Raw genomic sequence first — 144,179 nt, 5'->3', positions numbered from 1 at the left:
GAACACATTTTACTGCAACAGCGAACATGGTCTCCTAACACACGAGAACATGCATCGGAGTGCAGCGAGCGCTGCAGCACAATCTAGTGATCAGTCCGACTAGAATGGATGGATGGATGGATGGATGGATGGATGGATGGATGGATGGATGGATGGATGGATGGAGGAACGGACGGACGGACGGACGGACGGACGGACGGACGGACGGATGGATGGATGGATGGATGGATGGATGGATGGATGGACGGACGGACGGACGGATGGATGGATGGATGGATGGATGGATGGATGGATGGATGGATGGATGGATGGATGGATGGATGGATGGTGGCTAGCGCCACCAAGTCGTAATACCTAATGAACCAAAAACTAGATTTATTTTTTTTTCTTTAAAAAGTGAGTTTGAGGATTCGTACTTTGCAGTGAAGGGTTTAATTTTCACTCGTGCCTTGACTTTAGCCACCAATCAGATAACCTCCTTCTAGTTAAGTCTACCCGCTTAAAGTCTATTTTGCCCTCCCGGTCCCTAAACCCCAGTGCTTTGAAAAACTCTGCGCCATCATCCTGAACTATAGGGTGAAGCCCTTTACAGAACATTATCAAGTGTTCGGCAGTTTCTTCTTCCCCTCCACACGCACTGCATACTGTGTCTACCCCTTCGTATTTGCCCCAATAAGTCTTGGTTCGCAATACTCCCGTCCTGGCCTCAAACAGTAGAGAACTACCCCGAGTATTATAATAGATCCTTTCCTTGGCAATTTCCTGCTTAAAAGTTCGATAGATCTCTAGTGCGGACTTCTTAATCATGCCCATTCTCCACATGTCAACCTCCCTTTCCTTCACTTTCTTAACTTTCTTTTTGGTTTGGCCACCTGCTGGTGTGAGGGTTACAGCTTCATCAAGCGAGCGCTCTGAGTACTAGCAGTGGCTACTACAACACGGGACGTGCCGATGATTTAAAGGAACACTAAAGGCAACTATGTGTTTGTCTGAATTCTGATGAAGTATGTTCTGTGTACTTTACTGGTGGTAATGTCATTCATTAAAGAAAAAAAAAACTATTAAGTCGACGTTGATTGGTGAAATAGCGGTCCAGAAACCTTTTAGTGTTACTTTTTTGTGCCGATGAAGGGCTTATTCTGAAAAAAAAATCAGGTTTTAGTGGTCCGCATCGGGTTAGCGCACAAAGTTACCGGCCACAATGGAACGTCTGACGTCACTGTTGCCGTGCATAACGTTGCCCGGCTCTAATGTGCGGCCGCAGCAGCAGAGGGAAAGTAGCGGGAGCGACAGCAGCAACAACGACCATTGAACAATTTTTAGCCATGGCTATGGTGGTTAGCCACCATAGCCATGACCTTCAAGATTGCAGGAATGCTTGGTTCAACTGTGCACCGCTAGATGTCATGACCTGTCCAGATTTATCACGCGAAAAGTGAATTTTTGAACCATTCACGCCATTCCCCATAGTAATTTCCGGTGGTTCTTTTTTTCATGAATCAAACAGAAACGAACAAGCATCATTTTATTACGTCTCTTGATGCATGGGAGGCTCTCTATTTTGTGGCGCTATAATGATTACTAGTGATTATTTGTAGGTGGTTCGTGTGACGTCATCAGGACCTTTTTGGAATGGCCTACGGCGGCGCATGTATTCTTTTGTATTTACCTTAATTTCCTGGTAAGTAGGGCACTGCTGTTGATAATATTGTCGTTTTATACGTTGTTATACATTGAGCTTTCACTCCAACGTAAATTGTTATTTGACTTTAGCGTCCTTTAAGGAGGATCGCCCCCGAAAATGAATGACATGATGTTTATACTTTTCCATAGAAATAACACGAAAGTGAAACGTGCCTTCATCAAAGTGGTTGTAGCTTTGTTGGATGTTAATGAAAGATCATGCATACGAACAGGGTGTAGTATGATTAGTATTTTTACAGATTTTTACAATTTAATTTTCAACGCATAACTGAATCGTTCAAGCTTTCTTGGGCCTAACATGTGTCCGAAATGATTAGCTCAGTATCCTCGTATCCCTGATCACAACATTATCAACGCGTTGTTTCCCGAAACTCACGAGCCAATGGCATATTTATTTCTTTTCCGCCTAGAATATGACATTTTTTATATAAAAGACATATTCAGCTGTTACTATGCTTTCGAAATAGCTTAATAAAACAAAAATCGAATAAAATACACATTATATGCAAACAAAATCAACAAACACGATTGTGCCATTTCTGAAAAATGCGTGCATATTGTACGGTAACTATAAAGTAAATGTCATTGCAACTTCACGAAAAAGTAAAATATACCATTCATTGTACAGAGTACTCTAAATCGTTACCAGGCTTTTAGCGGGATGGCTCAGTGCTCTCCCATAGTTGAGGACGAAGTACTCGAAATCGTTAAACATTTTTTCTAAACACACAAAATGATATGTGGGCAATGCAGCAGCAGCAGCAGCTTCAGCATGTTGCCTAAATGCATCTTCTTGTTTGCACAGCTCCTGAATTTCATTGCCGGCATCGCCGCTCGTGTCCAGTGCCCGGCGATCTCTAGTTCGGACGCACACGTGGCGATCACCGGTGGTTTGCTGTGGGACAGCCCCCTCAGCGAAGAGTGACATCGGCTTGGTTTCTCGGCGTGTTTGCTTGACACAGCTGGGATCTTGCGCACACCCGTGGACGCTACAATTATCGCAGCTCCGCTAAGTGACGCCACCACATCGGTGACGTCAGGCATCACCAGTATAAAAGCCCAGTCATTCGCATATCTCGGCAGTGGGCAATGCAGCAGCAGCAGCAGCCTCAGCATGTTGCCTAAATGCATCTTCTTGTTTGCACAGGTATGTTACCTCGACAACTCGAGTTGTATCCGGTCTGATGATCGATTCTTGCTGCTGCTGTGTTGCCCACATGGTTATTCGCGTATTGGTCTTTTGTGCTACTGTTCCCATGTCGTTGATTGCCTCAGTCGCCTACTCCTGAGCGGGGACGTTGAGCTTAACCCAGGCCCAAAGAAAGTGGCTGCTTCAAAATTGAGTAAACCTGACGAGTCACGTGAATATTCCCTAAGCGCTCTCGAGTCGTCGGTTGAGCTGGCAGTGTCAGATTGTGGTAACCCTTCCCTCGTGAAGGTTCTTTCCGATTTAGTTGCTTGCCAGAAAAATTTATCGCAAGACATATGCGAAATAAAAAATACTGTGAAGACACGTTTTGACGCCTTGGAACTGCGTGTGACTGCTCTCGAAAACACATGCTCCAAAGCTCTGACTTAGCGAGATTCCGAGCAGCTTCGTTCCGAACTCGTTTGCTTAAAACGCACAGTGGCTGACATAACAGCTAAATTTGATGATCTTGAAAACCGTTCGCGAAGGAACAACATCATTATTCATGGTATACCAGAATATAAGGATGAGAATCGTGACACACTGCATTCCAAGGTAGTGAACGTGTTTAACAGGCTTGCCGTTGATTGTCCGCGTGTTGAACGTTCCCATAGGTTAGGTAGAACACGTCCTGGACGTTCTCGGCCTGTCATTCTGAAATTGCTAGATTTCAATGACAAACATTTACTGCTAAAGAATGCTTACAGGTTGAAAAATTCTGATATAAAACTATCCGAAGACTTTTCCTCGAAAGTACGCGCCGTACGTAAAAAGCTATGGGACGCTTCAGCTGAGCATCGTAATAACGAATCAATTGTCAAGATGAGGTTTGATCATTTATTTATCGATAACGTTCGGTATAATTGGCATGGCCCCTCAAACAGACTAATAATTGCTCGTGGTTCTGACAGCAATGCCAGAACCACTAACGCATCTGCATCACTGCCTTGACCGTCCTATCAACCCGCCTCCGATCTTGCGTTTTTGAACGTTAATGCCAAAAGGATTACTAACAAATTCCCCCAATTTTTTTCGCCAGTTTCTTCATGTTCTCCTCATGTTATATGCATCACGGAAACATGGCTTCATGATAAAATTCACGATTCTGAATTCACGCCTCCTGGTTACCTTGCTCTCCGTTGTGATCGCCAGAATAGAAAAGGGGGTGGTGTCACCTTGCTTTTACGCTCAGATTTTAGTTTTGAGGCTCTATCTGGTCCCCCTAACGTTGAATCAGTTTGGTGCAAGCTAATCATAAATAAGCAGAATTTAACCATACGTGGTATTTATCGCCCTCCTGATGGCCCTAAGGATCTGTTCGACGATCTCTCATATTTCATACATGAGCATCACCTGGATAGTTAGAATTTGATACTTCTAGGGGATTTCAACATCACCGGCATTCACTGGCCTTCACTCACGTATTCGGCTTCTGGTGCCCCTGTCTGTAGGGATCTAGTTACATTTTCCTTGTCACATAACCTGATACAACTAGTTCATGAATATACTCGGCAAAACTCCATTCTTGATTTAGTGTTTGTTAGTAACAGTCTTGCTCATTTAGGTATCACATACGAGATCTTAGAAGAATCTCTGATCATAATGCAGTCCTCGTGCACATTCACTGTCCCATTCCACATGAACGTTTCAGCTATACCACATTTCATGATTTTTCTAAGGCTGATGATACGGCTATTGTTGACACCCTGGCAGATAATCTTGATCATTTTGTGTCGCTCAGTACCGAGTGTGATGTTGACGTGCTTGTCGATTACTTTGAGTCGCTAGTGAGGTCATGCATAACCTGCCACGTTCCACTGAAAACAGAAAAGATAAACAATAAACTTCCTTGGATTAACCGCGATATCTTGCACCTATCACGACGCGTTAGCAGGCTGCGTAAAATTAAACAATCTAATCCCGAGGCTCACGCCTCCTTCGAAAAAGCTAAGGATGAGCTTCGCACTAATACTAAAAATGCTAAAGATTTCTATTTTTCAGTGCAACTTCCTCAACTACTAAAATCAAATCCTCGAAAGTTCTGGACATCAGTATCGCCTAGTACGACTGGCAGTACCTGTTTTAAGATTAACGATGCTATAACCAACGACCCTGATGTCATTTCGAATGCTTTCAACTCGTACTTCCAATCAGTTTTCACCATCGATAACCATGAAGTTCCGAAGTTTAGGTATGTTGCTCAAAATAATAAACTAGAAAATATCGCAATCAGTTGTGATGGTGTCTTAAACCTTATCCTGAAACTTGATACTAAAAAAATGTACCGGTTCCGATGGCATTCCCAATTTTTTTCTCTCACGATACTCTTTATGGACAGCAAAATACCTTACCTTAATTTTTCAGAAATCCTTGGACTCTGGTGTAGTACCACGATCATGGAAATCTGCCAAAGTACTTCCCTTGCATAAATCAGGCGATAAACAACTTCTTTCTAAATACAGACCAATATCTCTTACACCTTATTCTTGCAAGATGTTAGAACACATCATTCACAAACATATAATCGAGTTCCTTGACTCTAATAATATCCTATCATCTGCTCAACATGGTTTCCGTCGCGGATATAGCACTGTAACACAATTAGTCGATTTCATGCATGACGTTGCTTATAACTTAGACCAAGGTAACCAAATAGATGCCATTTTCATTGATTTCTCCAAAGCTTTTGATTCCGTCATTCATTCTAAGCTATTGTTAAAACTAAACCTCATTCTCGATAACCCTCGCATTGTTTCTTGGATAGCTAGTTTTCTTCATTCGCGCTCACAATTCGTTTCTTTCAGCTCGACAGATTCAGATCCCATCGACGTCACATCCGGTGTTCCTCAGGGATCCGTTCTAGTCCCTTTATTATTTTTACTTTTCATTAATGATTTACCTCATAGCATCTCATCTAAAATAAGACTCTACGCAGATGATTGCGTCCTCTATGAAACTATCAACTCCATTGACGATCATTACCATCTCGCGCAATCACTCACGTCTTTTAGCAACTGGTGGGACACGTGGCAAATGAACGTTAACTGCACTAAAACAGTCATAATGTCTTTTACCAATAGGCGCAACCCCTTCTCTTTCGACTATTTTCTAGGTGGCACCCAGCTCAATAGAGTTTCACAGTACAAATATTTAGAAGTAACTCTAACCGAAGACCTTTCATGGACTAGCCACATTGATCACGTATGTCGTAAAGCGCTAAAAAAATTAGGTTATTTGCGCCGCACTTTACCTAACGCCCCTCGAGATACTAAGCTGCTATTATATAAATCACTCATTCGTCCTCTTCTCGAATATGCATCCGTAGTTTGGTTCCCTTACAAACACTGTGAAATAAGCTTGCTAGATAACATTCAGCGAAAGTCTATCGGTTTCATTTTTCATAACTATAGCCGCAACTTCTCGCCGACCACAGCCCTTCAATCATTAAACATCCCATCACAACTCTCGCGATACCAAAACGAAGCTTTAAAATTTTTATACGGAATTATTAACTCCTCCTCCGGCCTTGGCCATGGTAACCTCATCACATTTACTGATGATACTTGTACACGCAGTTCCCACGCTTTGAATGTAACACCTTTCTTTGCTCGTACTAATACCTTTAAATACAGTTTTTTTCCGCGTGCAATAGAACTGTGGAATTCCCTGCCTGGTAGCATTCGCTCCTTACCACTAACCGACTTCATAGTTGCTGTCGATGAATATCTTACTGATGCGTAATTAACTTCATTTTTACTTTTGCTTTGTTACGAGTGTACTTGCTTCACAATTTGTATTATTTGTTTGTATTTTTTCTCGGTTGCCTAGTATTATATAACGTCCCATTTCTGCGATAGCCCTGAATAGGGCTGCAGTATGTATAAATAAATAAATAAATAAATAAATAAATAAATAAATAAATAAAATATCGCATGAGTTCTTCTGCACACGTATGCCAACATTGTCATGTATAAGAGCGATGATGTCTTCCTTGCAACGTAGTGATGTTTGTCGTGGTACATGGATGTGCCGAAGTGTATGTGCCCTATTACTGGAATGTTATGAAATCTTTGTTTCTTGTAAATAGTGTGAATAAACTTTTTCTAAACAGGCACGGTGAGAAGTTTTTAGTAGCGAATTCGGTGACCGGACGGCTATATGGTTTGTTGGTTCCTCAACACCTTGGCACAACCCACCTAGGGGGATAGGCCATGATTGGGACGGTGCCTTGCTTTTTAAATTAATTCACTTCTTGAAAGAGAGGGTTGGTATAATTAGGTAATATAGGTAATAATAAAAAGGTGTTACATTAAAAAAAAGAACCTTGAAAAGAAAACATATAAACCTACAAAAAAAGAAAAAAAATAGATAACTCAACTGAAGTTATCCATTTTTTTTGGAATTCCATTCTTTTAGATTCTCGTAAGAAATTTGTAACAGCGGTAAAAACGCTCCTGTGGCTGAACCCAAATGCGACTGCGCCAAATGAAAGAATCACCGGAAGTGTAAAGTTTAAGCCCAACTTTCGTAGGGGTTCTTCTAGTAGATTTTCCCTTTGAGTTTTAAATTTTCGGCATGACAAAAAGAAGTGCTCCAAAGATTCCCTCTCATTACAATAAAGGCACAAAGGCGAGTGTGCCAGACCCGACCTGTGAAGGTAAAAGTTCAATGAGGGGACTCGACAACGCAGCCTGGTAATTACTATTTCTTCCTTCCTTGATGAACACCACTTGTTCTTCCAAGGGAACTTTAGATGTGTGAAGTCTGATACAAACAAAGGGGATTTTTCAAAGTTATTGGTCGTTGTGCGTTTTTCGAAGCGTGCTGCTGTTATATATTCAGAAGTAGGCAAAATAGGTAAAACAGGACAATCAAGGGAAGATACAGCTAGTGCATCTGCATGCTCATTTAGAGCTAAACCTCTATGGCCTGGTACCCAAACTAGTCGGACGAGTCGCACATTTCTAGGAATGAGCGAGTAGAAAGTTTCTAAGGTACGCGAAAAAGTTGGTGAGCTTAAGGCAGTACAGACCGAGAGACAGTCTGTTATAACAATCACCTCTGATAGATCTTGCGGCACTTTACGCAATGCAAGGACTATTGCCAGTAGTTCTGCTTGGTAAATAGGTGTAAAGTCGGGTAATCGAATTGCGAAAGCCCAATCTAGAGAGGATGATACGATTCCTACACCAGCCTTCTCACCATAAACCGAAGCGTCAGTCGCTATCACAGTGGATGTTTCTAGATTGGCCAAATGATCTTCCAAAATGCCATTTATATACTGATATGGTAAAGTTTTTGCATTCTTGGGATATATATCGTCAAATTCTATCCTAATTGCATCTACAGTGTTGAGCACAAGTGTTTCCCAAAGGTTAACTCTTAAGGGCTCCAAAAGTTTCTGAGTAAATATTACTTGAGGACACCTTAATTTGGGCCATTGGTGGTTGAAGAATGAGGTATGCTGGTTAATGAACACATACTGTGTCCTCCGCTGAGGTGATGCATAGATTTTAAGGAATGTACGTACTGTTAGAATATGAAATCTTTTGATAAGAGAAGGCAGGCGGGATTCTTCGTATAGGATATTGTTGGCAACATATTTGGGTAGCCCTAGGCATAAGCGTAAAGATTCGCGTTCTAGCAGAATCAGTGGTCGAACTCTGTAGGCCGGAGCGCCAGAAAACAAAACACAGCCGAATTCTAGTATCGGTCGAATGTACATGCAATATATCATAATGAGTACGTCTCTACGCAAACCGGCACGATAATTACTGAGCCTGCGCAGCATCCCTACGGCACGTGCTCCTTTAGCGGCGATGTTTTCTATGTGGGGGCTCCAGTTTAGTGTTTCGGTGTAGGTTACCCCCAAGTACCTAACTGACTCGACCTGAGGTATGGTGTCCTGCCGGTACGTTAGTGAAATTCGCACTGGGGCATTTTGTGCGAAAACTATGATTGTACTTTTGTTTGTATTGAGGCATAGGTTGATATCCTCCAGCCACGTTTCCAGACTATTCATGTATGTCTGCAGAATCAGGTACAGTGTGTGAATATCCGCCGACGCAGCAAAAAATGCAATATCATCGGCATACACATAGACCTGTACATCTTGCTGTATGGGAATGGAACATAGTAGAGCATTAAATAATAAGGGCGATAGTACTGACCCTTGCGGTATACCTCTCGTTTGCCTGTATACTGAAGAGTTGACACCAGATTGCGAGCAGTAAAATTCTCTATCACCTAAGAAAGCATGGATCCAGGCCACAAAGTATTGAGGCAGTCCTAAATTTTGAAGTGAATCTAGCAGTTTAACATGCTCCACGCTATCATAGGCTTTTGTGATATCCAAGGTTACCAAAGCGGAGTATTGTTTCTGATAGCGAGCAAGTTGTATTCTGCTTTCGAGATCCACGTGCGCACACCAAATGGAGCAACCACGCCTGAATCCAATCTGACATGGGCTCAGTGTCAGTTTTTCTGACATCCATCGATCTATACGTCTATATAAAATTCTTTCAACTAGTTTTACTAGGTTCGATGTAAGTGAAATGGGCCTGATATTATCTAAGGTAAACCCAGCGCCTTGCTTTTTTAATAATGGAATCACTTTTGTCATTCTCCAATCAGGTGGGATCCAAGAGCTTCTAAGTGAGTTATTAATAATTTCGAGTAGGCCAAGTGGGAATATTTTATGCACAGATTTTATCACTGATGTCGTCATGCCATCAGGACCAGGAGCCGAATGGGGTAGTGTTCTGACTACGTTTGCTAATTCTGCAGGCGTAACCTCTTCAAAATCCTCAGCCCTTTGGGAGGACTGGGCTTGGTATGAGAGAAGTGTCGTAAAGCGACTTTCTAGGCCCTGAGCTATATCTTCTAGAAGGGCCTTCAGTTCAACTGGTGATGATACTACAGATTCTATATTTCTTTGTACCGGAAGAACTTTCTGAGTTCTCAGAAAACGAAAAAGTGCTTTTCTATTGACGGGCTTTGACAGGAACTCACATCGGTCGTTGTTAAATTTGTCCTTCGCATTAGCGATGGTTCTCTTAAAAATAGCGGCTGCATACTTATAATCACTCCAGTTCCTGGGACACTGGTTGAAGATTAATTTTTTCCATGCAGCCTTTCTCAGTCTATAAGCCCGCGAACAGTCCGCATTCCACCAAGGGTTGGTAGACGGTTTAGCGCTTTCAATGGTGAATTTTGATTTATTTAACGACTCTTTTAAAATGTCGCTAATTCTGATGGCGTCTAGTTCTGCATCATTCGTTTTATTAGATAAAGCGCCTTGTAAGGACTTCTCGAAAGCATTAAAGTTTACATGTGTTACGGCAGATCTATTCTTGGAGGTTGTTGGACATACCACCTCGAACAGTATTGGCATATGGTCACTACTTGTTCCCGAGTTAATCGCAGACCATGATAAGATGGAGAGGTTAGCGTTAGAAAAAGTTAGATCGAGTACCGAGGAGGACTGATTACACATAAAAGTAGGAGTTTTTGTGTTTATGCATATAAAGTTATTATTGTTCACCCAATCACATAAACGTTTGCCATTCAGATCAGTTTTAAAACCCCAAGATATATGATGAGAATTGAAGTCACCTACTAATACAATATCTTTTTGGCAATATTGAATTGCAGTATCTAGGACGGAAGAATTTAGAACACCCGCAGGAAAATAAGCATTAATAAATGAGAATGGGAGGGACCCAGGAATAGTAATGCTTATTGCTAAAATCTCGCTTTCTGAAGCCAATGACTGATAAATAATTTTAGCTCTATGGGCGATTTTAGATGAGATAAATATTGCCAAACCTCCACCCCGAGTTGGGCGGTCTAGACGAAATGTGCGGTAATTTTTAATCCTAAAATACTTATTTTCTGCAAGCCAAGTTTCTTGTAAAGCAACAATATCAGGGGAGTAATTATCGCAAAGTTGAAGTAAATCTGTGGCTGCTGAAAAAATGGAGCGGCAATTCCACTGTAGCACTTTTAAATTCCCTATTTTGAAGAGATACCAGCAGCACTCACTGCTTTCTCTAAGATGCTATCCTTTAAAAAATCTTTTTTTGATGGGTTTTCCTTTTGATATCTCTTATTTCTTGATTTAGAACTAATTGAGGACCGTTGTGCCTCAGGAGAAGCACGTCGTTTCATATTTCTTGAGTCGGAGTCCATTTGTTCTGGTTGTGAGACATGAGAATCGGAGTCCGAGCTCCAATCTAGGTCTTGTACAAGAGGCTTAATTATTCTACGGCCAGTGTTCGGCGTGTCTGGCTTTGACTTCGAGGGGCCTGGTTCCGATGGAATATCAGTAACCTTAACTGGTGAAGGGGGCACGGTAAGTTGGTTACCTCCCTGCAATATTTGATTCAACTGAGTGCTCACTATTTGTGCCAATGACTCCGTTAGGCTCACGAATAGAGATTCCATAAGTTTCGTCATGGCCTTTTCCACCGTTGATGTTATTAAATCAGGCAACGATGAGTCAAGTATCTGGTTTGCCCGGTTGGCAACGGAGGCATAGCCACGTGAGCGCTCAGAAAGAATAGATCGGGCCTCACGCCGGGAGCATCGTTGTTGTTCGATGATCTCTAGAAGTTGCAACTCACATGTCCTCATGGGGCAACTTTCATCGTCAGCCGCGTGATTTCCTCTGCATAGACAGCATCTCACCTCTTGGGTTGAACATTCGTCGGGTTTATGTTGGTCAGAACATGTGCGACACCTCACATCCGATCTACATCCCTTGATGGTATGCCCATACCTCCAGCATTTTTTGCACTGCAGTGGACGAGGGGATAGTGCATCAACACGATAAATTAGTGGCCATGCCTTAATTTCAGTTGGTCGAGCCGTGCCGACGAAAGTCACAATCACTGATTCTGTGGGGACCTTTTTGTTCTCAACGTTACGCGAGCATCGAAATACAGAGACTGCTCCTGCGGCCGCAAACATTTCAAGTATTTCGGGTGGTGTAAGGCTCAAGTCCACTCCTCGAACTAGTCCCTTCACACAGGCCAAATGGGCAGGTACGAAACAGCTCACCGGATTTGAGGCAAACGTTGTGCATTTTAGAAGATCTGTGATGCAGGCCTGGTCCGGCGAGCAGCACAGGATGCCTCCACGCCCAAATTGACGCACCTCAGTAATCAATTGGTAATGATCGGAAATCTTCCGGAGTTCTTCCTGAATTAGTTTCGGGTTTTTCATGCGAATAGACTCGCCGTTGGTTGGAACCAGGGCCACAGGAACGCTCTTCAGACCACTGCGCAAAAATAGATCGATTGGCAAATCACTGTTAGGAAGGGACGCCGACCAGGCAGAATATGCCTGGCCGGGAGAGGAAAGAGACATCAGGTTAATAGGCTTAACAGCACCGCCCGATCCGGCCGCTCCCCCACAGGAGGAAGCACGAAAGTGCCCTTGAAGCAGTCAGGAAGCACCGGAATGAAATCTGCTTGCTCACGACACCAGGCACCGCACAGCTGGTCAGGGACTGGTCAGGTATCAAGCCACTGTCAACGTCTCTCACTTCCTATATGCTGTCCAGTACTTGAAATCGTTAACCTCTTTTTTCTGAACACACAGTTGCATAGTGTCTGCGTTCTCTTGCTTGTACGTGCCACCGAAGTGATTTTGTTACACCACACAGTTGTACTCGCCTGAAGTGCTGTTACAAGTATGCATAATTGAAGTTTTTGCGCACACACACAAGGACACAGAAGAAGGGAACACAAGGACCTTCTTCTGTGTCCTTGTGTGTGTGCGCAAAAACTTCAATTATGCAGCAGTACCAACTAGCCCGTCTTTCCGTATTATTACAAGTATGCAATAAACTTTCCTGCTTTTTTGACTTTGTTTACTTGTTTGTACGTGCCACTGAAGTGATTGTGTTACACCAGATAGTTGTAATCGTCTGTAGGACTGTTACTAGTATGCAATAAACTTTCTTGTTTCTTTGACTGATACAGATTTCTGCTCTCCCGTAGTGGAGTACCAAGTACTCAATATCGTTAAACACTTTTTTCTAAACACACATAGGCACGGCTGTATACTCCCCCTTAGTAGAGTACCCAGTACTCTGAATTGTTTAACACTTTTTCTAAACACAATTTTCTTACCAGGTGGAGTTGTACTCACCTGAACTGTAAGTATACAATAAATTTTCTGTGTGGTATAGTTTATTTAACTTGCGTGCATTATGTTTGTTGCACAAAGATAAATTGGTGTTTTACTGCTCATCTGTGAAATGTATATTCTGCTCTATACTTTTAGGAGTTTGCTCGGCAAGCTTTTTATGCTTGCATTTTGTCCGGTGGCGGCGGTGGCGTGTACACTTCCATGGCCTCCGAGACGGTGGGCGCGCGACGGGTATCTCCACGGCCATTTCAATCGCACGGAAAGAGCGTGTTTCCAGAGGTGGGCATGGCCCTCTCTTTCTACGCCCCACGGCACTCCCTAGGATGATCGAAAAGGTCACCACGCTGTTGGTGAAGCTTGCATGTGGCGAGAAAAAGATGGTTCCGAGTTTTTACATAGCTTCGCGCTCATTGAGAATGCCGGGTCGAGGTGTGCGATCGAGAGGCAAAGTTTATGCTTGGGCCTGCATATTCTCATTTTTTTTTCGCTGTAGATTTGCGCCGCCCATATTAGAGCACTAACTCGTATATTTGCGATGCCTTTGCAAGAGATCCGCATGTGCTGGAAACTTACTGTACTTCGAAATTTGCAGGCGGTATAATGTCACAGGTGTAGAAAGGTACCTCAGGCAGCGGTGCCGAAATGACACAGAAGGAATGAAGACTACGATGTTGTGTGGGGCTGTGTCTTGGCTGCCCTGTTGGCCTGCATCCTCACGCACTGTGTGCAGTGTTAGCTCAACCGGCGTTTACGCATTAAATACTCTCCGTTACATAATTAAGGAGATTATTGGCGAAGAAAAAAAAATGACAGCCCGATCAACAAGCGAAGCCAGCTGAGTGCCGCGTTTTGTGCTCATGGGTTACACTCAATAAGAGGGTTGCTTTTCATTGCATTTCATAGAACTAGCTCTGCTTTTCATTGTAATGCCGTTTTAAGAATCCTCCCGTCGTGCCGCAGAAGGAGGGTACATGGAGGCGGGCGCAGGCGGTCACCATGCGTATAGCCTACTGAAAGTTGCTAGTTCTGCGACGACCCTAGGCTGGTTAGAGACACGTTTTGGTTACTTATCACCGCCCATTCACGCTGTGAATTTTACGGTGTTCAGTGGATGCGTTGGGAAATGTAAGAACGAACATCTAAATGTTTTGTTTGTTCAAGAAGTGTGCAACACGCGTTCAGAGTTTGATGTGCCTGGTATGAAACTCTGCGGTTTTACATATCAGTGACAATTCGCATCCGTACAGACATGCAGGCATGCTCTGTGTTAAGAACCAGGACCCGGGGTCGTGGCTCTGAACAGCGATGTTTATTTCATCAGGACTAGCTCCACCTTCTCTCCTTCCTTCTTCTTTTTCTCTACGTCTGTCGCGCCTCTCCCTAAGCCCATGCCACACTTCTTTATTTTCAACATCTTCCGAGGGAGAGGGAATGCGTGGCACAATCCATGCTGTCACTTACATGTATAACTCAGTTGTACATGTAAGCATGTACTCAGTTGTAAGCACGTACTTACGGCCCTCAGTCCCCAGCAGCTGCGAAGCACCTGACCACGGCGGCGGTCGTATCTGCAACGCAGCAGAGGGTGCTAAGAATCTCTGGATCCGGACAGGCCGCCATTGGAACCTGAACTTGGCAACGTTTAACGCTAGAACCTTATCTAGTGAGGCAAGCCTAGCGTTACTATTCGTGGAGCTAGAGGGTTTTAAATGGAATGTAATAGGGCTCAGTGAGGTTAGGAGGACAGATGAGGCCTATACGACGCTACAAAATGGGCACGTTCCTTGCTACCGGGGCTTGGCTGACAGAAGAGAACTGGTAGTGGCGTTCCTAATTCACAGAAACATAGCTGGCAGCATAGAGGAATACTATAGCATTAATGAAATGGTGGTAGGTATCGTAATTAAACTCAATAATAGATAGAAGATGAAGGTGGTACAGGCCTACGCGTCTACATCCAGTCATAATGACGCCTCAGTTGAAAGCTTCTATGAAGACGTGGAATCGGCAATGAGTAAGGTAAGAACACAGTATACTATAGTAATGGGCGACTTTAATGCAAAGGTAGGGAAAAAGCAGGCTGGAGGCCAGGCAGTAGGAGATTATGGCATAAGTACTAGAAATTCCAGAGGAGAGCAACTAGTAGAATTCGCAGAACGCAATAATTTACTGATTTTGAATACCTTCTACCGAAAACTTAGAAACCGTAAGTGGCCATGAAGGAGCCCTAATGAAGAAAATAAAAACAAAATAGGCTTTATAATGAATGCACAACCAGGCATCGTGCAGGATGTGGAAGTGGTTGGTAAGGTACGATGCAGTGACCATAGAATGGTACGGCCTCGAATTCGCCTAGACTTGAAAGAACGACGGAAACTGATACGCAAGAAGTCAATCAATGAGCTGGCACTGAGAGAGAAAGTACAGGAATTCAGAGTCTCGCTTGAAAACAGCTACTCGGCTCTTAGTGAGGAAACCAACCTTAGCGTAGATACAATGAATGATAATCTAACGAGTATCATTACGGAGTGTGCAGTGGAAGTTGGAGGCAGGGTAGTTAGACAGGACACTGGCAAGCTTTCCCAGGAAACGAAGAACCTAATTAAGAAGCGTCAAAGCATGAAAGTGTCAAGTACAACAGACAAAATAGAACTGGCGGAGCTTTCAAAGTTGATTAATAGGCGTAAAGTATGCGATGTAAGAAGTTATAACATGGAGAGAATTGAACACGCTCTGAAAAACGGAGGAAGCGTCAAAGCAGTGAAGAGGAAACTTGGTATAGGCAAAAGTCGTATGTATGCACTAAGGGACAAAGAAGGCAAAATAACTACCAATATGGATAGGATAGTTAAAATAGCTGAGGAGTTTTACAAAGATCTGTACAGCAGCCGGGACAACCACGACCTTAGTACTATAAGAGCTAGCAGTAACCCAGATTACACCCCACCAGTAATGATAGAAGAAGTCAGAAAAGCCTTGGAGAGCATGCAAAGAGGGAAAGCTGCTGGTGAGGATCAGGTAACATCAGATCTGCTGAAAGATGGAGGACAGATTGTGTTAGAAAAGCTAGCCACCCTGTTTACGAGGTGTTTCCTGACGGGAAGAGTACCATAGTCTTGGAAGAATGCTAACATCATCTTAATACATAAGAAAGGAGATGACAAGGACTTCAAGAATTACAGGCCGATCAGCTTGCTCTCAGTAGTATACAAGCTATTTACAAAGATAATTGCTAACAGAGTTAAGAAAACATTAGAATTCAATTAACCAAAGGAACAAGCAGGATTTCGAACAGGCTACTCAACAATCGACCACATTCATACTATCAATCAGGTAATAGAGAAATGGTTCCACCAGGGTGGTCTAGTGGCTAAGGTACTCGGCTGTTGACCGGAAGGTCGCGGAATCAAATCCCGGCTGTGGCGGCTGCATTTACGATGGAGGCGGAAATGTTGTAGGCCCATGTACGCAGATTTGGGTGCACGTTAAAGAACCCCAGGTGGTCGAAATTTCCGGAACCTTCCTCTACGGCGTCTCTCATAATTATATGGTGGTTTTGGGACGTTAAACGCCACAAATCTAAAATAGAGAAATGCTCAGAATATAGCCAACCACTATACATAGCCTTCATAGATTACGAGAAGGCATTTGATTCAGTAGAAATATCAGCAGTCGTGCAGGCAATGTGGAATCAGGGTGTCGATGCAGCATCCTGGAACATCCTGGAAGAAATCTACAGGGGATCAACTGCTACCATAGTGCTTCATAATGAAAGCCACAGAATACTAATAAAGAAGGGTGTAAGGCAGGGGGATCCAATCTCCCCAATGCTATTTACAGCGTGCTTACAGGAGGTTTTCAGAGGCCTAGAATGGGAACAGTTAGGGATAAAAGTTAATAGAGAGTACCTTAGTAACCTGCGCTTCGCCGGTGACATTTCATTGCTGAGTAACTAGGGGACGAATTGCAACTCGTGATTACGGAGTTAGACAAGGAGAGCAGAAATGTAGGTCTCAAAATTGATCTGCAGAAAACGAAAGTAATGTACGACAACCTCGGAAGAGAGCAGCGCTTCAAGATAGATAATAGTGCACTTCAACTTGTAAGAGAATATGTCTACTTAGAACAGGTAATAACCACGGAGCCGAACCACAAGATTGAAGTAATATAGGAGAATAAGAATGGGGTGTAGCACATTTGGCAAGCACTCTAAAATTATAACAGGTAGATTGCCACTATCCCTCAAGAGGAAAGTATATAACAGCTGTATCTTGCCGGTACTTAGCTATGGAGCAGAAACTGAGAGACTTACAAAAAGGGTTCAGCTTAAATTTAGGACGACGCAGCGAGCAACGGAAAGAAAAATGGTAGGTGTAACCTTAAGAGACAATAGGAGAGCAGAGTGGATTATGGAACAAACGGGGGTTACGGATATCAGTTGAAATAAAGAAGAGGGAGTGGACATGGGCCGGGAATGTAGCGCGTAGACAGGATAACCGCTGGTCATTAAGGGTAACTAACTGGACTCCCAGAGAAGGCAAGCGGGTTAGGGGGAGACAGAAGGTTAGGTGGGCAGATGAGATTAAGAAGTTTGCGGGTATAAATTGGCAGCAGCAAGCACATGACTGAGTTGACTGGCGGAATGTGAGAGACGCCTTTGTCCTGCAGTGGACGTAGTCTGGATGATGATGATGATGACTCAGTTGCACATGCGGAACATAGTATGTCCCGGCTGGTTCACCACGTGGTCAGTTGCCAAACGCACGGTGCAGTTTCTGACCACTTCATCTCATCCATGATGCAGTTACGTCATTGGGACATGTAGGTGTTCTTGTACAGCCACCACATCTGTGACACCACTCTGAGATGAAGCCTGTTGGTCCGACACATGAACGAGGCGCGCGTTTCTATCTCCGTCGTTTTCATCTCATTGCGCCGTTGCAGCTGTACTGCACACTCCGGTTCTACTCTATACCATTTACGGCAGCGTTTTGGAGTTTTCTCCATGAAGGACCCGGAAAGCTGCTGCGACATTTCTTGCTGTACCTCGAACTTTGCGCCTGGTTCTCTCGCGGCTCCATATGAATATTCTTGATGAGACGCTTGCGCGGTTGGCTCGCATGGTGTCGGTCCTGCTTCGGCTCCTTTTTCAGGACCTTCAGCTTCCCTTTCAGGGACACAAACAATGTTTTCACCTTAGTTTTTAGGCCACTATCATCTTGTTTTGTCACAGCATCATCCAATTTTTTGAAGCTGAGCGGAACACTGTCCTGCCTTCCAAACTTTTCATCAATGGCGACGACACAACTGGAAACACGGGACTTCTAGCTTCAACGCCAAGAAGATCGATGGGGCCACCGTTACTGGTTGAAGTGCTGTCGGTGGGCTGTTCTTCTGGGCTGAACATCTGCTTTTGTTCAGCCTTTTCTGCACGATCATCATTGAAGTAGGTGATGATTACCTCGTCGTACTGTTGCAGCAGTACTGGTTGTTCTTCTCGAAATCGGTTCTGATGCATATTCAGTTGATGTGCTGCAAGTTCTTAGTTGTCGCTCCAGGTAGAGAGACCAGGCTCCCGGAGTATTAATGGAACTCGACAATTGTCAGCTTGTCTGCTCAGGCAGCTTTCAAACCTTTCGATGTCTGGATGGTCTTCCACCTTACTTGGCCTCATGCTCTCAATATTGACCATGTCGAGGTGCATTTTCCGTTGTCTTCGAAGATGCTGGTACAAGCCTCGGCGTTTCTACAGAAACGAGGTCACTCGTAGTGTCTGCTAGTACCTCCGACATAATCAAGTTTCGGATAGCACGTGCCACGTAGACGAAGAGATTGTCCACGCTCACTCAGGAAATACTGCCCTTCAGCGATTGCATACATGATCTTATCACGGTTGCGTGCAGCACCCTCGAGTTCCTGGTCAACTGCTTCATCTTCAGTTACGTCGAAGATCTGCTTGTCCAACTGGCAGAGCTGAGCTTCTGTAGTGATCAAAACGGTAACTTGCCTGTTCAGCTCGCGTACTTCGGTGTCGGAGTCCCGCAGCAGTCCTATCAGTAGGGTAATAGTTGGTGAGACGCTCCGAGGACACTCGACTGACGACATCGTGGTCCCTGGAACGACCACTCCAGGGTTTCGGCACCAAGTGCTAAGAACAAAGACCCATGGTTGTGTGTTCAGAAAAAAGTTGTTAACAATTTAGAGTACTTCAAAAGCCCACACTTTAAACCATGTCAAAAGTTCATGGTCGTAGGTCAAGAAGACGACGTTTACTAGATCAGGGCTAGCTCCACCCTTCCTACTTCGTTCTTCTCTTTCTTTAAGTCCGTCACGCCTCCCCCCAAGCCCATTCCCCACTTATTTATTTTCAACAATCTGCACGTGTGACAACGGTGGAAGGTGTGCTTGTTCAGCCGAACATCCGTGCTCCCACAGGTCACTTATAAGACGAAGCACGTTTGGACTAATAAAACGCGCCTGCATCAACGATGCACGCTCAGTTGTGGCTGTTTTGAGGCCTGCGATTATATTAAGATATGATAATGCAACAGCCACGTAAAAAAAATCTGGACGGCCACAAAATGAAACCGGCCACGAAGAGTGCGTCCTTTATGCAGGTGTGTGTTATCAGTCGAAACGCGCTTCGTCTTATTAAATAGATACGACGAAAGTGCCGTTTCGCAGTCTTCTGTTTCACAAAAATGTCTTGTGACAAAAAAGAAATCAAAGCATATTCACGAACTGAATGATGATGAGTGGGGTGAAGCGTCCATCAGTCTGTCCGCGCTTCCGTGCGTCCGTGAGCTCGTCAGTGCGACCATCTGTCCATGCGTTCATACGTCCATGCGTCCGTCCGTTTATTCGCACGCCCATCCGTCCGTTGGTCCGTCTGTGCGTCCATCCATCCATCCTTCCACCCACTCGTCCATCCATCTGTCTGTCTGTCTGTCTGTCTGTCTGTCTGTCTGTCTGTCTGTCTGTCTGTCTGTCTGTCTGTCTGTCCGTCCGTCCGTCCGTCCGTCCGTCCGTCCGTCCGTCCGTCCGTCCGTCCGTCCGTCCGTCCGTCCGTCCGTCCGTCCGTCCGTCCGTCCGTCCGTCCGTCCGTCTGTCTGTCTGTCTGTCTGTCTGTCTGTCTGTCTGTCCGTCCGTCCGTCCGTCCGTCCGTCCGTCCGTCCGTCCGTCCGTCCGTCCGTCCGTCCGTCCGTCCGTCCGTCTGTCTGTCTGTCTGTCTGTCTGTCTGTCTGTCTGTCTGTCTGTCTGTCCGTCCGTCCGTCCGTCCGTCTGTCTGTCTGTCTGTCTGTCTGTCTGTCTGTCTGTCTGTCCGTCTGTCCGTCCGTCCGTCCGTCCGTCCGTCCGTCCGTCCGTCCGTCCGTCTGTCTGTCTGTCTGTCTGTCTGTCTGTCTGTCTGTCTGTCTGTCTGTCTGTCTGTCTGTCTGTCTGTACGTACATGCATCCATCCATGCGTCTGTCAATCCGTCCGTTCATCTAGAGAACACTCTAAGTACAGTCTTCTCGCATATTTTCATCATATATTCATCATATAGAAGTACCAACATCCAGCGGACATTCCAAAAACTAAAGGCGAGGTGGCTACCTACTATACTACGACGACGACTACTACTACAAGTATACATGAATCGCGGCGCACTACCCACGGCATAAAAAGCTTCACCCTAAAAAAAGACCAACATTTTCATTTTTGTTGTGGCCCCTCTCGCAATAATGCGTAGACGCTCATATAGCTTGGAGCATTGGCAAAAATTGATTGCACTGCGTCTAGAGTAAGCCGTATCTATAGCCCCCTTGGTATACCTGTTACTTCACTGCCGGTTTTTGGATCAGTATGGGTCTTAAATATTCTTTCTGGCTTGCTCAACTATTTAAGAAAGCGCTATACCGTAGGTGTCTGCAGAGATCTAAATTCGGCTGAAGTACACCAATACATTTTTTTTTCAAGCAAACATATTAGACTAAGGTGCTGACGAGGCTGGCGCAAAATTATACCACCAAAAAGTGAGGGGAACACCAGTAAGAAAATACTCTGCACAAAACCGCTGCACTAAGCAACGCCCCAGCACTCCTTTTTTTTTCTCAACCACAAATAAACGGAGGTATTGCAAGAAGCCCGCAGTGCTATTCTCAATTAGCGAAATGCTTACCGACCTTGAAGGAAAGCCATCTAATCAGAGGTTCTACTTCCACGTGCGTTTATTGATTAAAGGGCTTATGCTAACAAGTCAGGAGCGCACGTGACATCTTTGTTTCAGAGCAAGTTGGGAACATGTTGAAGATGATGCCATTGGAACGACTTAGAAGTATCTATAACACGGACACACACGCACCTTCAGGTCATGAAGACAACGAATGTGGCTTTCATCTCGACGAACGGCACGTTCGCATTTCGTTCTTCAGTCGTCCTGTTGGAAACGGGAACACTCGTACCTTCAGTACGTTGCCGCGACAATTCGGCACGCAGCAGCACCCCATAGCGCGGATACGCCGCCGTATACTATGCGAATATCCAGTGCCCAAAGCACATCACATATCCACGCTGCTGTTCACAGGCGTGCACACAAAAATACGGTCTTCTCCAGTCGGCAACAAGCACGCCACGAAAACGTTCATCAGGCTAGCAATCTTTTTTTTTTTCAAGCAGCGTGAGCAAGCATATAGGCGCGTCTGTGTAGCAAAACATGACGGTCAAAAATGTGAGTGACGTCAAAGCCTGTGGCAGGAACAGTGAGCAGGCCTGAAATGATATAGGTGGCATCGGCCTCACGGGCGTCTAAGATCTGCGCTCTCTAAACGACAGAGTGCGTAAACATGTGCACATTCACAGGCGAACATACACGGGCACTGCAAAGTGACGGAACGGAAATGAACGAGCATTTGTGCGAGTGAACGCAGTAAACAGAAAATCATGAAAGAAAGAGAAAACACTGAATGACCTTTCAGCGCCATGCAACAATTCGTATTGCCTAAAACTATATGTGGAGCTCTCAGGGAAATGCTCATCTGCATACAAACGAAAGGAAACGAAATGTGCGTTAATAATATATGACTTAACGTTCTTGAAAGAGGCTGTGAAAGTATTTGGATAGTTCATTCAGTGATGGTTTAGTGACGGTAAAGTGAAACGAAGACTTTGGTTACCGTATATATGTCCTGGTTCAGAGAACGTGTTTGCTTCTCGTGTATAAAGATGGCGTTTAAGTTAAGCAAGAGTCTTCAGGAAATCGAATGAACGTTGCGGTGTGAATATGAGGCAGTAGAGCAAACGTGTACAAGCCCAATATTATACTGTTCAAATAAATTTGTCGAACTTGTTATCGTCAACCTATTGACGACATTCGTAATGGTTATGTGTTTTGCCAATTAGAGACACTGCAGTGAGCCTCAGGGCCAATTACATTGTTGAGATGATGGTAAATTCGATACTGCCCAGACTGGGGCCCCAGCTTTATATGCGCTCATACACGCATGACCGTCAGCAAGCTTAACTCGAACGCTCCACAGCTTCCTCCGTGAAATGGTTTGACTGATGCAAGCCGCGAATGGCTGGACGCTTGTTTCTTAGGTAATACCTCGGTAAGATTGAATAATATGTCGGCATTCATGGGTAAAATCTCCGTAACAGAACACGAGACCACGTATCGCAGGCGTGAATCAAACTGTTTCAGGACCCGCTGCATGCGGAGCGATCGAGTTAAGCTTGCTGAAGACTGTACGTCTATAATTGATATGCAAATATTTGCAAAATATAATGTTTTTCTAAGAGGAAGGAAACCTCAATTGCACGTACGAGAAAGAAGTTGCTGTCAAGGTACTTGTTGTTCGTGTGGATATTACCTCCGTATGAACCCTATAATTTACCATCAAGTGCGGTCTGCCAACAAGACGAGGCATACAAAATTGCACTTTATAGTCGACGCATCCACGCACCCTTTCGTTCTGCTTTGGCACGAAAGTGCCAACGTTGCGCACACCATATCAGTGCGTTGATGATGTCGTTCTCGTGTGGGCCTTCAGCGCCGGTCGCCAACGGCGTGCAGCCGGGAGTACGTGTACGCCAGAAAGCCCTCGCGAGTACTTAATATCAATCTAGCATCTGTTTTCTCTCCCTCTCTCTCTCTTCACACACACGCATGTACACACATGGAATACTTTCATTTTATGAGGGAAACAGTTGGGAAGGCGGAATAGACACAACTTAACGGTTATGCTAATGATCTCTGTCAGCGGTTTCAATCCGTGGGCCAGTCTTCGTCAGGGCGTAACAGATAAGCATTGCTCCATATATACTATACACAGAAGTTGCCACGAATATATAGCCAGCAGCGAGCAAGCAGTGTCTGCCAATCGATCAATATTCCACGCCAGCACCGACGCCTTTTCACGGACACCACGTTTGAAACTCGAGCAACTTACAGACCTTGTCACTGGTAATCACTCCAACCCCCCTTCTCCCAGCTTGGCTGCAGTGGTGCTAATACAGTTTTTTCTTCTCCTCCGAACACCCGAGAAGGAGGGTTTTCACGGCTGCCCGACAAAGTGCTGGTTGCTCCGTAACATTGTAGATACCTGTAAACGGACCTGTCAAGCTGGAATGCTGTCTCCTTGGGCACGTCATGCAGGGGCAGTGATCAAACGCGTCTATACCCACATGAGTGCCTGCCTAATAACGTTGTTCTACGCATCAGAATGGTGTAACCAACAAGACTTTGTACCCGGAAGCTCTCAGTAGCTGTCACGAAGAGAGGTGTTCGGCGTGCTTCATCACCAAGGCCGCGTCACGTAAGGCAACGCTAAGTTATGCACGAAGGACGTGTTTTTAAAGCGGAATCGCAACTTTATTTGCTGCTCATGTGCCTACGTTGAATATTTTTTCGCTCGTGCGATCATGGATTTCAACGTTCTCTAATTGTCCCGTTGGTCAATTTATATAAACGCTTGAGACACTGGGAGATAGTGACTTCAGATGAAATTTAGAGCGATGAATAACGCATAAAATTAATGTGTATACACGCAATAAGCATGCGAAGGGCCACATAGCAGTAATCTATGTTCCTTCTAGGCCTTCTAGGCAAGCAAATTAGAAGCAACGCCTCCTATATGAAGGAATCATCGTTAGAAGTTAGTTAAACTACTGACCTGTAGTACGGCGACTCCGCATTGAATGCTCTTGAAGCCAAACTAAATACAAAATCGTATCGAATACAAGTGCAACGCACTGACGTGTAAGGGTGTGGAAGTGTAGATGTAGCGTATGCCCGGCATGTGCCGTCAATTTCATTTATTTAAAAAATTGTTGGCACATCTCTGACTTATTCTTGTACGTCTTGAGGTACTTGTTTTACGTAGCCCCCTTCAAATAAAATAAATTTTTCGGACAAAAAGTTAGTTTGAAATAATCGACGTCTAGCTTAAGAGTTTGGCTGTTTCGCTATGAAATTTACTAACAAGTGGCTTGATAGGAGACAGTTTTAGAAAAGTTCTCATGATTTTGATAATTTCGTTCTTTATTTTATGTTTTTTTCTTCTTTTATCGATTATGAAAATCGCACTTGGAGTCGCCCACTAATTCACGCTTTCCTGGCACGATTCACGATTGTAAAAATTATCTCCAAATGTAAATACACTTCCAGCACGTACAGTCATATCTCAGAGAAATGTAACTTTGTATACTTATGCGGCTTACCGGCGGATGCCGTGTAATGTATGCCGACCTTTATCTATCCTCCAAAGCCCGAGCAAACACACGCACCATTGAAGAGAATAAAGTAATCGCCTCCGGAGGCGACAAGAACCGCGTACGGTGCCAGCATTGCCGCGGGCCGCCGGTGTAGGACGACGGTGATTTCGAAACCAGGAAACGGCATCTGCGCTTCGTGGTGTTTCTTTTCTTTTCTTCTTTCTTTCTTTCTCTATCTTTCCGGTGCTCTTGGCGACCGCTTCCGGTGGCGATGGTTGTCGCAACGGGACCAGAATACCGAATCCCCGATTCGTACATACGAGCCAGCGAGCAGGCATTTGAACGACCGCATAGCGAAGAGAAGCTTGTTCTAAGGTTAGACTCGCGCTTTGAAGTCGCCATCATTATTTCGCTCGGTGGGCGTTTTAGCGTGCCAAGCTGAGCTTTGCGTGTGCCGCACCGCATTTTGTGCCTCCTCGCCTTCATCAGCGGTCTTCTCGCCTCCATCTTCACGGCTTGTGCAGGCACACACTTGGCTGCCCTGCGGAAGGAGCTCGAAGGACCGGAATGCTGTCACACCGCCGGTTCTCGCATAATTAAATGCCTCGACTCCAGGTCGCCCCCTCTTCGCCTGCTTCGTTACGCATGTGTACACGTGCGTGCCCGTCTTCTCAAAGTCTCTTTGTCTCGGTGTTCTTTCCATCTTTCAAATTGTTGCACCTGCACTTTCTGACTCATATCCATTGTGTTACCCCTTTGCAGCTTCGCTTGGTTCTGGCACGTTTCGCGTTTATTTATTTATTTATTTATTTATTTATTTATTTATTTATTTATTTTATTTATTTATTTATTTATTTCAGATTATCGTAATATATTGTTTCCTCATCTGCGTTCGTTATATCAGTATAATTTCTGCTTGCCTCATTCTTGCCTTCATTGTATTGTTTTTTTTTTCTTTTTGTTTCTCTCACTTAGCCCCCTCCCCCTTTTTCTGACTCAGATGTTTTTCTTTTTGGAAATATTGCTATTGTATGTTTAATTTCAGCTTTTTTTATTCTCCTCCTCTTTCCTTTAGTATCATTTCTTACCAGGTTTTCTTGCATAATCCATGAAGTACTTCTCTTTTTGTTTGGGATGATCTCATCATCGACGTTTTTTTTTTCAAATTTCATTAACTTTATCTTCCCTTTGTTGTTTCTCCTGGCATTCCGCCTGTCTGCGCTTGAGGTTCCAGCCTAAATATGCAAAAATAATCATAATTAAATAAAAAAAATAAAAACCCTGCATCACTGATACTGCACCCCTTTTATGGTGCGAGATGCGTTCTTCTTCCTTTCATGACAACTTTATCCTCGCCGACCCTGCTTGTACGAGAACGTCTTGTGCCAGCTACTTATTCAAACCTACTGTGGGACTGTCCGGGTGGTCGCGCAGCCTTGGGCGAGAGCCTCAAGCTCATACCTATAAACCTAAGAGCTTCGACCCTGGAGGAGTGGCTGGCGGCCTCCTCCCCAGACATCGTGAAGACACTGCTCGGACATTTGAAACTTCTAGGTCTGTTTGATGGATAGGTTTTTTTTATAGTAGACCCGGACCAGGGTTCTTTTATTTTAAATAAAGCTGTTATCTCCCTCTCTACTCATCCTTTTTCCAGGACTGTAAGGAAGAAAAACTCGGGTCCTGTCACCAAAAAAAAAAAAGAATTACAGTAAATGACATTACCGGCACTCGTGTGACAACTGCGCCGTGAAGTGCGCGTAGGCGCCGTAATTAAGATTGGGTGGTCATTAAGTGGAAAGTGCAGTAATTAAGGCTGCGAGAGAAACGTTGGACAAAAGCTAAAGTGTACGCGTCTCGCGGACGCCTCTGACACGCACTGCGACTAGAAAACGTGAAAAAAGCAGAGACGATCTTGAGAGCGTGACGCGCGGACGTGCAGAAGGAGGTGAGATCGGTGTTATCTCTTATATCGAGTGGCCGAGGGGAATTGTCCAAGTTCGAGTGTAGTCAACTTCACGTGTAACACCTGCGCGCGAAATTTCTGTCTCTTTGATACGTGCAACGAGTCTAATCTCGCAATTGCGCGCGTGACCTGAAATATTCCACCTCGGCTTTGGCTTGCACTCTTTTTCTACGATAAAATAAATGATTCAACAACTTGCTATCGGTTAAAAAGTGATAATATGTATACATATAAAAATGTCTTCGGGTATTTTTTTTATTCGTGTTTTTCGAAGCTCATCTGTATGACTGAAGGCACGTGCTAATACGTGCTTACGTATCACGTAAGCACATACTGCTTAAGCAAGGACGTATCGGCAATAGCTTATGCCTGATAAAACAGATAATTATGGAAATTTACTTCCTGAGAAACGCGATGTGGTTGTGACGTGCGTGGTCGTGGAACATACCGGGTTGTTTATTCCAAGTTTAGTTATTTAACGTGCTCCCAAATCTACGTACATGACTCTTTTTGTCCTTTCCGTTGAAATGTGGATGACCTGGCTGGATATGCAACCAGCATCAATCTTCTCTTCATTATGCAATACTTTTCTGTATGCATAAATCAATCTATTTATATCAATCAACCTGTAACAAAACAGAACACTGCCTTTAGCCACTAAACTGACAGCCCCGCCGTGGTGGTCTAGTGGCTAAGGTACTCGGCTGCTGACCCGCAGGGCGCGGGTTCGAATCCCGGCTGCGGCGGCTGTATTTCCGATGGAGGCGGAAATGTTGTAGGCCCGTGTGCTCAGATTTGGGTGCACGTTAAAGAACCCCAGGTGGTCTAAATTTCCGGAGCCCTCCACTACGGCGTCTCTCATAATCATACAGTGGTTTTGGGACGTTAAACCCCATATATCAATCAATCAATCAATCACTAAACTGACACGGCAGGTATCGAAATTAGACAATTTGTAGCAATTATTAAGCGCTTCTTATTTATTCTCAGACCTATACGTTCGCAACATGCGCCTGAAACTGTTCCACAAAATTTTTATAGGTGCAACAGGCTTAAAGAAAGGAACCTACATACTTGATCCTACCTATAGATCTTCCCGCGTAGACCATTCCCTGAAGGATAGGGAACATAGGTGTCGGATCAACCTATATAAATTATTCTTTTTTCCGAGGACAGCCCATGACTGGAATTGTCTCCCGAATGAAGTTGTACTGTCGTTGCCGACTTCCTTTGATGAATCCCTCGCAGAATGTTTTTTTAACTAGGTTTTACATGACATATGTGGGATATTTTGAGCTTTAGCTCACCATTTACAGCTTCTGTCAAGTTGTGTTTTCTACTCTGTCTTTCTTATGAGGTTATGTATCCATAAAGTTAATTTATGTTTAAAAGTTTACTTCAATATTATGTTTTGTTGCTTTTTCGTGTTATACAACTTGTATCAACCTCTTAGTAACGTGATGCTTAGTATAATTATAATGTTATTTATGTTTAGAGTGCTAATGTTATCTTTATTCATAAATAATGTTTTTTTGCTTTTCATGTTGTATATACTACCTGTATCCTTCTCTGTTTGTTTCCCCCCTACAATAATGCCCAGCTGGGCGCTGTAGGTATCTGAATAAATAAATAATAAATAAAAATGTGCCACGTGTGGAAGATATGGGCAGTTTAGTCGGCTTCTCCAGGTGGCTTAATCTGAAATCAAGAGCCTCAGCGTTCGAAACGAGCGTTCACGAAAGGCAGTCATTTCGTGAGGTCTGAGAAATTCTCATACCAGAGAGAAATGCTCCGTGTCTATCTCATTGAACGGTTGCTGTTTTAAATTTTCAAATTGACGCGGGTCTCGTTGAAGCACTTTATATGTTTTGATCATGTTCCTCATAAGCCACGTATGTCATTTATTGTTGAACTGTACTCAACTGGTGTATTATGCTAACCATGCAACCACGCAGACATGATTACAGTGTTCGTCGCAGGTGCCCTACACCATTTTACTCTCACATGAGAGGTGACACTACTGAAAATAGTACAATCAATCAATCAATCAATCAATCAATCAATCAATCAATGGTTTGTCTACCAGAAAAAATGCGTTTGTTCATTTATTATTTTAGGTCACCATATTTTTCTGTTCTGTCCTGTTCTAACTGTGTTGCTGTGGAGAGGTTGAGGTTCATATTGCCTTGGCTACTCCATATCAATAAGTTCTGCAGCAAAAAACAAAAAGAATGATACTGAATGGTACCCAAAAATGAAGAATCCGAAAAAAAATCGCAATAGTATACTGAAACCGGTTGAAATATCATGTCAATGCACAGTTTGCTTGCAGCAGTTCACACTGTCAAACTGTTCACACGGACACCTCGCTTATCTACTGTCAGTATATGCACTAACACATTTTATCTACATCAGTCCCTGGCTGTCTATCACAGGCGCTTATCCAGTCCGGTCTCCACTCAGAAGTCTGTCAGGAAGATTTTCGCCTTTTTCAGAAGATGCACCTCAGGCCACGGTCCGCGTAATTTCTTAAATGTGAAGGGCCGTCTGTCCAAACTTGCTAATTTGTTCCTAATTTTTCTCTTTCATTCGCCTATTTAACGCACTCCAAAAAAAAATATGGCGAACATTTTCTTCTGCATGACCACAATGGCATTCCGGGGAGTTGGATCGATGTATTTTCTGCAGGAAGCTGTTTGTGTATGCTACTCCCAAGCGAACCTCGATCTTTCCACGGCAGTCCGGTTAGAACAGAACCAAACAGGCAAAAACGAGCACTTCGAGAAAGCGTCTCGTGTTTCTGTGCACATGCGCGAGAGGGGGCTGGTGTCAGCACGCGCAGACGGCTACAAACTTCAACCTATTAGGCGTCGTCCCGTGCAACGCCGTTTCTTCTCTTTATGCGTCGTATCTCCAAATCCTGCGGCAGCGGAAGCTGGGAAAAGTGGCCGCAGGTGCGACGACCCATCGCCGGCGGCTCGCGGGGCTCACAGGGGCCGCGATCCAGATGAGGCCTCTACGGCCACTAAGCAACGGAAGCGCCGCCGAGGAGAGGGGCGCAAACTGCCCAAATTTATTCCGTCTCCCCCTCCCTCCTCGCCGCTGAGCTGGATGGAGCTCCTCGACCCTGCCCCTACGCTCCTCGTCTTGGAAGAAATGGGGAGACCCAGCAGCACTCGTTCCGTGCCACTGTTTCCTGGTGGTACAGGCCGACGAAAGGGAGGGCTTCCTCCAGAGCACAGCAGGGAATCTAAAATAAAAAGAGACACAGCAAGGAAGAAGTCGGGTGAGAAAGATGATCGAGTTTTCACCAGAGCACTTATCTGCAAAAACAAAACTACGCTGCACTATCCAAATTACACAGCTGAATTGTCTTCGTCTGTTCTTCGGGGTTAGTTCCCTCTGAAATCCCTTTGTTACATTTTGAGAGAGGGAGAAAAAAACACGAATAGAAACAATTAGTCGAATGTTTTATTCTGCGAAAGCATAATGCGATAGAGTGTTGTTGTATCCTATGCATAGATTAGAACTCTGCTTCATGTTCATCAAAATTTTAGTTCAGTTGTCGAGCTTCAGTCGTGTTTAAGCCTCGATCTTTCGAAAATGAGAAATATATGAGAGGGATTCGGAAATGGCTCAGCACTTTCTGAATGGTGTTGGGCTTTGTAGATGTGAGCGCGTCAAGACCAGGCAAACAACAACCAATTGAACGCCATCTTTGCGCACATTGTGTTTCACTCACTCACTCACTCACTCACTCATAAAATCAATCAATCAATCAATCAATCAATCCTGACTCATGATGTTTCAGAACTCTTCTCATATATCTTCCATCGTTCTGTGGGGTGGTGCTGGGTAGTGTGTAATACATATTATTCAGTGAAAGGAAAGCAGACGACGAAGCAACGAAACTGAAACAGGGACCCCGTTTGCACGACCCACGGTGTCATGGGTGAAACGTCACAGAGACCCGGTCTGGCTGAGACTGTCGAGTGGCGGCCGCCGCCTTCGGAAGTCGCAGTCGTGTTATAGCGTACGCGCTTAATTCATGCATTTGCTGCGGACGTGCTGCGAATGCCAAAATGCACTCGGATTAGTTGAGCCGATTCTCGCACGTCTGGCATCCCGCGGCGCTAAGTTTCTTCCCTCAACTCAGCCATGGCCCTGATTCATCATAACCCACTCGTGGAAAACTTGGGCTGCATACGCGCTGCATAAGAAAGCGTGCCAGTTCGTTCGGTACGCGAGGTGTGTGGGCAGCAGATTTATAAGAGCGCCAACCTGGCAACAAAGTTGCTACTGCTGGCGCGCAGTTCCGGATGATCAATCCCTGCGATGAAAAAGGAGCCTGCGCGAGAAACAAAGCTGGCGGCGGCGTTTCCAGATCGTGCCTGGCGCTAGCTATAAAAAGAGGAAAGAAAGAACGGCTTTTTGTCGGTATATATAACATTACCAAACAATGTGCTATGCGCTTGTCAAAAGTTGTGTACGCGTGTAAACGCCACATGCCCACACACAAAGGGGACCACACACGAAGAACCTTTAACTATACCAAGTAGACGATTTGTACAGCTAGTGCACAGCTAGTGATTTGTACAGCTAGTGATTGTAGAGCTAGTGCACAGCGGTAGCACAATATGGGTTACAGTACAGTTGAACTGTGCCGAGGAAAACCAAAGAAACAACAATGGTGTGAGGAGAGTTACAAGGAAAGCATTCAACGCACCCTACAGGGACCTACACAAAAAACCATGCTTCGTAAAGCTGATGAAGAAAAAAAAAATGTTGCCAGGTGGGCCACCCAACGCGATCAACAACAATTGAGTGTGTGTGAATAGTGATTTCTAAAACGAAATCAAATCGAGTATTGAGAACATTTCGAATATGGCTCTCGAGTATGTAAGAGCCAATTAAACATATATATATATATATATATATATATATATATATATATATATATATATATATATATATATATATATATATATATATATATATATTAATGAGATATAACAGACAGTAATGCCCAGGAATGTACAGGGGAAGTTATTAAAACCAATGGAATGTAAATAAGAAGAAAGAAAAGTGGATGAAAAAATTACCAACTGTGAGAAAAAATTACCAACTGCTCACAGTTGGTAATTTTTTCATCCACTTTTCTTTCTTCTTATTTACATTCCATTGGTTTTAATAACTTCCCCTGTACATTCCTGGGCATTACTGTCTGTTATATCTCATTAATATATATATATATATATATATATATATATATATATATATATATATATATATATATATATATATATATATATATATATATATATATATATATATATATATATATATATATATACTGGTGCCCGTTCAAGAACTTCACCCTCCACTATATACGGAGCCTCTCGTAATCCAGTGATCCAGTGGTGGTTTGGGGACGTTAAACTCCACATATCAATCGAATCAAAATTATTGTCATTATTCATTCTGAGCGCATCAGACAACCACCATGTGCGCGCGTTTACGGCACTTCTGTTACCTTTCAATACTTCGAACGCCGCCTATCTGATGAGTCGAATCTATGCAGCACACGCTAAAACGCTGCAGCCTCAACGCATGTGCACGCGATTGTTGTCGGCCACAAGGCAGATTACGACTGCCTGGCACCGCAAAAGGCTTCCGTGCTTAGCTGCGACGCGATAAATATCGCCTTAACCCAGCAACCGCGCTTTAAACGCTTTGCTGTGACGACAGCTGAGATTTCTTGACAAACGAGCGGACTTAACCGGATCGAGGTCGCTGAGCGCGACGAGCACTCCGTTAAAAGGGAAGGGGGGTTAAGAGGGGTGTAACTCGAGTGCACGCACGCACGCAGTTGAAACAAACCAGACTCGAATGCAAAGCGAGGTTGAAGCAGCTTCGGTTCGCTCGCCTCGTTACGCAGGCAGGCACGCGCGTCGCTGCATACCTTCCTGAAACCAATCTCGCGACAACCCGTTCCCTCCGTCATCTCTCTCGTTCATTTCTGGAGCCTCGCGCGTGCCGACTACGCCTTGTCTCCCCAACCATTTACTCCTTACTTCAAACCACCGCCGAACTCTTTTGTATGGGCGAGTCGTACGAGACGCTCGTGCAAACAGCAATGAGCGAAGCGTGAAATCCCGTTGCGCATAAGGAGACGGCACGATGCGGCGACAAGAAGTGCGCGGTGTAAATTTCGGAGGCGAGATAGACACAGACGCTGACTCATGACGATGGCAGCCGCGGTCACATGCAAAGAAAGCGTATGCAGGAGCAAACAAAAAGGGAACAAAAAGTAGGGAAAGCGAAAGAGGCATGCGGGTGGTGTTTAAAACGAGAACGAGCAATAGACGTCTGTGAGAAGAAGAGAACAAGAAAAAAAAAAGAAGAGGAGGAAGCAAGAAGAAACAAAAAGAAGAAGAGGAGAAGGAGGAGAAGCGAAAGGAGAAAATGCTACTATTGCAAGAAATAAAAATAAAGAAACAAACAAAGAATAAGATGACGTACTGACGCGTTGGGAGAAGTGGTAAAGAAGGACCGTATCAGGCACACATGGAAGCGAACAGCGCAAACCAAAGTGCGTATCTAAAGGACGAGAGCAAGTAGAAGAAGCAAGAGAAAGTCTGCTTTCGCGCTCGTTCCGATGAAGAAGAACGGGGCGTTGGAAATTCGACGGCTGGCGCCAATATGCTGTATGTGGAATGGGCTCGCACAATAGAAACTTGAGAGAAAGCGAAACCTTCGCGAGAAAAAAAAAAGCGAACGGGTCACGCAAGCGTGCACAGCTGCCCGGAGGCGAGGCGAGGTGGTGCCGGAAAAAAGCCAAATACACTAACGTGCGAAATATACCGAGTATAAACCGAGTCCCGACAGACAGTGAAAATCACGCGACATTTCTCGGATGTTGGCGCTGCCCGTTTCGCACTCTCCGCTAGCTTCTCTTTACGTTTTGACGGGCGGCGCATTTTCTTGTGCTGCCGGTTGCACGGTTTGAAAACGAACGTAGAGCTGCCGCGTTGCCTTTGTGTTTCTTCGAAGTGGAAATACACGAGCGCAACAGAGTATAGATTGCCTCATCTCTCTCTCTCTTTCTCTCTCTTTTTCTCTCTCTCTCTCACACACACACACACACACACACACCACACACACGCACACGCTCACGCACACACACGCGCGCGCACACACACACACACGCACACACACGCACACACACACACCCGGACACAGCACGTGTCACACACCGTTGAGAAATAAAGGTGATCCCCGATTGGCGTCGTTCACACGAGCAATGAAGCCACGCTTGGACGAGCGCATTGCGCATCAGAGCCGGAGGGCTCCCCCTTCACCGACCACCATCCCGGCCCATCTTTTGTTTTGATTCGGAACGGTACAGCCGGTTGGACTCCCTTGTTCCTCTTCACTTCTCTTTGTTCTCTCGATCGCTCTCTCGACAAATCGCCGCCAGTCAACCACGGCAGCGAAAGCTACGCGCGTCTTGTCAGCCGAATCACGAGTGAAAAACAGCTGTGCCTTATAGACAAACGAGCGCTGACCTTCAGCCACCGGCGTTGCGTGCCGAATGCCTCCGATGAATCTCCTCTCAACGTGCGTAGCGCATCGCTGACGCAACAACGTCCTTCGATTGCCCCGTCATTTAGCGATTACTGCACCGGCACGATAACTAGATAATCGTCGCGGCGAAGCTGGACCATTTACGCAATTGACAGACAATCTAATTACTTTTCATTGGGCCAGGGGTTAATTACTGATGAACTGTTTGCAGGCTGATACTCTAGCTGCTCTCCTGGAATTTTCCTAATCATCTTTATGCATTTCATTGCACTGCACGTGACGCCCAAGGAAAGGCATGCGTTCATCAGGGGTTTTACGTCGTCAAGAAAAAACAATAAAAGTGGGCATGTTAGGAGCTCAGAGGAAATCGAAGTGTCATGCAATCAAACAGACGGGACGGATTGCCTTAGTTAAAGGTGAGGTTGAGAGAGACGAGCCTCTTACATCAACCACCTTCGCACGAAATTAAGCCACTGACGAGGTGATTGCTGCACGATTCGTTGCCACCTCAGTTTCGCTACATGGTACTTGTCTGCAGTCTGTATGAATTATACGACCAATAGTGTGAACACATGTGAGGACTGGTGAGAAGGCTGGTGCTACCCAGACGTTAGAGGTGCGAAGTCCCTTAACACATGGCCTTAATTCTTTGTCTTCCGTTGTGATCACGTTATACAATCGTTGGTATAGACTATTTTACGGATGGGCTTCAGTGCCACCGTATTGGGCTGTTAACCTCTTTGTTTCGCATGTTCAACCGGTAAAAAAACAGTGGTGCGCTATACGCATAAGATTGAGAACGGTTGGGTTGGTGCATAAGATGTTTCATGGGCAGCTAATTCACGTCGCAATATACAAGAACAAATACAAAAACAAGAAAGTATCCACTTAACAGCCTACGATTATGGTGCCCACATGTCTTAGGTAGACACATGCACATACGCGCACACACAAAAAAAAAGGCTTTAGAATAGAATACTTCAACGTCGTCACGGTTACTAACCGATACAGCCCAGAGCTCCGCCCACTCGTCATGATTCACTTATTGGAGGTGCGTGAACACTTAAAATTAATTGTCTCGTTGTTCTTTCAAAAATTGTGAAGCACTTGATGTTGAGCCAGCTTTAAATATCTTTCAGCGCGAAATAGGGGGGGGGGATATCCATTATAGCGAAGCTCTTTATGGCTAGCATCCTGGGACTTTTATGATGTCCACAAACGCCCTGTTGCGGTTTCCAAGAAAGATATACTGGTATTACTACAGTGTACAGAATGTACACTGAGCAAAACTGAAATTAACCGTAAGATGCCGTACTACTTGCGGAGCAACAGGAGTGTGGAAGCCCCGTATTGTTATGATAAGCCTGACTGGCTTGGTGCCGCTTGGACGCATGGGACGTTGCGGCTGAGTCTACCCTGATTTCTTCCGGGTCAGCGCTTCCTGAGTTGCACCAAAATTGGCGATACCACGGAAGTGGTTCTTCTAATTATCACGGGCCGTCGGCGCCCCGCCTGAAACCCTTTTGACACGCCTGACTGACTGACGGATTAGGAAGAGCTGTTGACCGTCGAGGCGGCTTGCTTTGTCGTCAAAGTGGCCCGGGCAAAGAAGGGCCCAGCGTCTAGGAACCATATGGGGATACGTTTCCCATGTTCTCAGTTGCGCCTTAATTTCTCTGTTTCCCCAATTCGTGGTCTGCCTGGCGCCACATACCCAACACTGCAACGAACTACAGAGTTCATTTGCACGTAGGACTCAACGTCTTCGTGCTGTGGTGTGTCATGCGCGGCGTGCAGTGTTTTATCTCTCGCTATGGGCTGAACTGGGCGTGCCTCTTCCACCTTTCGTGGGTTAGGAAGGAGGCGGCGTTTCACCTTCGCCTTTTGGGGGCGAAGGTGAAGATGACAAAATTTACTGGACTGTCCTGGCCTCCATTGTATCTCCTACAGGGAATCCTGGGAAGGCCAGGCCATAAAACGCGAACGCTGAGGCGCCCCCGGCAAGCTCACACAAGCTTCCACCGAGAGCTTCCACGAAGCTGCTCCCACCATGTAGTAACACGCTACCTGTAAATAATGTAAATAAAAGTTACTGTTAACAGCTCCGGGCTCTTCTTCTCGACATCTCCCCGAGACTCTGGCTGGCTTCAGTCCTCTGGGTAGACTCCCGACTACATCAACAGGATGGCAGCCGTGGCATGCTGCTGACAATCGGAACACATCATTATATAGTGTCCGCCCCACTGCCAAGATAAGTTGTCACCGAGTAAAGCATATAATATTTAACAAATTATTAACGATTTCGGTTGCCGCAGGAGCCCTACTATGAGATAATAGAAAGCCGCCACCGTATCTAGTCTTGATATGGCGATCACACTGGCACACACTCAAAAAATCAACGCATCACCATGAAGTGAATCATGAAGAGTGGGCGAAGCTCTGGGTATTGTGTCGGTGAGTAACCGCACATTGCGCAAGTGTTGGCTCGTATAATGTAAATTGAGTGACATAAAGTATATATGATTGTATTTATGTCGCCTTCCAGTCGTCTCGGGCAATTCGAGGAGGATATATTAATATGCTGGAAGTGGAGGATATGCCAGATATGCCTCGAAAGTGAATCTAAGAACCTACCATCTTACCCGGGGTGGGGGTGGGGAGGTACGGCAAAGGGAAAAAATTCGGCAGATTGACACTGCTGTTCTAAACTGGAATACCATTTCGGGTCCTTCACTCCACACACGTCCCAAGCTTTCACTTTACATTTGATGTCGGGAATGCCTTGTCGGATAGGAATTGTGTTTAGAACAAATGTTCGATCATTTAGAGTACGGTACGGTGTATTATATTATGGTAGATCTTTCAGCTGTGCATCCGCCGTCGTGCTTATTACTGCATAACTACCCGCTGGTCGCAGACCCCTGGTCTGGCGTAGGCAAACCAAAGACAGGTGCTGATCACAAGTTTGCGAATGTCATAAAAAAGCAATGTAAACTTTATATTCCGGTTAATTTTGAGCCATTTCCGTCACAAGCGATGTCAACGAGAGAGAAGAAAAGCTTTTATTTTTGTTTTGTTCTAAGGACTTTCGCCGCCAGTGATACCATTTTCTCGTGTCCTGTATTGTTATTTATAGCTTGGCGTGAATCAAAATCATACGTGGCGCGACAAAAATGCACGGGAACAAAGCAATAACAACAATCAAATAAATAAATAAATAAATAAGCAAATGGCATATTAGAAAGACTTCATTTGTTCGACTAGAACAGATCTCGTCCATTTTCCGTTTGTTATTGACGGCATAATACATAAAAATTGTGGGGGTATTACATCCCAAAACCATGATATAATTGCTTTAGGGAAGGGCTCTGGAATAATTATCCATCTAGGGTAACTTAACATGCACTTAAATCTAAGTTCATGGGCCTCAGGGACTGTCACCTCCATCGAAAAGGCAGCCGCTGCCGTTGGCTTAAAACACCATGGTCCAACAGCTTCAAGTTCAGGTGCCACATTCAGGTGCCAGGTACAGATGTAATTTTCTTATAAGTTCGTCGCCGGAAAATCATGGGGCCCATCCGTGCACTCCATGTTGCAGCTTTATACAGCCCTCTTTCTCGGAACTCTCCGGTACAGCCTTCCGGTCCTGTCCAACACGTGCAAGACTAACATCCGTGCACTGCAAAGCGTACAAGCCTAAGCACTTCGGACATGCCTTGGCATTCCAAGATGCTCATCGACAGTGTCAACTATTGTTATTGCACAAGAACAACCGGTCACAACGCACATCATTGTCGAGACGCTGAGAGCGCACATTCGGCATTTATCACGGCTACCGTCACATCATTTAACGTGTTTGACAGCTCGGAGGCCCCATTCTTCGTACTGCGGTATCGTGACAAAACATCAGGACATACTACCGCCTGGCTTCAAACTTGCCATGCATCCAGCAACTGCGCCATGGAGTCTTCGTCAACCTGACGTGCGCTTATCAGTTCCTGGAATCTTTAAGAAGGCACGCATGTCAACGCTAGCCCTGAAGCAACTGACTAAGCGTCTGTTGGACGAAAGGTACTTCGACCGCATACATGTTTACACCGATGGCTCCACTAATTTCAACAGCTCCACAGGAGCAGTGGTTGTTCCATCTGAAAATGTTTTGCTTCAGTACAAGTTCTCTCACACCACGACGTCGACAGCAGCAGAGCTCGCAGCACTTCAAGGTGCAGTAAAGTACATTCTTCACCAGGAACCTAACCAATGGGCCATCTTTTGCGACTCCAGGTCAGCCTTACAGTCACTACGGTTTGTTCTGCAGCACGGGCTACATGAACAATCAGTATATCAGATAAGGCACGACTACCAAGAAGCGCTCGCGGAAGGTCACGATATTGTATTTCAGTGGTTGCCGAGTCATTGCGGAATCGTTGGCAATGACCGCGCAGATGAAGCTGCTCGATCGGCTCATGACCAAGACCAGCGCACGCCCATACCACTCTTGAGAACGGACGCTGCAAGGCTACTACAATCACTTGCTCGCCGTATATCTCTCCTACAATGGAATACGCAGGGTTTCTCCAACACGCACCTGTATTCGATCGACCCAAACTTGCAACTTCGTTTGCCATCCGGGTTACCACGATGTGCTGAAACTTTACTGTGTCGCATGAGGTTGGGCGTGGCATTTACGAATTCGTACTCTCGTCTCCTTGGAATGGCGAGCACTTCGGCATGCAACATCTGCGCCTGCGAGGAAACGCTTGAGCACATTCTATGTCATTGCCCAGCATACCAGACCGAACGACGTATTATGGAAGCCAAGCTCTGTCAGCTGGATTCACGGCCGCTTACAGAAGAGAAGATCCTGGGACCTTGGCCGACGGCTTCCCATACGCGCAAAGCCACGAAAGCCCTCTTGTACTTTTTAAGGAACACCAAACTTCACGACCGCTTGTGAAAGAACTGTGCGAGGCCGTGCTGTGTAGTTTCGAGCTGACTATTTATGCTTCTCTTTCTTACTCCTCTTCTTTTCTGTCTCTTTTCGTTCTATTATTCCCCTTTTCCCCCACCCCAAGTGTAGGGTAGCCAACCGAGCCAAGCTTGGTTAACCTCCCTGCCTTTCCTCTCTATTTATCTCTCTCTCTCTTTCTCTTTTTCTTAAGGAATTATCATGTAGTGTGTTTAGAGTAACATATTGTCACAGATGGTGGACATCGACATCATTTCAACGAAACATTTCAACAGAACAATTCGTCATTTTTTTTTCACGCATTTGGTGGTTTTCTCAAGTTTGCTAAAAAAGAAAAGATATGTGAGGTAAACTGGCCTTGCGATCACGGGCGACAACGATCAAAAACGTGGTATATACGCATGTACACGGTTGAGACCTTGAGCCGACGAACGCAACAGGCCGCACGGAACACGTGACTGTTACGCCACGTAGCAAAAAAAAAAAAAGAGAGTCTTTGTGCTCGACCGTCTACACAAAGTACGGCACTCGCACTGCGACGAAAGCTCGGGATGACTCCGTCATGAGTCAGCGCTCCGCATCACGAGGTCCTTTGTCACGTGGACGGAAAACAGCGTAGTTAGCGTACGCGGTGGTCCGGCCAGACAGATGTAAAGCACACAAACACAAAAATTAAAGGACGATACTAGAAAGAAAGGGCAGAAAGTAAGAGGAAAATGGTAGGTTCGGGGGTTCACTACGGAATGTTAGCGCTTGCGTCTTCAAAGTAAAATTCGTTGTAACGAGGGAGGAAGAAAGGAACGATGCGTTATAAAAAGAAATAGAGAGAAAGGTGATCCCCGCTCAGCTCAGATTTGTGCGCACGCGTGGCCTTGACAGATTGAAGTACTAATAGAATCGAGAGATAGCCCCAGAGCACGAAACGAGGGGGGCGTGGAGATCAAGAGGAGAGAGAGAAAGGACGAGAGAGGGCGGAAGGAGGGAGGAGGAGGACCTCCTAATGAAAGACGGTCGTTGTCGCGTCTAAGTGATGGTTGCAACCACGCACTACTCTCTCTTTTTCGTGTCCCGTCCCTCACTGGCGGGCTGTGGCGGTCGTTAGTGGCACGAAACACAGTCGAGAAGACAGATGAAAAATCGTTCCCCCCTCAAAGTCTGTCTCGGAGTCTGCGGGCTTCAGGTTCTGGGAATGTAGAAGAAAAAGACTTGATGGTATGGTGAATAAAGTAGGCATTTTAAAGAGACTGGCTACAGAGAAACAGCTGGCAAGCAACGGATGTACGGCGAGAGTGTATAAAGTCGTAATAGGTGTTATATATGTGTTAGTAAGAGAGAACTAATTATGTTGCGTAGTATGCTTGTATTTTTTTTGCTTTGTTTTCGAATTTCCGTGGTGTTCCCTGCAGTATTGTTCCGAAAAGAGATGGTAATTACTCTAGCTGCTTGTTTGACAACCGCTTGAACGCTGCGGAGTTACTTGTTTCAGCTTCCACTTGTATGTTGTAGTTATAATATGAAAAGCTATATAACAACACCGTCTCGTCTTACTACCATAGCCAACGTATGCAATTAAATGGGGCGCAATTTGTGGAAGGTAACGAGACGGTAAATAAGCAGTAGCTATGTTGCGTTTTTTGTTGTAATTGTTGGTTTTTACATGGTCACGCGGTTGTTGTTGCACACAGCTCATGGGAAGATAAGTTTTTTTTTTTTTTGAAAAAACGAGAGCATATGTGTAGCCGTTGCCGGGGTCATCTGGCTGAAGTATTCTATATTTTATGTTTTTCACCGGTAAGCGAGAGAACATGTCTGTCAGAATGCACCGTATAGGCTACTTCCACGCACTGTGAGCAAGACGAGCAGTCTCGAGTATAACTTTTGAATGCCGCTGGCAAACAAATAAGGTCGCAGTGTTTATTAAATGGTGTAATGCTTAAATAAATACCCCATGCTAAGGATCACCTGGGGAAATGCTACGTGGTCACTTCAAGGCAGGTGTTTCCCATTGCGTCCATGAACGCGGAACAGTTATGATGCAAGCATCCTGAGGAATAAATCACACCAGCATAGCCAAAAGCTGACACTATTATACTCCTACGTGTCCGTTTGGCTTGATCAAGGAGGCTTAAGGCTTGATGCCGCTGTTCCTAAAGAGTGCGCCACAGCGTGTAGGATGTTTTACGGATGGGTTTGAGTGTCCCCATATTGGTCTGTTGACCGAGGTGTAATGCATCGTTAACAATTAAACAAACAATGTTGTGGTAACGCATGATAGCGGTGGGGCTGCTGCACACGATACTTCGTGTCCTTTTTAACTCACGTCGCGATATACAAAAACAAGAAATCATTGGCTCAACAGCACAAGATGGCGGCGCTCAGATGTCTTATGGGAAATATATTCAATACAACCACGGTGATCGGCTGCTGACCTGAAAGTGACGGGTCCGATCCACGGAGACCACGCTGGCTGCATTTCGAAACGGAGGCCTATGTACTGTGCGATCTCGGGGCTCGTTAAAAGAACATCAGATGGCCGAGGCTTCCGAAGCCCTCCACTGCGAAGTGCTTCATAATCGCATCGTAGTTTTCGCTCGTGAGACCCGAAGGATCATTATTAACAAAAAAGCGCACGCACACAAGTTTCACTGGACTAAGTTACGCATATGAGGAATCATAGAAGAGAGAGAGAGAGAGAGAGAGACAGGAGAAAGAAACAAGCTGAAAATACAACGACCAGTACGATTTCCCGTGGAGTACACGTGATGACGTTGCCACAGGCGGGGTTAGCCGCTGGCAGACCTGGCCGGCAATTTCTCCACCTGAGCGAATCTTTCCATGTAGTTCGGCTCACCATTCTACGTATAATCCTGAATATCGTAGAAAAAGTAAGAGTGTGTTAGTCCCTTTGATTTTGCATCAACCGGACACCTGCCGGAAACACAATGTCTTCACAGCATGTGCAGATGGGATGCATATACAGTCCGTGTGTATATAGCACGTATGCGCAAGCAAAGATCTTATATTCGGGAAAATATCGTATCAACTATCCATCTCTGTGGCACGCGCGGGGCGTAACGATCATGACGCACTCCATCCTCGTTACAGCGTATGCGATAGTCACGCTCACATGTATCCTGGCGCATAGTAACATTGTGTTAGTGACGCAATTGGCGTGCACTAACTGGTGACGTAGAGTGAGAGGCGCTTGCGTCATGTCGCTTTTCTGCACCACAGGTAACGCAGTTTTTCAGCGTCATTGTTTTTTATTGTTCTAATATACGGAGACGTTAGAGAGTGAGAGAGAAGCAAGGAAATACACGGGCGTTAGGCAGGCGGACGTCCCGTTTGCTACCCAGCACTCAGGGAATGAATGAAGGTGCTATTTTTCTCGCACCCACAGATCCGGTTGAAGTAGAAAGATTAATTAGAAAACTTAAAAATAATGTTGCATCAGGGATTGATGAGATAGGTTCTGTTGAGTTAAAAATGATGTCACCATTGATATCTAATGTCTTGGCCTATATTATCAACCTCACGCTCACTACCGGTGTATTTCCAGAGCAGCTAAAAGTAGCAAAAGTCACTGCAGTACATAAAGGTGGTGATATCAATACTTTAGCGAACTATCGACCCATATCCGTGCTTCCAACAATATCGAAAATATTTGAAGGGGTTATTTATGATAGACTTGCATCCTTTTTTGATAAGCACCAAATAATAACAAAAAGTCAGTATGGTTTTCAAAAAAATAAATCAACAGAACAAGCTCTACTGTATATTAAAGATAAGATAATCGAAAATATGGAAAACAAAAAATATACTCTTGGGCTCTTCCTCGATCTTCAAAAGGCATTTGACTCCATACAATTCAAATCATTGATTCATAAATTATCAAACTATGGGGTGCGTGGAGTTGCACTACAACTGTTTAAAAGTTACCTAGAAGATCGTTATCAATATGTAAAACTGAATAACACTATTTCTGCAAAGATAAAGTTGAACCAAGGAGTCCCCCAAGGGTCTATACTGGGGCCATTATTGTTCCTTGTCTATATAAATGATATTGTCGATATACCTCATTCTCCTGAACTTATAATGTACGCTGACGATACGAATGTTTTCTTTTCATCAGACAATCTAATATCACTTGAGGTCAGTGTAAATAATTATCTAAGCAATCTTTCAAATTGGTTAAGGCAAAATGGACTGCGCTTGAATGCAAAAAAAAAAACAACCTATATGATATTCCGACCTATAAACAAACCTATTAGTAACATAGCTGTAAAATTCGAAGGAAATTGCATCGCACATGTTAGGGAACAAAAGTTTCTTGGTGTATGGTTTCAGGAGGAATTAAACTGGAATACACATGTAAATCATCTGATCACCGCATTAGCGCGAATAGTTGGTTGTTTTTTTAGAACAATGCACTTAATCCCATTGAGGTTAAAAATAGGTATGTACTATGCACTCTTCCATTCTAAAGTAAGTTATGGGATGTTAGTCTGGGGAACGACATCACAAGGGAATTACCATAAGTTAATAACTATACAAAAGAAAATATTGCGCTGCTTTGAAAATTACAGGGGGAACCTACAAGACTTGTGCACTGCTCCACTATTCGTTAAACATTCAATACTCAGAATTGATCAATTATATCATTTTAAATTACTTCAGTTAATACAAAAGACTAAGCTATATGAAGAAAGTTGCACCGAAAGACCACACTACAGTATGCGAGAACAAAGGAAGCGAGCTCCCAGAACAAGAACCCAGTATGGAAAACAAAGTATTGCTTACCAAGTACCTCAGGTTTTAAATACCCTTGCAGATCAATTGAATTTTAGGGCTAGTAGTGCGACTTTCAAGAAACAAATAAAGAACTTATTCATAACCACCGGTCTACACTATCAAAACTATGTAATGGAGTCTCATGCCTCTGCAAGTGCTTAAATTGTTTATAAACTGATATGTCAATTATACGAGTGTATATCGCGGAATTCATTGTATCCGCATGCATCTTATGTCTGTTTTTGAGTTGTTTCATTGATATTGTTTAGTTGTAAATTATAACGAGAGTGACTTCAAATTCTTAAAATGTGTCATGTAAACTTCTTATGTTATTTATGTTTGAATTTTGTGTTTACAACTTCAGGTTGCTTGAAAGCAATGTATTGAATATATATATATTGTTTAAGCTTTGCACTGTCACGGACTGCGGAGGGACAAGGGCCTTTGTCAGGCTGTTCGCCTTTAGCCCTTTGCCCCTGCAGTGAGCTCTGTATCTGGCTTACTGTAAATAAAAAATACTACTACTACTACTACTACTAAATAAACGGACAGACGGAGTCACAATCAAACTTGGGGTCTCCCCTCAGAGCCCATGGTACCGCGACGGCAATTCCTTGCCTCTTAAAGGTATAGAACATTGAGCGTACGGGGTCCAACAATCCCCGCGGCGTACGAATTCGCAGCGCATACAATATACAAATTGTGTAACAATAATGTTGGAGACTGGCATTTTCCCCCGAGAAAATGAAGGTTGCGCCTGTTACTGTCGCTCATAAAGGTGGCAGTAAAAATGACCTGAATAATTATCGACCAATATTGGTACTGCCTCTTTTTTAAAAAATCGCGGAGCGTATTATTTATAAACAATTGTATGATTTTATTCAAGTTAAAAATATTATCTCGAAACACCAGTACGGCTTTTAATGTCGAAAATCAGTGGAATCTGCTGTACTGCAGGTAAAAGAAAAGATACTTCGTAATTTAGAACAGCGATATTTTACAGTTGGAATTTTTCTTGACTTTCGAAGAGCGTTTGATTCGATCAAACACCAAATCTTGTTTCATAAGCTAACGACGTATGGTATCCGTGGACTGGCCCTTACATTATTAAAGAGTTACCTCGAAGGCAGAATGCAATATACACAGCTTCAGGAATTAAAGTCAGACTTAGGTAAGATAAACTTTGGGGTCGCACAGGGATCTATTTTGGGTCCTTGCTCTTTCTTTTATATATTATTGATATTGCTAACATTTCTTTTACTCCCACCATTCCTATGTACGCCGATGACACTAACGTTTTCTTTTCTGGTCCAGATCTAAATTTATTAGAGCACCGTGCTAATATCTAGCTAAACGAAATTCATACCTGGCTTAGTGTGAACGAAATAAACTTAAACGTAAAGGAAACACAGTACGTAATATTTCGTCCAAAAGTAAACCACTTCTTCATAACGTGGAATTGAGTATCAATAACAATGTAATAACGCCTATCAACTCTTGCCGCTTCTTGGGAGTCGTTTTTAGGTTTGACCTCAGCTGGTCTGAGCACATAAATTATGTTCGTGCTAAGCTATCTAGATCTCTTGCTATGTTATACAGGCTAAAATATTTATTGCCGTTGCGTGTTAGAAAACAATTGTACTTCGCTTTTTTTCATTCCCACTTAACATATTGTCGTGCACCTAGTCTGGGATACGTGCAACATGACGGATGCTGAACGTGTTTCCTCTATACAAAAAAAAAGAGCCTAAAAATGATTTCTTCCCATCTTCCCCCATCAACTGACTCTCTGTATAAAAGTCTGAACGTACCACCATTCTCAGAGTTATATCAGCTTTCTTTGGCTGCAATGATTTTCCGCGAATTCAAACGTGATCGCACCATTTTCTCAAGCAAATATCTAAACAGACAAGTGGCATATGACCTTCGCACTATTTCATTGACGGGATCAAGACCAAAAACTAATTATGGTACTAAAGCTATAGATTATCAGATTATTTCATTGCTGAATGCATCCCCATCCCTAATCGAATTGGCTAATCAGAACTCAAGTGTGTCTCGCTTTAAAAATACAAGTAAAGCTACTTTTCCTGCCTCCCTGAAATTACAATTATATTGCTTTGAACACGAAAATATGTAATTTTGTATATTTATGTAACTTTATAAAACTGTTAAACCTGAACAACGTAAAATTTGTATAATTTTTGTCCTAATGTGTTTTTTACTATTCGTTTTTTGTTTACATAAGTTGTGCAATGAGCATTGTACTTATTTTCTCTGATTTTGCTCCTGGCTGTCCGACGTGTAAGTCCGGGTTGAAGACCTGATCGTCAGGAGACATTCTAGTCTCCTTTTGCCTTGCCTCGTGGACATATTTTATGTCATGTAACTATGTCCGAAATAAACAGAAACTGAAACTGAAACAATATGACAGACAACGCCCATCCCAAATGTACCAAGGGTAACGCCTCTTTATGAAATTCTAAAGTCATACATCACGCAGATGAATTACTATAGAAATAAGATAACAGTCAATACCATGTAGTGAATAATCACATACATGTACTTAAAAAAACGTCACGTTCGTATTATGAGCTCATTCAAGACAAACTCAGTCAATAGTCTCATAAGTATGCACTGTGACGTAAAAACAAAACAAAGCCTAAGCACTTTATTGACGACCAAGAATGCCACATACGGGGAAGAGGGTTGTATAAGCTAGCAGAGAGAGAGAGACATATAGAGAGTGGGGGGAGGGGAGAGAGAAGCGCTTACGGTTACGTGGCCACTTTCGGCGCTCACACGAACGTCGTGCCTGCGCGTATTCAAGCTGTCACACGTTGCGTCTGCAGCTGTCTACGCCAACTTGCGGTCCAATAAGGACGCGCTTTGTCCTCGCGTCAGCGTGGCAGGATATACAGGGCGTTCACACGAAACTTACACAAAGGCAGGTTTCGCTATAGCTGGCTTGACGGGTATTCAGTTTGACTGACGGCTGACCGGTCATCATGAGACGGGTATGGAGCTCACAACAACGGACTTCTAAAAAAAGCTATTTATTGAAATTCTTAGATTAGTGTTCTGATTTAGTGCTTCTTTAATTCAAACGCAGTCGAAATTCCACGATATGCAAAAAAAAAAAAGAACTCTGCGAGATGCCAAGAAAAGCAGCAGTAATTGATTCGAATATTTCCCAGCACTTGCGAAAGTCCTCCGCCCACCTCTCGCTCTTGAGATAAAAAAAAGTAAAATACGTCTTAGATGCATGCGTTCGCTAAGTACACAAAGAAATGACTTCATCTCTCCCCTTTCGAAACGACTGACACGTGGACTCACGGCACGGGACGCAATAATAAACATATGAATACGTGCTTCGAACCGCAACGGCAGTACACGAGCTACCAGATCAAAGTGCAATTAGAGTGGACGGCAGTGAATGCATTATTGGAGCACTCTTTACGACACACACTGCACGTGCTCTCGCATTGCAGGGGCACGGCGCGGCTCTCCAATGTAGCGAATGATGTGGGTGGTTACTTTCAGTACTAGACAATGATTCTGAATGACGAAACTGCGGGGCATAATAGTGCTTTAGTAATGCTGATGACGAAATTAAATTCGTTCGAACGGAGGGAAAGAACGTAGTTTTCAGGCGGTGTGCCCCTGGATTGCCGTAGACGTCGAGCGCACTGACTCTGTATTCGCCTTGCGCAACTATTCTGCAGGTATAATGCTAATAGGTCGCCTTTCAACAGAACCACTCTTTCCAGGTGCGCTACTGAGGAGATTAAACTGCAAACGATACCGAGAGACAACTGGGCGTGCTTCGCTAATGAAAACTCTCTACACGGTATACGAGAAGGGAATGCACAGATGATCGCTGTTGCTCTCTAAATGACAGAATATTTCGCTGAGATACACACATACGTAAATTCAAACGCACGCGTCATTTCTGTGCTTTTATTTCATGTTAATAACCCTGAAAAGGCCCTTGCTTGAAAAAAAAATTACGAAGCAGGCCACATTAAGCGTCAGACGTGCGCAGATAGGAAAGCGAACATGTCTCTCTCTCTTTTTTTAGCCACCTTAAAGTGATGCCTGCTTTACTGAAAACGAATGTGATCGATTTTCCTTTTTCTATTGAAAAAAAAATTTCACACTGTCATAAGTGAATGTTCCCTACTCGATATCATGCGGAGCACTGCCAAAGTTAATGCAATCATTACTGGGCGCCAGCTATCATGCTACACTGCGTATTTCAAAAAATTTCTTCTTCTTCTTCTTAGTTGGTTTTGTGTTTCTACTGAGAATCTCGTGCCTCACAGTGTGTATGTCATTTGGAAATAGAAGTGTGCACAGGTACTTTGAGCGATCTTATTATTGGTCGTCCGCCATATATATATATATATATATATATATATATATATATATATATATATATATATATATATATATATATATATATATATATATATATATATGAGATATAACAGACAGTAATGCCAAAGAACCTACGACCTTCGAATGTCGTAGGTTCGATTCCTGCTCACAGTTGGTAATTTTTTCATCCACTTTTCTTTCTTCTTATTTACATTCCATTGGTTTTAATAACTTCCCCTGTACATTCTTTGGCATTACTGTCTGTTATATCTCATTAATATTGTGTTAAAACACGGAAAAACGAGCCCTTAGGTATACACTTCTTTCCCTTATATATATATATATATATATATATATATATATATATATATATATATATATATATATATATATATATATATATATATATATGCGTGTGTGTGTGTGTGTGTGTGTGTGTGTGGCGGAAAGCGTGCAATTAGCCCCCTGAGATCAAGAAAATAAAGTACAGACATCCGACCGTTCTCAGTTGTTCTCGGCGCAATGCTGCCCAGCGTTAAACAATTCCGCCCGCCGCCTGACCAATTGCGAGAAGCTCTAACAAAGGTTACGCTCGACGCGCTGCTTAGGACGACGAAGTCAACGACAGGAAACGAAGAGGGAGGGTGTTGCAATAGACACGAATGGGGGGGGGGGGAGAAGGTTTTGTCAGAACGCGGGCACATCGCTTCGCACGCCACGAGTGGATATGGGGCAGGCGGTAGAGGAATGCGAACGCGAAGTCGAGACCTCACGCAACAGGACGACGGGTGTGAGGGGGCGCGTACCTCTAGAGAGAGAGAGAGAGAAAAAAAGAAAGAGGCAGCGCGAGAACAAAGCAGCGTGGAGCGACGAGACAGGAGCGAAATAGATGAACGCGTTTCCAGGAATCCCACCGGAGGCGTTCGTGACAGCGAGAGGTGTCAGCAGCAAGAGGGGAGACACCGGATGGCGAGTCGCCGCTCCTTCGCTTTATCGCTCCTTGTCGTTTTATTCCCGAAGCTATCTAAGGTGGGCGCCTGAATTATGGTGTCCCCGCACTTTCTGTCCTTAATGATGTCGGCGACGGCACTTGGCGTCGCTTTATTTTATTTACTTTCATTTTTATTTTGCTTATTTGTTTTCAGAGACCGGCAGTACCTTGTTGTCCAGGGCTGTGTGTGTGGAGGTTCGCTAATAATTCGTTTGTCATTGTAGTTATTGCGAAGCGACCTTGACCCACAGTATATAACTGTGTGCGCGCTTTGCAAATGGCGTAGGGCGAGGGCGAGTTAATTGCGTTTGATTTATATAGTGAACCACGGGGGAAGAAGTGTCTTTGCAGGGAGGTGTGGTGGAAACGGTGTTCTCTGAGCTATGACCGAGAGCTAGGGAGTGCGAAGCGATTTGGCGTAAATGAGCGGAAAATATGAGCCTTCCGGCACGCCGTCAAAATTGTCCCCAGTATTCGTGCAAAAGTGGATTCGAGTTTTTTTTTGTTTTTTTTTTCTAAAGCGGGAGATCGGTGTGCAACGAAAACGTTGAGTACGCGATATAATTTGCGTGCGAAATTCGCCTTGCGGTCGTAATTCGGTAATTACGCTTGCTCAAACTGCGAGGAACTACAAGTGGCTTGAGAAAAATTGTTGCCGCATCACGGGCTGTGCCGTGGCTGATGCCGTAGTGGTAATGATAAGTGGAAATATATATAATATGCGGTGGGTGGGTGAGTGGGTGGGGGCTATGAGCAGAACGGAGAATGACCCCCTTCGTGTTGAACCTGTTTAGTGCGCTTCAAGTCTTCCACAAGATTTCAGCTATACCTCGTCGGAACCATGCCGCACGCCTTGGTTCCTATCTGTGTCGCATTTTGTTCAGAAACCGGCACATTTAACCGATCCTATACGCTCGGCATTGTCATCTTTCATGGGCAAGCTACTTAATAAAAGGACAAACAGAAAGCACGGACAATCTGCTTCAACGCTGAGGGCTGTGAGTTTGGTGTGCCCGGGTGTGAATATTGCGTCTTAAAATTGCGTATAATTTGGGTCCCAAGCTCCAATAGAGGATTGACGCACGAAGTTATTGAAAACACTGCAAATGCCGAAGCGCTTTACCGTGACGGCCGAAGAGCCGACACCCGTTCTGTAAGGGTTGAAGTTTAGCTTCAAAAAGCATACGCCGCTCTTCAACGGGGGTCATGTGTTCCATGTGTTAGCAGATCAATTAATTAATTTTCATTTTGTGAAATAAGTCTTCCTCAACTCCGCAATTACATTGAATATTAGGGCACAAGACGATGTCAAGACGACTCCTATGGCATGTCAGTCTCACGTCACAAAGGACAGCGTAAAAAACGAGCACACTCTTGTGAACGAATCGAGCTGCAGAAAAACGTTAGGTAACAGAATAAAAACAAAAACAAAAGGTAAAGGAAAAAATCCAGCTATTTTCTTGAATTCATTTCCGTTCATGAAAACCAGCCGGAAATGAAGCCAATGAAGGTGTAGGGAACGTTTGGCTGCACTGTTTTAATTGCACTGTAGCAATCGTGACAGAGATGTGAAGAAAGTAAAGTCGACGAAGAGACAGCTTGCCACCGACAGGAAAAATTGATAAGGTGGCAGGTTCGGACCCTTCCGGGGGCTAGACGTACGCTTTACTTTCTTCACATGTCTGTATGATTGCTACAGTGCAATGAAAACACTGCACTTAACGTCCCCTACACTTTCCTTAACTTCATTACCAACTGGTTTTCACGACGATTGTGTTAGAGAAACGAGCTCTCCGAGAACTCATATCCGTCAAGTAGGCTTAGGCCTCCATATCATGCAAGCTAACTGCCGGACTTCAGCAGCGCTACTGCACCTACGTAACCATATCATCTTTGTCACACGGGAGGTATATGCGATATTCCATTTCCGCCAGCCTTTCTGAGTATTGACTCAGGCGCCATAACGCAAATGCAGGCCAAGCGATTTTCACCATTTAGCGAGAAGCCGCGACAGCGGAAGCGGCGTTTACGCAAGACAGAAAAAAAGGTTGCTTTGGTGGATCCGAGAAACGTCGAATACTGCCGAATCGTGCAAGGCAGTACGCGTGCTACAAAACTTGACTATATGCCGGCAGATCATGCCTGCCAACAAAACAAGCACCGTAATGTGAAGAGACCTTCATAGTGCGTATAGGTCGCGGACCGTATTTAGGCTTAATGTTCCTAGACTAAAGTCTATAAGAAATAAACGAAGTTCAGCCAGTTCCACACGCAATTTCAGTTGAACATTGAAACATTGAAGCTATACTGATGATGATAATCACAACAACGATGACGATAAACTTATATATATATATATATATATATATATATATATATATATTGTTAGTATGGTTGGTCTCTAAATTATAGCAATCAAACTCGAAAGTAAAGCATTTCCTCACAGTAGTAGTTCAATGTTTACTGTACATTCATATATGAAAGCTTTCACAATGTGCATTGATGTTTGGCAGCTTAGCACCGGGCACTCACACTGACGACTAAACCTATGGAGAAGCTATAGTAGTTCACATATACAGTATGCATAATTCAAACGTATCGTGTTCCAGACTAATCGCAACAGCATTCTTCTGCGCAAAAATACTGTCTACATGTACTTTATACTCTCGGTAGCAATGCAAGTCACAAGTGTCACTGTAAGTGTACAGATTTGAGCAGACAACAAGGACGGCGGCCCATGCACCACTTGACACGGGGCCGACGGCAAAGGTGCAGACACGATTCAGCGATGTATCACGCAGATACATCCGAGCACAGAATATGGTGAATTCCACGCGATGGGGGGGCTTCAACATTTACATAATAAACACCGGTGTTCGATATGTCGCCATTCGTGCAGAGAAACACCGAGGTGGGCGCTCGCCATTAATAGGGTAACCTGCGCTTATGCTGTTGCATACGCAACCACAGCTCTTTAGAAACGTTAGGAGATTTCACAGCTTCAGCCATGTACGCTGTAATTAGGCATTCTCAATCTTGCTGGCGTGCCTCTCGCTGCACCAAGGCTGCTACTTGCGTGACATCCGCCCGTCCACGTCGTCGCAATTCTGCGGCGCTTATTCCACCTGTTTTATTAGTAGAACGGTACACCACCGCACTCGAAGCACGCAGGCGGAGAAGAAACGCAGTTGGTGCGTTTGGAAGGCTACGCTGGCAAGGAGGCGTTATACCATAATACGGCGCGCTTAAGGCAAATCATGTAACTACGACGTCCCCGAATCGAAGCACCTCGTACCGACCACAGCGTTTCATACAATACTGCAGCAGAAGTTTCCGCTGCACTACCGAGGTGTTCTTGTCGGCGCTCGCTGATGTCCTGACGCAGTTCTTCTACACTTAACCGCTATCGGAAGGCGACCTAACAGCGTGTGAGAGATAATAGGCGCGTTTGTGGTGTCTCGTGCATTTGTGATGGTGGTGCTGTGTGTAGAGCGCCTGGTGATTGTTGATTGATTGATATATGGGGTTTAACGTCCCAAAACCACCATATGATTATGAGAGACGCCGTAGTGGAGGGCTCCGGAAATTTCGAACACCTGGAGTTCTTTAACGTGCACCCAAATCTGAGCACACGGGCCTACAACATTTGCGCCTCCATCGGAAGCCTGGTGATTGTTGTCGAGTACCGAGGTGCCGTGGGTTAAACATCAGTCAACGAAAGCGTTCCTTCAAATTTTTCTTTGTCATTCGATCGTGTATATTTGACCTCCGTCATTTCCGTGACGAAAATGACGTCAACGAAGTCTTAGAGAACTCCTGCATGAAACACTTTCATGTTAACAACAAGAACAAAAAAAAAACTTGGCGACCGCGAATTTGGTGGAGCGTATTCGACTCCTTTCAAAGTCACCGGCGCTTATTTAAAGACGACTCATTAGCACCGCGGCATTTTACTATAACTAATCCAACAACAATAGGTATCGGCGCGAAGAGCGAGTGTAGTCGCGTGAGCTGTCTGACCCTAAACGAGTGATTTTTACATTCAGAAGTGCAGATTTCGAACTGAAATGAGACCATTCAAAACACTGTCATAAACCAGAGCACCGTTTATTTCATCTTTCTATAGTATATGTGAAAACTTTCGCGAATCAAAGCAACGATCATTAGCTGTCGCTTTTATAGGAAATCGGTGTCTACGAAATACAGTCTAAGCGAAGACATGAGCAAGCACAATATTCCCCTTTCGCCGGTCCCCGCATGCACTCAAGCACGAGCCAATACATGCAGTCCCAGGAGCGCTCTTTAACCTTTCGCAATAACACGAGGCAAACTGAAACGCAAATTTTTTTTTTTTAACGCTCGTCCTCCCCCCATTATTTTGGACCACAGGTTGCCGCTAGCGTTTATTTGCGATGGAGGGGAACACAGGGGGTCGCGGGTGAGGGGCAAGAATAAACGACCCAGTCTTCCGAGAAAAGATTGCTCGCACGGCTGCGATTCGGGGGCGAAGCGGACCGACGCCCACTCCGACGGTCTCTCTCCGCAGAAACAAAAGCCTTTCGGCGACGGCTGCGACGAGAACAGACTCCCAGGAAGCCTTGGTCGTGGTCGACGACGTGCACTCGTTGATGCTGAATCAACGGAAAGTGAGCAGCGCAGTATTAAGCAAAATGGCAGCTGTGCATGTGAGGAGGTTTGAGGGAGGATGGGGGTGTATTCACACAGCAGGTGTTCTCCCGTTTCGACAGGGATTCAAATAAAGAAAAAGCCTCACGCGCGATGTGGTGTGGCATGCGAGTCGTTGCTGCTCCTCAGCACGTTATTTGCACTTAGCACTTGCAGCCGCTTGCACAATTGCCCCTCTGTAGGGGTGAAAAGTGTTTCGGTTCGCAAGTGAAGGAGTTGATGTAAACGATAAAGAATAGACAACGCCTATAGGGATCACTACACCCATTTCTCGTCTTCTGCGGTAAAATAAAGAAAAGTGAAATCCTGCTGTCAGTCGCGGTGATCAATGGTTGTCATGTGGAAGTGGTGTTAGTTGAGAGCGTTTGAAGTCATTGACGAGTCTTTATAATGACTGAGAGTGTGATGCCACGTCTTGCCAAATAAATACTTTTCTGACACCCTTGCACAGCAGCGGAAGTGAGCCCTATTTATACTGTGGTGGTAAATATTGTGCAGGTGTTGGGGGGAAGGGATCAAGAGTTAAAAAGATAGAGGTAGAAAGAAGGGCACATACGAAAAAGATACTCGAGCTTAAAGTACACTGCTGCGTTCGACAGTACCAGACGCAGGACTTCACGCGAGCCTTGTGGATATTACTGCCTTCTCCTCCTCATGCTTCATTAATCTGGGATCAATAATCGCTATGCGCACGAACACATGAAATCTACAAGATGGCAGCAGCATGCGAAGCAAGCTCACGAGGCAAACGAGTCGCTTGAGTGGCGTATTACGAGAGATGTTCTTGACGAATACTATAAACTACGTCTCTTCCACCGATAATCTTGCTACTGAGTGAAGTGATAGGTTCGTTTCAGTGTACACCAACCCTGGTCATGTCAATCGGGATGACATCCTAGCCCTAGCCGAGAGGTGAACGAAGAACACGGCGATGCCGAGCACTTACTATGGAAGATGGTGAACCGTGCTCACAGTATATAGAGTGCTCGTTGTTGCGTGATCCGAACAATTTGTGGAAGCCGTAGATTTCCTAGTCATGTGCTTTTTAAAAATACAGATAAGCTTATATTAAAAAAATCTAGGAACCAGCACCGTGCTTTATGAAAGGAATAATTATGGGAAAGCTCTGAACGCTCTGCGAGCATTGCTCGTAGGAGTTTTAATGCGATCCGACAAGGCCAATACGGAAGATTGGAAAAAGAAAGAACAGGTAAGAGAAAAGTGGTTAGGATGATTGCATGGTACCGTTTACACTAACCACTACAGACGTTCTTTGTCGGCCCTGCGGTGATATAAAGATCTACACGGTTACGAATGACGCAACGAGAAAACGGCATACAGCTGAATTTTCCTGGAGAGTCGAGACGGGATAGGAGCAGTGGATGGTTTAATGTGGAATGCCGCGAGAAACGGGTGGCAAATTACTGGAAGCGAGGAGAAGATAGAGCTGTAATAAATGTAAGATCATTGGGACCCGTCTCCGGCGAACTGTTCGAAATTTTCAGACGCAGACGTACAACTTGAAAACCAGCTTTCACGGATGAGACTCGATGACAGAGAACGAACCAACGAATGTGTCGCTCTTCAACTAACATGAAACTACTGATAAAAAAAGAGAGAAGCGTAATGTAGCAGAAAAAAAGAGAACAAAAATAAAACAGCAACACAAACGTATATTTTATTTTATGTTCCTTTTTTTGAAGCACTAATAAGCCAGACGTCACGACTTAAAGTGAGTTGTCAGACAGGGATGCACAAACTGCATTCCAGTGCACTTTTGGGAACTATTCACAGATTATAGACAAACTCACATTTGAAGACGTTTCCATTTCCCAAAAGTCATTCACTCGAGCGCCTATTCTAACTACAATCCGACTTCAGGACATTACTGAACCAATCAATAAACTTACCAGAAATATTGCGCAAGCTTCACTTTATTCGCAAGACGATAATATCGTTGGTTAGCGCTGTCTAGCCGATATGCAAAGCTGCAGAAGCGAACGTATAATGATACCGAGAGAAGAAACAAATTACGCCATTACGGCGTCAACGCGAATCTTTCATATATCAAGACCAATTTCTGCAGTCGAATCTAATGGTGCAACGAAAGTTGCGACAGCATAAGGCCGTAGTTGTATCAGTCACATGCAATTTATCCCAAACGAAACCGAATATATATGCGCCTCCATGACTATTATTGCATTCGTTCCCTGGGTGATTTAAATCTTTTGTTCAAGCAATACACGAAGTCTCCGTGCTGGTGAACCTAATATGTATGCGCGCCACGTGCGGAGATAAAACCTTCAATAGCAAGAGACGTACTCGACATGAAATGCGCCCATCTAAAAATGCCGCTTCATTTTTTTCCCTCTTGTGAAGTGTGCCGTATAATGTTAATTTATATTCAACAAAGTTTTCGAAAAGTGAATCCAGGAATGTTTTAAAAAGCCTCGGAGAAACGAAATGGAATTTGATCTGGGCTACATTGATTAATCAATCGACAGCCGATGAGTTGCACCGTGCCACGGGGATTTATTTCTAATGAATGTTCCGCACACGTAACTGACAAGTTTCTTGTACTGGAAGCTACAGCACCAGCAACGTGCATCACTCCCTGGGTGGTCCTTCATTGACGTCCGCAAGACACCACGCTATCTCCTTTTATATCTTGCAGCCTTATCCTAATGCTCATTTATTAAGTACGGCGTTGTTGCTAAACTAAACAGGAGCGTAAACGTACATCAAATATCCGCCATTAACTTAGCTTTTGTTTTCACGGATGCCTGTCTGACAGTTGAATCATATAAGTTGGATGCAGTGCTCCTCGAGCCCTGAACGTGTATCAGGGCTGTTGGAACGCTACGTGCCCGAGGCAATAAATCAGGGTCTGAAACCCGGGATGTGGAGAGATGCCTCGACTGAGTGGTGCCGCCTTTAGTCGGCAGTTGCGAAGAGTACAGCGGAGCGTCTTGGTTATTACGCGATTGTGCAACAGAGTCGCGCTCCTCTTGCAGCAGTTGGCAACAGCTGTCGGCCGCTGCTTGCCGCTACCGTCTGGGCCGCGCTAACTAAGCACACGAACGCAGTTAGGTGCAGTATACGCTGGTTGTTGGTAGAAATTACGAGGATGAAACGTCGTTTCACCGTATGACATTAGTTTAAGTGATTATACGAATTTGTTCTTTTCTCCGCACTCCGTTTACAGGCCCGTTCCCGGTACCATAGGCAAGAACCTCTAGAGACAGTGTGTATGCCAAAGTGTAACTTAATCTTTTATTCCTTCTTGTTTTACTTAATTTGCTCGTTTCCGTGTGTTTTTCCAAATCACTATCATAGTGTGTGGATAGCCGGCTCTAGAGTAGCTTACCTTCCAATGTTTTTGTAAATAAATAAATAAATAAATAAATAAATAAATAAATAAATAAATAAATAAATAAATAAATAAATAAATAAATAAATAAATAAAAATAGCAGCATATCCACGGGATGAATGACGGAGAGTGGGGCGAAGCATCCGTCCATCCATTCGTTCTTGCTTCCTCCGTCCATGCGTCCGTCTGTGTGACCGTGCGTGCGTCCATCCGCCCGTCCGTGCGTGCATCTGTTCGTGCGTCCGCACGTCCATCTGTGCGTTCATCCCTGCGTTCGTCCATGCATCCGCCCCGGCGACCGTCCATGCTTCCATCCGTCCGTGCAGCCATCCGTGCGTCTGTCCATGCATCTGTCTGTGTGTCCGTTCGTCCATCTAAACAACACTCCAAGTACCACCATCTCGCATCTTTTCATCATATATTCCCCATATAGAAGCACCGCCATCCAGCGGAAATTCCAAGGACTAAACGAGAGGTGCACATGCACACTTTCTTACGGCTTGCGCTTAGTGTCTACTTTCCACATTTAACCACCCCGAGTTGATAGTATATACTAGTTCACAGTATTCATGGCACTGCGGCCTAACGCTCGCTAAACCTTTTTAAAACCAAGGAGGTTACGCCCAGCGAGTATAACGTAGCAACCCTTTCTTGCCAGATAGTGCTCAACGTCTGCTAATGGGGAATGAGAGACAGGAGAATTCAGCTTTTAGTTAGCGCACACGCTGCGAATTTTTTATTGTTGAACAACGCACAGGAGAAATCTCCCACCAGCACCATATGGCAGGTAAAAGCGTAAGACATGTTGCGCACTGCTACGAGGTACGAACGGGTGCCGCTTTAAGGAGCTTCGCCCGTAAAAAGTCGTTCCAAAATCTGAGAGCTTTTGTAAAAGCTGGCCTTTTCACATTAACAGTGAGCCTAAGGGGAAAATCACTTTAGATTGTCTGCGTTTTACAATCGATAGCTGCGATACAAGATATTTTTTAGGAAATTGATTAAAATACTCACGACGCATTCCTTCAATGCCAAAAAGAATAAAAAAAATGGCAGATCCCATGTACAGTGGGAATCGATGATATGCCAAGCATGAATGATAAATGCTGATATGTCTTTTTAAAATCAGCACAACCTTACGAGATGAATGTAAATGATGTCATACATGACTTCCGTGTCATGATTATAATGTTTGCATGTTTACATTTGTCGTCTATTCACATCACGTGATACCAAATTTGTAATATGTGGAGCTAGCAAAACGGCCGCGAGCTTGCCATGAGCGTGATATGTTATCATGTTCTTACGTGACACGCGTATCAGGATTATCATGCTTGCACCATTAATATATTTCGTCGTCCATTGACGTCCCGTAAAACCAAATTTGTTTAATGTGGAGTTACCAAAACGGCTGCGAGCGCATCACGAAGGGCCCAATAAACTTCAATGTAGCGTTGACGCGCGCGCATGCTAGGCACACGTTAGCAAACGCGAGCACTCTATAATCTGACGCCAGGCGCGACCTGCGTCCGCCGGCAGGGCCCGACGGCAACCGGCGCGAAATTCGACATGCTGAATTTCGCGCCAATGTGTTACCCAGACAACACTGCGTCTCCCTGTTTTCGTGAGGGAGGGACGCCGGACGCGTTGAAACGCGCATGCGTCAAAGCAAAGCAGTGCGGCGCGCGTCTGCGAGTATTTGGCTAGACCGGCGCCTGGCGTGGCAACACCAGCGTGACGCGACGAAATGAACGCCGGTGAGCACGCGCACCGCGTCACTTCGAAATGTATTGGCGCCTTGACGGTGGTATGTAGTCATGGCCTCACATGACACGCATCTCATGATTATCATGTCTGCACCAGCCACATACCTTCGTCATCCGTTGGCGTCACGTCATACCAAATTTGGCATTCGTAAAGCTAGCAAAACGGCCGCGATCACTTCAACAGTGTGGCATGTAGTCATGTTGTTACATGACACGCATCTCCTGATTATCATGTTCGCACCAGTCACATACCTTCGTCATCCATTCGCAACCTGTAATACCAAATTTGGTATATGTGACGCAGGCAAAATGGCCGCGAGCGCATCATAAGCGTAGCATGTAGTCATGTTGTTACATGACACGCATCTCATGTTAATCATGTTTTCACCAGTATCATACCTTCGTCATCCATTCACGTCCAGAAATACCAAATTTGGTATAAGTGAAGCTAGCTAAACGGCCGCGAGTGCATCATGAGCGTGGCATGTAGTAATGTTGTTACATGACACGCATCTCATAATTATAATGTTTGCACCAGTCACATACCATCGTCATTCATTCACGTACTGTAATACCAAATTTGGTATGTGTGACGCTAGCGAAAGGGTCGCGAGCGGTCATGAGCGTGGCATGTAGTCATGCTGTTACATGACACGCATGTCATAATTTTCATGTTAGGGTCTATCGCTCGTGTTCGCGATGCCATCATGCCATACTATACCAGTTTTGCAACATGTCATGTGAACGAAACCACCGCTAGAGCTGCAGGACCATGAAATGTAAATCATGACATTCATGATATACATGTTATGATTTTCATGTTATGACTAGTAAAATACGTTCTCCATACAGCCATGTTATGCCATACCGAGTTTTATATCGATACCATTATCGAAACGGCCAGGAGTGATAAAAGTCGTAGGCGGTTAGACAGATGGATACTTTCAAAGTCGCCGAAATTCGCTGAGAAATGCTTCGCCTTTAATAACGTGATGGCCATTTATTAGCTTAGTAGTGCCACGATAAGCATATTACAGATTCTACAGTGTATGTATGTATGTATGTATGTATGTATGTATGTATGTATGTATGTATGTATGTATGTATGTATGTATGTATGTATGTATGTATGTATGTATGTATGTATGTATGTATGTATGTATGTATGTATGTATGTATGTATTTGTTAAGAATACATATAAAATACAGATATCAGCGAGAACATTTTGTCTTGACTGCCAGTGAAGTATGAAATAAGCCCAATGAAGTAAATATGCGTGAAAGAAACATTCTAAGAGCAGGTGTGGCTACACGTGGTTGCCCAATTCCGTTGAGACATCATACATGGCAACATGAATCGGACATACTCGAGTACCATCGGAGCGCAGTTCTCAGAAAGAGTGACATTACAGCGAATCGAAGTTTACGCAACGACAACGAGTCTCTGAAAGCGACACGTTGTCACTGCGTTCCTCGCCCCTCCTCTGCTATACCCTTTGAAACGTTGCTCCCTCCACCCTCCCTTACCAGCACCCCCCCCCCCCCCCCTTGAAACATTACGCCCAATTGATGCGTAGGTTTTTGTTAGACGCAAGGCGACACCGCTTACAGCAGCTCCATTCAATGAAGTGCCCCGTTCAACGCATGCCACCAGCTCTGGCGAGTGAGCGAGGGGAGACACTCGTGTCGAATAAATTGTCGCTTCTGCAGAAAACGACCGCTTTCAGTAACACCCATTACACCATAATGCGAGACTGCTGTCCTTGTATGGACAGCTTAGCACCTGATACGAATGCCGCCTCGGCCGTGTTGAGCTTATTGCCCGTCGCAGCCCTCTCGGTTCATTCATATTTACTTTTTTTCCTTCGCCATTTCACAGGTCGAGTTCTTCGTTTATTGCGCCGCAACGATCTTATTACAAGACTTGGTATGCCGCGCTTCCTTCGACTCCGACGATGTCCCGGTGGGACGACGCTCCCTTACAAATTGGGTGCTGCTGCGCAAGTCCACGACTTGTGCTCTGAATGTTAATAGAAACGTGTCGAGTGAGTGTCGAAGAGATGTAATTGAAATTTAGAAAAAGAAGCATGCTGAAAAAAAAGCAAAGAAAACGTAAAAAAATGGGCCTTGTACCTGTGTGCGCCACTGCAAATGTCATTAAAATACATGTGCAGCGAAGCCGTCTTCTGCCGTCCTTCACTCGTCTGTAGCGTTGCATTTTCAACGCAGCCTAAGAAACATAATGGTCTTTAAAATGAAGTATCTATGTATTTTCTTATAGAAGAACGCACCGCCTAACACTTACGAACTCATGCTGCACCTCAGATATGCGTAATATTTGCTTTTCAGTCGACAATATTCCCAAGTATATGAACGCAGCCACCAGTGAAAGATGGGTGAGCGTTCAGCACAACGCTAAACTATGGCCGGGTGTCAGGCAGATTTCGAATTTAACACCGCCACAACGCTGAGTAATAGCCCCACGGGACGGCCTAGTGCTCTCCCATAGTAGAGTACCAAGTACTCTAAATCGTTCACCACTTTTACAAAACACAGGAATAGTTTCGTTATACCATTGCATCATGACATCGCATTGAGTTCTTGTGTACATATATGCCAACATTGTCATGTATATTAGAGCTAGTGTGTTCACTGTAACGTAGTGATGTTAGTCGTGAAATATAGATGTGCCGAAGTGTATATGCCCTGTTACGCCTTTGTGTTCTGTACATGCTGTAAATAATGTTTTTCTAAACGGAATGGTTTTTAGTGGGACGGCTCAGTGCTCTCCCATAGTTGAGTACGAAGTACTCGAAATCGTGAAACATTTTTTTCCAAACATTTCATCAGGCCACGGGACGGCTTTATGCTCTCCCATGGTATATTTCCAAGTACTCTAAATCATTAACCCTTATTTTTCTAAACACAAGCATCCCTATATCGTCCTACAAAAACCAAAGTAAAAAAAATACATGACGTTTCCTTGAACATAAAATTACATACAGGTTGTATGACCGAAACAGGCTCGCGGAGGTTTTGTTGGTGGACCTACGTTTGTCAAAGGCACGTTGTTATGCATGTCGTGTTGGTTTTAAAGCGTCACGTCACGTCACGATGGTTTTTACGTCACGTCACGATGTGTCGCTCCCAGTATTCGCCTTGTGCAAAAAAAAAAGATGACAAGGCAGTTTTCACAATGATAGGCCCAGCTATCAAAACGTCGGCCACACGCCTGTCGCAAGCACCTATTCTCATGCATGTGACCCATACAGCATAATGCGTTCATATACATTGGCTTTAAAAATTGAGCCAGACAGGAAGAAGCTAGGACAGAATAATCGCGCGAGAAGGTGGGTTATACAGGTAACTAAGACGATCTAAGCTTGCAAGGTCAGAAGTTCGAAACCGCGATTTCGATTTTCCGAAAGTTCAATTTTCTTGTTTATGAACACATACACTTTCAAACAGTTCAGAAAAGGTCAAGCGAACTACGAGTGATGTGAAGTTGACAGTTGACAGGTGGTCAGGTGGTATTCTACAGTGCTAAGAAAATGCAACAGAACCCCCTACTTAGAGCTACCGCAGCAACCTAGTATGCAATGACGAAATTAGAATCGAAGCAGATGCCCGACCATTCCCATGCAATCGTATATTTACTTGAAACGCGTGATAAAGGAATCGTTAAACAAAAAAAGAGAAGAGGTCTGAGGTGCGGCCGCACTGGCGTCCACCTGCCGGTAAGGCACTTCCTCACCAGAGCAGGACTTGCCACCCTGGTGCAGCACTTTGCCACTACCTCCATATGAAAGTACCAATCAACCCTTGGGTCTCAGTCTCCAGCGGCTGTGAAGCCAAGGTGGCGGTCAGACCTGCGACGCAGTGGAGGGCGCTAAGAATCTCTGGGTCCGAATAGGCCGCCATTGAAATCTGAACTTGGTTACGTTGAACGCTAGAATGCTATCCAGTAAGGCTAATGTAGCTGTGCTCTTCGATGAGTTAGAGGGTGCTAAATGGGATTTAATAGGGCTCAGCGAAGTTAAGACGACAAGTGATGCTTATACAGTGCTGAAAAACAGACGCGTGGATCAGTTGGCAGAAAAGGACTAGGGGTGGGGTTTCTTATACTCAAAAAATATCGCTGGAAACATAGAGGAATACTATAACATCAGTGAGAGAGTGGCAAGTATCATAATTTAACAAAGATACAAGATGAAGGCGGTACAGGCCTACGCGCCTACACCGAGCCATGATGATCATTTGTTTGAACGTTTCTATGAAGACGTAGAGTCAGCCATTATTGAAGTAAAGACACAGTGATGAATGCCTTTAATGCCAAAGTAGGCAAACAACAGGCCGGAGATCATAAAGGCCAGAGGGAAGTTTTTACTAGAGTTCGCAGAACGTATTAATTTACGAATCTTAAATACCTTCTTAGGAAAACGGTGTAACCGTAAGTGAACGATGTCTAACCGTAAGTCCTGATGACGACACTAAATATAAAGCAGACTTCATTTTGTGTGCACACCCTGGCATTTTACAGTATGTAGAAGTAGTTTGCAAGATCCGATTCAGTGAACATAGAATGGTAAGAGTTTGTATTCACCTAGATTTAAAAAAGCAAGGACAAACTGACACGCAAGCAACCAATTAAGGAGCTAACAGTGAGAAGGAAAGTACAGGAATCCAGAATTTCGCTTCAGAATAGATTCGAGGCTCTATAAACAAGATAACCGACGTTAGCGTTGACACAATGAACGATAATCTTACCAGTATCATTAAAGAGAGTACAATGGAAGTGGGAGGTATACAGTCACTAGACACGACACTGACAATCTATCGCAGGAGACGAAAAATGTCATTAAAAGACGACAAAACATGAAAGCGTCAAATGCAACTGACAATATAGAGCTAGGGGAGCTTTCGAAGTTAACCAATAGGCGCAATAAATCCGACAACAGAAGGTGTAACATGGAGAGAATTGAGCAGGCTGTAAAAAGCGGCAGAAGCCCAAAAGCTGCGAAGGGAAACTTGTGCATAGGCAAAAAATGGATGTATGCATTAAGGGACAAGGAAGGCAATGTCATAACCAATATAGACAGCATAGTTGATGTAGTGGAGAAGTTCTACAGGGAGCTGTACGGAAGCCGAAACAACCAGGATAATATCGAAAGAAGCAATAATGGCCCAGAGAAATTCGACATCCTACCAGTAATGGCAGGGGAAGAAAGGAAAGCCCTAGAAGGAATGCTACGAGGGAAAGCAGCTGGTGAGGATAAGGTAATAATAAATGTGCTGAAAGATGGCCAAGAAATTGTGTTAGAAAAACTGGCCAACTTATATACGAAATGTCTCTGTAGGCGAGAAGGGTACCAGAATCTTGAAAAAACGCCAACATCATTTTAATTCATAAGAAAGAGGACGTCAAGGACTTGAAAAATTACAGGCCGATCAGCTTACTGTTCGATCTCTACCATGACTGTTTATAAAAACAATAGCTAATAAAATTAGGGCAACATTATAGTTGAATAAACCAAAAGACTAAGCAGGATTTCGTACATGCTATTCCCCAATTGACCATATTCATACTATAAATAAGGTAATTGAGAAATGTGCGGAATACAACCAAGCCCTATACGCAGCTTTCATAGGTTACTAGAAGGTGTTTGAATCAGTCCAGATATCAACAGTAATGCAGGTACTATGGAATCAGGTCATCGACGCACCCTACATAAACATTCTGGAAGAAAGTGGATCCACAGCCACCATAGTTCTCCATTAAGAAAGCGACAGAATCTCAATAAAGAAGGGTGAAATTCAGAGAGACACGATCTCTCCAATGTTATTCACCATGTGTTTACAGGAGGTTTTCAGGGCCCTAAATTGGGAAGAGTTAGGGATAAGAGTTAATGGAGAGTATCTTAGTAACCTGTGATTCACCGATGACATTGCCTTGATGACACCTTGATGAGATATCAGGGGACTAATTACAGTTCATGACTACAGAACTGAACACAGAAAGCAGAAGAGCACGTCTAAGAACAAATCTAAAGTAATGTGAAACAGTATCGGCAAAAAAACATCACTTTGCGATGGGTGGAGAGACGCTAAGGTTGTAAAGGAATAATATCTACTTAGGACAGGTAGTAGCCGTGGAGCCGAACCATGAGGGTTAAATACTAACTAGATGAATAAGGATGGGGTGGATCACATTCGGCAAACATCCTCAAATCACAAATGGCAATCTGCCACTAACCCCCAAGAGGAAGGTGTATAACAGCTGCATCTTGCCAGTACTTACCTACGGAGCAGAAACCTGAAGGCTTACAAAGAGGGTTCAGCTTAAATTGAGGACGACGCAGCGAGCGTTGGAAAGGAAAATTATAGGTGTAACCTTAAGCGACAGGAAGAGAGCAGAGTGGGTCAGGGAACAAACTGGGGTTAAGGATATCATATATAGTTCAAATGAAGAAAAGGAAACGGACATGGGCCGGGCACATAGCACGTAGGCAGGATAACCGCTGGTCATTAAGGGTAATTGACTGGATTCCCAGAGAAGGCAAACGCACGAAGGGGACACCGAAAGTTAGGCGGGCTGGTAACAATAAAACGTCTGCAGGTATAACGTGGCAGAGAAAGCACAACACCGGGTTGATTGGCGGATCATGGGAGAAGCCTTTGCCCTGCAGTGGGCGTATATTCTGATGATGATAATGACAATGATGACGTTGGTTCCAGCCTATAGTTGGCATTTTCTCTAACGTCATAACCTACGGCTACCGACAACTGCTTTAAATAAAAATTTTAGCCTCTGGAATAAATAACTACCTATAGCTGTTTTTTCTTCTTTTTCAACCGCTGCTGTACAGCTGGCGTCTCCCCAGCCGCTACTGACCTCTTGACTCTCACCGGGCCTTTTCACATCTAAGGGCGCAACCTTAATAAGTCACTCGTACTTGCATAAACACAACGTATAAGTGGTAGCAATGATAATTTATACCTCCCACATCCTAAAATATACACGACACTTTCAGTTCTCTCAAGGACAACACGACAAATAAAAAATACAGTGAAACCTCCAGAAAGCAAGCGTTGGCTGCCTGCGTGGCCCGTGAAACGCCTACAGGTTTCACCTCGCTACAACGATGTGCGTGCGACGTGCAGTGAAAACGCAATCATGCGAGACCCGATATTAGAAGTGCGTGTAAATGACGCTGAATCTTGTGCTTAGTCGGCAGCGTCATACTTGCAGCTTTAGAGATACTTGAGCTACGTAATGCTTGAGAGATAAAAACGGCTCAACATTAAAGAAATAGAAAAAATCACAGGCGCCGAAGGGCTTGCGTACATACCCATTCCAGAAGCGGCTTTTCTCGGACACCTTTGAAGAAGGATATACGCAGTTGATTGCACCCGCCACTGCGAACATACTTATCGCTTCGAATTACTTAAAGCCGTTCCCCAGCAACGATATCCCCGAGCAGTTGCCTTGAACTTAGAGAACTTTTTTTTTCTTTTCGGCGTTGTTTGTTTGTTTGCTTGCTGAGTGAAGAAGCCGCTCTCATACACACGTTTAGCCATTCCAGGGAGCTTCTCGAGATCCTTATCAGATCTTGTTAAAGTCCTTGTACTGGGCACGCTTGCGACAGGCTGACAGCTGCGCATCTCAGATGCGATAACGAAGAGATAAATAGAATAAATTAGTCGTGTCGGGTTAAATCGCGCGGCTGCAGGATAAAGTGAAGTCAGCAGCAAGCTACATAAATGACGTTAACGAGAGTGCAACCGCTGGTCTGTTTGGTAGATATTCGTGCTCGTTATCCACGACGGAAAAGCTGTGTAGCCCGCGTATAAGAGCAACATATAGCCAGTTCTTTGCAAGACTGCTTAGCGCGGCTCAATTACCTCCGTAATGGATGGAACACGCGTCACGGCAAGGTGGCTGCTGCTTCGGCGCCAACAACTTGCTCTTCAGTGAAGTAATCAAATAGGCAGACATAACTGCAGAGGAGAAAAAAAAAGTCGTTACGTTTGCAAAAAAAAAGTGTCATGACGGCAATTTGCAATAACGCCTTTGAGAAAGAGAAAAGGAAGGATTAACAACAAGAGATGCGGCAGGGAAGTTAACCTGGCACATGTCAGGTTGTACACTACGTGGTAATGCCGTAAGCAGCATATCCTTTTTTTTTTCGGATGAACCTCCTTGATTGATTGATATGTGGGGTTTAATGTCCCCCAACCGCTATATGATGACGAGAGACGCCGTAGTGGAGGGATCCGGAAATTTCGACCACCCGGGGTTCTTTAACGTGTACCCAAATCTGAGCACATGGGTCTACAGCTTTTTCGCCTCCATCGAAAATGCAGCCGCCGCAGCCGGGAATCGATCCCGCGACCTGCGGGTCAGCAGCCGAATACCTTAGCCACAGAATCACTGCGGCGGGGCGGATGCACATCCTTGAAATGGCAATTTCCTTGAAATGGCAAAATGCCATGGCGAAAAACAAACAAACAAACAAACAAACAGAGCCGTTTCGTGGGCTGGGGGGAAGGTGGAAGACACAGGCCTAGTGTGCCACCCCCTGATTAGCCACTGCTTCGCTGGGGAAATTGAAAGTGGACTATGAATATAAGAGAGAGAAAAGGGGAGGAGAAAGTGAAACGAAGGAGAGACAGAAATGGACAGTAAGTGTGCTGACGCGCATACGTAGCGGTGGCACCATACAAAGGTCGAAGGCGTCCGCGGGAAAGAGAGAAAAGCAAGGTAAGAGATGTAGGTTAACCAGACGCACATCTGCGCTACGATAGGGCATTCTCAAAATGATTCCAATGACGTCAGACGAACCACCTACAATTAATCACTAGTGATCGAATTAACTGCACTAAAGAAAGAAGATTCTGTGCATCAAGATACGTAATAAAATGGTGCTTGTTCGTTTATGTTTGGTGTATGAAAAAAAAAAAGAACCACCGGAAGTTACTATGGGGAACGGCGCGAGTGGCTCGAAAATTCAATTACCGTTTGGTTAAACTGGACAAGTCGTTCCATCTAGTGGGACCAAGTTGAACCAAAAGACGTCTGCCATCTCGAAGCCAATGGCAGCCTTTGTTTTTGCTGTTGCTCCCGCTGCTTTTGTTCTGCTGCTCCTGGTGTCGGCGACCATGTAGTAAAGCCGGGCAACGTTGCGCACGGCAACAGTGACGTGAAAACATGAGACTGTCCGGCGGGCACTTTGATTGATTTTTGGGGTTTAATGTCCCAAAACCACCATATGATTATGAGAGACGCCGTAGTGGAGGGCTCCGGAAATTTTGACTACCTGGGGTTCTTTAACGTGCACCCAAACCTGAGCACACGGGCCTACGCGGCGGGCAGTTTGGAGTGTGCTAACCCGATGCGGACCACTAAAACGTGATTTTATTTTAAAATAGGCACTTTCTTGACACAAAACCATCACTACGAGGTTTCTGGACCACTATTTCAACAATCAACGTTGACTCAATAGTTGCCTTTAGTGTCCCTTTATGAGGACTGAACTCTGGGCGAAATGTTTCTATTCACCGTGCAGCGGTGGGTATAGGAAAATTGAACAGAAAAAAAAAATGGCCCCGTATCTGCAAGTTACACTGCAAATGTCTTCGAAAGACAATAGTCTTGCGTCTAGAGAGAGTGATCAAAACGTTTAATTGATGTTCTGTGCAAGAAAAATTGGTGAATGGTATTCAGGAGGCGTAGCGTAGAGTGCCTCGAGCGTGCAGCGGAGGCGTACGAGCGCATCAATTCACGTCACACGTGAGACATGAGCGCTATCTGGCAGTTATGCTGGAAAACGGGGCGCGCGGCGTGCGCGCCTGTCTCTGAGGTGATAGGGTGTAGAACGCATGGCGACGGGTAGGGGCCACCACCGTGTCGTCTTAGCAAAGCGTTCAAAACACTGGCCATTTCGTGCAAGCATCGCATGGTCAGCGCACTGTGATGAACGCTACGGTCCTTAGAATTACTTATGTATGCCTTTTCTAGTAAAAAAATACACATACATAATATTGGCGTGTTGTTATGATGCCTCAGATATGCGCGATAATTGCTTTTTAATTGACAATCGCACAAGTATGAACGCTGAACCTTGAACTATTGTTCAAGGTTCAGCGTTCATGCTTGTGCGATTGTGGTGGGCGCTGCGGATGGGGTCGGCCGTTTAGAGCATCGTTTGGTGAGTTTGGCGCCGCTTAAGGTACCGTTAAGGGGAGACAAACAGAGAAATGTACAAACAGACAGACCAAAATTTTTGTGTCTGAGGTCCCCAAGAAAGACTATTGTATTTAAAAAGGTGGAGTGAATGTGAGGTTAAGTAGTCGAATGTGGAAAGGTTGCGATATAGCTCATCCCCGTTGTCGTGTCGTAGGTGCATGCTATATCGGACAAACCTGGAAATGTTTGAAGAACTGTCTAATGGATCACAGAGAATCGGCAAAGGCCCACCTTTCGTGGAATCCGTGCCTACATTGCAGAGATTGCAAGTGTCACTCTTTACTTCAAGAAACAAAGGTGTTGTCCAGGCACAGAGATAGGAGAGCGAGAGAAGTTGCTGAGACTTTTTATATTCACAAGAATAGCGACACGAGTGTCGCGAAGCCTTCGATTGCATTGCACCAACTGGAAATAGATTATCTAACTGCCAACATCTAAACTTTTACGTCATTTCTTGCTATTGATATGCGTGTTTTCTTCAATAAAATTTCGCCCCGCCGAAGTCGTCTAGTGGCTAAAGTACTCGGCTGACTCGCAGGTCGCGGGATCGAATCCCGGCTGCGGCGGCTGCATTTCCGATGGAGGTGGAAATGTCGTAGGCCCGTGTGCTCAGATTTGGGTGCACGTTAAAGAACCCCAGCTGGTCGAAATTTCCGCAGCCCTCCATTACGGCGTCTCTCATAATCATATGGTGGTTTTGGGACGTTAAACGCCACATATCAATCAATCAATAAAATTTCAGTTGCTAGTCTGCGCTTATGTGTTCTTCTGGGTTCTTGTCTCTTTCTTGAGCAGTTTTCGCAGTTATCACAATAAGTTCGGCCATATTGAGTTTTGCGTCTTCTGCATCAGGTGGCACTTGTCACCTATGAGATTTCTTCGACAGAAAACTTATTGTCTGTCGCACCCAAAAGTGACGTAGCCCACGTTTCTAGTCTAAAGCCCCACAATGATGGCACGTCCATTTAGCGGGTGCCGAGATGGTGCCTTACCGACCGGGCTGATTTCACGCGTATGGAAATGTCACCACGGCACAGGCACTGAAATGATATCCAATGGATGATGACAATGTTGTTATGGTTTGATTCTCGAGCTGCCTTGTTGGCCAGCAATACTTTGTGCTCTGTGCAGCGTTAGCTCTATCATCTAACAGAATAAATCCTCACAGTAAGAATATAGATTCTGATATGACTAAAATATTCACATCGATACTGAAATATAGAGTTTTCGTTCCGTATGATTAGGGCCGAGCGAATATTCGACACTTTCGGTCAACTAATCGAATAGCATTCTATTCGATTTGGCACTCGAATGGAATATTGCATATTAGAAATACCGAATATTTTTCGAATAATTAGCACTGGTGACAAAATATTGAAGGAACGAAACGTTGCAAAATAGAGCACAACGTTTATGGGTTCAATGATCGAGTTACCAATATGCACACAGCTCAAGGCTTCACGAGAAAGTGAACGCTAGGTTAATTACAGAATGACGAAGTCTTTTCTTAATTCTTCGGAGTCAACGAAGTGACAAAGTCATCAAGCCACTATTTTCATCACGACATTCATGGCGATCTTGACTCATGAATACTGTTTAATATTTTGTAACAGTTTATCTAAAAGCGCTTGATTAAGTGCCACCTCGAATACTGTGGCCACTGCTGTATTTCAGCCTGCATTTACAAAGCAATTTCTAAGGTTTTTGTTGCTGCTATACATAACAACTTGTTTCAGTTTACTGAATTATGGTATATTTTTTGTCATTTGAAAGTAATCGTATGTTACTTTGTTAAAGCTCGTGAATACTTGTTCCAAATAAAATGCTGTCGAATTCTTGGCCTATTTCAATAATTGTTGCATTGCCATTCTAGGGCTGCTTTGAAGATGTCTGCTTTACTATTCGAAAAGTATTCGAATAATATTCTATTCATATACGATTCCTACTTGAATCGGTTTTAATATTCACCATTCGAACACCCCTAGATTATACCCACTCGGTGAAGCATGCCGAAATGAGACTTTTATTTATGTCTTTTTTTTGCAACAAATGAACTGAGTCGACCACTTTGCATCGCGTGTCGAAACAAACTTAGCGCGACGTGGAAGGCAATCTCCAAATAAAGTATACATGTAATCGCCTTAGTCAGAACACGTGAAGTCAGTCTCCGTTCTTGTTTTCGTTTTATTGTCCGCTATCCTTCAACGATTTGAACAGCCTCGAAGCATGGACGATCGACCTATTAATTACGCCATAAAGTGAGTTCGACAAAATGCTTCTAGTACGAAAGAATAAATCATCACACCCCGTATTGTCATACTAGGTCAGACCCGAGGCTGCATCGGAAAGTAAGTTTGAAGCGTACGTAAGATCGCTCCCGATGTTTTGTGGACCACTCGCAGGAGTGCACTCTCGCATTCTTTTTCGTACCGAGACAGGAACTGCAGATATCAATGTCTCCCGCCATGCACTGAACCAGCGCGATCTGTTCGTTCAATTCGTTCAGCTCACGGAGTCGAGGTCGTAAAGATAAATAATCGACCCTAACCGGCGCGCCAGCTCGGCCACCTTGATCGATCATACGCCGGGGCCTTCGATCGTTTATTGAACAATCGACACACACACAGCGGGCGTTCAGGTCATTGTGACACTTCGGTCGTGCTTTAATGTTGTTCGTCGGCGGTACATTTCTTGTTTGCCTTTCACGCCACGCCACTCAGCTAGGCAGTTAGATGCCCTAGTATTTGGGACCGGGCGATCTAAAGCGCGCACATGGCATTTATTTCGGCCGGTCGCCGTGTAACTCGAGTTTTCGTTAACGCGCAAGCTGGCCCACTTCGAAGAGCGCGCGAGCGGTCACCGTAATTCGCGCGACCTCGGCACACGCGCTATCGTCCTGTCATGTCGTTGTGGTTAAGCACTGTGACGAGTGATCGTGGGGACAACGCCATACCAGAGACGCAGACTGCGTATAATACGTACGCGCAGGCCTTTAACCACATGGCGGCGACGCGTTGTGTACAGTCGTGATTCGTTTAATTCGTCGAATTATCTACGCCGCCGGGTCGAAGCGGCGCTCGGTTAGTATACAGTATACGCAAGAGAGTTATCGTCTTGGGCCACGCGCCGCGGCTGACATCTCATTCGATCGCGTAACTCTCGCTCGTCGCCGGCTTGGGATGACTCCTGTATACGTCTTTCGCAAGGCTTCGAAGTGCATCATGAATCAAACAGCGCAGGTCGACGATCATGGACACCGAACCGGAACAAACGACAGCGCTGACTTATTGCGATTTAGTGGAACAGTTTTGATCAGATAAACACTTCCTATAAGCCGCTTGAAACACCGATCGCAAGAATTGTAACTCTTTATCGAATGGCATGTTACACGGTAAACTATAGCACATTGATCACCTATAACCTCCGAATCCTCACAACTTGTATTATCTCGCGTTCGTGTTCGTGTTTACGCTTGCTTACTATTTCCGCAACTTGGAGGAGATAGGAGGAGGAGGCACTTCATAGGATGCGACGCTACATATATGCGCAAAGGTTGGCTTGTGGGTACACTCTTGGCAAAGCCTTTTTAGTCTTTGTGATATGACTGTCACTCTAGATTAACCTTTTATTAACACATCAGGCAGTTGGTCCGAAGTAATACTTCCCACAATTCAGCGGAGTAGTATTTACCACACTAACTGCACAATTTTGATTTATTTGATTGATATGTGGAGTTTAACGTCCCAAAACCACCTTATGATTATGAGAGACGCTGTAGTGGAGGGCTCCGGAAATTTAGACCACCTAGGGTTCTTTAACGTGCACCCAAATCTGAGCACACGGGCCTACAACATTTCCGCCTCCATCGGAAATGCTGCCGCCGCAGCCGGGATACGATCCCGCGACCTGCGGGTCAGCAGCCGAGTACCTTAGCCACTAGACCACCGCGGCGGGGCAACTGCACAATTTTAAAAGCAGTTCTGTGTTTTCCTACCATATTACAATGCCCTGCTAACGAATTCAAACGTGGTTTCGAGAAATTCTTTAAATGATGACTACAATGCGAACGTTCCAGTGAGACACTTTTATTATGGAGTGTACTGGCCATATAACGAAATATTTTCGTTAAGGCCCCGAGCACTTAGTTGTAAAGCTGTTCGACTGCAGTCGATATGGGCTATCGTCCTAGCTTTTCGTTGCATTATTCTCCCTCTACGCGGTATCAGTCATACTTTATCAGTTTCAATACGTGATACAGCAAAAACCCATAGGCGTGAGTCACAAGCGTTATTACATGCTTATGAAATATTCAACAGATGCGTCTTTCGATGAAGAACCGGCCGCGGGTGAACGGCGATAAACGCAAGCAAGTTGTCTGTAAGTTTTTATTCCCCCAGTGTGGTTCATGCCCATGCTTATAGAACACAGGCGGTGGAAATTCCCGGAGGCATCGACCATTTTTCACCACGAAACATAACCAGCCAGCGGTGGTCGCATTTCAATGGAGGCGAAATGCTGAAAGTCCGTGTAATGTGTGATGCCAGTGAACGATAAAGAACACCGAATGGTCGAAATACTGGGACTCCCTCCACTACACCATCCCTCATAATGATATCGTGGTTTTGAGACCTAAACTGTAGATATTATTATTATTATTATTATTATTCTCGTTCTTTAAGGCCCAAAGTACGTTACTAGAGACCGCGGTGTTCAACAAAGTATGGAACTAGAATACGAGCCCATTATTGATTGATTGATTGATTGATTGATTGATATGTGGGGTTTAGCGTCCCAAAACCACCATATAATTATGAGAGACGCCGTAGTGGAGGGCTCCGGAAATTTCGACCACCTGGGGTTCTTTAAAGTGCACCCAAATCTGAGCACACGGGCCTACAACATTTCCGCCTCCATCGGAAATGCAGCCGCCGCAGCAGGGATTTGAACCCGCGACCTGCGGGTCAGCAGTCGAGTACCTTAGCCACTAGACCACCGCGGCGGGGCACGAGCCCATTATGTCCCAACCCATTTCAATGTAATACCCCCCAGCAAAGTTTCGCACAAAAACAAAATACAAATTAAAGAAACTGCTACGGCGTATCTGTCTACAATTGTAATGCATGTCGTGTGTTATTTAATATACACTCATTCGCAAGCATGATGCTGCACAATCATCCAGTGTGGTACATTGCTTAAGAAACATTTGCTGTAACTCTGTTCTTTTTTCCTTTATACCTTTTCACTTTCAATTGCTGTAACTATTGCTTGTATGCCCTGCTGTTTCTAATCTTATGTTCACGTTGTTTTTTCTCCTATCATCCCTCTTAGGCCATGAAATACAATCTTGTAACGCGTCCGGTTTGTTTTGCTGCCTGCCAGGCTCTGCCACTCAAGCCACCAATTGGCTTTGGCAGGCCTAGTCACATGTACTGTTTTATTTGAAGAAATATAAGGTATTATTATTATTATTATTATTATTATTATTATTATTATTATTATTATTATTATTATTATTATTATTATTATTATTATTATTATTATTATTATTATTATTATTATTATTAAAGTTTACCAGCAATGCAGCGTGTTTTGATAGGCGTTGACGTGCCTCCTCTATGTCCATGGTCGTGCGACACGCTAAAAAAAAAAAAAAATGCTGAGCTTGCGCAACAAGCACTGTTATGTGCAATCAATATTGGTGTAAATGAATTAGTGATTGTACACAAACCACTTATGGTACCTAAAGAGCTTTCACCAAGATTTAAACGGGGCTTTTAGTTCGTCAGCTCTATGCAATTGACGTTCCTAATGTAAGATGTGGCGAGCAAACAGAGGAAAAGAATATACCTTTGACCAAAAGGTTGTGAGACAGACAGACAGACAGACAGACAGACAGACAGACAGACAGACAGACAGACAGACAGACAGACAGACAGACAGACAGACAGACAGACAGACAGACAGAGATAGATAGATAGACAGATAGATAGATAGATAGATAGATAGATAGATAGATAGATAGATAGATAGATAGATAGATAGATAGATAGATAGATAGATATCTCAAATTGGATAAAATAGCCCCTTCACAAGTTTGTGGGCTATTAGTGAAGTTAAACAAAATCATTTTATAGCATTTCCTGCATAAAGTGCACATGAACCGTCTAGTATGTGCACACTAACGTGTCTAAATGTAGTGCATAAAGAGAACGACATGCTTTAACTGACTAAGACAAAGAAAGGCAAAGATTAAACACAGTAACATACCCTATATTCATGGAATTAGTGCGAACGGGAAGGCCAATAATAAAAATAGGCATCCAAGCAAGCAACGAGAGACAGAGAGAGCGGGAAAGACATGTGAGAGGATAGGGACTGACGCTAATTTGATAGAAGCTTGCAAATAAATGCGCTCACATAACACACACTCAAGAGCGCGATCAAAGACACATGACCCATCTGCAGATTGAAGTAGTTCATGCCATTAACTCTTTATTGCAACATTAACACTCCCCTAACTGCCCAAACGTCTATCAAAGGAATCGTCTCGACATAGCTCATGTAACTCGAGAAGGTTAGCTAAGTCGCGTAAGTTCGGACCCTGCAGTCTATATAGCAAGATAGGCGTGCCAGATTTGCTCAATAATGACACGCTTTCCTCTGTGCACATACATATATACATATGAAGCTTCCGAAGTCGTCGACCGCATCGTACAGCCAATGATGGACGACGCGAATCGGGCATTTGTATACGCGATCGTCTTCGGTGGTCGGCACACGAACACCCCTTCGATCTTTTGCGGCGGCCACCACATCGCATTCGATACGCCTCCCCCTCGGATAATGCGTTCGTATATCGTCCCCCCGTAATGCTCGTTGGGCTCGCTCCAGCAGCAGGTCAACCCTTTCCCCCTCCACCCTCGACTTAATCGCTAACAGCCTGGACACAAGGAGGTGCTCGCGCTCGTTTGAAACGTGCAGGCACGAACGGAGGCGATCACGCGTTGATCGAGGACAAGCGATATATATGTATAGAGTGCGCGCCTCGCGTAAGCCATCGCCTCGGGCGCCATTCGCTTACAACATGGAACCCGTGGTGACCGCAGCGCACGATGCGATCGGCGACGCATTATAAAAGCACCGAACGGTTCGACAAAGGCGTCGGTACTATAGCGAACGGAAGCAGCAGCTCTGACGGCATCGCAGCTCACGACACGGGTACAGAGAAGAAGGAGAGAGAGGCTTTCACTTTGTAGGTGGACACTAATTAGAAGCCACGTGCATAACGGTAATTATCGCGTCAAAAAGGCGGCCGCCCAGAAGGGTGGGTGGCCGTGTGTGAGACAAGTTATAAAGTAACGATAAAGCGAAACGAGGGTGTTCCTTTCTGTTTCTTTCGCCTTTGCTTGCCCGTCTATAGGCATTTATCGATCACATCCATGTCGATTCTACGCTTCGGCTGTGGCGCCGCTTAATTGCATGCAGCGCTGTGGCTCCGCTTGAAGGAAAATGTGCAGCGGAATTGACAGCGGTGATTTTCACTCGCATACGCACGTGCAACGGTAACAAGGCAAAGAACTCGTATCGTCAAAAAAAATAAAATTCACATCCATCTGTGTGCAGCGCCTAACTGCAAAGAAAATACGTACAGATTTCCGAACAAGAAAGTGTTCTAACTCGAGAAAACAAAAATTCGTCCTAATCTGAAAATTCGACCTACGACCGATGCTTTCTTGGTGCGGTCGCTATAATCGACGCACGCACGGAGCGCTCCGCGTGTGTAATAATGACTCTCCCTTATGCCCATTGTCGTAGAAAAGGGACAGCCATACAGACACAGTTGAAGGGACACTTCACGATATGCTTAACCAACGCCCCCAGTGTGCCATTCTTACACCGATCAACCACACGCACACGTCCACCACTGCAATTACACAGAACTATAGTTCCCTATACAAAGAAGCAAAGAAGCTATGCGCCATCGTCTCACGTGTTACCGTTAAATCATTCGGCACGCAACTGAGCAAATAGCGTGAGGGTACACTCGCGTGCACACGTGCTGTTTATGCATGCTTTCCTCACTCCGTTGTGTGTGTGTGTGTGTGTGTGTGTGTGTGTGTGTGTTGTGCGCTCATGCGTGCCTCTGTGTTTGTGCGTGCACTCTCAGTTATCCCCACTTTGCATTATGAAGAGAACGACTTCCTTCGACCTCTACAACGTATGCTGTGTAATGTCGTGCGGTGATTTATGACCGGAAATGTGTGCTGACCCCGCAGGCGGTGCAATCTAGTGCGGCAGAGCGTCTGCCCGACTTAGTGTCTAGAAATGTCATGCTTACTTTGACACTATAACCTATAATTAGCCCGAACTAATGTTGTCTATAGGGCAGCTAACGTTGACTTGTATCTGCTAATGTGATTCTGCGTTCTTACGTCTTCACTTCCACAAATGAAACTTGATTCAACAGTCCCGTTGTCTACTGTTCATTTTTTTCTCCATCCAGCTCCTCTGTAGCTGCACCAAGTAAAGTCATCGATTCCTCTTCTTCTGTCCCGTCGCTCGTTCAATAAATCTTTCATGTTTTTTAGATACGAAGCAGCTCTTTGACTAAACCGCGTAACGCTGTCCCTCCGTACGAACGTGACCCACATCGCAGATGTTGGCGCAGTGCCAAGTAGGCCATGCCGCTGCTGCCGTTGACGTCACACTCCGCTCGCAGTGCGCGCTGACGTGACTCTCTATCTCGCCTGCCACACGCTCACCGCGGCACCCGCAGCTACCGCCTCGTCTGTTGACCCGCAACACGACTGCCGCGACATCTGCTCGTCACACCACCGACTCGTCGGTTCACGCGCGATAAACCTGACGCAGGCTTAACGTACGTGTTGAAACATGTCTGCCCATGTCACCTACAAGACCTGCGCCAGCCATCGCTTCAAACGAATCTTCCAGCGATTACCGCAACACCCGCGTTTGCGCCGTTCTACCCGTGACGCCACCCGTGCGCAACACTGCTGCTTCGCATCCCATCAGGGTTTTCTTCCTTCGGGGAGATGGTGCAATTTTTTTCGGCACTGAAGTGAAGGCTGCAGAGCCGAATTGCGTGCATCCTACCTCCAGTGAATGTAGTCCCACAAAAGCGCCTATTTTTTTTTCCCGGATACTTCAAGAAAACTTGTCCCTGCTGCTTATGAAATCACTTGGTTGCGAAATGTGACGCGCCGAGTTTACTGCAGCAACTATATATAAAAACAATAAATAAATAAACTAGTAATAAATAAATATGTAAGTGTGGAGTCGCGGCCATCCGTCGATCGACTCCGATCGAAGAGAATCGATGCATCCACGTCTCTACAGCCTTCGCGCGGTCCGTAATATGCTCATTAGATCGACCAATCGCGAAGGGTGACTTGAACGCGCTGCACGCAATCACCGCCGTCACTTACTCATTCGGGAGATATAGAAAAAAAATATATAGGGTAGCGCGGGTACTTATATATACAGCAGCGCGGTTGCGCGCAGAAAAAAACGTGTCGATAGGCGCTCTGCGTGACAAATTCGCCAAGGACGACAGGCCATGCGGCCACCGACGCGTTTGCACAATACCCCGACATCCCGCTTGAAGTGCCCTTTCTCTTGCCCTCCTGTCTGGCTCTCTCATTGCGGGCCGAACCAGCTGCTCTCGCTGTACCGTCGCACTCACGGACGCTAGAATTCTAAGCGAGAAAGAAACAAACGGTTCTCTGCTGCGTCGGCGGCGACCCAACAGCATGCAGCGGACTGCGCGGTCAGCCATTGCGTGCTACACAGTGCGGCAATTACGTTTCCGGCCCACCTCCTTTCCCTCTTCCCTTTGTGCTTTCTTTTCACCAGAAGGCGCGCCTATTTGTCTGAGTACGCGGCCCACGAAAGACTCGTTTGTAAATTGAAAAGAGGGCGGAGAGAGATACAAGAGAAAAATCAAATAAGCTGTAATCGCAGGAAAACTCTTTTGTGGGGCAGCAGGCAGGAACGCGTGGAGAGGGACATATTGTTTCGGCCGCCGGGAAAAGGCAAACAAGACCTCGCGCGCCCGCAATCACTTTCGTCGTCATCGTTGCTTCTTATCTGTGTTTGTAGTGTTCTCCCCTTCGCCGAACCGTGTCGCCTAGCTATGCCGCCAAACCGCAAACGCCGCGCGGTAAGTACGAAGAACTCGTGCAGAAAGGGTGCGGTGTGGTAAGCTAATATGAATGGGAGCTGTTTGAACGTTGTTTGCGCACGCAGCGAGTAACACGCACTCACACACGCAAAGATATCCTCGACCCGGAAAACAAACAGGCACTTGCGGCATGTCGCTTCCGCGCACGCCTGAATCAACAAGCTCGCCCAGGTTTGATTGCCGTAACTCAATAGGGTGGTTTTATAGCGCTCGCCATTTACTGTGTCGAGTAGCATCGATGATTGCCTAGACGATGTGCAGATGCGACGGCGCAGCTAGTCACTTCCTCGTTCAGTTTCGCTTCGGTTTTTTTTTTTTTTCCTGCAAGAGCTCGATGATATTTGTCGCCATCAAGGTCCGCGAGAACGCGCGCTTTGATCAGAAAACACGATATTGCCCCGCTTAGTTTACATAAGGACGGCTACTAGAGACGGAACAATTTTCGAGTCTCTATCTGCACAAGCGGGTCAAGTGGTTATTGAAATTCGGCTTATAAAAAGCGTGCCATGAATATACCCTATTGTCGATAAGTGCAGAATTCGGCTTCATTTGAAGATAACACTTATAGAATCATAAGAAGGCTTCTCACCTAAAGCCAGAAAGCATTCATAAGTAAACAATGGTTTGTGCAAGATGATACTGTATACACCTGGACACTGCCGTGAAGCTCAACCTTAATTTTATAATATATGTATGTAATGCTAACGCAGTACGGTATATTAATAAGACGTGTATCTGTACTTTAGGTACCTTTTTAATTTGTAGTGAACTATGATGTGAGCGAGAAAGGTCTGCCTTTAAAGCAGTCGTTTGGCCATCTGTGATATCTCAGTGTATGGGGGTAGCAAAGGGGTGGGGGTTGGGAGAAATTGAACACTCACCCCCTCGCCCCCCCTTTGGTTTCGATATCGAAGTGGTGGCGTCTGCAGTGAGGTGTCATAGCGCCGCGTTGTCATGAGAAGACAGCAACTGGCGACGTATTACCTGCAAATCAGTCATTTGCTCGTGCTGCAGGTGCACGTAGACAACGATAAGTGAATTTCCTTCCGACAGGCAAACTATGTGACTGTATTGGCCCGTTAATGTCCATTGCGGTGAATCTGGATCGCAGATGCTCAGCGACGGAAACGTTGAAATGAAAATATTTTATACGTGTTTCCGACTCCCGCGTCCGACGCGGCATCTCGCGGCGGCAACGGTAACTATGCAGCTAATGGTTTTGGGACGTTAAACTCCACATATGAACAATGCAGATAACGATGCTCAAATCAGCCAATGGGCTTAGACTTTGGGTATATGGCACGATGATTTGGGTAGTGAAAAGCGGGAGCAATTTCGAGCTGTCTTTAAGAATCAATTGTAAACTCCAGGCCACGTGCTGAGCTATAATGCTTGGCTCACGTATTCTCGGGAGCCCCAACTACCGATGGATAGCGAGATCCAACTTACAGCTTTCGCCACCATGCAGCGAATGGCGCTGGATAACACACACAAGGTTATAAATAGAGAGAGAGAGAGAGAGAGAGAGATGACGTAGCAGCGGCCATTGTATCACAGTTGGCAAGTCATCGCATGAGTGATGCGCAGGTTGTGAAATCATTTTTTAGAGGCAGCGTCTTGTTCCTTCGTACTATACCCTGCACTTTCTTTGGCTTCATTACTGGTTGGTTTGCTATGTGTGACTTTGTCTGAATGACAGGACCAACACACACACACAAACACACACACACACACACACACACACACACACACACACACACACACACACACACACACACACACACACGAGTTAAATTGCGTGAGCACTGGTTCACCGACTGCATCGAAACTGTGTGAGCTCGGTGCCTCGCTGTCTGACGTGATTGCACGAAACCTAGCATGGTTCGTCGTCGTTGGGCCGTGTTCATGACCGTGACTGAGATCCTGGATCGTTTCCGGCAAACTACCATTCGTGTTACAGCTATACGGTGTTACCATGCACGCACACGATCTCGGACCACTTGCCTTTAAGCTTTGTATGTACAACATGGTTTACAATAAGGATAGTGTAGTTTGCACTCCTATTAGTCGGGTACATGGGAGTGTGGTGATTTAAGGCGCGATGCACACGTTTTTTTTTTTTCGGGGTGGGGGGAGGGTAAGAATGCTGTATGCATGTTCGTGCCTTCGTTTGCATGTGTGTGTATATATACGCAAGCAACATAGAACAATTTCGGGAGGGTGTGAGGGTTGAACGCCCAGTTCCCCCTGGCTACGCCCTTGGTCTGCTGCAACGTTATCCGCACTGCAGCAGCTTTTCGCACAACGAGTCAGTTATACGTAGATGCCGTGCGACAGCTTATGTACAGATATTCTTATCCCTCTCTGTTGTTGTGTGATCACTGTGCTATAGCTCGGTGTAAGAAAAGTACTCTTCCGTCGTGGTTCCCAGCAAGCTCCCGTAACTTCCGTTTTGCGTAGGCGGTTTCTATGTCCCATATGGCGGCCAACTTGTCGATTTTCCCGTGCCACGTGGTTCTCAGCAGCCGCGGTTTCAACGCCTTGACACTACGGAGGTCACTGCTTCGATGCGAACGAAAGAAAAGGCTCGCGTATATGTTTATAAAGTGGACGTTAAGTACAAGGGCATTGAATTAGATTTTCAATTAAAACAGCAGCATGTGGTGTGGTCGCAAACTGAGATGTACTAGGTTAGCCCGTGGTCTGCATGCTCAAGTGAAGTACTAGGTGCTAACAAACAAACAAACAAACAAACAAACAAACAAACAAACAAACAAATAAACAAATAAATAAATAAATAAATAAATAAATAAACACTAATAAGACACGTGTTAAGTTGTAGTCCAGTGGCTGAAGCAAGCCCGACGCCGTAAATGACATAAAAAGAAAGAGAAAGTAAATCTGAATTCTTGATTATCCTAATTACATATGTCAAAAGGTTCCCACATGGTCCCGTTCTGTTAAGCCAAACGTTTCTGCTTACCACTTAACATAAAACGTTGCTTAATGGCCGATTCACTGGGATGTGTCGGGGAAGTTATAGAAACGTCGGCTTCGGTGATTGATATATATCCAGTCCACGAAAATACGAGACGAAACAATTCAGCTGCAGCGTCCGCACTAGGGAATTCAGCGGAACTTCATATCGATTTTGGACCGCATGAAAAGGGGCTCACCTGCTCGAAAAAGTAACACGGCAGTTTACCGGCTTCTTAATCTTTGAATTGTGCAGTAAACGAGGCTGTAGCAGCCCGCGCGGCCAGGAATGACCGGGCTCGAATGCTAACGACAGGTCGCGCAGAAGCCCACGGATCATTTGTTTCTCCGCACGATTTACCGCTTGGTATAAGGTATACACGCGTTACCCCGACGATTTTTTCCCTTGAAGAGAAACCGCGAAAGCAAGGGTTACCAAACCTCTAGCGCCGGCGCTAAATCACAGGGTCAAAGGGCTATCAGGGACGGGGTGCTCTCAGTTGTATGACAGTAATTGCGCGCGTGGACAACGAAGTGGGGGACGTCCATTGTTTGTCCACTCACTTTGTAATTAGCAAACTTGATTGCCGGTTCGTCTCCCTCGCGGGCGATTTGAATACGGGGTTTCGCTTACACAGCGGGGGCAATTAGGTGCCATACATATCCGCGGAATGAATGCTCGACCTCCCATACCTTCTTTTTTTCGCCGTGTGTGCCGACTATATATCTATACTGTCAGTTGCAGCAGTCGTAACATGCAGCGGACAATTTATAAGGCTGTCTTCGAGTTAGTGACCCGCGGGAGTAGTTGGCACGGGCTATCGATATATGCTGTTGCGGAGGTGGGGGTAACTTGTTCTACTCTTGCTTCCATTAGTGAAATAAATACTCGTGGGGTCGAGTCAGAAAGTACGTCTTAGAAAGAGTTTGTAGATCGACGTCCCGGTAATGTTCCACCACACACAAACAAGACAGGCACAGTTCATGGTTGTATATATATATATATATATATATATATATATATATATATATATATATATATATATATATATATATATATATATATATATATATATATATATATATATATATATATATATATATATATATATATGAATGCGATTGAATTGCTGACAATGATCGGCACTGATAAACGTTTAAGGACACTGTTGCTGGTACCCCTCGTACATTAGTGTGCACATTAGCCACGGGGCGTATACAGAAAAATTTTTCAGGAAAGGCGGGAGGGTTAAACTAAACTTTTTTCTATGTTAATGTGTCTGTGTGAGAACGTTTATACACCCGCGCAGAAATAAAATGTTTCGGGGGAGGGAGTTGGTTTGACTTTCCTCCCTTACTGGAAATACCAGTGATAGGCCATAATTTAGTAAACACTAACCATAATTAGCCATTGCTAACGAGTGCTCTTATTACGGTATAGCAAACATCGTAGGTGAGGGGTATGACCACTCACCGTTCAAATGGCAAAGGAAAGAGAGGGAGAAGGAACCTCAGATTAATATGTAGGAGCATTTGTAAGAAAGAAAGAAGGGTTAGTTGCAGCTAAGTAGACGATGAATAGAACGTTTTGTGGCGATCAATGGTACAAGAGGAGGTATGAGAGAGCGGTTTTCGAAGAACATGCTCTCAGTATATCTCATTACATCGACCAACGTGGGACATTCCTGACTCTCAATGAATCAGGTTATGCGTGCCCCGATGAAGGATTACCGGGTTCATTCGCCAGATGCCTGCTCCTTCATGCATAGTACAAATCACCCACAGTTCACGGGTTATTGTTTCACACCTGTCGCCATGTGGTACTTGCCAGCGCTTATGGACAAATGCGTGTGCAGAGTTCTCCAATTACCCTCTCCCCAATTCCCCTGTTAGTCCTGTCCGAAGGAAAACAAGCTGCGTTATGGATGCAAAAATTAAAATGAAGCGGCGACGTACTTGTCGTAAAGGCCTGATGACATCGATTCTCTGCTTTCCGCGGGGAAAGTGGCAAGTAAGCAGTTATTTGACTGCAACCTCAAGGGTCATTGGTTGTAATTGTTACGACTCGCACCGCCGTCAACAATGTTGCGTAGTGCGCCGAGGTCACGGGCCGCCAAGGTTGTTCCGTAGCGCGTTTCTCAGCTCGCGGCTGCTTCTGCGCAGAGCTGATAGACGAGCCGACAAGACGACGGGGAGTTAAGGCAAGATTTATGTACAGCATAGAAATAGAGGCGTTACAAATTCGGTGACAGCTTATGGACTCGAAGAGCCGAGATGCCTTCTCTCTAGCGCATACGTCGGCTGCTTTGCGACGCGCCGCTTGGTTTTTTTTGTTGGCCCCGGATGATGCCTTACGTCAGCAACGTCCAATCAGAACCGCCACTGGCCGTGATGTCAGAATCCTCCAGTCAGGAACCACCGCTGGGTTGCACCCATGGACGAGTGATGTTGCCACGCATTGCGTAAGACTCGCCAGACTGGATGGCGCCGATTGCATCACCGGGCTGTTATCGGGCCCGTGGGTTGAGGGAGCTCGCCATGCGTTGCGTAAGACACACCGGCACAGCCGGGTTAGATGACGTCGTCGAGGTGATGGCGTCAGGCGGGCTCGCTCGCTGGCCTTGACACAGATTGCCTTTGCTGAGACAATGACGTTCCGTCTGGACGCCCAGGCGTATCATAATGTATAGCCTAAACTCTACGCAATTAAAAATAACGTGAGAGGTCCGACTTGGTAAATATATAGGATGTCATTGGCGCCCTCCTTCAGATGAATAGAGAATGGAGCCCTAACGCCACCCTCCCTCCTGTGCGCACACCTGTGCTTCCGGGGCTACAACGTCCACACATATGCAAGCACAGGAACGCCCAGTAGTACGAAGACAACGGAGACGCCTTGTACTTGTAGGTGGAACTGCAGATCGGGTACTTCGGCGCGAATCGAAGACGCAGAGCGCAGAAAGAAGGAGCAGACAGATGCGGGTGTGTTCTCCAAGCCCCACGAAATATCAATTGAATATAATCTCTAATGATGAAGCGAAGGTTCCATCGTGTGTTCGGCAGCCTCCAGCACGAATTTGTACATACAAACATTTACGATTTCCTTTTATTAAAGGTATATGAAAGCAAATAATTTCTACTTCATTGCTTATTTTATCCCATCAGTTAGAGGCCCCAATAACGCGTCGTAGATTTGCTCGAATCCTATTGTTTTTCTTCGTTTTTGGCTTCATTATCCACTTTCCCAACGCTCGCCACCATCGCCGATGGTTTCGAAGCTTTACGGCGTCGAATTAATTGTCTTGCGCGTGCCATTATTTCACGCACTGTATATATGAAGATAAATCAATAACTGCGCGGGAGATACTCTTTTGTGCACGACTTGCGACTCAAAGCAGCGAATCTGCGCAGCGCAACCCGTAGCAAAGGAACAGAAACACGCGACGCTAAATGAAGGGGCCATTAAGCGGGCCAATGAAAGCCACGCTTTCAAACGCTCGAAATTCTTCTCCTCTAAGCTCCGCCGCTCGCGGTGATCTTATCAGCCGTCCTCCGGTCTTGCATCATAACTCTCGAATATAAGTTCGCGGAGTATATACGAAAATAAACGACGTCGCGTCTTTCGACGCACAAGGGCTGGCTCGATCAGCTAACATGTCCTCGCTTTTTCATGCTTTTGTTTTGTATTCGTTCTTTGAAAACTAGTTTCCTGGGAAGCAAAAACGGACACGCGCCGACAACTTTCGCTCAAACTCCCCCCCCCCCCTCCCTTTGCAATCCTCTGAATTATCAAAGGTTGATGCCATCGCGGAGCGGTGATGTTTACCGAGAATGGCAACGGACTTGAACCGCGGCGTACAGCCCAGCTCACGCTTGCAATGCCGCGCGGCGCTCGCAAAATAGTTCTCCAACCGCCGGTGCAGCTAGGCCCGCTTAATTGCTGGCGTGCGAGCACGCGGCACAAGAGGTGCCCATTGTATGCAAAAAGGCAACACCACGCACGTCGGGTCGGGCGCCTTCGTGGCGTTCAACGTGCGCGCGGAGGAGAAGTATATATATACAGCATGCAAAGCAAGCAGACGGAGGCCGCGCAAAAAGGAGGGGAGGAGGGAGTGTTTGTAGTAAAGCAACGAGCAGGCGATCAAATTAGAGAACAGGAACAAGCAGAAGCAACTCGGCAGCAGGAAGCAAGAGGGTGTACAGACAGACTCCTTGCCGCGGGTCCAGAATAAAGTTGCCAGGCCGGGCACGGGTCCAAAAGTCACTGAGGTGCTGAGGATGCTGTCGTCTGCTCGGGCAACAGTTTGGTATCCGAGCCCGCTCCTTTCCTCCCCCCCCCACCCCCTAAGCCCTACCCTCCTTTCACCCCCACAACCCCTCTCGAACTCTTTAGTTTGCTCTCTTTCTTTCCATATTTTTTTTTACTTTATTATCACCACCCGTGAACAGCCAGCTGGGGAAGCGTGGTGACGCGATCTGTTTGCATCCAAGCCACATGATCCAGGCTTGTTGTGACTGGCCGATATTCTATGATCACGTGGGTAAAAGCTATTCAAGTGGTATTAATTTTCTTTTGGGTTTTCACACTACGAGATCAAATTTGGCCTACAAGTAAAACTGTCTCGGTACCACACATTACTGTATTGCGTATAAGGTCGCGATGCTAGTCAAGTAGCAAATATTTCGGCTTTTAACCTCACCATTAATCGTGCATTTTATTTCTCTACAAATGTACAGATGAGGTGAACTAAACCAAATCTTAAGTCTGAAATGCGTGCATGGAAGCCTTGCTAGCTGGTGGACGGGTGTAAAATGCTAGACACGAAAGCTTTTAAGGACTACGTGGCGAAGCTTGCAGGTACGGATACATTGAAGCCAAATTATTCGCATGTTTAAGACGCCGCCTTAGAGCGATGATGCTGGAAGCTGCGTATACGAACAACCACGTTCGCAGAGTGGGTGCTTATTAATTATTTTGCCGCGCAGCGCATCAGTCAACCCATTATGACATTGAGAAGCACACACGGTTTTTTTTTATCATTTGAGACATTTCTTTGCGTTTATTATATATTTGTACATTAACCTTATGTTAATAAAGAAGTCAAAACTGCTGAAGACCACCAACCAACATCTGTATATATTGCCAAAAAATCAAGTCAGACCCTACCCTTGGTAAATGATGAGTGAATAAATCATGTATGCTTCTGTATGAGCGTTTTCGTCATTCATAGAGCTATACATGTGCGGCTCATATATATTCCTCGATAACTTTCAGGCCAGACTAGTATTATGAAATTACCAGGACATTTACGTAATGTATGCTTCTCGCGAACAGCTGCCAGTGATCGGGTCAACGACCTCGGGGAATTTGCATTGCAGGAGCGCCCAAAGATGCATAAACGTAAACAGGATGCCGCAAGCCGCACGTCACTAGCAGACCTTTCTATCGCGACGTTTCACAATGCGAACAAAACAAAATATCTAAACGAATGTGCCTGATGATTATGCAAATGATTTCAGGTCTTCTCCTTTCCAGACACGCTGCAGCGGAGCTGCTAGAGAAAGCCACCGCGGATGTAATATTATAATTTTCATTTTCACAACGAGAATATCATTGGCGCAATATGATATACAAGACGAATGCTTGACGTTGCTAAGGGACAAACATAAGGGAAATGCTTGAAAATTTGTAACAAACAAGACATGCCAGTCTGAATCCTGTAACGACTTTTCGAGATAGAGGCTGTTCTAGCGTGCTCGGCATGCATGTTCGTCAAGCAATGGCGTAGTAAAATAGAGGTGCAACCTCCGCCTGCCGCCCTTACATGTTTGCGTTGTGGGTATGTACGCAAACATACAAACACACTAGAACACCCGAACCGTTGAAATATGTGTACAGCTACACCACTGGCGTCAAGCATGTAGTGAGTCTCGCAGGTATGTACTTCGTGCTTTGTGAAACTGTCAAACATATGCACGAGCATTCTTTCCTCGTTCTTATAGCAGTTTTCACCCGATGTGGCCTTTCCCATGCACGGCAGAAGTGGAGGGAAGGGCTGCAGAAGATAGCGCCATTTTTTTTTTTTTTCCTCCTTCGAGAACCAATTCCCAACGGTGCACTCCTCCTCGCAAGCATTTTAGCGCGATCCTGTAGCGAATGCTTTCCCGCAAGACGTTGGACGGAAAAGGACGCCCCCGGTTCGCTCAGCGCAGCGTTGCCAACGCAACTCCCGGGCCGCAGTTCGCACTCCTGCTACCCTCTTTCACCTGCGTCACTCCTTCGCGAATCTGGCGAATGCCAAGCATTCTTTAGCAGATGCGGCGTTCCAAAATACGACGCGCGTCGCCGGGGAACGCGTGTTTCGACAGCGAGCGGCAAACCTCGCCGCGCTTCAGCGTGCCCGGCGTTGTAGCAGCGGCGGCGTTGCAAGCGCGCAGCCCTTTTCTTAGCAAGCGGGAAGCGCGTTGAACTACGGCTGTCGAGCAGAGGAAACAGTGATAAATAATGGGCTTCGAAGAATGACGAGTCCGTGGGCGTAGCGCACACACGGACCCGTCAGCATGACTCGAACTGGCGACGGCACGAAGACAGAAGGACTGGAAGTGTGAAAGAGACGGTAAAGAAAGAAGCTTGGATACAAGACCGATGAGTCGTGTGTCCGCTTGGTCCACGCCTCAAGGGCCTGAGCGACGGTTAGTTAGTTTCAGGTTTCGGGGTTTATGGGCGAGGCTGGGCTGAAGAAGTCTACTTTAGTTGTGCTTGAGAAAGACATATATATCCGGAAGACAAGGCTGGGCCAGTCAGAAGGAAGTTACGCAAACCTCTAAAGCAGCTTTTACAAAGATAAATTAACAAAGAAATGAAAAGTGCGAGAAAATAACAAAACAAACAAATTCACACAAATAAACAAGCAAAAAATACAAAAAGTTTTGAGTTATGCTCCTGTTTATGCGCTGCCGCCTTTGGCTGTTAAATTCGGTGTTTTGGGCATTTATTGACTAAGGGCCTGCGAATTGTGGAGAATTCAAAATATCGAATCAAATAATGTGCATTCGCATTACCTAACATTTTTCTAAGAATCAACGCCGACGAGAATACCTAAAAGAAACGAAACTTTCGAACAGTGAGAGCTCAGTTTTGGTGTTTTAGTTATGCAATAACGAAGATGCATGTAATCCCAGCTGATAGGGAACTGTCGAAATCATATTAATAATAGAAAAGATGTTTGAAGCCGAAACTCCAGTGTGAATGAAGTAAAAGTGTCGTCACGTCGTTATTATAATGATGTCGTCGTTGAAGTTCTGTTGATGAAGCTCTTACCGATACGTCCGAACCATTCCTCAGAAGTTCTCGCTATATAAATTTACATGAATAACAAAATAACATAAGTACCATGTTTGCATAAGTTATTGATGTGAGCGCAGAATTCAACAGTGATATTTACCTGTTTTTGGTGCTTTGGCGACAGTAACCGGTTTGTTTATTTCACTACAGATTTAGCTGCTTAGTTCCACAACATTCAATTTTTATATCTATGCTTTATTTAAAAGCTGGTGACAAAATACCAACTGAAAAGCGGCAGTCACTCACATAGAGCTTATTTTCTGCTGTGACGTCACGGTAATTGCTTTGTATTTTTCTCTCGTGAAAAAGATCAGTCATAGTTGTTTAATTGCAACTTGTTTTACATATAAACATAATTGCGAACCAACGATCATGAAAAAAAAGGTTACTTACGAGGATGCGTAACCCTGTGTTTCCGAAAACTGGACGCTGTCCAACACTGGCGTCTCCTGACGGGCGTCATGAGCCTCGCTTTTGGCCAAGTTCCATTCCGACAACAGACGTATCTGTAGAATCGACTAGACTAGATGACAACCAAGTGTCTTGAGTCCGCTACAGAGATAATCATAGACTGAACAGAGGTGGGGCTTAAACTTTGAGAAATGTTCGTATCTGGACACTGGACATTGGAAAATTCGGTATCGCATAGCCCACAACAGCACATGACAGGTTCCGTACCCAGCAGCGGACTTCGACGTATAGCATACCACGCAAAAATCTTGGAAAGTTGAAGCACACATGCTCACCACTGAATGGTGAAGTGGTAGAGAGGTGCGCCAAGTTGCATCTGCTGGTAACTTTCATCGAGACCACCTTTTCGATCAAGTTCAAATGGAATGACCACGAACATGGAACTGAATTATTGAATGGACTCGCATGTGGTCGACATAAAGCGGTCAGGTGGTATACTTCTTCCCCAGAAATCACCGGAAAATTGTGAAATAACCTTGTCAATTTATCTTCCGTCTATCATATCGGTGACGGGTTGAGCTCAAAATTCTTTCTACTAACATTATAGCCTATCAGAGTCTATTATAAACTTTATTTACAGTTTATATAAAGGTCTAGTATAAGCTATGACAAATGACAACTTCAAACCGTGTAATACTATATGATTATACATCGAAATGCATGTTACCCTGCTACTGTAGTAGCATTCGCAAATACACCACTGAATGAAGTGAAATTAACACAGCTGATTGCATGTCGCACCCTACACAGTGGCTAATGAGACTTGGAACAGGTACCACGCGACTTTTTCACAGAGATTCTGCTACTAATTTAGCAGATGACCTTAATCGCCGTTCAAACCGTGTGGAGCTGCAGGTGTGGAGCACACGTGTGGAGCTGCAGAAACATCCATTACACACAGGGTGCTAAAACGTCGATACAGAATGGACTGAAATTCTGTACAGATGGAACTTCTAGGTCTTCAAGTATGTAAAACGTCGTCAAAGCCCTTATCTAAACCAGCTAATACCAACAGGAACTGTCAAGAGCCACAAACTTAACTGTGCTCCGTATTTCAGACATTAAAAGCATGGTTCAAAAAGTAGCAGGACTTACGTCAAGGAATGGCCGATACTAACATATACCCTGCATTCGAGATTTTCTGCAGCCAGAAAAGGCCTCCTGCTAGCCTTAGCAAGGTGGTTTTAAAGTGCTATCTCGATCACCTCAGCCCTGATGCTTAAATTTTCAAAATAACTCTGATTTCGAATAATAGTGGTGCGATCTCGAGCAATGGAGAGTAAGTACAGCCTAATAGATCGTCAGCCTCCGTAGCTCAACGTTTCTACATATCACTAAGACATTAAGTGACGTTACTGGATGCTTGAAAAATTTGTTTGGTACAATTTGGCTAGTGCAATTAACGCTAAGAAAGTGTAGCAGATAAGTCTATATCAGCCTTTAAAACGTTTCCGTTCACATGAGGCTGACGCCGCCATTTTGTATTTTTTCTTGAAACGTGCCTTGTCATGATCCTGCATGCAGCGGAGGCCTTCCGCATAGTACACTGAGGAGATGTGGATTCTTGCTGAATGAAGTCAAAGGAAATGCTCGACCTACTGTTTGCGAACATAAATAACTCGACTCATCACTTCTGGCTCAGATGACCGATTCGGGACAACAAACGTTGTACTGTCCATCAAAGATCCCGCAATTCAGACGTCTAGGACATGGTTGAGGTAGGAGATGTAGCAGATGGCCAGGCGGAGTATTTCGATTTTGGAGAGCTTCTTGTCGGGTGGCAGGGTGGGCAGCAGGCGACGCAGTTGCGCGAACGCCACGTTGAACGCTTCGACGCGGATGCGTTCTCGGGTGGCGTGCGCCAGTCGGTACTTCTGCGTGGCCCTGCGTCGCCGGCGCCGGTCCTCGCGGCTGAGCGACGCCTGGTGGTCTGGACACGCGGGGCTCGCCGAGCCGCCACAGCAGCGCCGGTTCGGCTGCTGGGCACACACGAACATGGCCCGCGCCACCCGCAGCAGGCACGGCTCCCGTTCGGCTGTTCGCTGTGAGGCGAAAGAAACTGAGGTTTTATACCGCAACAAAAATGTTTCACCAGGAGGACAGGTCAAAGCTGTTAGAGCAGATCGAAATGCCCTGACCCCCCAGTACGCAAGGTATGCCACTAAACGAGCAGTTATGAGAGTACAACTTACCAGGAGAAATATGAACGAGTTTCAGTACGTGGTTACAAAATGTAGTAATAATAGATGGTAATGCAGAAGGTTGCCTCCATCTCACGTCACTGTGCAATCTCTAAACACAGTCGCTTTGCTGATATGCGTGATATCTGTGTTGGCATATAGCTTATGCAGCACTTCAGAAAACACTATAAAAACCGAACTAAATGTTGATTTATACAAGCGTACGAGTTAGGAGACCTTCGATGCTGCTTACGCCTTATGCTCAAATATTTCTAAAAAAAAGATTTTTTCGGGGGGGGTGGGGTATGCAGATGGAGGTGATGGGGAGATTGCACATGTATAACCAGAGGGTTGAGGTTTTACAGGTGGGTGCCACATAACGTATGCTACTACGTATCTACTCTTGTAGGTAATACCGCCATGCGTCATGTCTTACCATGTGCCTCACAAACACAAGAATTTCGTGCGGTATCATATGCACAGTGCATCTCCCTCGTTACGAAAATGCCGGTGGTATTGAAGAAAAGTGGCCGCTACAGTGAGCGAAGTGACTTCCGTCCTGTCTATCGCTTCATCGCGAATAGAGCAGTGAGAGAACAGCCCATACAAAACTATGGTCCGTCTTCTCATCTTAGTCAAGGGCGTGTGCGTGATCGCCCCCGGCAACTCGCACTTAGCAGTTATTTCTGGAGCCACGCACCCCCCTCATCCTCCCCTCATGATCGTCATGAGCTTTAGACGCAGTACGTACAAAGGCATGAACAGTATGCTGACCCCTAAAGTAAGAGTAAGCTTGTGACCACCCCTAGCAACTCGCAGTTAGCAGTTATTTCTGGAGCCACGCACCTCCCTCATCCTCCCCTCAGGATCGTCATGAGTTTTAGACGCAGTACGTACAAAGGTATGAGTCGTATACTGATCCGTAAAGTAAGAGTAAGCTCGTGACCACCCCCGACAACTCGCAGTTAGCAGTTATTTCTGGAGTCATGCATACCCTTCATCCTCCCTCCAAGATCGCCATAGGCTTTAGGCGCAGCAAGTACAAAGGTATGACCTCGTCAAGTAAGGGCGCACGCACGATTACACCCGGCTGCTCACAGCACGCAGTTGTAACCAGAATCAATCCCGGCGCCCCCTTTCATCACCCAGGATTCTTATGGGCCGTTAGAGCGACGGTTGGTAGCCGGTGTGTTTCCACTCCGCTTGAGCGGCGATCGTCGGCTGCACCATAACGTTTTTCACTCGCACATGACACATGCATCTAGCGTGCAACATACGTCTGGCGTAAGACATACCTTGTACTTTCATACGGAGCCTCGCGGTGACGGCAAAAGTGTGTCTGAATCATCGATATATTTGTCGCAACAATGCGAAATTTGTCGTCACCATCATGTTCTCGTTTTAAGCCAAAGTGCGACGCTATCATTTGGCACACCATGCACGGTGAGCTGTGGAATCGTAGGAAGAGCGTCGTTCCCGCTCGCCGGGTGCAGGGAATGTGTTTGATGCGCCTGCGTCAAATATATAAAAAATATCAGCGTATGTGTGGAAGGGGTAGGCATAGAGGGGGATTAGACACCAACATTGATTGTTGGCGGGCCAGTTGGTACATAGGCAGCGTTGTGTGTATGTGCATTCTTTCGTTTGACCATGATGTTTGGATATGTGCGTAGAGGAGAGAGGCAAGCGCGCAGTAAACTTTGATTTGGGGGGGGGGGGGGGGTACTTTTGTTTTCGAAGGAACTGTTGGAAAATGCAGCGGTGAGTGCAAAGGTTGAGTGAGCAGGGATGGCTTGTCGCTTCGTGTGCGCTGTCACCAACGCTTCTAATATTGGAGGTCTTCTCATCTCAGACGTTATATATAGAGGCAACGCAATGCGCATGACATCTACTTGTGCTGTTTACCGCAGCCAACATTGTGACCAAGTCCCGTAGAAATATCTTCGTATGTGCTGGGGTGACACTATGCTCGTCATCCTAATTAGTGAATGAATGTATTACTGCGATACATAAACCGGGACGAGCCTTACTGCAGTTGTGGAGCATTACCATTTCATTTGCTAATGCTGCGACCTTCGAGCGAAACCGCGATATATTTGAGCGAAATCAAGTGAAGGCATTCCTTGCATAAATCCGAAGTAATCGCTCAAGCTTCGTAGCCTTGTTTGAGCACAACAGGCGCATTAGCCATGTGACCATCGACATTGCGCAATCAAAAAGCTTACATTGCGCGATCACGTGCGAACCTTTATGTTTGGAGCTACGCAAGCCGGCGTATCGAACCCCGCCTAATTGGCCACTGATGAAAGGTGCAACCGTTCCGAATGAGATGTGCTGGCACCAGAGGCCAAGCGGCTGGCAGTAACTGAACCAGGCGAGCACGCATGAGTAGCTTTTCATTGAACGTTTTGTTTTCGAGCGCATTGAAGCAGGAGCCCACGTGGCCCCGATCGGGTTCGTATGACACGTCGCGAACGAAGCCGACGAGCAAAATAAAGGGAGAACGAAAGGTCTCGAAAGGCCCTGTCACGCCTGGCGTCGAAACAAACACGCCGGTGGCAGCGCCAAGCTTTAGCGCCTCGCAGATGCGTATAAGCTCCGTGGAGACGAGCCGGTAGAGCCGGTACCGCTGCGTTAATCACCGCCCCTCCGCGCGCTCTCATCCCCCTCCTTCTTTTACAGTCATAGTCCTCATTTAAGTCCTCCCCCCCGCTGCCCCTTCCGCTGTTCGATCGGGGGGAAGAAAAAAAAAAAACACAGCAGACCCGAAGCCGCTTCAAAGTGGTGACATTAAAGCGAATAGCGCACCGCCACTCTGGAAACACGTCATGCGACGGTAACAAGCCCACGCAGGCGCATTCTCTGCTTCGCTTTTTCCACCGTATTTTGGAGAGCAACAACGAGTCGCTGTTTGCGCATGCTCAGAAGGAGACAGACTGCGAAGCTTTAGCCACGGTCGGAAGCGCGGACTGACGGTGAACAACGCAGAGAAGGACCGCCAGACGTACGAAAGGAGAGAGAGAAGAGGAGGACCCGCGAATTTAAACCCGAACGTAAACGTTTGCCGAGGCTCCCCATAAAAAGCCCATTTATATCCCCGAGGTCGCGGTGGCGTGCCCGACGCCAAAGCCCGGAGGCGCACACAGGGCGCCACCCCTCGGGCGATCGAGCAAGCGCCACTTCGAGGCGGTAAGACAAAAGGCGGGTGGCGCGTTTCAGACCTCGCGGTTTGTCCCTAGGGTGCGCTCCCCATCGTAGGGAAGCAGAGTCCACACTGTGGCGCCCCCGGAAAAAAGCAGAGGGTAGGGCTGCATCCGGAAGCATCGTGCGCAACCCCTCCATCTTCAATGGGGATTAGGGGTGTTGGACCCGATTACCCGCGGCTATTCGCTTGTACCCCTACTTTTTCCTTCCCCATCCACCTTTTTTCTTTCCCGCCGATCCTCTCTGAAGCTTTGTATTCTTCCTGTCTGGCGACCTGTCAGTGCGGTAGCTCTTGCGGCTCTTCCGATCAATTTGGTCAAATTGAATCACGCGGCTTTGACCCGGGAACTTTCTTGGAGGCCCCCTGGGGGGTGGCGGCTTACACGCGGGATTCCCCATCCTCCCCAAGGAGAGCGATTGCGGATCCCCATTGGGGACACCTCGGCACGTGAGCGACAGTGATCCCTTTCTTCGCGCCAGGCCACGCAAACCTGTCTCACGCGAGCCTGCCGTTGCCGCTTCTATAACGACTTCTCCGTTTCCGTTAGCACTGTTCAAGGCGTCAGACAACAAGAGCGGCAGTCGAAAAGAGAGGAAAACCAACGTGAGGACAAATGTACCCCTTTTCGTGCTAGACCCCGTCTCATTTGACGCTTCGCTGAACCTCGGGGACGTCACCCGCGTGCAGGTGTGGAGGCAACGGCAATCGGCGTGTTCCTATCAGCTGTTTCTTTCCTGGTACAAAAGTAGGGTAAACAAGCGCGGACTGAGGGAAGTACAAGAGAATCAGACAGAATATGCAGCTAGAGATAGAGGTGACACAACAGAACAAACAAAAAAAAACGAAAGAAAAGCCACAGGCACGTGTCGGAAGTAAGCAGCAGCAGCCGCCCGTGGGCCGTCTTTGACCCGGCGTCTTGAGGCACGTCATCAAACTTATATAGTGCGCCGGCGTGCCAACAACACTTGCCGGCGATGCTACTCCGCGTAACGGTTCGTCTCTCGTGCCAACCAACCTTAGTTCGGATGACTTACTTTTTTTTATGCATTCGCCTAGCGCTGTCGAGATGCTCCAGCTGGGACAGCAGCCAATAAATTTGGCTTGCTGCTGCCGGAGCTTTGAGGTGCAAGCCTCTCGTGAGTGACGATTCAGTGATGCAGCGTGAAATGTAAATGTATACGACGAGGTGGCTCGAGTCGATTGAAGCGAATATAGATAGATAGATAGATAGATAGATAGATAGATAGATAGATAGATAGATAGATAGATAGATAGATAGATAGATAGATGATAGATAGATAGATAGATAGATAGATAGATAGATAGATAGATAGATAGATTAAAAGGAAGTTTCACATTGCTCAAAGCTCAAAATGGGGTTGTTTTCGTCGTGATATACGCCAGTGATACGCCAGCTACAGAGTGAAAATGTCATATGGGTGTCGTAAGGTCACCTCCTAATAGCCAGCTTCAACATGGTTACATATATAGCAAAAAAAAAAGGAGAATGGCAGATAAAGCATGACACTTTCTTTCTAAAACCAAAAAGTGCTAGCGAGAACAATTAAGCTCTGCAAACTTAAAAAAAGTGATTGGGTGTTTTTACGGGCCAGAACAATTTACCTGTTAGATATGAAGCGCAATGTAGGTACACAAGTTTTCCTTTAGATATCAAAGATGTCGTCCCCGTCAACATAAATGTCGCAGCCAAGGGGGCCATTTCAGTGATATCAGCAACAATCACTTGAATTGGATGTTTTATGTTCGTTTTTGCTGAGTTTTGATGTCGTTTCATTCTTGATGTCGTAGTTGTCATTGCCAATCATCTCCTTTGGCTCATCCGATCATGCACAGCGACATCGTCGTAGGTGGTTCATCAGCAGATAATAAAGAGCAGCAATACATTCTTGCATGCGCGAGCTTTTACGACCATCTCGCCAGGAAAGCAGGCTATCTTTTCGTATGCATGCGCAGAGGTACGAGCAAATATGTACGCACTTAACGCAGTGCTCAAGGCATGCAGTATTACGTTTAGTCGACGCATTATTCCAAAGAATGACGATGATCCACATTTCATAGTGCGTAAAGACAATGTAGTGGGTACAAAAACTCGAAGCGGCGATGATAAGCTTTAAACATGTGGTTTCACGGCGGGCTTGTTGGTTATTCATGTTATTGATTGATTGATTGATTTGTGGGGTTTAACGTCCCAAAACCACTATTTGATTATGAGAGACGCCGTAGTGAAGGGCTCCGGAAATTTTGACCACCTGGGGTTCTTTAACGTGCACCCAAATCTGAGTACACGGGCCTACAACATTTCCGCCTCCATCGGAAATGCAGCCGCCACAGCCGGGATTTGATCCCGCGACCTGCGGGTCAGCAGCCGAGTACCTTAACCACTAGACCACCGTGGCGTTATTCATGTTGTTCGAGGTATAGCGCATCCAGGACGGGACAGAGAAGAAGACACAGAACACATACACGGCGCCGTGTATGTGTTCTGTGTCTTCTTCTCTGTCCCGTCCTGGATGCACTATACCTCGAACAACATGAATTTAAACATATGATAATATTAATTAATGGGGTTCTACGTATGGGGTTCTGTGATGATGAATAATGTACGGGATTTTCCGATTATGAGGTCCTCGTAGTGAATGGCTCCGGAAATTTCGACACCTTGAAGTTCACCAACATGAATCGATACCTAAATACACGGGCCTCAATCATTTCGCTCCACCGAGATGTGGCCGGCGTGGCCGGGTTTCGATCCCACGACCTTCGAGACAGCTGTCGAGCTTTAGGCTAAACGTGCAAGGTGTGTTCCAAAAGTTCCCGAAATTTCCATTTTAAAAACATTTTTTTTTCAATATCCGTTCCTAATGTTAATAATTCAAGGCACCATTGTCACTGCTCCCCCTAATCATTGAAGGCACCCTGGATGCCGTTAACCAGAACTTTCTTGAGATATAGGCCATCGAAGATGCTTTTACCGTCTTCAGCGTCCCGTACAGAGTTCTTTTCTGGGTACCTTTAATTATTGGGCATACATGCACAACAAAAGTCTGGTGAGGCAAAACTGAGGGTGTACAGAGGCTGCAGTACCGCTTCTACACTCTATTTGGCTTGCAGCTTGGAGACTGGTGACGCCAAGCCTGAAACCGGGCATGTGGGCAAGGGTGTTCCCTCTTATGTTATGTAGTAGCAAAACTGCGTCGCGATGCAGCTTACCCTACGTCGATAGTTACAGGGCGTGAACAGAACGGCGACAAATGGACAAGAAGGAAGTAGTTTTGTTTTCGTCATGTCATACCAACTAGCCCAAACCACCACACTTCTAAGTTAACCTAAGGCGCTTCTTCTTCCTCTTCTTTTTATTCCCTAGATGCTCCTTTTAAGTTCCCTACGGCATGTATATAAAGAAGTGTGTTTCATCTAACGTTGCCTTCTTAACTTTTAGCAGAAAGGTGGCGAATAGTAAAATTTGCCTTCTTTTTTTTTATGTACAGCGAATGACACACCGCGTCGCGAAAGTGCTTTGTCCCAGAGTCTCACATAACTCATCAACCCATCATCATCCGTACGTCTGTCCCGGCACTTCCTGCCCCCCCCCCCTCCCCCAAGGGTCATGTGAGGGGGACGTTTTGTTTTAGGCAGACGGCCATGCCCTGACAAGGGGGCCACCGCTCGGCGCTGTGGCTTTTCTTCTGTATACGACGCAATCAGGCACTGCGCCGTGCTCCCGACCGGGCTGCAGAAATTAGGTGCCTTTCTCCTCTTCTAACCACTACCACCACCACGACGCAACCCCCTCTCTCGCTGTTTATGATGGTCCACGATGACAGGACATACCGTGACTACGCGACACGCCGACAAGCCTAGATTGTAAGATGCTTCGTCCGTAAAAGAATGACAGGGAGAAATAGAGCGCTCCTTACAGGTATATTATGGTTGTTTATAATTGGATACCTGATAATTCTGATAATCTATCCTTCAGTGCCGTACTTATTTATTTCACTTATTTGTCATGCCCACAGCACCTGATGGCACTAAAGGGGGGTGGGGTGCTGGAAGATAATAAGCATTGAATGCGTACGGTGTGTTAGCAAGCACAGGCAGCATCAAAACAACATACATAAATGCATATAACATATATAAGAAAGTCACTAATGGAACAAGAAAGTGTGCGTTGGTAATAAATCAAAGCATGATGATGCAAACAATTTTAAACAATATAAGTTAGAAGCAAGAGCAAGGATAATAAAGAACAGCACGAGTGTTCAGTAACTAACACAGGAAGGATTGCTTCATCGATGCAACAGATATGAGTTTAGACGATGTAATTACAAATAATTTATTTAATCGATTTCAAGAAGTCAATTAGCAAAAAACGTGCTTTTTTCAGTTGGTGGAGGGAGCGGGTATGCAGTCTTCGTACACGTCCGGGGATGTGTACCTGTTTGTTCGTCTAAACATGTAAATTTGAAAAAAAAGTGGGGTAAGGGGTGTGCCTCTCCCCCTCCCCCTATCTTCTACTCCTCTCGCTGCGCCAATGCTTCTCTATAGATAGCAATTTCTGTTTTCCCAATAAAACGGCAACACTCCACCCACTGGCCAGCCCACTTCTCGGTATAGCTGCGATGTATAGCACGCACGATCGAGACCTATTCGCCGAACCACATCTGCAAACGAGCGGCCGCACGATGCGCGAGCGGCAGCCAAAGCAGCGCAGCTGCCGATTCCAACCAAGTCGGCGAGCGGTACACACAAAGGAGAGGTTTCCAGGCGTGTCGGTAGCGTCAATTCTTGAAGCCCGATATGCAAAAGTAAAGAAAGAGAAAGTCAGATAGAAAGAGAGAGACACATACTCCCTGAAAACAAGACAACAAGGACATCGGCAAGGCACGTGCGACTGCTACAGCAAAGCTCTGTAAGGTAACTCGAGAGAGACTGGGAGGGAAGCAGGAGTGAAGGCATCTGTTCGTTCCTCAGAGCCGCCGGCTGAGTCAACCGCGGGGGCGAGAAAAGGAGGCAAATTGGATCTGCCTATATATATACAAGCGGTGAATACATTAACGCCGCCGCAGCGGTGGGGTGCGAGTATTTTTCTTTTCTTTATTTTTTTCGCTCAAAGTCCCGCGACATACAGACGCTCGGGGGTCGCGGCTTCACGCTGCGAAGTGTGCTTATGGCGTCGGCGGCCTCTTTAATCCCCGTTCGAATGACCGACCAGCTGGATAGGGGTTCCACGAGCCGGTTGATTGCGTAACGAGGCTTCAAATTTGCGCGGGTGTCGAGAAACGAACGGCACTTGTGAAGAGCATGGGCAGATGATGTAGAGAGAGCGAGCCGCCGCTTTGGATAGAGCCAGAGACCTTCAATAGTATTTAAGGACTCTGCAGCTAGAACTGAGCTCTCCGGTTTCAGTCGGCGTTTTCGTATCCGCTCGAGTGCAATCGTGCGTGAAAAATATTCACGCTCATAGTTTAGCGATAAGCTTATTAACTCTCTCGTTCTCGCTATGGTTACTTTAGAACAACGCAGATGCAACGGCGGGGAGGTTCGCTTGAATGAGAAGATAGAAGAGCGAGCGTGGAAACAAAATAAAGATTGAGTTGCATGTCCCGTGGACTCAACTCTGGAGGATCGAATTATCGCATATCTCAGGTGGTATTTGCAGTTCTTCCCTTTCGCGTATACTCTGTATGCACTGCACTTCACTCTCGAAGTGCGCATTCATAAAGTGCGTTACCAGTGTTGCTTACCTCTAGTGTTTATTAGCCACGAAGTGTAATGCAGTTTTGTTGGATGGTACTGACACATTATTTGATGGACAGGGCGTGAGAGTTAACACAAAGAGATAGCCCTAGCGGATTAGCCCGTGGAAAAAAGAAATGAGAAAAAAAGTAACAATTTCGACATAAGGCCGAATCAATGATTGCGATAGCAACCCATCGGACCACTGTACGAAGTAAGGCTAAGAGATTTAAGAACGGCACAAGATGCAGCGAAAACAGTCCAATGTGAGTTGAGCTGCAGCGTTTCTCGCACACGCAGCAGCAAGTTCTTCCTGTGTTTGGGCACGTATGCGAAGTCGTCTTGCTTCAGCGTGACTAGCACTCCTTTGGTGGTGTTCCGTAGGTGTTCGTGTGACACGGGGTGGCATCACGGAGGCCGAACTACATACAGCGTTTTCTCCGGCGTTTTCTTCCATGGCGTCAGTCTACGGCGACGATACTGGTGACGGTCCAGTTCCAATGCACTCCACCAAAACGTCCACTTCAAATTGTCCCAGACTTTGCAGGGTGGGCATCGACGCCGGAAGCAACTGGATGGTGGGAGAAACTTGCTTGTTTGCTTCTTCATTGATGTGTGGCTGGCCTAAGGCCTAATTAGTTAACGCAGTGCGATGAGGAGTATGGGATCACTGGTTCAGTTCTGCAGTGCGTGCCTTGGAATTTTTTCCTCTGATTTATTTCGCTTTGTGCATTATATACATATATTCGCGACAACGGCGACGGAAAAATCAGCCTAAAGTGTCCACTGAGAATGTCCATATAGTTGCTATCGCAATAAAATGCGCTGGGACGCAGCTTTAGTATGTGCTATTGGTTGCTCCAAGTGCGGGAAAATATGTAGCGCAAAAATAACGTAGGCATGAACAACCCCTGACAGAACGGAACACTACACAAAACGGGCGTGTACTTTTATGAAAGACAGTGAAGCAGAAAATAAATGATAAATAAGGTACAGAAAGACAGCCACCCTAGTGCAATAACAGGTTTTGCATGCAAGTGACAAGAGCCGGGTTATCGGATCAGTTATATTGTGAATGAGCCAAGTTTGTAAAGTTTAATTTGATGTTTCCATCGTCAAAACAAGACGTGTGGGAACGTCAGCTGCGTGAAAAATAGACAGAGAGAGACAATAAAACAGAAAGAAAATACAAGTCATATCGCTAAAAAACTACGGTAACTTTAACAGGAATATAAACTCAAGAGGACCGGTGGAAAGCTTCACAAATGAATGAATGAATTGTTGATTATCTTGCTAATGTGCGTTTCTTCAATATTAATATGGTGATGCTTACGTGGCGTACCTTCTAATGTGTTTCAGATATAGAAAAAAATGAATAAAAAAGTGAGTGCGAGTGCGTTGAGCGCGTGATCCACCAATTTCTCAGCCGGTCACCCCAAAACAGGTATGAGCATTAACTGACGTCGACTGCCACCACCACCAGCACGAACAACAACAACAACGATGACGACCACGACGAAGACGACGAGCAGCCATTCGAGAAGCAGCTTCCGTGTCAGTGATTCCCCCCCCCCTCCCCTCCCCAATATACCAAGCGCGCGTGAGGTGTTACGCACGGCAGGACCGCTCTTTTGGATAAACTGCCACGCCATGCAAGCGGTGAGCGGAAGGAGAGGAAGCAGATACTACGGGTGGCAGTATCATTCGGGCGCGAAAAACAACGCTCCCCAACCGTGTTGGCCATCGGCACGAACACAAACGAGCCAGGAGCACGGCTGCCGCAGCAGGAGGAGCTAGCGACACTTCTCAGTTGTTCGGGGCTCGGTAGGTCACGATTCGCGACAATCGTGCCCCCCCCCCCCCTCTCCAACCACTCCATCTGCCTCCCCTTCATATCGTGGTTTTCGCCTTCTGCTTTTCCGAAGTGCAGCGTACAACCGTCACGACTGAGCGGCGACGCGTGGCCGCTCTTCTTATTCATCGAGTATTTGTTATTCGGCAGCAGCGTGCCGTCCGTGCATGGATGGCGAACTGATGGAAAACCACTGGACGGCACGTATATTCCGGCAGTGGCATGCCGCCATGTCGAACGCCATAAATGGACCAGGGCGACTATCGATGTCAGCCAAGAAGAGGAGGGGGGGTGTCTTGGGGAGGATGGAAAACCCTCAACCCCCCCCCCCCACCCGGAACCTTTAAATTTTGCATATGTATATAATATAAGGGTGTTTCAATAAATGTGTCCATATTCCTTTAAAAAAAGGAAATGCGATATTTGTTCGATGCCCGCCATTACTTCTGTATACAGTCACAGACATTTGAAGATTTAAGGCATCACTTGAGTCAGCAATTACGAAATTAAGTTAATTGACTACTTACTCCGTAAGGTAGGTGGTTAATTGAGATAATTGAAGTCCCTCCCAGTGAAGAGCCCGCTGCAGTTTCGAGATTTCTAAAGAAACTGCACCTAGTAGTAATTGCAGGGTAATGGAATGCGCCTGAAGTCAGCGTGGAAGTTAAAGCTTAAACACGGAAGAGCGCGACTACCATATTCTTCTGAGACGTGTGAAATGAGTGAGCGTCGTTATATCAACCGTCAACGGATTCGTTGTGTCAATGTGTGCATTACGCTTAGAATTATAGCACGCATGACCACATATGTGTAAAAATGAGAAAGAACACACCTGTGTAATCGTTATCTTGAACAACGACGTCATTCTGGTCGTCTGCTTGTTGCGCTCGTCGGTGCTTCGGTTTCAGTTTCACCGTTAAATATGGCTGAATTTTATTGCGCTTCAATAGTTGAGGCCACTCTTTCGCTACCTCGATGGTTCGGTGCATGGGCTTTTCGCAAGAACTTATTTTCTCCCATTTGACATAACCACCAAACTCCACTAACAAAAATGGTAATTTAATTTTTTAACTACTGTCCCAATTCATATATATTTAACCATTTTAAAATGCCTGCCACTGCAGAAAAAAACAGTTGTGAACACATTGTGAAAATATTGCATTTTTCCTGATTTTGGGGCGATTTCAGACACTTTTTGAAACACCCTGTATACGCACACACGTACACAAAGCGTAATCCCGAGAATTAAGAAAAAATTTGGCTGATCTTTTTTTTTTTCAGGAATTGGTTTAACACGGAAGTAAAACGTGTCTTCCCCGAGGTGGTTGAGCGTACACTCTTCATTGTTACGACACGAAGTAATAAATGCGACAACAAAATTGCAATGTCCCACAAAGAACGCCGAGCAGCTCGAAATTTGCAGCGCGCACCTCAATCGCAAAGCACGCACAAAATGAACGTACACAGGACGAGCGCGCACAAACTGTCACAGCTCCAAACTTAAAGCACGTGGCTCAAACTGAAAGAAAGACGCATGAAACGAACACACACACACACACACACACACACACACACACACACACACACACACACACACACACACACACACACACACACACACACACACACACATATATATATATATATATATATATATATATATATATATATATATATATATATATATATATATATATATATATATATATATATATATATATATATATATATATATATATATATATATATATATATGACGAGCGCCAGTAAATATCACAATTCCTACTTCTTTGCTTGTGTTCAGCGCGCTCCTTTCACAAACGCGGCCGCGGCATCGAAAAAAGTGACCTTCATGATCTCTTTAACCGCTGTAGCTCCAAGTCGAACACGTGGTTGAAGCACAAGAGGTACAAAACGCCCGAATCTCGATATAAGCACGCGCGCGATTGAGCGACCATATGAGCATGCCATGTGGATTCGCGCGCGTGGGGTGGCGCGAGGTTACGACTTCCAGAGCCCATACGTGTCCAAGATGCACGCGCTCCTCGCGCCATCTCGCTACTGATGACGAAAACGCGCTGAAGATCTGAGGACGGCCAACGGTACGTGGTGTCTATAAATGGCTCGCCGTTAGCAAGCTGAGCAACGGAGGTTGTGTGCCCTAATGGTTAGCCTCGCGCGCTGCGGAATGAGAGGTTACTGGCTCAGCGCCTCGCTAAAGCGCTTTTCGTTCAATTTTTTTTTGTAATCTGTAAATGTACATTTTTTTCAACGTGATGTCCGTGACGGAAATACGAGCGGAACCGTGGTGAACACCGGAATAAAACACTTTCGCGTTAAAATGGAAATTGAAAGAAAAACAAACTTCTACGTATGAGTGGGTTTGATTCCGGGCTCACTGCCTAGTTGAGTAATGTACCAGGAAGCCGCGGTGGGGCTGAAAATTCTTTCGCATATGCCGGTGTTATGCCATGCAGGAAAGGGATCGTGTTAGCATATGTAATAAAGACAGTTTCACGAGTGCCCGCCCGTCTCTGGCAATGTTGTGCGTTCACCAAAAATGCGCCCTTGGAAACTTCCTGTTAATTTTAGCTTGTTTCTGCGTGGTTTTATCCTTGTTGATGGCCGCAGCTGCTTGTGTTTTGATGCTTTAAGCGGATAGAACTATTTCTATGAAGTGCTCGCAACTCGAGCTCAGCTGTGCCTTTCCAGGATGCAGCCTGCAAGATTGAACTACTTTTTAATGATATATAGTTCAAGTTCCATTTTCCGACCGATGGAGACAAAAAGAGCGCGTGTCTTGCAGCGAGCACGCTTGAAAACAGGATTCCCACAAAAAGAGCGTTGATTGATTGATTGATATGTGGGGTTTAACGTCCCGAAACCACCATATGATTATGAGAGACGCCGTAGTGGAGGGCTCCGGAAACTTCGACCACCTGGGGTTCTTTAACGTGCGCCCAAATCTGAGCACACGGGCCTACAACATTTCCGCCTCCATCGGAAATGCAGCCGCCACAGCCGGGATTCGATCCCGCGACCTGCGGGTCAGCAGCCGAGTACCTTAGCCACTAGACCACCGTGGCGGGGCACAAAAAGAGTGTAGGTTTGTTCTGTGCACTGCTTCAAAGGCAATGCAAAGCTCAGCGCAAATTAATGGCTCAGACGCGATGTTCAGACACCAGGTTAGTCGAAGGTCATCATTTACAGGGAACACATTGGATGCCGTCGTCTTGCACCCATGGCAGATAAGTGCGCTGACGCCGGAAGAGATTATCGAAATATGAAAGCTAACACTGAAAAGCCATCGCAATGGTTTGAAACAACATGCGATGCAAAGCAGCCGCATTCACCGTGAATCACCACGCACAGTACGTCGCGATGTCCATATTTTGTTGCCGTTGCATTTGATGTTTTTTTAAGTGACGCCTGCGAATGGGTTCACATCAGTGCGCGCAAGTGACTCATCAGAGTCGTCACCCTGCCGAATGAGCATCGCCGCATTCTAGCTAATCCATGTTTTTGGTGGGAACATGGATTGTAAGTTTAGGTGGGTTTAACGTAAAGGTTCAATTCGTGAATAATTTACTCGTGAGTAAGCCATAATGGTTCACGTGATTCAGTCGTAGTTGACGTCATTGATTAATGAGTACATTTTATAATTTCTTGGTCGGATCGCGAGCGATCCAAATTGGCGCTGATCTGCATAAAAAGTGCCCGGTGTTGCACAGGCGCAAAAACAAGCGTTTCATCCTGAGGTAGTGGGCTTGTACAAAAACACACGTATGTTGAGGGTTTGACAGGAGGCAAACATTCAGCTCTCTATATATAGTCGAGATTCTGAATTGTACAACTTCATTACGGATCGGGCAACTCTTCTCTCACATGTCGATGATGTTGGTGCGCTTTGAAGACGCGGACAGGGAAAAACCAGGTGTGTCCTGTCTCTTTCCTGTCCGTGTCTCCAAAGCGCACACACATCGTCGACGTGCAGAACCAACTCGCCCAATCAAGTGCGCTGACAACCTTTTTCTGCCATTCTTGCATTTTCTGTCTGTGCCTCTTCCGTGCGCAACCTCGAGCCCCTTCATGTAGCCGCTAGACATTGCTCTGAACACATTCCAAAGAATACGCCAGAAATAATGAAGCAGCAAACTCAAACACACCACAATAACTCCACTGGGACCATTGAAAAAGCATTGCCGGAAATGCCAAACCGGAGTTCTTCTTGGGCAGTACGTTCAGCACGAGCCAGTTTGTTTAAGAACACCAAAACCGTCAATGGTGTTTTAATATAACATCCAGGAGCCCCACAATGAGAATTGCGTAATAAATGAGTCGAATGTATTCGACCAGTTACAAAAGGCTCCGCCATGATTCTTCATCTTCATCAGCCACAGCCCAAAGTGCCAACAATGCCTTGTATGTGTAGCGGGTACCACACTGAAACACAGAATAACGAAAGTTACAGATGTTCATGGCGTAATAGCTACGTTGCATGATGCTAACCCTAAGGATTAATTCATAGATCTAGGGATTTTCAGCCTCATTTAGGGAGTTTTGTAAGGCTCTGGAAATGTGACATTACGCAGCCTGATAGAAAGCATGATCACGCTCTTTTAACTAGAAAGCTGTAAAAATTAATTAGGCTATTTCTCGTTTTTTTTCTATTTAGGTGTGTCTTGATGTTCTGATATACCGTGTAAAGGGGATAGTAGATTTGTAAGGCGAGATTTTTATAGTCTGGATAGCGGGAAAAAAATTAACTGTCAAGTCGTGAGAGTTAAGCATGCGCATATTATAATCTCCCTGAGGCATTGCTGCTCTGTGGAAAAAAAAAAGATATATTTTGTCTTGCAGAGCACGTAAACACGTGTCAAGATTACAATCACTGCTCGCCTTCTCCGAGCAATGTCTCCGTGGGAAATAGCCAGGGACATTATAGAATAACAGAGCAAAAGTATAGGACTCAAGATTTGGTAAGGTTGTGAGGACCGTACGGGCTCAGTAAAGTGTAAATGGCGTAATAAATAAAGACTGTGCAGATGCTTGAGTCTTCTTTCGAGCCCTTTACAAGGGAGCGAAGAAGGGACGAATATATTTAGAAAAATGGGAAGCTGATCGAAAGTACAGAGGAAAGGCGTAGCTATCAGCAAGTAATAGAGTGCGCACTTACATATACTGAAAATATTGCAACAGCACCGCCGCGGTGGTCTAGTGGCTAAGGTACTCAGCTGCTGACCCGCAGGGCGCGGGTTCAAATCCCGGCTGCGGCGGCTGCATTTCCGATGGAGGCGGGAATGTTGTAGGCCCGTGTGCTCAGATTTGGGTGCACGTTAAAGAACCCCAGGTGGTCGAAATTTCCGGAGCCCTCCACTACGGCGTCTCTCATAATCATATAGTGGTTTTGGGACGTTGAACCCCACATATCAATCAATCAAAATATTGCAACAGTGATTACAAATGTGAAAAATTAAGAATAGGGCACCAGTTGTCAAGCTGCATGTTCAAGAAAGGTGCTACAGAATCGCAGGTGACCCGGATGATCGCGTCTATGTCTTCACTGCATGAGCAATGTGAACTTGACATGCAAATCTGTCTCGGTCGCTAGAGTTGCTGTTTGTAAGCACTTTATATGCAACTCCACATAACGAGCTGAGGAAAGACTTCAAAATATGGTTGTGATTTTACTTTTAAAAAGGTTAAGAAAAACCTGACCACAGAGTGCACGGATTTTCGAGGGTAATCTATGTATAGCACGTCTCCTTGGGTTGGCATCACTGCCATGCAGAGAGCTGCAACAGGCTCTGGACAGGTCGCTCTACAGCTTTCGCTGCGACTGAACAGAGTCTTATGCGCAGACTTCTTTTTTTCCACTTACTGAGTGCTTCTACCAAGAACATAGGCGGTCTCATTACAGTGATACATTTACATATACTATAAAGATCGAGGTTCGAGTGTTATGTGTGTGAGGAGGTTTATTAGCCGTTAAAGACAGCGACGAGGCAGCGTGATGAACCGAAGCACGAGCCGAGAGAGCCGGGCGTTGGCGATGCTGCTCGCTGCAGGCACATCTTCTTCTTCACAATCGCCCCCGCTGAAAAAGATGCCATCCTGGCGACTTAAGAAGTTTCAGGCAAAGGCTCATGGTACGGTTTCAGTCGGGAAACATGGACGATGTCACGTGCACGCCGGCGCATGTCGTCCGATCGTGAAACTGGTTCAATGAGAAAATTAACCGGAGAGGTTTTCTCCAAAACGGTGTAAGGCCCCTCGTACCGGGGGACAAGTTTCGAGGAGAGTCCCGGTGTTTGGTATGGGATGGCAAGCCACACAAGAGACCCTGGGGCATAGCTGGAATCCGGAAGAGAGGTGCTACGGGTTTCTTTCTGGCGTTGTTGCTCTTCCGAGGTGAACGCACGGGCGAGCTGGCGGCACTCTTCGGCTTGTCTAGCAGCATCGGAGATAGGTGGACACTCGGAAGCATCAGGACGGTAAGGAAGTAGGGTATCAATTGTATGGGAAGGCTCACGTCCGTAAAAAAGAAAGAAAGGTGAGAATCCCGTGGTGGTTTGTATTGCGGTGTTACATGCGAACGTGACGTATGGGAGAACACGGTCCCAGTTGCTATGATCAGATGCCACGTACATTGAGAGCATATCACCTAGCGTGCGGTTGAACCGTTCTGTTAGTCCATTAGTCTGCGGGTGGTATGCTGTCGTTTTCCGATGAATGACGTGGCATTCCGAAAGCAGAGTTTCGACGACCTCGGAAAGGAAAGCGCGGCCTCTGTCAATAAGGAGCTCTCGAGGTGCACCATGTCGAAGGATAAAGCGTTGCAAAATGAAAGAGGCGACATCCTGAGCTGTAGCGCTCGGCAAAGCGGCTGTTTCGGCGTTGCGTGTCAGGTGGTCAACCACCACTATAATCCACCGATTACCATCTGGTGTCAATGGATTACCTGGTGTCAATTTAAAGTACGGCCATACAACCCCAGAACGGATCTTTTTAAGCATTCTTTTTTTCCGCAATCCATTGTTGAATGGAACACGTTACCAGCCGATGTAGTTGGCCGCAAGACTGCGGATTCATTTTATGAGGCTCTGTGCCCCCCGCAATAATGCCTAAGTGGCGCTGCGGGTTTTGTTTCAAATAAAAAATAAAAAAATGGAAGGGGACCGTAGAGGTCAACGCCGACGCGATCAAATGGCTTGGCAGGGCATGGAAGTGGCTGCAATGCGCCAGTCGCACGTGGCAGTGTTGATTTACGTCGCTGGCAGTCAGGATAGCACTGCACGAATTTACGTACAAAATTGTACATGCCGCGCCAGTAATAGCGATGGCGAAGGCGTTCATATGTTTTGAACACTCCGGCGTGGCCACATTGCGGATCGTCGTGAAGGGAGGCGCATACTTGCGATCGTAAAGTGCGTGGAATGACCAGCAACCACCGGCGGCCATCGGGAGCGTAGTTGCGTCGATGAAGAAGTTGATCGCGGATGGCGAAATGGAAAGCTTGACGTCGGAGGGATCGAGATACTGGAAGGTGGGGCGTGCCAGATAAATATTCGATAAGAGAGGCGATCCACGGGTCACGTCGTTGTTCGGTGGCGATCGAGTCGAGATTTAGCGATGACAAGGTCTGGAGGCAAGTGTTTCCGCACGTCTGATCTGGTGGTAAAGGTGAGCGGGACAGGGCATCAGCGTCAGAGTGTTTGCGTCCGCCACTACATCCAACGCCACTACATCGACGCCTTCGCTCCAGTTCAACTGCCCTGGCCATCCTACGCTACGGGAGCCGAAGGTCTTCAGCGGTGCGGATGGGACCGACGTCGAAGACTGGCTCGAGCACTACGAACTGGTGAGCACCAACAATACGTGGGATGAAGCCGACAAGCTGGGCCACGTGATATTTTATCTCACTGGCGTCGCCGAATTGTGGTTTAATAACCACAAACACAACATCCCCACATGGAGCGTCTTCAAGACGTCGTGTGCTGAAGTGTTTGATCGGCACAGCAATGGACCGAAGCACGAGCAGAGAGAGCCGGGCGTTGGCGATGCTGCTCGCTGCAGGCACATCTTCTTCTTCACATGTGCATCAGCAAAATGTGGGTACAAGGAGATAGTTTTCGTCTAAGCCTTTTAACTTCGAATATATGCTATTTACTAACAGCAGGACTGCAGATATGGAGTCTAGCCCGCAAGTGAAGTCACGAAATAATATTGCACTTTATTCAAACATAGCGCTTTGTTTCTTCCAACTCTTATTCACCTCCTAAATAAGTGTTCGCGAAAAAAAAACAGAATCTAAATCAAGAAAAAAGCGAGCAAATTATCAAATCAAAAATGGCAAAGCATACAAGATAAGCTCTAAGGCACTTCACAGCGCTGAGCAGGATTCATGGGCGACTCGGCGGCGCAGTCGAAGGCCAACGCAAACCTCCGGACGTGCCTGAGAGACAAGTCACAGATATCGTCCCGGCTCCCGCTTGAAACACCCCCTTCGCAGTGCACAAAACACATAGCGATGAAAAACAGCTGCATCGGCGTGAAGCCTTCCAGGCGTGGAATGGGCAACTCGGTCGCCACCTGAGCGTCCTGCTCGAGCGCGTCGAGCACAGCATCCGCCGCTAGGGCCACAGCCGTCACGGCATCCACGTCCAACGCAGTGCCTCCAGGCTTGCCGGCAACGCAGTTCATCAGCTGCGCCACGGTCGCGTTAGTCATCGGGTCCGAACTGTACGCGGCCAGGAAAAGCAGTCCCAGCGCCCACGCCACGCTCGCCCCGAAGCCGGCGTACACGACCGGCGTAGTCAGGGCCGTGTCGAAGAGCGGGAAGGAGAGAGCAGCAGGGAGAAGCTGGAAGTTTTTCTGCGGTCCTAAGGCGTACACGGCGAACAGCTCTAGCGAGTTAGCGGCAGCGAGCAGTACCGAATCATCCGTGCTTCTCGTGACGAGCGTCGACTTGCGCCAGTTCTGCACGAAGGAGTCGGTCATGTCGAGTCCCGTGGGAGCAAACTCCGTGTCTTGCACGGTTTCGAAGCTTCGGAATGCTTTGGACAGCGACGACCAGTTACTCACGACCTGTATGTGACGCTTGAAGTGGCGCCAACGGGTCAGGCGTCGCAGAAAGCTGTCGCCGACAGCTCGCGTCAGGTTTTCGGCCATTTTCAGCATGTTGCCGCGGATTATCTCGGCGCTGTAGCTCCCGAAGAGAGCGTAACGGGAGAACACGTACGCCGCAGTGACGCAGAAGGCGCCATGGTACGCCTGAGCCCTCCTCGCGCTACCGCCGTAGTAGTTGAGGATGAGGTCGCGGTTAGCGTACAACGCGGCCACCTGGACGGTGCACCATGAAGTGTAACCGTACGTTCCCGTTTCGCCGTGGTTATCCCAAAGGTCGAAGAAGGTGTAGACAAAATGGCGGCCACTAGTGTACACTTTAAAGTGTCGCGCGACGGGTACGTTCCACTTACTCAGCACGCTGATCCAGCGACTGTCCCCAAGGCCCAGAAAGGTTCTCTCGGGAAAGACCTCGTACTCGTTGCGTTCGTAGTAAGCTGCCGTCAATTCGTCACGAAAGAAGCCCTCCAAGTGAACGACGTCTTCGAATGTCGTGATGTCGTCGCCAGGAACGAGGAATATGTTTCTGAGGTTCTCGAAGTAATGCTGGAAATCGGCGTTGGGAGTGTGCGGCCTTCGAATGACGAAGTGATACGCTTCGCCTGGATCGACCAGGAAGGACGTGACCTCTTGGTCCGACCAGCGGGGCACCACGCGCAGTATCACGTTCCAACCGAGCTTCAACGAGCAGTAAAGTAGCACGTGTACTGCGTCCCTTTTGACGTTGGGGCTCGGCCACGTAATGCCGGCTTCGAGGAGGGCTCGCTTTACGGCCGCCAGTTCGTCGCGCTCGCCTTGCAGCACGTTGTCGCAACTGCGGTAGACGGCCGCCGCCCGCTGCACGCTGTTCTGGTACGTGGCCGGCACCGCGATGGCTCGCACCAGGCGCGTCATGCGCTCCATGACCCGCTCACTGAGTTCTTCGCGGACGCTCAGCCGGTGTTCTCTCCGCCAGCCGCCGCACACGAAGTGGGTGAAGTTGTGGCAAGGCGGCATTGAGGAGTCGATGGAGGACGCCAGCTGCTCGCCGTACACCAGACATTCGATTGTCGAGCAAACGTTTGGCGCCATACCGGGACGTCTAGGCAACAGGACGAAGATAACGATGGTGACTACCATGACAATGAAAAACAGGCATGTTCCGATGGCGAGCACAGGGAGTACAGGTCGAGGTTCCGTAGGCGAGTGAGATACGCGTAGGAAGTGACTCTCGGGGGGCACCGTGACGGCGCCTCGAACAGGACCGTTTTGGGGCGCCGGTATACTCGAACTGCGTGATACGACGCCGTGCTGTACGGGCTTACCAGTTGCGCCTCGAGTCCCGGAGCTGTTCTGACGTGCGCAGATACGCCTACCAATTCCGACGGGCAGACCTAATCTGGCTGAGCGATTCCGAGTCCCACCCGGCGGTCCCGGTTCTTCGGTCCTTGCGTCATTGGTATGCGCACCCGTGTACCAAGAGGAGGCACGTGTCGCAGGCCTAGGATGGCTCACGGCATCTTTGCCCCCATCCAAGGGCACAGCTGGCGCGTGACCCATGTCCGAAGGCGTCTTGCTGCCATTCGCTGCTAGGCCACCGGAAAGGCCCTGAAGAGAGCATTTGCGGCCACCGGAAGGTGGAGGTGGTCCTGTGTCGGAGACCTCAACACCGTGAGTGGGAACGTCTTGGACGTGCGGCTCCGGCACGGAGTCCGCGCCGTTGCCCACATCGTCAATGCTCGGACTTCCGCTGCTCGTACGTGGTGAAGGGCTGTCGCGTCTGGTAGTTCCCGCACGGAGAGCTGACTCGGCGAAATCGGGAGATGTTCGCGGTGATGGATCCATGCGCATGTCGAGGTCGCGGCAACTTTTATGGTGCAGAGAAGAGGCGTTCTCTGCGTGGAACCCTTCGAAGATCAAAACGGTAGCACGAGAGGGCACGCGTGACGCGTGGTGCGAGCACCTTTCTTCTTCTTCTTCTTCTCTAGAAGCACGTTGGCTCGTGCTTTTGGCAGTTGCCAATGAGAAATTATGAATCTGGAAAAAGTTGAGGAAAACAACTACAAGACTGCGTACACCTATTACCTTTTTCTTTCTCATTTTTACTTCTTTCATTTCTTCAGGAAAAATTCTAGCCAAATAAAATAACGAACACAGGAAACGAAGAAGGAGACAGGAAAGTGGCTTGACTACCAACTTGTAGTCTAGCCACTTTCCTGTCTTTTTGTTCGTTTCCTGCGTTCGTTATTTTATTGGCTGGAATTTTTTATGAAGCAATGCACCAACTAGCCTATCTACGAGTGTTATTAGAATACATCTTTCATCTTAAGTGAACAAAACTTGACCATAATTTAAGAATTGTAAGAGAAAACCGCCGCATATCCACGATGTGAATGATGATGAGTGGGCAAATGGATGGGATCGTTCGGCGTTACCGTAGATCACCCGTGTCACAGACCACTCACGCACGTAAATGAGTGACAAAGAGGTGTACAGTTATATACAAGGTTTGTCAGTCATAACAGGAATGTTGTGTCGTGAATTTCGTATTGCCTTCACTATTAATAATTCGTAGTATCAAATTTAGCCTGAATTCAGCAGTGCACGTTCTTCTGGTGCTTGTTGGTTGTCTTCAGTCATAAGAAATGCATAGAACATGTCGAGACGTCGTATACTACGTGTACAAGTCAGTCGTGGTCCGTGATCATCGTCATAATTGTCATAACGGCTACGGCGAACGCCAGGGCGAACCTCCTCGACCTTGAGGAGCTTCGCCCCTAAAACAATCCGGTTCTTGGGCAATGTACTCGTTCTCCCTGCGTAGAGAAAACCTATACGACACTGCATGCATTTTCATTAAATTTGTTCTCTCTCTCTCCCCCAGCGTGGGAGTGTGCCACAGTTTCGAGGGTTTCTTCTACTCCACAGCTAACATGCTTTCAAAGAATCATGAACCTGAAACTTTGAACGGCTACTGAATGTAACTGGTCATATTTTTTTTACGAAAAAAAAAAACAGACATCCCCCGGTATATGTACAATCTATTGGCAATCTATTTACCGATTATTGTGGCAATCTATTTACCGATTGGAATATCAGGGGTCTAGCAATTAACAACGCGAGCGCGAACTAATCTGGAACTTGGAGCACATGGATGCACTTCCGTATGACGCTCTCTTTTCTACCCCAATTAATTATTAATCGATCATTGCTGCACGAGATTAACCTGGCAAATATACACAATATTAACGTCTTAAGATAACAATAGATGCATTCTGCACGCATAGACTAACCATGAACGAGAACACACACATACACATGCCAGCACACGGAGAATATTATACGGGCACACCAGCTGCTTTCTTTTTAGTTAGTGGCCATGGCGGCACCCACGGCAGATACTGTAACAACAGCTTTGAGGCTGCATAATCCGTAGAGTTTGGTAGCAAGCGATGTACCGGCGAGGCCACTGTACCCTTAGACATACAGTCAATGTTACAAATCCATGTCTTATATCTTAATATTATACTTAAAAATTCGTGTGCCATGACTGGCGCGAAATGGTTATTCCAACATCTGGAAAAGAGCTAACGTTATCTTGGGCGTACGTGCGTCGACTACCCGGGAATGCGTTCAGCTTGTGGCGAAAGGGGACAGACCCTTCCTCTGTCCTTCTTGTCGGCATCTTTAGCCAGAGGCAACGGTGTGCATTCCTCGACACGTCTACGCGCGCCATTCATTCAAGCGTCTATACGCTTTCCTCCTAGCCCGTTTTCTTTTCTTCTCTTTTCCTTTACCGCACTTGTCCCCGATTCCTGTCAGCCACCGTAGAGCAACGACGCTTACGGGCCGGGACCTTTCTGAACTCTCCTGGAACCAACGACGGAGGCCCCGACCTCTGCCGCGAGTGAGTGGCGGCTCAGGAGGTACTTCACACAGTTGTTTGGAAATAGTTGCGGGTGCGCGTTCAGACGGGGCTACAGCTGTATAGCGGTGGTTGAACATGCACTCCATCAGTGCTCACCACATTCCGTGCACTTATCTCTCACCCGTACGCGATAGTTGGACTTACAACCCCATGGCAACTGCTCTTCGTTGATTTCGAAACAATGCGCCAACAAAGACGAATGACTAGATGTAGAGAAATCGGAGAGCAGCGAAGACGCATGGTTTCATGCATATTATTTATTTATTTATTTATTTATTTATTTATTTATTTATTTATTTATTTATTTATTTGACAATACATGATTGCCGTGTTGCAGGAGACGAAAGGCGACATTATGGGTCAGCTGATTAGGCTTCTAGTACCACATAGTACATTCTTCACACAAAGCGACTGCATTGGCAAAAGAAGAAAAAGAAACATAAGAACACAATCACATTGCGTACAACTAGGAGAGAGCTTATACAAAATAAAGATTACAACAAAGCTTCAAAAAATGGGTTAGGTTATATACCAATATCAGTTGCAAAGCAAACAAACAAAAGAGATCAAGGGAACAATATGGTGGGGACACTGCAGTGTTTGATATGGGAGCATAAACACAGATTTTGTGCATGAATATTCAGAAAAGAGGGTACATTATAACACTTAATGCGTACAAATATAAGAAAATGGCACAACTAAGTGCACTCATATTCTAAAAATCATGCCCCGTATCTGGGACGACGGAAATTTTAATGGGTGCAGTGTCATGGTGAATGGAATGGAATGGAGTGAAAAAACTTTATTTAGTGTCATGGTGAATCACATATGCATATACATACGACTGACGGATCGGGAATTATATGAAAGCTATTATTGGTTACAAACTGGTAATAAATGAAACATCGACCTGAGCGACAAACAGCGCATCGTACTTCAGAAAGATTGTAAGATCCGGTCGGTCACATTTACCCTGAATGAGCTGCATACAGATGTACGTTTCCGTGGAGCATTCTGATGAAAATTATTTTTAATGCCTCTTGGCAGATGCCTCTTTGTTTACCCTGTCAGTATTTTTCTAAGTCCTGTGCAGTTTGTACTGAATGGTTATTGGAATTTTAGAAGTGTTGGCAAGTAAGTGCTAAGCTGTCTTCAGCTGTCGAAAGCATGAAGCGATGACATGAGATGACATAGAGCTTTACAGATTGCCCCATTTATTAACATGGTCTCTTTGTGATTTGTTTTCAAGTGCACCCCCTTATGACAATGACGTTACAGGCGCTGCCAAGTAATGAAAACAGATCAACAAATAAAGAAATAAATGAATAATAAGTAAATAACAAAAAATTAATAAATCCCACGGTGTAATTAACACGTTCAGAGATCACATTCACAGTGTTGCACAATGCTGAAACACCTCTTTGTGTTTTTCACAACCACACGCATCATCCACAGGGAGTTTCCCACCGAGGAAACAAAAACAGATTTGAATTCAACGCACGCCCCTTATTACTCAGTGTTCTTTGGTCCCCGATGTCTCTTAAGTAACCGAGCCCCCGTGCACATCTGTCACAGACCGGGAAATTGGCTCATTAGTAAGCGGAAAGTGCGAGGATTAAAAAAAAAATAAGAACCATGAATCACAGCTCCGCTGTACACGACCAATTACATTAGGCACCATGCAGATGCTAACCCCTTTCTTCGCACAGATAACGATATCTAGAAAACTAAACAGAAAGATAACCTCGTCCAGAGTCGGTCGTTCAGCGACTGGGTGTGTCGCGTGAAGAGGCGCGGGGCGTTCTGACAATATTTCATAGACGCCAACCCGAGAAGAAACATGCCGCTTTCCCTTCAGCCATCTGGATGGCATGCCTTGCGTCGAGGCCATGGTTGTAGCCGTTGCGGCAGCTATACTCACCATCCTGGCTGCGCCCTTCTGTTCTCCCGGCCACCGCATCTTATTGTATGTCCATTTGCGTTTTTTTCCCGTCGCTACCATCTTCTATTCATGCTCGGCCATCAAGGAGCCACGGGTGGCGGCAAGAAAAGCCGGCAAAACAAACAGGTTCCGAGCCGTGCCTTCTCGAAACGGGACACGGCGCCTTTGGAGGCCACCGCCGCACAGGTGCCGTGCGTGATCGTGCTGTTGTTACCACCTCCTCGTTGGCGACGCTAAACGGCTGCCGCAGACGGCGTCGCCAACGCTGCTTGGCTTCTATACCCCCGCTCGTACTGGCTGGTGCGGGGTCGCGCTGTCGATTAGGAAATATTACAATTGTAGTCTGAGACGAAGGCGAACAGCTCGTAAAAGACGAGCTGCCTACGAGGTGCACGCCAATACACGTCTTTATATGGTTCTTTCACTTAATCAGATCGCTTAAGCGATCATTGCCACTAAAATTATAATAATTAATTGTTTTTTAAGTTCCGAAACCAAGATATTACAATGAGAGACACCATAGGGGAGGACTGCGAAAATTTCGACCACATGGTGTTTATTAACATGCACTCAGACCTAAGCGCATCGGCTTCTAGCATTTCACCTTCATCAAAAATGAGGCCGCCACGGTTGGGATTCGATCCCGCAACCTTCTGGTCAGTAGTTAAAACTAAGAAGTCTTGGTCAAACACCTCAGAATCTGCAAGTTGTCTACAAGTTATGCGCAAGTGGGAGTCTTGCATGCTGCTTGTCATCTGTCAATTCCATGCAAACAACGTCGCTATATTCTTCATGAAAATGCTCACTGGGTCACTGACGTAATCGCCTAAGGCGACTCCGAGGCGATAGCCGTCGCCTTTTTATTCTCAGTCGATGTGTTGATGCATCTTGCACCGCTGTCCTCTGAGAGCTTGGTGCACCGTTTCGCAAAGCCTCCGTCCCACATCTAACCAAGCAATGGTGCCATTTGGTGACGCCAAAATGTGACGTCACAACTTTTTATTTGGGACGTTATGATGATTCCATATCATGAGGTCATCTAGAGGTGATTTCTTGCGTCACTAGGATTGATTACACTGACGCGGTACGCCGGTCAAAACTCGTGTTTTGTGAGGCACCTTAGGTTTCGTCTGCATGCTCGTGGAGTGACGTGTCACCAGTCGTCACTAGTAGTGACGTGTCACTAGCTTGGCTTAATGCTGAAGGTGTTCATGGGCTGGCTCTTAACTCGCGTGAACTCGCTGGCTAGTCCGTCCGTCTGTTCTTCCGTCTGTCCATACATCCATCCGTAGCTCACGCTACATGCCATAGCCGAGCTAAGGCAATGCTAATTTTTGAAATTATGAAACAGAAATACTTGCTAATAAGGGTAAAATATTTATTGCGTTAAGTATCCTTTTTAAGAATGCTACCTTGCGTTTCGATTGTTCTTTTGCATTTTTCCGAGGTAGCGCTTTCGAAAAGAGAGAGGCTGAAGACGAGTATATATACATAGTCGCACGATGCGCTTGTTCCCGAGAATTGGGAGCGGATTGATGTCGGCGCGTGGATATATGGCAGTGGGCTGGCGAGTTCGCGCATTCTGGATCACTGCAGAAAAGCCGTGACCTGTTTTGTCAACGTGGGGAGCTGCGTGCATAACTAGGTCGCCGTGCCGGAGCCAGCGTCTAGTGTGCGCGAGATGGGACGCTATTTTAAGGGCCCATCGGGCACGCACAGTGTCCCTCTCCTCGGTCGATTCGGTGCGTCAGAAGTGTACGCAGCCTCCATTTTCTGCTTTCATTCGGGTCAGCCGACAGCTGATCGGCTCTGAGCTTGCGTAAGTTCCAGAGCTCCTTCGTTATTACTTTTTTCTTACTAGAGTCGTGACAGAAAGAGAAAGATGAGGAAGAGGAAAATAAGTCACTCTGAACTACTCGAGATGAATGTTATTAAAGCCACGTGAAGGAGCTTGGGTTAAGGCTGAACGTGTTCATGAGATGGTCGTGGTTAACGGGTATTTAGGCGGCCTTCTCAATTGAAGATAGAGCGAGATTTCTCTATATAAATTTATAGGCAGGTCGGCCTGAGTGATAGTATGCTCTAGCTTACTACTCTGCAATCCTATAGGCGTGCATCCAGTCCAGTGGCTTTTGGGAAAGCTATGACCACTTTCACGACCACGTGTGTGCTGTTGGCGTCAAACCAAGGACTTGACAAAACCTCACATAGCTCATTAGAAAAAATCACAGTTTTGCCAAGGGGTGAACCTGCTATTCTTTCCTGCCCTCCCCAGTGGCACCTTTTCACTCTCCTTCGCCGGTCGAAGGAGGTACGGGCAGTATCCTCTCTGCTTGACCGGCCGTCGACGTGAGGCCTCACACAAGGTATAACGTTATATGTCATTCGTGTGACCGATACGACTAGCTATTTCATATATGATTCTGCGGAGCATGTCCCCAATATGCGTGTGCCTTTACTAGCACGTAGAATGCACGATGCATGGGGCAATGTTACCCATATGGACCTTATACGGGGCATGACGGTGACGACAACGGCAACTTCTGTTGTGTCCATATAACAACTGTCGCAAAAAAATCATTCAGCAGAGGAAATCGGTATTAGTTGTACACGCGCGTACGCTGAGCAGTTACAAAATGTGTGTTCGATTGTTTACGGCACTTGACATTGATCACAACTGAGACCGGTGTAACGTCTTGTGGAGGTCACAACACGTCAAATCCAGTGAATCATATATACTTGGTGCACCAAACTTAATTGAGATCTTGGTTCACCAAACAGAAAAAAGCTAGTTGCTGTGGAAACTATTCCAATCTTTGGCCGTGAATCAAGTGGCAGAAGAAAGGCAAAAAGTAAATGGGAAAAGTATAACTAAAAAAAGTGTTTTTTAAGGAGTATATAAAGGACTCCAAGGGAAAGAGAAGAAAAATGAAGACGAGCTCTTTTTGTCCCATTTTTTTTCTGTGTTCGCGTGCTGTAAAATCCACAATCAAGAAGTTTAAGGCTTACATTAAAAACGGACACTGTTGGACATCCTTCACATTAAATACTTATAAATGTTACCATAAACGTCTCTTTCATTCATTTACAAAATATAAATATGGCGGCACCACATAAGTCGTTTTTTACAACTTGTAGCTGTGAAGTTTGATACCTTTTTTTTTTATTTCCTCCGTTTCTCCTACAGAAAAGCGGTGTCAACTACGCCCGCAGCTCCTCTCCATAAATTTCTTCATTGCGGTTTTCTTTCCAGTTTACAGCACAAGCTCACATTTATTTATTGCTCATCACATTTATTTATTTATTTATTTCATTATTTATTTATTGGTTTATTTATTTATAATTTATTTTGCTTCGGGGCGCATTCCCTAGATCGAGAAGGGGTCAAGATCCTCAAAGCAGCTCGGTGGCGCCTTAAACGAGGGCACGCCCATTGTATCTTGTTTTTATTTTCTAACCTTGGCAGGCGTACAACACTCCGTAGACAAGGCAAGGCAGGTATTCAATATAGACCTCACGTCTCAGCACGAAACCTGTCCGGTGGGCGACAGAAGTGGTCCAAGAAGTGCTTGACCCGTCCGACTCTTTTCTTTATCGTTTTCCTTTATTTGATTTAGTTTCTCCGGTGAGGTATCATGCCAGGGCGTGACAGAAATAGCGGCCCTCCCCTTTCTTCGATTCCGCGATACTAACACATACATACAAAAGTTGACTTCGCACGTCAGTACAGGGGGCGAAAAAAGTCGAATAAGAAGATATACTTACTGATACAACCTGTTTACGGCCTTCTCGACTTGTTCTAGAGGGGCGTACAAAACGTCCCAATAAAATGTACACGAATTACAGGTAAATAGAAGCGTACGGGTGAGCACGTCCAGAAAGCTAGTTTTCTTTTTCTTTTTTTTTGAGATTGACGTCCCATTTTTTTTCTTTACTAAGCGTGTGCATCCGACGAAGCCTAAATTTACATTTTAGAGTCAAGTTGCGCGAAACTTGTAAGACAAGTTTTTTTGTAATAAAATGAAAAATGAGCGCCACTCGCCATACGATATGAACTCGTCTTAACTGTTCCTTTTTTCCTGATGCATTTATCTAATCAGCTGTTTCTTGATTTTTAAAGGAACTTCTTCAAGTGACTTGCACAGGTGGTTATAGACTGATCTGGTTATAAAGACTGTGAGGTGTGTGACTTAATGTGAGCATGCTGTCCTCTCTTTTTCTATCTTCATCCTCAGAACTCCCTCATCCCTGTCCCCAGTGCAGGGTAGCATAGCGATCCTCTAGATTGGTTAACAACGCTGCCTTTTCGTTCTCTCCTGTACCTTTTTTTCTTAGAATAACTACCTGTTACCAATATCTTAATACCGGATAGTATTATCAGGGGAGAGACAAACGCCGAAGGAAGGAACATATACAGGTCCAATTACGTCTGCACATACACGCAGTTCTGCCCAAAACGAACAACAGTGACGACGGCAGTGGAGTGACGGAACGGGACCCATTTAATAGGTAACGGATGTTAGGTGATCCGGTACAGTGTTTATGTCGACCAATAGAAGACTAGAACGCTCGTCGTGGGAAGAAATTTTGTACAGAACAGATTTCTATTCACTCTTACATTTTGTGCCTTTGAAACAATATTTTTGTGTGGTTACAACAATGGCTGTTTCTGGTGTCATAGTTGCCCGCCAGAGTCACTGATGCACGTAACCGCTATAGCACACAAAAAAAGAAAAAGAAAAATGAACTCAATAAAAAGTTACAGCCTGGAACGGTATTCAAACCTTCATCCTCTCCGTGGGAGCCCTGTATTCCACCACAAAGTTATGCTAGCTTTATTTTCCTCTCTTACATGATATTTATTACAAATGAGGTTTGCGCTTAAAACTACTTCACAAAAAGACCCATGCAGACTTCATGTCTAGAAAGAACGACGTTACCATAAGCAATATAGCGTGGTAGAAGAGTAACATCACAATCATGGCGTCACACAATACTGATTGACTAACCAGTAAGTGGCTGGATGCTTCTAGCCCAATACAAAAGACTGAGCCATAATTCTTAATCGTTATCAGCCGTCGTATTAATTAAGTACCCATAATGCCATGCAGATTTATAACGGGTGAAGACGACGACGAAGTGTATTTTACCGAACGCTGCCTATTTCGTTTGGCGTTTTTTGTGTGAATTTACGTTTTATCCGAGGATCATCGCTCTCCTGCGGGCAGCGATGGATCCAGGCCCCACCGTACGCAATCCGGACTTGGCGTCACCTTCGACGTCAACCTCAAGGAAGCGCAACAGCCGGGAGGACGACAGCACCAGTGACAGCACTGAACTGTACACGGCGAGTAGTGAAGACAGCGACGAAGATTTCATCCCTGCAGTGAAGCGTAAAGCTAAAAGAAGAATGGTCGGCGCGTCTTCGCCAGCTAGCGTCTCTACAGTGAAGGCGGCGTGCAGTTCTGAACGCCATACCATACTTTTTGTTCCTGTCGACTCTTCGATCAACCTGAAGAACATGAACAGGCAAGTGATATCAGCGCGTCTCGAAGCTATCGTGCCTAAGGAGATAAAGGATATTAGACTCAACCCACGGAAGAATATCCTGGCCATAGACGTTGAGCACCCGGCTGCGCTACATACCCTGCGAACTGTCACTGAGCTTGGAGGCATCTATCTCAGAACTTACATTCCGCAGGATAGTGACACCACGACAGGCGTCATTTATGACGTCGATGTTTCCATACCGAACGCAGACCTTCCTGTTCTGATAAAGCCAGCTACTGGGGCAACGGACATATTGCAAGTATGCCGGCTTGGCAAATCCCGTTGCATCAAGGTGACCTTCAAAGGTGATTGCATACCATCACATGTAAAGGTTGGTCATTTTCGTCATGTTGTCCGACCATACATCCCAAGACCACTACAGTGCCACAACTGTCTAAAACTGGGTCATGTTAGTGGTGTGTGCAACAACAAGCAAGCATGCCCACGTTGTGTCGGACCCCACAAAGCAGAGGCTTGCCAAGCAACTCTCCTAAAATGCAGCAACTGCAACGGCAACCATGAGACCTCGTCCAAAGACTGCCCAGTACTGAAGAAAGAGAGGAGCATTCTGAGACAAATGGTTAAAGACGGGTCCTCACGAAAGGAAGCGGTAACGGTTGTTCAACGACGGCGTTCCCGTCGACGGCGGTGCTCGAAGAAAAGAAAAAGCAGTCCTGTGCCGAAGGTGCCTTCACTAACGCCGACACCGCCACCACCACCACCGCCACGACCACAGAGACCTCCCCCGCCCCCGCCACCAGGTGGAGTACGTCCAGAAGTACCGGAAGACACTGTGGCGCTACAGAGAACATCCGGCTCTGACTGGCCCACTTTACCGCGGGTACACGTGTCTACGGAACCGCAATATCGACAGTCAATAACGAATATGCCCCCAGCAGGCAGTCTGTCCGCCCAAGAGGTACAAGTCTTTTCTGTACTGAGGTCGTTCATGAGTGTTATTCGCACTCTATTGGATAGTCTACAGATCCCTGCCGCTAAATGCGCGCTGCAAATCTTGGACACACTAGAACCAGTTCTTGCCGGACTTCAGTAACAAGATGGCGCACCATAGACCACATCAGCCTTTCCGAGAAAAAGTCAAGCGTGCTTCCATAATTCAGTGGAACGCAAGAGGTCTACAGTCAAGAATGCCTGAGTTCCGACAATTCATTTTCGAAAATAAGTTTCCCATCATCATCATTTGTGAACCGCATTTTTCAAAAATACCTCGTCTGTCGGGCTATGAATCGTTCGTTTCTTCAACGTGCATAGAGCGAAGTCAAGTTGCTGTGTACATCCGTAAAGAACTCACTTACGTTCTCCAAAGAGTAGATTCTAACAATGGAAATAACTACGTGTGTCTATATGTTAAAAAGAAGAAGTTGTCGTTTACGCTGATAGGCGCGTATATAGCGCCGTCAGGTCGACTAGATCAACAAATCTTGAATGGTATATTTGCAACGACTCCAGCGCCTTGGATATTGATGGGTGACTTCAACGCCCATCATCCATTGTGGGGAAGCATCAGGACAAATAGAAAAGGCACGGACCTAGTTGATCTCGCATCAGAGCACGGGCTTCAGGTGCTGAACGACGGCAGCCCTACTTATCTCCGAGGAGTAACTTACAGCAGTTGCCTGGACTTGACATTAGTGTCGCATAGCATTGTCACGAAAGTCTAATGGTTCACAGATATTGAAACACGTGGCAGCGACCATATCCCCACGTACGTGACAGTCAGGGGATTGGACGATTCTCCTTCCCCTGGACATTCAAGACTTATTGACTGGGAAGAGTTTCAGATATCAGTGGAGAGCAAGTGCATGCACGGACCACCGGAATCCATTGAAGAAGTGATTAGTTGTGCAATGGAGACTTCCACGAAGATATGTTCGAAAGAATCGAGACGCACGGCACTCGACCAAGAGTTGGAACAACTTAGAGCGGTCCGCCGACGTGCCGAAAGACGATACAGACGCACGAAATCTATCTCTGACCTCAGAGAATCCAGACGCATTCAGAAAAAAATCCAGCGTCGAATGCACAAACTTCATGAACAACGGTGGAAGAATTTTTGTGACTCGCTAGACCCTCGAAAGCCCTTGTCTCCCGTATGGAGGACTCTTCGAGGTATTCACTCGCATCCGCAACAACGTCACCCCTTCGCCGCTCTGGCGCTACATCAACGTCGCTCACAGCTTGATGTTTCTGGGGAATTTTGTGCAAAGATCGCCGGCGACATCTCTATACCGATAGATCCAATGCCGCAGGATGTTCCAGTCGCACGAGATCAGCAAATGGAGGTTGCGTTCACCATGGAAGAACTTCATGCGGCATTGAACACATGCAGACGCTCATCGTCCCCAGGTCCGGATGGAGTGACTTATACTGCCCTACGTCACCTAGGCCCGAAGGCACAGCGCTGTCTCCTGGACATTTTCAATAAGTCTTGGCATGATGGAATGGTGCCTGATGAGTGGAAGTGTAGTCGCCTGGTGCCTTTGCTGAAGCCCGGAAAGTCTCCATTCGATTTGGCATCATACCGGCCTATAGCACTAGCAAGCTGCGTTGGCAAGGTCATGGAGAGGATGCTGCTTACACGCATGGAATGGTACCTGGAACATTATAACATCTATCCTGATGCTATGGCTGGTTTTCGACGAGGTCGGTCCTCAGTTGATAGCGTTATTGACTTAGTGACCTCTGTTCAGCATCAGAAAGCTCAGAAGCGGCTGTCGGTAGCTCTGTTCTTAGACGTGAAGGGTGCCTATGACAACGTGACCCACGAGGCTGTTCTCAATGCTCTTGAAGCAGCTGAACTTGGAGGTCGTGTCTTTCGATGGGTAAGAAGCTACCTCACAAAGAGATCTATGTTCGTTTTAACTGAAGATGGGTCTACGAATAAGTACTTCACAAGTCGTGGGGTGCCACAAGGCGGTGTTTTGAGTCCTACACTTTTCAACCTGGTTCTCGTGGGGCTCACTGAAATGCTGCCACAGACGGCTTATGTATCTCTCTACGCTGACGATATCTGCATTTGGGCGTCCGGCGTGACACGACCTCAAGTGCGCGCACGAATACAGAAAGCGGCAACAATGACATCGACATACCTTCGCCAGCAAGGTTTGACTATCTCCACAGAAAAATGCGCAGCGGTGGCGTTTACACGCAAACCGATGTCTTTCTACTCATTGTGCATCGATGGCAGATCAATCCCATATAAGAGCACTCACAGATTCTTAGGCGTCATCGTAGATCGTGACCTAACCTGGAGCCCGCATGTCACATATCTGAAGAAAAAGCTCATTGGCATTGAGAATGTATTCAAGTTCGTCGCCGGAAAATCATGGGGCCCATCCGTGCACTCCATGTTGCAGCTTTATACAGCCCTCTTTCTCGGAACTCTCCGGTACAGCCTTCCGGTCCTGTCCAACACGTGCAAGACTAACATCCGTGCACTGCAAAGCGTACAAGCCCAAGCAGTTCGGACATGCCTTGGCCTTCCAAGATGCTCATCGACAGTGTCAACTATTGTTATTGCACAAGAACAACCGGTCACAACGCACATCATTGTCGAGACGCTGAGAGCGCACATTCGGCATTTATCACGGCTACCGTCACATCATTTAACGTGTTTGACAGCTCGGAGGCCCCATTCTTCGTACTACGGTATCGTGACAAAACATCAGGACATACTACCGCCTGACTTCAAACTTGCCATGCATCCAGCAACTGCGCCATGGAGTCTTCGTCAACCTGACGTGCGCTTATCAGTTCCTGGAATCTTTAAGAAGGCACGCATGTCAACGCTAGCCCTGAAGCAACTGACTTTGCGTCTGTTGGACGAAAGGTACTTCGACCGCATACATGTTTACACCGATGGCTCCACTAATTCCAACAGCTCCACAGGAGCAGTGGTTGTTCCATCTGAAAATGTGTTGCTTCAGTACAAGTTTTCTCACACCACGACGTCGACAGCAGCAGAGCTCGCAGCACTTCAAGGTGCAGTAAAGTACATTCTTCACCAGTAACCTAACCAATGGTCCATCTTTTGCGACTCCAGGTCAGCCTTACAGTCACTACGGTTTGTTCTGCAGCACGGGCTACATGAACAATCAGTATATCAGATAAGGCACGACTACCACGAAGCGCTCGCGGAAGGTCACGATATTGTATTTCAGTGGTTGCCGAGTCATTGCGGAATCGTTGGCAATGACCGCGCAGATGAAGCTGCTCGATCGGCTCATGACCAAGACCAGCGCACGCCCATACCACTCTTGAGAACGGACGCTGCAAGGCTTCTACAATCACTTGCTCGCCGTATATCTCTCCTACAATGGAATACACAAGGTTTCTCCAACACGCACCTGTATTCGATTGACCCAAACTTGCAACTTCGTTTGCCATCCGGGTTCCCACGATGCGCTGAAACTTTACTGTGCCGCATGAGGTTGGGCGTGGCATTTACGAATTCGTACTCTCGTCTCCTTGGAATGGCGAGCACTTCAGCATGCAACATCTGCGCCTGCGAGGAAACGCTTGAACACATTCTATGTCATTGCCCAGCATACCAGACCGAACGACGTATTATGGAAGCCAAGCTCTGTCAGCTGGATTCACGACCGCTTACAGAAGAGAAGATCCTGGGACCTTGGCCGATGGCCTCCCGTACGCGCAAAGCCACGAAAGCCCTCTTGTACTTTTTAAGGAACACCAAACTTCACGACCGCTTGTGAAAGAACTGTGCGAGGCCGTGCTGTGTAGTTTCGAGCTGACTATTTATGCTTCTCTTTCTTACTCCTCTTCTTTTCTGTCTCTTTTCGTTCTATTATTCCCCTTTTCCCCCACCCCAAGTGTAGGGTAGCCAACCGAGCCAAGCTTGGTTAACCTCCCTGCCTTTCCTCTCCCATACGCGCAAAGCCACGAAAGCCCTCTTGTACTTTTTAAGGAACACCAAACTTCACGACCGCTTGTGAAAGAACTGTGCGAGGCCGTGCTGTGTAGTTTCGAGCTGACTATTTATGCTTCTCTTTCTTACTCCTCTTCTTTTCTGTCTCTTTTCGTTCTATTATTCCCCTTTTCCCCCACCCCAAGTGTAGGGTAGCCAACCGAGCCAAGCTTGGTTAACCTCCCTGCCTTTCCTCTCTATTTATCTCTCTCTCTCTCTCTCTCTCTATAACGGGTACCTCTCTTCTTCACATAATGACGAATAATGGCGTAGTGCGTGCTTCCCAAGTGGATAAAGATTACAATTCATGACATAGTGGGTACCTTGCAATTGTGCTTGTATTGGTAGACAGAGGAGAGTTCACAGAAAGTAGTTAGGTATATCAGTTGTAGTTATTGTTGTTGTTGTTGTTGTTGTTAGAGTATTGGTATTGTACAAAAGTGAGACATATAGACAGACAAATTTTTTTAATGACGTCCCCGGAAATGTTAGTCTGGTTCATAGACTGCCCTGCTACTCTAAGTGTGGGGTGTTGGCTACGTTACACGCAATGATCGAATGTACACAGATATTACGCACATTCGCGCCCACATACATGAACAAAATGGTTATTTATAAAGTTTCGCACAGATGCATAGCCCTCAGAAATGGCAGCAGCGCTTTCGTATTGCGCATCTCACAGGCACTGCCTTGCCAATGGCCGAGGAGGTGCGGTAGCTCCAAGCTCAAGCTAGGTTGCAAATGAAGTGATGCGTTCACGGTCTGTCACTCCGCGTAATAAAGTGAAAAGTTGTCAACATATACAAGCATCGCCATATTAAATGACTCACCTTAACGTGATTTACAGCCGACGAACGGGGATTTTCGGATAGCAATACATGAGATAGGAAAGTAGTACGTGCGTACATTTGAGAAATTGCGGTTATTCAGTGGAAATAAAGGACGCAGAGAGCCCTGGTAAACTCCCTTGAGCGAAAGGCGCACAGAAAGTAGTCTTCACCGCACACACTTTAATGCAGCGAAGCGTAGCAATCAGGAGCACACTACCGGTGTGGCAAGGGAGCCGACCTCGCGGCTATATCTCGAAGCACTGGATCTGCCTCAAATATCTAATTATGCATATTTCCCTTGCAAACTCAGCCTGTCATATTTTTAATTTTTTTTAGTTGAAAGCGGTCCAGCATACATTCATCATAAGGGTTATTTAGATCCAACAAGCGGTACTGCAATGTTAACGCGTGGCTTATTGACAGTGAATGCTCACAACTAAACGCGTTGAGCCCAATTATACGCTTTTTGATTAAACTCAATACCAATGATTACGTACCAAACTGCTACTAGTTTAATATCAAGCAACGTTTATGTTTCTGCAGCACGCTCCTCCCGGTATTTGCCAAAGTTCAAGCATCGAGTCAACCAAACGCAAATTGCTACCGAGGGAAGTTGCCGCATGAACAGACATGCACATATTGAGAGGAAATTCTCGATACCTAAAACATGACAAGAAGAACGAAGAAGCACACCTCTGTGCCACGTTTTAGGCGTCTTGAGTTTTTCCTCATTACGATGTAACAGCTAGCCCATCAACAAATGCTCTTAAGACACATGGACACACATGCGAACAAACACACACGTACTCACTTAGAGGTGTCACTTTTAATAAAAGCGTCATTTTTTATATATTGATAAATGCAAGGTTTGAACAAACTTCTTCGAACTATAATATCGAACCACTTATTCAATTGTTTTGTAGAGCAAACTTCTCCTCGCCGTGCTTCTTATTGCGGAGGAGCTACATTTGGCGAAGACTTCTCAGCAAGTTGAGAAGACATGCAGGTGGGCATCGCTTAATGTGCGCGCAAAGTGAACCACATTTTAAAGTTTTACTTATAACGACTCATGTTTTAGTGCACGCATAGAAAGAATGCTTCGAAACGCAAATTATCCCAATAGGTGATATGCAATACATGTGCACTTACCCAATCAACTAGTGGACTTTGGTTGATTATCATTAGATATAAGGTGGCCCCACAGAATGGTGGCCCTCTGACTGGTGAAAATTATCGGTGTAGCCTTATGAGTCAGGAACACAGCAGAATGGGTCAGGTAATAAAAGGTTGTTAAGGGCAACATAGTTGAAACCAAGAAGATGAAATGGGCATGAGCCGGGCACGTAGCGCGTATGCAGATGAGGTTAAGAAGTTTGCAGGTATAACGTTGCAGCAGGAAGCCAAGGACTGGATGTACTGGCGGAACACCAAAGAGGCCTTTTTTTATGCAGTATAGGCGCCGTCAGGCTGCTGCTGCTGCTGCTGCTGATAATAATAACAATAATAGCCATCTGACGCAGCTGTGACAGCAGCGACATTATCAGACCTGACAGCACTCTAACTACTGCTATGGCTACCGCTCGAAATTTGAAGCAAGGACTGTGGACAACCAGCTTCGATGAAACATTTCATCCGTATCGCCAGCAATGCATTATCAGGTGCCAATTATTTGTATCTAAATAAATACGAATGTTCTTTTCTACCCCCTAAAAAAGATAAGGTATGGAAACACGGTTATAAGACAGCGACACAACACAAATACCGACTGTCACACGAAAGGCCTCCTCTGTGCGGCGAAAAATGATGTAGGCACGAAACTTACCAGCGCATGCGCAGGTGCGATAGAGCTACCTGTTGGCGGTGCGACACGTCCGCGTGTGCAAGTTTTAGTTCTACCTTCTTTCGCGGAGCAGCGTGCCCTTTCACTCGACAGATGGTTTTTGTTTTCTCTTTCTCTCTTGTGTCCGTACTGGCGCGCCTAATCTTCATTATGACAAAAACTTATCAACTAACTCAGGCTCAGGCTCTTTTAGCTGAGGCTCTTTTCTGTTAAAACGTTTTTTTTTTTTCGTGAGTGCGCGAATGTGATAGCCGTTCAACGCTATTCAACCCTGGCCTTCTCATTGCCAATCTGAAGACATCTGGCCGTCTAGGTTGTTCCCAACGAGTCGTCATTCTATGCGAGTGTGTGGAGAGACAACTGTACTCCCGCAGCACAGGCACTTTCCCAGTTACAGTTGTCAAAGCGCCCGGGCAACAAGAATATCATTCATGCTAACTTTCTCAATCCTGCAGTCTGCTCGCTTGTTTCCGTAATACAAACACTATCCGATTGAAACTGAGTCTGACTAGTCCTTCCACGCTCGTTCGCCCCTCATGCTTCCTCCTCCTTATCTGTTCGCATACACGCAACTACGGCTGTTACTCATTTCGCACACAACAAAATTTATAGCCGGAACGACCCACGCGTGAAGCATTGAACGCCACGACCTCCCTTTGAAAGGCATGAAATGGGTGGCAGCGACCTCACGTGCCATCAGAGGTCGTCCCCACGGGTTCAAGGGCACGGAGCTTGAGCGCCGTCCGACGACTCTCGATCGGCGACTTCAGAGTGTACGTCACCGACGCGAGGGGCTGAATGTCCGAGCAGACAAAGGAACCGGCCCGAGCCCGGACAACAAAAACACAGCCCGCACATCAAAAGAAAGTCTACCGGGCGATACCAAGGGACACAACGGGCGGATCATGCATCCAACAAACAACCCAGCGGTTCCTTCTACCCTTTCGCGATGCTTTCGGAATGAGGGACGCCGTTCGCGCGAGTCGTAAATCATGCCTCGAGAGCGCGAAAGCGAGACGCTTGAACCGCGGGCCACGGCTGAAAAGGAAGGCGAACGGCCGATAAACATGCCAACGGGACGCCGAAAGATGATCGCGCAGCGACTGGCGCGGCCCGTTCCAGAACCAAAAGGCCGCCAGCCAAAACACGCAGAGATGCGGAATGCATGGAATCCCAGAGACCGGTGCATGTATATCGGGCGCTTGGCACATGCGGAACGAAGCGAGTGACTCACTCTAGCAGGTTATGGTTGGGCGTCCCAGAATACGACAACGTGGAGCTGACAGGTGTAACAATGAGGGCCGATGTTGCGAGAGGTTTTACGAGACGCGCGGCATTGAACCTATTTATCCATGCGTTGTAAGTTTTGCCCCTGTCATCGCGTGTTCTCCTTCTCGTGCAGCGTTTATTAACGCGATGCGAAGTGCCGCCATCGCGTGTAACACTTGGACGTAATGAAGAGCCCGATACTATAGGCCACTGTACTGCTCTGGTCGTACACGTACACTCCTTTCTGGAGTTCGAAAGAAGGCGTGCAACTTGCGGCAGACACGAAAAGATACATATTAAGCTCATTTATACCCGGCAGCACAAGTATACCTTAGGTTGAGGTATGCCTAGTAGAACTGAAGCAACTAAGTCTCCTTCATCGCATCCGTACCAGAGACGGCGCCAGGATTTTACTACTAAGGGTACACCCACAATAAGCGAGTTCCTTCAGCCTGGGAGGCGGGAAATTCAGGCGCTTCGTTTTGACTATGTTTGCTCTGGTGGTGGTGGTGGGGGGGGGGGGGGTGCTCCAGCCTACGTCCCACTGGCACCACACCAAATCCACACAGAGTCAGGGCCAATTCCAGCTTGTTACCTTGACTTGAAACAGGAACAGCTTGAAACAGGACTTGTTACATTATCGCCTTGAGCGCAGTAGCATGCTCTTGGTGAGACCGAGCATTACTTATTAGAACGAACCGAATCCAACGCAAAGCATGTAATAATAATGAACGGACTAGAACGCAAGGTGGCTTCGCACTGAAGTGCCAGTGATGTCTTGTTCTTTCAAGGTCAGTGAATATTTAGGAGGGAGTTGCGTTCGGCCCTTCCTAGTGATTTTCCGCGACAGTTTAACGGCCCAATGGTGCAATGCGTGGTTTGACGCAGCATTGAGTTGTGACATCGGGGGATGAACTTCGTCTTCCGAGTGCACCGCATTTGGGAACAGACGCTGGGGCGTTGCAATTGCCGCCAGCTATTGCGCAAGGCAGAATTTACCGGTAGCACAAACACTCTTCATTTTTTTCCCTCTCTTCTTCCTCATCGCAGCAATGAGGACCTCGATTTCATCGCGAGAACCATGACAGTCGTCGAAGCTTTGGCTGACGAAAGAGTGAAGCAAAAAAAAAAAAGTTCTTGCTGAGTCGGAGCTCAAGGTTTGCTCCGAGTACGAAGCGGCATTAAAATCCATGTGTATTGAAGAGGGTATCCGACGTTTTGTCAATTTGTTGGACAACTTGCTGCAAACTTTGGACACGGTTTAAGGAGTAGTTGATCCAGAAACACATGACTGGCAAGCTTAATAAAGAAAATTAAGTTGATGATGTGAGACGATACGTTAGCCATGGAGTAGTTTGAAAACTGAATTTACCCTCTGAAGAAAAGAAACTAACAATTTAAGTTATCTGCTTTACTATGCAGTGTAAACCCGGACACTATCTCTGACTGATTGATTGATATATGGGGTTTAACGTCCCAAAACTACCATATGATTATGAGAGACGCCGTAGTGGAGGGCTCCGGAAATTTCGACCACCTGGGGTTCTTCAACGTGCACCCAAATCTGCGCACATGAGCTTACATTTCCGCCTCCATCGGAAATGCAGCCACCGTAGCCAGGATTTGATCCCGCGACTTGCGGGTCAGCAGCCGAGTACCTTAGCCACTAGAACACCGCGGCGGGGCAGGACACTATCTCTGAATGGGAAGTCGGACTGCTAACCAAGCACCAAACATAGAGCGCAGCTTTAGTTCGTAGAACCGAAGGCCTCCTCACACTGGCTTCTCTGCAGGACTGTAGAATACCGCCATAACCACTCGATAATTCCTTCTTATCGAGTCAGCACGAAAGCACGCGTCATCGGGAGACGCGTGGACAGCGAGGTTCGAAACAAGGTCGTAGATTGCGCCTCCATCGGCCGCAGGCGTGTAAGCCAGGCCGGAATGCCGAGTCATGGTCACCTTCACTCGTATTGACAGGCGTCGATGGAAAAACTCGCGAGCTCTAAAAAAAAAAAAATGAAATAAGCCCCGCCGCGGTGGTCTAGTGGTTAAGGTACTCGGCTGCTGACCCGCAGGTCGCGGGTTCGATTCCCGGCTGCGGCGGCTGCATTTCCGATGGAGGCGGAAATGTTGTAGGCCCGTGTACTCAGATTTGGGTGCACGTTAAAGAACCCCAGGTGGTCGAAATTTCCGGAGCCCTCCACTACGGCGTCTCTCATAATCAAATGGTGGTTTTGGGACGTTAAACCCCACAAATCAATCAATCATTAAAAAAATGAAATAAAAGAGGCACATGACAGCTGGTCAGGGTTGAAGCCATTTACCTTAGAGTAGTTTTCTTTTTGTTTTGTCTTTCTCCACTCCGCGGTACAGCGACTGCTAAGCACGGAAAGCGACAGGCGCCGAATACACGACGTAGTTAGGCGACAATGTTGACGGGCATGTGTACTGTGGGGCCCGTAGTGCCGTGGCTGCCGAAATGTGAGGTGGACTGATAGCTGCACGGTTCTTCTTCTTTTTAGGCGGTCTGAGGGCAATGACATTAAACTCGGCCGAGCTAGGTTGAGTTGACTATATCGCCAGCTCGACTGGTTCGAAATTGGAAGTATGTGTGTGTTCTGAGCTCCGATTGTGTCTCGGGTCTGTTAACCACATCGCCGAATGTGTTCCAGAGGATCGAGCTAAATTAGAACGCGCGCTACTGCGCGACAAGGTGCGCAATGCAGGTGTACTTGCACCTGAGTGTTCATGGACAAACACCAGCAACTTTCTTTTAATGACCTTACCTTATAGACTTATCCCCCGTCATCATATGCACGGATATAGTCTTGAACTACTGAACCGGTGGTGAACCACATCACGGCAGAACGTATGCGTGTTAGGGGAAGACAGTAAGATTGATTGATATGTGGGGTTTAACGTCCCAAAACCACCATATGATTATGAGAGACGCCGTAGTGGAGGGCTCCGGAAATTTCGACCACCTGGGGTTCTTTAACGTGCACCCAAATCTGAGCACACGGGCCTACAACATTTCCGCCTCCATCGGAAATGGGGAAGACAGTAAGGCCTACACCAAACATGTACTTTAGGCGAAGTTTAAGTACCTTTTTCTCCATAACCATAAGAACTATACAGTAATTATTTTACTATCATCGTGATCCTAAACCACTACTATTATTACGAAAGCAGATTTCGCACTGAAAATTCAAATGCTCACATTTTGTAAATCGTTTACTTAAGGTACCCAATTATCACTCAAAAATAACTATTAGATGTCGTGTGGCAAAAGAGCACTTCCTCACACAACAATAATTCTGCTCCAGCATATTCCCTATTACGTTATCTAAATACTGGCCGAGATGTATGATCCTACATACTGTTGTTGCTGAGAAAAAGAAAAATAAGTACAAAAATGCATGTTTGGAGAAAATTTCATTTCAAGTTGAAAATCTGCTGTCTTTCAAAGGTCAAACGAAATAACAGCATATTGACGGACCCACTCAAGAGGTACCAGCCAAATACTCATAGCAAATATCACATTTTTTTTCTTTGTCTGTTAAAACATCTTGCCTGGCGAGCCTGATTTGCCGTCTGCTATGCAGCCGTGTCAGCTCAGTACTGTTGGCGCAGTGTTCCTAGTATGTATATCCTAGCTATCATGATTTATAGACTGTAATGTGTCCTACACGTGAGAATCCATCTCCATAATGACTAGAGACATTATTAGTGACATTATTCATTGCACTACGGGCATTTTCTTTCACATCATTATGGTGTTACTTAAATTGTCTGGTGTATGTGACACAAATAATTTATGTTGTCCTCAGAAAGTTGTACGACATAGATGCGTTGGTGTGTGTGTGTTTTATCTCATATTGTTAGTGTCGTTATTTGTTACATTTCGAATCCCTTAAAGAGTTAGGAAGAATTCACTGCTTTATTTGTGCGCCCACAGCTCTTCACAACATATCAATTTCGATAAATAAAATTTAAACTATTAATTCGAGCCAGAACCGTTGATATATTTTTAAAAGACTTTTTCTTATATTCCGGACACCATTATCGACTGAATATGTTTGGAAGGGAAACAAGGGCGCAACTCAAGGCTCGCGCAAATAATGTCGCAGATAAGCCCACGAAGAGGTCACCACTACTTTGTCCTGGAATAATCAGCCCAGAGGTGTCGTCTACGCGAAACCAGTGCCGGAGGGATGGGCTGCCATATTCAAGCAATCGCATAAAAAGAAAAGTGCCACGTTTTGTATTTTGCTAGTCTAACGAGATTTTTTTTTCCGGTTTGCGTGCTTTAACATGAGCCCAAACACCCTACGCAGTTCAGTCCATGCATAAACTAGATGCATCTAGATATGCCAGCTCCCAGCTCCAGTTAAAAGCATAGGATAGTAAAGGTGCCGAATGATAATTTACTACATAACATCATGATGCTGCCAGGTATTGGGAATGTCACGTATATGGCGACCTGCTGCACACGGCTGCCAATCAAAATGCACAGCACGAAAGAAGCGACCTGTCGCGTTTGTTTGCGATCCACTGAGGAGTCAACTGATCAATGCAGAATAGTTTACTCTTATATTCAGATGCTACCCCCTAAAGAGAGTCAAGAATATAGCAGGAAAGAGTAAATGAGCTGTAACTATTCAGTTATTATTTTCCTTGGAGTAAGAGGAGGAAATTACGAAGGCTTTGGTTTCTCAGTAAGAAATTCGTCACGATCTGACTCGTGGTTCAAAGCCATGAACCGAGGCTTTTCTGAAAAGGTCGCTCTTCCATGCATCAGAGCAAAAGAGATGTACCCAATATTATAAATAAGTTATTATGGAGTCCGTTCTAATAGGAAAAGCTAAAGGTGCATTCTCCATGGCTCCTTGTCCGCTTTAGTGTCATTCACTTATATGATTAGCCAGCACAAAATATGTTTCGATTCCATATAGACTTTTTTGTGTGGGTGAGTATCACAGTTTTGGAACACAAAAAGAATATGCGCGACAAAAAACACATGTAGATGGTCTACGAAGGCTGCAAACGCCGATAAAGACTACATGCATAGACGCCTTTAGGCAATACGCACAGTTTTGGTGTTCGTTAAACGCACGCACAAGCGATAACGTGACGGAGTTAAGCTTACGCGACTTTTGCGGTAAAATCAGGTCGCACGATGACGGAAAAAGTCGCGGGATACGGTACTACATGTGAGCAAACGTTTAGTGAAAGCAGCGCTCAAACCGCGCAGTTCTCTTTCACGCAGAAATCGTGCGCGTACGTATATAACGAGATTCGTATCTCGAACTCGGCATCGCCATTCAATGCACTCGTAGCTCACAGAGGCACGCGACAACAAAGGCGCCGTCATGCCCCGGCATAGCGACAACGGAACTTATAAACATATAAATTCAAGCACGAGTTTGTCGCCAGCATATACGAGCGCACCGTGAATGAATAATCTGCCTCTATATCACCGTTTTATCTGTGTACCGACCTAGGTGCACTAGCCCGTAAGGAAAAAGGGAGCACCATTGTCGTCGACGAGTGCGAAATGCACTCCGCTCGTTCGAGCAGAAAAGCCAGATCAGCTTAAAGATACACCGATACGATAGGCGTTCCCGCACGGAACGAGCAAAGACACTCGGCTTGCAGATATTTCCGCCACTCAGTGGGTGACAAGGCCAGGTTTAGCAGCTCGTTCGGTGGGCGTCGTCTCTTGCCGACTTCGTATTCCCGTGCGATTTCATCGGCTGCGAAGAGAATTTCGTCCTCGGTTTGATTTACGCAACGACATATTCATATGCCTTGAGATTGCTGGGCGATCAGCCATGTTCGGGGCAGTGGTTCTCGCAAGTAGTCCTCGATGAATGCGAACAATTTTCGAGCTCTTTGAAGATGACTATCGGCTGTGCGAACGCCTTTGCCGATGCGGCATGTGCGATAACTATTGGTGCTCGTAAGATAAGCGCCCATTCTGTCTCTTGTTCTCTGTCACCCATATATAGTCCCGTCCGCGACCAAAATTCACGACTTAACGTTTCCATTTGTTACCTTCTACGATAACGTAGTGATTAACGAATCGTAGCCTAGCCGTCACGCTTAAGGCTTATCTTATCGACTTGGGATAATACCTAAGTGAGGGTGGCAAAGGTTTAGAGCTATGCGCCACAAGGACGTGGTTCAAAAGCAACGCTCAGCTCACAGCGAAAGCCTATAGATATGGCGACATGGAACGATGTGGCCGCCCAAAAATCAAACCATTCAAGCAAGACATTTAAACAGGAAGGTAACTTGTGAAGCTGAGCCTCTTTCTTTTCGCCTTTTGGCGTCTCAGGCCTTGCTGACGCAGCTGTCAGTGGGCGAGTCCTTCGCCGGCACGGCACTTCTCCGCCGGCTAAAAGCAAGAACTGGCCCACATTTCTACGCGGCGCTGAACAAATTTAGATATTTAGGCTCAAAACCGCTTAAACGGAGCCCTATATATAAACCTACCATGCTCTTTTGTGGACGTTACCTGTAATTTCAGTGCACCTAAGGTATCGGCCAAACGCATCGTTCTAGCCGCACTAGCAAGGTGTCTCGCACTGCAGCACTTGAGCGCCATGTATCGTGACCACCAACAAGTGTGCAGCGACGGATCAGTGTACACACAAACAATAGCTGACCAGCAGCGGTCTGCATACCTTACCTTGGCATGCCATGGTGTAGGACCACTTGAATCACGTCGATTCATCCGCAACTGCCTAAATCACCGCAATCACCAAGGCTTTAGAGAAACTTGCTGTCCCTTTCTGCACTAATGTAGTATACTACATTAGCGGAAAAAGGACAGCGATTTTCTCTAAAGCTGTGGTTATTGAGTGGCCCACTTTGAGTCCGTCAGCGCAATAGCGCCGACGTACTCAAAGTCAACGCTACAGCGACTTTATCGCGGCCTACCTGACGAGGAGTACACAAGGTAATTTCTGGCGCTCATTTTTCAAACACCTGAATGGCAAGAGCTTTAGTGTAACGTTCCTTTTGAGCCCATCCTAAACTGGCATTAAAGGCAATCGAAAGTCTGTAGCCCTTGTACATGAAGCACGGACATGTTTTTCAGAAGTAAGAGCTCTTCAGACGTACCAGAAAAACAAAGGCGTGAAGCAGTAGCATTTCAGGGTGCACATGATGTATACTTTCAATGCGAAGGATGTGTAATCCACGAGCTTTCACGAGAACTTCGGTAAAACCTCTGTTGGACCTAGCTGGAACCATGCATCTAAGAGAAAACTTAAGCGCATGCTAAGACGTACCACAAAGAAGAGCACTCGTTTATCTCTTCTGTTCTTTGTGGTCCGTCTTGATTTGCGCTGGTGAAGCCTTCTCCTTAAATTTCTAGAGCACAAGCGACGCTGTTGCACCGCATAAGAACCGGCTGCCATGCACCCGGTTTCGTCATTCAAGCCTTCTGTGTCGAGATGGGTGGCAATAATGCTTTTTTACGGATTTGCTCGAAGTTTGATATGGAAAAATCGGCGATGGTTCACAGCTAGCAGAGAAGATGACATTTATTTCTCAATGGCCCGCGGCAACGAAGAGGGGCGTGCAACGAATATTAATGGTTTTCGCGCAGGACACTGGGCTGCTCAATACGTATTGATGGTCATCAGCAACTCGGCAGATGCTTCGGCGGAACAATCGCCGGCCACGAAGGACAGGCTAAGCCCGCCTGCGGCAATGACACAACCACCACCCCCATGTGCCCATCCATTCTGAGGAATAATAATAATAATAATAATAATAATAATAATAATAATAATAATAATAATAATAATAATAATAATAATAATAATAATAATAATAATAATAATAATAATAATAATAATAATAATATTGTATTATTATTATTATTATTATTATTATTATTATTATTATTATTATTATTATTATTATCATCATTATTATTATTATTATTATTATTATTATTATTATTATTATTATTATTATTATTATTATTATTATTATTATTATTATTATTATTATTATTATTATTATTATTATTATTATTATTATTATTATTTACAGTTGTGCAGGCCCTTCTCAGGCCAATGCAGGTGTTCGGCACAACTTGGAATGCAGTTAAAATATGGAAATGAATGATACCACGTTAACCAAGCGAAAAGCATAAGCAGCGCGTGATTTCCCAAATAAAGTTTACTCACTCACTCAGTAGCCAAAATGCCCTAAGGCTTCCGTGCCCCTAAATCATTCATTTTATTTTTCTAGCGCAGATGCGGCTGTGACTGCTTTCGAGTCTATTCTACCCTAAGTTATGGTGCTACACAAGCTTGTTGGCAGCTTCTTTACCGCGACCGCATTATGTAACTGCGGGGGTCTCATACACGCCTTGCACACGCGACACACGTGTTCGAATAACGAGGTCGGTAAAGTGCGAGTTTCTTTAAATGTTGTCGCAGCCAGCGGGGAAAATGCGGTTAGTGAGCTAAGGAAGAAGAAGAAGAGAACGACTGGGTGGTGGCAGCACTATTACCTCAAGACACTGGACACGCATGACCGCTTCGGTTCCTGGTGCGTGCGCTCCTGACCTGAAAAGTGCAATGAAATTCGAAATAAAGAACCTCAGCCAATTCAGATAGAAAGAAGACAAGGAAAAACCTCTCCGGTTTCGTTTGGCATACATGGTGCCGAGTGATTTCTCACGAAAAGCTGTATACACTGCAGCCCCGAAGCCTGCGACCACTGGCACGCCCGATGAAGGCATTCTTTTTTTTTCGAAACGACCAGTGTTGCTTTCGTTTACGAGGTCGCGAACGAGGTGTTAGAAGGTGGGTGGACGGGGCCCGGCCCCGACAGGGAATGTTGATGGTCAGAGCCCGTCGGCAGCTGTGTACAGTGTGCCGTTCTTCTCGCCATGCAGCTAGCACAAGCACCAAGCGGTGCACACATAGGCATAGGCAGGGTCTCCTATCAGGGGGGGGGGACGTTAGTAGCAGCATCTCTGTTTCCTATTATGTCAAAGTATAAGGCTAACTTTGCCCCCCACACACCCCAACCCCTGAGTCGCAGCGCCCCCTCACTATTACATCGATATAGGAAGCTGAAGTTGAGGTGGAGGACTCTCTGAAGCTGGGATGGGTGGGCGTCTCGGTACTGCGAAACGGCTGCTCTGCCATCCGCGACTGCTGGTCCTTCCTTTTCAATTCCATCATATTTCACCACGGACCTTCTCGCGTCATCATAAGTGACCGTGGACGTCAGTTTACCGCAGACGTTGTCAAGCAACTTCTCTGTATGTGTGACTCGGAACTGAGACACTCGACGCCTTATCACCCGCAGATGAGTGGCCTCACCGAGTGAAGAATTCGAACACTGGCATGTACTGGCATGTCGCTTCGAGTCATAAAAACTTGGGCGTTGTTTTACCGTTCGTCAGATATGCCTTTAATACCGCCCAACACGATACCACCGTCTACAGCCCGTTCTTTCTCCTCTATCCCACGTTATAGTCTGGATACGATACTTTCCTTTTCTGCTCGTGACGGTACTTCTCTTGCAGAAACTAGCTGTCTCGCCGAAAAAGCTCGCCGCCTTGCCCGTTTGCGCACAATAGCCTCGCAAGACAGATCAAAACTCTGTTATGACAGCAAATGCCAGCAGGTCATGTATAATCCGGGAGACCTCGCGTTGGTGTGGATGCCTTTGCGCAAGCGTGGCTTGTGCCAAAAACTGCTTGCGTTCTACATCAGACCGTTCGTTGCCTTTGACGGCCTGAGTGCAGTCGACTACCACATCACACGCCTCATTGCTAATGGACAATGTTTCAATCAAACAGAGGTCTCGCATGTGGCTCGCCCGAAACCCTTCAGTAAGCGAGACGCTGCATGACACACACGGCGCGCTTCATCGGCGAGGGGGAAAATGTTACACCACGTATGTGCCGGGCTAAGAAGAGGAAGCAGCGAGGACAGTGGAAGAAGACCTCTCTTGTACCTTGCGGACGCATTGAAGGAGTTCAGCAAAGGTTCAAAGAGTGAGTACAGGGGGAGAAGATCACTTTTGCACCCTGATGACGCATTAGAGGAGTTCGGCAAAGGTTCAAAGAGCGAGTATAATGGAAGATTTCTCCTGCACCCTGCTGATGCATAGGAGGAGTTTGGTAAAGGTTCAAAGAGCGAGGACAGTGAGAGGAGATCTCTCTTGCACCCTGCTGACGCATTGGAGGAGTTTGTAAAAGGTTCGAAGAAGCTTAAGCTTTGAAATCAATCCTCGCTAGATTCTGTTTACTTTTCCAAATTAATTTTTTATTCAAATGCGCCACTTCATTGTATTTTAATACAGTTTATTTTTTCATTATCAAATTTGTTTTGTTTTGTTTTTTTCTCGTAAATAGACCAATCCTAACCTTTTATTAAAGAAGTCTTTCCTGAAAACCATCTAGTCGTTCGCCAATACCCCAGCGTGGGGGTGCGCCACATATTCAAGGAACTTGACTTGACTTCTTCCTATACGGCTCGTCATCCTAGCCTTGTGCCAATAAACCCCAAACGCCTACTGTGGCCGTAACAATATGACGCATGCCTCAGATGTTGAGCGTTCAGACAGCGTATTCGGATCGGCGTGCCTTTAACCAAGCAGTGACGTCATATGACGAAATATTGACGCCTTCATGAGGTCACAAAAGTTCGAAAACCTGTGAAGTCGTTATGGCGTCCTGGCGTGGACACCATCACGTGATTTTTTTCGCTTCACTCATGTTGACGCGGACGCCAATGACGGTCACATTTCGCGTTTGATTTGGCATCTAAAGTTCACCTGAGAAGTAGCGCACGGAGAGAAGCACAAAAAGAACGAAAGGGACACCGCTGCACTCGCAACTAGTTGATTTCGCAGAAAAATCATGGTTAATATACAACATGATAATGTACCACGTGTTACAACGATGATGAAGTTACAGCATATTTTTCAAAAAGCACAATTCGCAATCACTTAAACTAACCGATGGTTGGCTGATGCAGGTGACTAGAAAAGGTATCGAGACATTCCACATCGCTAAAAGAAACGTTTACTCTTTATCTCTCTACTATTATTTTTGTCCCCTTCCCCTACCAGAAGCTCAGCCATGTAGCCTGACTAGGCACACAAATTAACTTCTTTTTCCTTTCCTTCATGAACCGCTCACTCATAATACACGTGACAGTGAATTTGAATCCTATCAATTAGAAGCTACGTAGGAACCGGTAAACGCCTTCGAAGTTTTGTGACGTCAAAGTGATTGATGCGGTAA

At 45.9% G+C, this 144,179-nt stretch overlaps 1 protein-coding gene and 1 long non-coding RNA gene across 2 annotated transcripts; both read right to left on the bottom strand.

Moving 5' to 3' along the window:
- Positions 1–29,747: 29,747 nt before the first annotated feature.
- Positions 29,748–90,703, bottom strand: LOC119171416 (uncharacterized). The gene is made up of 2 exons (XR_012894928.1): positions 90,403–90,703; positions 29,748–29,953 (listed from the first exon to the last, which is right to left on the bottom strand). It is a non-coding gene; the product is annotated as an uncharacterized LOC119171416 (long non-coding RNA).
- A 1,320-nt stretch (positions 90,704–92,023) lies between these two features.
- On the bottom strand, positions 92,024–92,517 carry LOC119172749 (helix-loop-helix protein 2). The gene has a single exon (XM_075892997.1). It carries the CDS (start codon positions 92,475–92,477, stop codon positions 92,175–92,177), a length of 303 nt encoding a protein of 100 aa, XP_075749112.1. The 5' UTR covers positions 92,478–92,517; the 3' UTR covers positions 92,024–92,174.
- Positions 92,518–144,179: the final 51,662 nt, after the last annotated feature.

This window comes from Rhipicephalus microplus, chromosome 4 (assembly GCF_043290135.1).
Source record: "Rhipicephalus microplus isolate Deutch F79 chromosome 4, USDA_Rmic, whole genome shotgun sequence".
Taxonomy (NCBI): domain Eukaryota; kingdom Metazoa; phylum Arthropoda; class Arachnida; order Ixodida; family Ixodidae; genus Rhipicephalus; species Rhipicephalus microplus.
This window is presented reverse-complemented; position numbering and strand designations above follow the sequence as displayed.

Excerpts from the sequence above, each read along its gene's own strand:
- LOC119172749 (XM_075892997.1), bottom strand. The coding sequence starts at position 92,477 with ATGTTCGTGTGTGCCCAGCAGCCGAACCGGCGCTGCTGTGGCGGCTCG.